General features: G+C 55.1%; 1 protein-coding gene across 2 annotated transcripts; it reads left to right on the top strand.

The window, feature by feature from the left end:
- The first annotated feature begins 4,726 nt into the window (after positions 1-4,726).
- On the top strand, positions 4,727-121,611 carry LOC111145247 (phospholysine phosphohistidine inorganic pyrophosphate phosphatase). 2 transcript variants are annotated; one of them, XM_022500033.1, is made up of 7 exons: positions 4,727-4,851; positions 18,924-19,111; positions 23,137-23,290; positions 30,228-30,291; positions 31,160-31,252; positions 49,353-49,444; positions 121,463-121,611. In XM_022500033.1, the coding sequence occupies exons 1-7, from the start codon at positions 4,727-4,729 to the stop codon at positions 121,557-121,559; spliced, it is 813 nt and encodes a 270-aa protein (XP_022355741.1). In that variant the 3' UTR covers positions 121,560-121,611. The 2 variants fall into 2 exon arrangements, with proteins under 2 accessions (XP_022355741.1, XP_022355742.1); XM_022500034.1 differs by lacking the exons at positions 30,228-30,291; positions 31,160-31,252; positions 49,353-49,444.
- The last annotated feature ends 285 nt before the right edge of the window (positions 121,612-121,896 follow it).

Raw genomic sequence — 121,896 nt, forward strand, 5'->3', positions numbered from 1 at the left:
TGGGTGGCTTCTCCACAACAGAAACCTAATGCTCCCAATTCTGAAGGCTGGGAGCTCAAGATCAGGGTACCAGTGCAGTTGGGTGTGGTCCAACTTCTTCCAGGTTGCAGACTGCCCAATTTCCTGCAATGCTGTCACGGAGTGGAAGGATGAGCAAGCTCCCTGGGTTGTTTTGTTTTTGTTTTTGTTTTTGTTTCTAATGAGATAGAGAATGAGAGAGAGAGAGAATATGAGAGGGGAGAGGTCAGAGGGAGAAACAGACTCACTGCTGAGCAGGGAGTCCGATGCGGAACTCGATCCCACAACTCCAGGATCATGACCTGAGCTGAAGGCAGTTGCTTAACCAACTGAGCCACCCATTTTCAGCATAAGAATATTTTTGAGGACACAAACTTTTAGACCTTAGTGCTCTTGTAATAGTGCCCTGCTTTTTCCTGGGAGGCCCTCCCAAATTCCATGTGTGGTAAGACAGTGAATACCAGCCGTGGTAGGGCACCTGGGTCAGGCTGGATCATCAGAGTACCATTTCCCTCTGAACACAGACATGAGGAATTTGGGGGCTCTGATACAAGAGGGCCAGAGTTCTTTCTGGAACTGTCAGACCAAGTCGTGGAATAGGTTCCTCCCCATGTGGTTTACCTGGGACTCTGTTGGCCTGACACAGCTCTCTCTCCCAGCTGCCTGGAGAAAGCCCAACCACATGGAGAGAGAAGGAAGTCAACCCGCAGATGGGGCGGAGCCAAGAAATGGAGAGTCAGAGAGCCTGGAACACCACCATTTAAGCCTTGGAACCAGTCATGCCTGAAGCCATCAACTGCTGAACTATCGGTTACGGAAGTCAAAACATTCCCTGGAAAGTTAAGCCGTGTGAGATTGGGCTTCTGTTACCGGTGATGAAAGAGTCTTAGCTAATACAAGCAAATCTAGAAGGATTATACGACGTCTGTATACCAATAGAAGATTGAATGGATTCACATTGGAGTGGAAATTCAGACATGATTTATAGACTTATAATCGGAAATATAATAGGCCCAAAGCTCCGCACATGAGAGTGTTAACTGAACTAGCTCTGGCCCAAAAGATATAAACAAGAATCTATTGGATCAAGATTTGGGGGAAGCTTCTGTTTTCTTGGTGCAAGGGCAAGACTCAGCTGCCACGCGTCCTTTGTCCTTTTCCTTCCCCTTCTTCTTGCCCGAGATGCAGACACAATGTTTTAGGGATGCAGTAGGCACCTGGAGATCATGAGTGTGAAAGCCTCATGTTAGTGATGGAAGAGCTGGAGATGGAAGGAGTTTATTTCCTGATATCTCTGGAAGCTATGGTACCTGTCCGGGCCTGCCTCCCTCTTGACCTCCTGATACACGAGAAAATTATCTCAGTTTTATTGAGCAACTATAGTTGGGTTTCTGATTCATGCAGCTAAATGCAACTCTAATTTATGTAATGTCTTTCACCTGTTATATCCAAGCAAAGGTCACAGACTTTGGGGCTAAGTCCAAGTCCATTAGTGGCTCACAATACCATGTTTCACCTTGGACCAATGTCATTCTTCAGATGAGGAACCTGAGTCCCTGGATTCACTTCCTATTGCTACTGTAACAAATTGCCACAAACGTAGTAGTTTAAAGCAAAACAACTTTATTATCTTACAGTTCTAGAGGCAAGAAACCCTAAAATCAAGGGGTCGGGGGCTGAATTCCTTCTGGAGGCTTCAGAGGAGAATCCGTTTCTTGTCCTTGTCCAGCTTCTAAAGGCTGCCTGCATTTCTTGGCTCACAGCCCCCTTCAAATTCAAGGCCAGCTGTGCAGCATTTTTTAATCTCTCTCTCTTCCTCCCTCCCTTCCTATCTCTTTCTCTTCCTCCCTCCCTCTTTCTCTCTCAGCTCCGCTTCTGTTGTCATGTCCCCTTCTCTGACCCTGACTTTCCTGTCTCCCTCTTTCCCTCTAAGGACTCTCGTGATTACACTGAGACTATTTGGATCATCTAGGATAACCGCCCATGTCAAGATCCTCAGCTTAATTCCAGTTGCAAAGTTACTTGTACCAGGTAAGGTAGTACATTCACGGGCTCCAGAGAAAAGGATGAGGACACCTTCTAGGAGCATTGTTTTGTCTACCATAATCCTAGATATAGAAAGTGATTTGCCCAAGGTCATACATGGCCAATAGAAGAGGGAGAACCATGGGTAGGCTCCCCACCACTGACAGAAATGCCCTTGCTTCTCCTCCCTGGCTGGAAGCTGCAGGCCAGTCATTCTTCAAGGTCCATTTCAGGCTGTCCCTCAGCTCAGAAACCATTGCTGCTCTCTGTGGTTAACAGAGCCCATCCTCTTGGCTATGTCTATGTCACTCATTGGCACTTGGCACACATTCGGTCAGCAATCTTCAAAGTGTACATCTTGTTTTCTGCAGTCTTGACTCAAAGGCAAAGATCACACCCTAGACTTTTTGCATTCCTGGATCCCTGAGCCCACAGAGCGGACAGTTCAATACATGTGTACAGAGCACGGCGTTCATGGCAGATTATCCAGGTCGACTCACTGGACTCCTGTACCACAGAATCTGGACGGCTAAAAACTGCATTTCCCAGAGTCCCTGGCAGGTTGGACTAGGTTCCACCAAGCTAGACATGGTGAAAGAAAGGTAAGTGGTAGCCACAGGTGGAGAGAATCCTTCAGGAGCACAGTGGTGGGTGGACTTGGTTTTGGGGGGCCTCTACTGTCAGGTCCCTGGTGACTTGGACGCCAAGTACCCCAGTGAAACAATGCTATTGGGCATTTCTCAGAGCTGCATGGTACTTGAGCTTGGTTCTCCAGTTCCCGTGGACATCTGTAAGCTTCTTACTGCCTGGGGTAAACATAACCCTTTAGTTGGTGCGGTTTCTATTTTTTGCAGCTAAGACCCATGGCTAATTTTTTTTTTTTTAGGTCTAATATTCTTTTCTCCCTCAGTCAGATTGTAAATTCCCAAAGGGCAGGAACTACATTTTACATCCCTCCTATAAAATCAAGAGTACATAGTTCCCCAGTAAACTTAGCAACACAATATGCATAATTTATTGAACTGAGTTAAAATTCTAAGATTCTGATGAATTCTATATCCTGTCTGTGGCTGAAGAACCTAAAATGGCCATTAAAAAAAAAGATTTTATTTATTTGACAGAGATACAGCAAGCGAAGAAACACAAGCAGGGGGAGTGGGAGAGGGAGAGGGAGAAGCAGGATTCCCACCAAGCAGAAAGCCTGATGTGGGGCTCGATCCCAAAACCCTGGGATCATGACCTGAGCTGAAGGGAGACGCTTAACGACTGAAGCACTCAGGTGCCCCTAAAATGACCATTCTTTTTTTTTTTTTTTAAGATTTTATTTATTTATTTGACAGACAAGTAGGCAGAGAGGCAGGCAGAGACAGAGGGGAAAGCAGGCTCCCTGCTGAGCAGAGAGCCAGATGTGGGGCTCAATCCCAGAACCCTGGGATCACAAACCAAGCGGAAGGCAGAGGCTTTAACCCACTGAGCCACCCAGGCGCCCCTAAAATGGTCTTGTTTTGATGCCTTAAAGCTAAGTCAGGCCTGGAGGAATCTGATTTTTTTCAAATGTCTTTCTTTCTTTTTTTAATTTAAAGATTCTTATTTATTTATTATTTGAGAGAGAGAGAGAGCTAGTGAGCAGGAGCACAAGTGTGTGTGGGGCGGGGCAGAGGGAGAGACACAAGCAGGCCCCCACTGAGCAGGAAGCCCCAGGAGGGGCTCCATCCCAGAACCCTAGGGTCATGACCTGAGCCAAATGCAGTTGCCTAACTGACTGAGCCACCCAGGCACCCCTCAAGTTTCAACACTTGGAAAGGCCAGAAGGGCAGTCAAGGAAACTTCCCTTTTCCTATCAACTTCTATTTATTGCAAAAATGAGGTAACATTAAATGGATTGTAACAATTCATCCAAAATGTCACTGGCCTAACACACTGCAATGTTTCCATTTTCTTCCCAGCCCTATTCCTACCATCCTTAATTTTGCAGGGCTGTGGTCTGCATTACTGCCTGGTAATGTAAAATTTACTAGTTTTGTGCTCTGCTTTCTCATATGTTGTAACACAAGCAGTTTCCATGTTGTTACCTAGTTTTCATTTTTGGTGGCATAATATTTCTTTCTGCAGCCATGTTATACTTGTTTGTACAGTGACTTTTCTTCCGGCTTTTTCTGGCGTGATATCTTACACTGCCCTCACCGTCTTTGGAATCACTTCCCTAGCATCACTTCCCAGGCGCGGGATTATCAGGCCAATTGGTCCAACTATCTCCATTGCTTTTAGGGCCGTCACACTCAGCAAAAAGATGAGGACACCAATGAAGTACTGATCTCTTTAATGCTTGCTACCTCTACAGGTGCCTCCTTATCCTGATTTGCCTTGTTTTGGTTTTTAGGGAGACTGACTACTTCCCAGGGGCTTAATGTTTTGTTTTTCCTGCCTCTTGTCCACTGAGCTCTCCTGGGGAGATGGCTGCCATTTCGGGGGCGTGTGACCCGGGAACGGAGAGGCGGCACTCGGGAATCCCGGTTTGCGCCCCTAGGAGCCGGGTTTGCACCCGGCCCGCCGCGCTGGCCCCGCCCCGCCCGACTGCACAGCCCGGGACTACACTTCCCAGGCGCCCCTGCGCGGCGAGCCCGGCCGCTGTTCCCCGCCGGAGGCTGGGACGCGCGGAGACTGAGGTGTACGGCAGAGCGCGATGGCCTCGTGGGGCGAGCGGCTGGAGGGCGTGCGCGGGGTGCTGCTCGACATCTCTGGCGTGCTGTACGATGGCAGTGAGGACGGCGGCGTGCCGATCCCTGGCTCCGTGGAGGCGGTAGCGAGGTGAGTGCGTCCCCCCGGCCGCGGTGGGCGCGAGGCTCCGCGCTCAGCCCGGTCCCACCTGCGTTTTCTGGCCGCTGCCGGGGGCGGGGCTGCAGCTCTGGCTCCGCCCCTCGCTCTGGGTCTCCCCCGCGACCCTAGCTGGACCCCGCCGCCCCAACCCCCAACTTCCTTGCCTGACCCGGCAGCCCCTGACTACCTGCGGCGGCTGAGCGCTTGGGATAGGGCTGGGCAGAATTGCAATGCGCTGTGAGGGCACCGTCCACACGGATTTCCAAGACTTAGTGACAAAAGCGGAAAGACCTTGCTTTGTGGGGATAACATGTTGAAGTGATAATAATTTGATTAGGTTAAATAAGATATATTAGATTCCACCTGTTTTTTACTTTTGCTAATGTAGTTACCAGAAAACTTTGAAGTATGTGCTGGCATCATTTGTTGGGGGGGGAGGGGAGGAGGAGGGCATCTTGCCCACCAAATCTCGTGCACAGAAGACCACGCAGGGACCACGGTTGGCACCATTGGACTCTCCGCTTTGTAATTGCCATTGGCACGACAGGCCAGTGCTGCCATGATTTTGATGGGCAGCCAGGAAGGGCTAATTGCCCAGGACTTGGCTTCCTCGACTCACTGATGGGAGGACCCTGGGTTAGTGGCCTGATCTCACTAGGATTCAGTTTACCTACCTGTAGCTGGCAATTAAGTGAGCCTCTTGGTCCTTCTCAGGGAGCCCACCCCACTGGTCTGTACAGGAGCCAAACTGTCCTGTGTAGCAAAGTTGGAGGTGTTTGAGAGACCAGGAACTCAGAAAAGGGGGACATGGCCGCAAGGAGAACATGTGAAGGGCAGCCCTGTCCTAGGAGACTCCTGTCCTACGTTGCTTGTGGAAGATCCATTCAGCTTTCTCTCTCACCAGTACCACTTCTGGAAATTGCCTTGCCTTATGTATGAGAAAGGACCTCAGTGCAAGGTCATTCATGAAAATAAGTTTTGAAATAGGAAAACACTGGAAAGAACTCAGATATCCACTGATAGGGGAGTATCATGGTCCATCCATCTATGCAAGGGAGTACCACGCAGCACGAAGGGAACGAGTGTGCCTGTCACATAGACGCATTGTCAAGGAAGACAGCAAAGCACAGAACCGGCTGTGTGGTGGCTGTCTTTTGGGTGGAAAAGGCAGAAATGCAGGCCAGTGTTCCTGCTGCTATGTTTGCTTAAGGAAGCTGGGGGAAGAGTTCGCTGTTTGAAGAGCTGGGGACGGACAACTGGGGAACGCTGGGTGGTTGCTTCTTCACTGTATGGCTTTGTGTATTAACTTTTTTTAATGTTTTTTTGAGCCGTGTGAATATATCTCCCATTTGAGATTTTGAATGGCAAGTACTCTGTCAATTATATGTCAGTAAAGCCGGAAAAAAGGTACCCACCCCCAATTTACAAGTGTTTTAAGATCTCTCTAGTTGCAAAATGGGGAATGTCCAGATGCTCTTGGCAGGAGAGAAAGCAGAGGAAGCAGTTAGGAGACCATTGTATAGTCCAGAAAGAGATGGTGGGGCAAGGACCAGGGAGGTGGTGGGAAGGGAGTGAATGAAAGAGATGTTTTGGAAGTAGGACCGAGAGGACCTGCTGATGAGGGAGTACTGTGGGGGCCGGGAGAAGAGGAAGTAAAGAACGGCTCCCAGTGTCGGACTAGAGCACCTGAAAGGACGGAGAGGGTAAGGAAGGGGGTGCAGGGCAGGTGCTTGATAGTTCATGATGTATGTATGTCAAGTTCTTGGCCCAGTGCTAGGTGCAGGATAGACCGGTGACAGCACCATATGCATACATACATACATTTATTTCTTTAAGTTCTGGAATTTTTTATTGAGATAGAATTAACATACAATCTTATATTAAAGATTTTTTTTTTAAATTTATTTGACAGACAGATCACAAGTAGGCAGAGAGGCAGGCAGAGAGAGAGAGGAGGAGGAGGCAGGCTCCCTGCGAAGCAGAGAGCCCGATGCGGGACTCGATCCCGGGACCCTGAGATCATGACCTGAGCCGAAGGCAGAGGCTTTAACCACTGAGCCATCCAGGCGCCCTTACAATCTTATATTAGTTTCAGAGGGACAGCCTGTTGGTTCAGCAGTTCTGTACATTACTCAGTGCTCAGCACAGTATGAATGGAGCCGCCAGCAGTCACCAAACAACACTGTTAACAACATGATTGACAATATTCCCTGTATTTCCGGGCAGGTGAGGCTGCTCTTGGCCGCCTGTTCCGTGCTCGGTATCCGTGCTTGCCTCTCACTGTCTTGTGTGGTCCCCCAGACAGTCTGGGGTGGAGGGCGCTGTGCCTCCCCTTTACCACGGGAAGCCACTGCTGCTCGGGGCTTGCCAGGGTCGCAGCTGGGTTGGCCCAAGGACCATGGGGACCCAAGTCTGCCTGACTGCCAGCCGCTGTGCCTGAGCCATACTTGGAATCCTTTGTGGGAGGAGCGGGTGTTGAGAAAGGTCAGCGGCTTCCAGCAGCCCCCACCAACACAGACCCGTCCGTGTCCAACAAATGCGTTTGCCAATCGCAGGGTGTGGCAGTAAGGAGGGGTCCCGGCCTGTTCACCTCCGTGGGTTCTGCACTGGCGCCTTCCCACCCATTCCCAGGAGGGTTTTGTTCTGATTTACTTTAACTCAGGCTGATTTAAGTAGCTGGGATGTCTCTGGTAGCAGCTGTACCCTAGAAGTCGAACAGCTGTGTGACGTCAATCTTAAAATACATCAGAACCAGTTTTGTGACTGAGAGGGGGATTGCCTTCCCCAGAGCACGTGGGATTGTTTTCGGTGAGGGGACATAGCACACCTTATCCTGAGAGATTTTATCATTGTGCTGCCCAGGGGCCTGGACTGCTAATGACCTCGTCCTTCTGAAACCTCAGGGGCTCCCAGGCCATAAGACCAAGTCCCCATGCCTCCTTCTGATCTGCTAGGGCCTTCTCAAGTGAACTTGGTGGCCCCTTGTCCACTGCCTTCCCACCTCATCCCGTTGCTGCCAGTTGCAAAGACTCCTGGGTAGGGTTTTCACTGATGAGCCTCTTTGTGGCCAAGCGCCCACCGAGCCTGGGCCCACCCACACCCTGGTGCGCTCTGGGTCTCTGGACATCCTTCCCTCTTGGGCTCTTCTGCTCGGCCTCCAGGGGCCCACTGATCACACCCAAGCCTTCCTTGTGGGTAACCGTGGGCAGGCACAAAGCCCAGGGCCCAGACACTCCGTGGTAGTGAGTGTGGTGCTGGAAGGTTCCCCCTGCTTTTGGAGTTTTCCATGGGAATGTTTCACACATGCCGCTTGTCCCTGTTTTGTAGCGCCTGAGCCAAACGTGGACTCTCCCAGGAACCTTTTACACAACAGGCCTGCTTGCCAAGGTGAAGGACGCTGTGCCCTGTGTGTTTGGCTGCTTTCTATAGTGTTTGTAGCCACGGAGAGGGGTTTCTTTACAACCTGCACTGGGTGGCCTCCTTGATATGCGAGTCTCACTTTGAGAGGCTCACTTTGATGTCCAAGGAGCTCAGTGGAAGTCCCTGGGGTGAGAGCAGCTGCAGAGGGACAAGCATGATGGGGAGGAGATGAGGTTCTGGGGGACCGGTCACTCCACAGCAGCCCCCCAGCACCACAGGCTCCCTGCCAGCAGCACCATCATTTGAGGAACCCAAGAGGGGGCGACTGACTACTCTTCTTCCTAGACTTTTTGCAGTGACATGTTTGTCCCCAGGTTTTCTAAAAGGTTCCCACCGTTTTGGGGACATGGAGCACATGCAGAGGATAAACCCTCCTTTCCAGAACCATGTGGACCACAGTCACCAGCGATTGAGGGGGGCCTGTCGGGTCCCAGCTGGGTGCTTGACTGCATAGCTGCTTTCCCAGCCCACCCCCAAGTAGGGATTTTGGGCCCCTTTTCAAAGGGACGGAGGCCCAGAGATTCAGCAACTGGCCGATGTGGAAAAGGTGGCTGGGCCAGGTTAACCCCTGGGTTCCTGAGACTCCAAGGCCTCCGTGTCCCTCTCAGCACTATGCTGCCTCTTGGTACAGGCATTTGCTCTTTCATTCACTCCCACCCGGCAAGCATTTACCGAGCACTTCTGAACTGTCAGGACCCTCGGTTGGGAAGGAGGCAGAGGGCAGTTGGGAGAATCAGTGTAAAGGGCGCTTGGGAAGGCCCATATCTGATGGGGGGAGACCCAGCTGGCAGGAAGCAGGGGAGCTGGGGTGGGGGAGCGTAGCCTCGCGGGTCCATTGCGGTTGCGCTGGGCTTTGCAGACGTCATCGGCGCCAGGAGTGTCCCCAATGGAACCAAAGGCCCAGGCCTCGGAGGCCACGCCAGCTCCTTCCTGGAGCTGCTGGGGACAGTGCTGCTGAGCTCTCTCACTGCACTTCGATTTGTGGGCGGGCGTGGTAATGGGACATCTGTAACCAGCCCGGGGTGCCCCCAACGGGCCCTTTATTGGAGCCCATTCTTGGGCATTTGGGCTCTCCGGGGGGGAGCCATTCAGAGGCAGGGCCGGGCCCAGCGGGGGCTGCAGGGGCCGGCCTGGGGGCTGGCCGGCACAAAGGGGAGCCCCGGAGGCATCTGCATGTGAAAGGCAGGTGGGCATTTACTGCATCCTGTCTCCGGCCACTAAAGCACAGCTGCTCGGCCCAGCCCTTTTGTGGCCGGCGGAAGGGAGCAGGCCTGAGCCCGGGGCCGCTTCATAAAGCAATTCCCACCCAGGGCCGCCAGACCCACAGCCCATCCTTCCAGGTGGGGCCTCTCAAGCCCCAGGGTGTCCCGGAAGCCCTGGGACCCTGTTGACACCGAGGCCCCTCCCAGCAGGTTTTTGAGGCGATGGACGGGGCCAGGGGCACCTTGCCCGAAGTCTCCAGCCTGCAGACCTCAGGACCAACCCCTCCGTCCCTCCCCTCCTCAATGCTGGGCTGCCAGGGCTGAGCATCTGGGCCTAGGAGTGGCAATACTAAGAGCTGCTAGGGACTGAGGGACAGCTGGGGTGGGGCCTTACCTGCGGGGGGCCTCGTCCCATCACCTGCCAGAGGAGGCCCTTTGGGGATATTGGAGGGAGGAGGCTGCTTGTTTGAGCTTGTCAAGGCCAGCAGGAGCTTGCCTCACTCAGCCCTGACCTGGGACAAGGTGTGTTTTGACAAGATCACCCTGCCGCGTACTTGTTGCCATTTCGGGGGGTGGGGGGGCTCCTCCTTGTAAACAGTCCTGACTAGGGCATGAAGGTGCGGAGTAGAGTCCAGACCCTTCTGTCACCAGGCCTGGCCCACGAATTCCCCCCGGGTGACGGGGTGGGAACAACCACACCCCTTCCTCTCCATTCCCCCCAAATCACAGAGGACTGGAAGGCCCAGTGCCTCCCTTTCCTGACATGGCATCCTCCTCACCCCCTGCCCCACACCCCTGCCTCCTCCGCCCTGGTGCTCGCAGGTCACTGGGGGCTGAGTCCCTGCAGATCCCAAGCCAGAACTTTCCAATCTTCCGTACCTCAGAGCATTTATTTCCCAAAGAAATCCGCGGTAGGAACTTCCCCCCCCCCCGCCATTAAAAAAAATAAATAAATAAGAGAACAATGTTTGACAAATGTATATTTTCTCTCTTCAAATCTATTATTGATGATGAAGCCAGTCAGTGAAAATGATCAAAGTATTTTGATGAGTAACAGTATTCAAGTCAGGGCCAGTGGACAGCCCAACAGTTTATTTTATTTTATTTATTTCAAGGATTTTATTTATTTATTTATTTATTATTATTATTTTTTAAAGATTTTATGTATTCATTTGACAGAGATCACAAGTAGGCAGAGAGGCAGGCAGAGAGAGAGGAAGAAGCAGGCTCCCGCTGAGCAGAGAGCCCGATGCGGGGCTCGATCCCAGGATCCTGGGATCACGACCCGAGCCGAAGGCAGAGGCTTAACCCGATGAGCCACCCAGGCGCCCCTATTTATTTATTTGACACAGAAAGCAAGCAGGAGAGCTAGAGCAAGCAAAGGAAGGGAGCGGCAGGGAGGAGGGAAGCAGGCTCCCCGCTGAGCAGGGCTCCATCCCACAACCCTGGGATCTTGACCTGAGCTGAAGGCGGAGGCTTAATTGACTCAGGTGCCACCCAGGTGCCCCAGTTTATTTTTTAAAGATTTTATTTATTTATGTGTGAGAGAGAGGACAAGCAGGGGGAGGAGCAGAGGGAGAAGGAGAGGGAGAAGTAAGTTCCCCACTGAGCAGCACACCTGGTGTGGGTCTCGATCCCACAACCCTTGGACCATGACCTGAGCCCAAGTCAGACACCTAACCGACTGAGCCAGCCAGGCGCCCCGACAGCACCACAGTTCCTCTGTTCATGCCTCTGTGGGAGTGGCTGGGAAACAAGGGGCACGTCTAGCAGGACAAGAGGAGAAAATAGATTGCGGTTCACCCAGACCATGATTCTGCCGCTGTTTGATGTTGACATTAGTTTATGTCACATAAATGTTGTATGTGGTCAGTAAAACATGTTCTAGAATAATGTGTATGAAATACCATTTTTGTCCAGAAAGATAAAGGAGGCCCGACAATCCGCATCGGAGGGAGAGCAGTAGAGTCGTGCACCTGACCCACACGGAGGGAAACTGAGACATGTTTCAGGCTGCCTCTGGTCGGAAGCCCCTGAGATTAGGAGGGCATTGTGGCTTGGGTTACTCAGGAGGCCTACAAAAGGAGTTGTGAACCCCGTCCCCCGCCCCGTGTTGCCCCTAGCACCCCAAGGAGGTACGGAGAAGCCATATTGGCAAACCCAGCCTCAGCCCTGCCTGTAGAGGTGTGAAGGGCAATTTCCCATGACCATGGGGCTGACAGGATGTGTAGAGAAGGAACCAGAGACTCAGAGAGCCTGGCTTGAGGATGCCTCACTGAGAGGGAGAGTGGGGGCCGGAGTGCTCCCCAGAGCAGGTGCCACTTCCAAAAAGAACCTAAAAGAACGCAGGTGTCGGCTTTTGTAGGTGAGGGCCTGAGTTTTGAGTCCCAACTCTGTCCTGTGATTGTGATGGAATCTTGGGCAGGTTTCATAGCTGTTTTGTGCCTCAGTTTCCCGTGTGCATCACCGGGGGGTAAATTAAGTAGGATATTTTCTCTTAAACCACCATTTTACTTGTGCTACCTCTAGGAGCTAAAGGAGCATTTTGTGGCTTGAACGGTCAGATGGTGGGGAAGGGGTGGTTCTTTTGCAAATACAAAAGTCTTTCTGTTGTTGAACTTGGTGCTGATTCCACCCAAAATCACTCAGTTGTGCCCAGGTTGTATTTCTCACATTTGTATACGTTTTCATGAGGCCGGTTCGTAATAGAGGGTTCTCTTCTGTGCTCTGGTCCTGGGTGAGGCACCCAGCCCCTCTGAACCCTAGGTCCTCATCTATAAATGCGGACAGAGACCTGTCTCCCAGATTGTCTTGAGAAGTCACTGTGAGCCTGTGGGTGGTGCCCTGGGCGGCTGGGGGAGGCCCTGGCAGCCAGTCCCTGGGACCTGTCATGGCTATTGTTGGGGTTCCCTTTGTCCCGGGTGCCCCAGGATGTTTGCCCCAGCCTCCCTTCGCTGGATTGAATGTTGCCCTCTTTTCTTAGTGGTGCTCTCTGGGCTCCCCACCTCATGGCCCCAGTTCATGGGGCATGTGGCTTCCTGTCAGACTGCCTGCCTCCAAGGCCCAGATGTCCCCAGCCCAGGCTTGCCAGACACATACATTTTGTGGTTGGTACTGTCAGTCTACACTGGCATTTCTGAGTCTTTGCAGCATGCTAGGTGCTTCTGATATGGTTTGTAAGTATCACATTTGCAACAGCCCTGTCCTGCTGTTAGTGTCCCGTCTTACAGATTTGCAAACTGAGATCGGAGAGTCAGGTCAGAAGCCTCAGCCACACAGTCAGAGGTGCAGTAGGCATGTCGCCTTCTGAGTCAGGCTGCCCGCTCCTGTCACCTTGCCCTGGGTGTGCCTGGCCTCTGTCCCCTGCTGCTCCTGGCCCAGACCAGCCTGTGATGGCTGGTGACTGGCTCTTCAGGGTTGGAGAGTGGTCCGAAGAACCCACAGCGCCTCAACACACGCCCTCGGGTACCTTGCATCCCTCTGCACCCCAGTCTCCCGCTGTGAAATGAGCCATTGGTGGAATCCTGTTGAACCTTTCCTCTGGTTTCTAGATTCCCTGCACTTGATTTTAAGTTGTGTTTATTAATAAATAGCACACTGATGTCTGTGGACTCAGCATTCCCCTTTGTTTGCTCTGAGCTCTGAGACTCAGGCATAGCCACGCAGCCCGGCTGAGGGTCACGTCCAGGGTTGCGTCTGGGTGCCATTAGGGCGGCTGACACTGATGCTCACCGAGGGCCTTGGCCAGGCGCTGCCACCCGCGTTCCAGTTCACGACAGCCCCCCGAGGTGTCATGAACGTCCTTTCATTTATCTGCTGCTTTTCCCCTTATAGTAGTCATAGGGACCCCTGCTCCGCCGGGGAACATCTTGAGTTGTGGCACCAGGGGCAGAGCAGGCTGAAACAGGAATGGGGGGACTCCCTCTCCTTACCCCTTACTTCCCCTTTCCTCCCGTGTGTTTCTCCTGTGTCCTGGTGGATGTTCTCGGCTGGCATGGAGTGAACCCTCACAGTGTGCCAGGCCCATCCAGGCACGTTGCGGGTCTCGCTGAAGCCTCACAGTATGGGACAGGACAGGTGCTGTGATCATCCCCATTTTACAGATGAGGAGACTGAGGCACAGAGAGAAGGGAGAGCTCGCTAAAGGTCCCACAGCTGTTAGGTGACAGAGCTGGTACCCCATCCACAGTCATCAGACTTCGAAGTGCCTCCTTGTCCCCACTGGGCCCCCTGGCCTGCTGCCTGGCAGTGGAGCGTCTTCGGGCATGGCTGTTCCGTCTGGTCCATAGCCTGCATGAAGGAGTGACTCAGTCCAGCACCGTGTGCGTAGGCTCAGCTTCTCGTTCACCTGTCTGGACGCATCTGGCTCCCTTATGCTTTCTCCTCTGGAATTCTCTAGAAACCTTGCACTGAAGAATTAGATGCAGTAGGGAGGCGATATTGCCCACGGGCAGGATTAGCTTTGAGCATGGGGTTTATTCCTGAGGTTCTCTGGAGGCAAGGGCAGTGTTGTTCCTTTATGATGCGTGGGCCCATCAGATCTGGAATTCAGATTATTTAGGGAATTCCCATTGAAAGGCATTGCTACCCTCCAAGGGCTGTGAAAGCAGAGCTGAAGATGGGCTCTGCCTGAGCAGACCGGGGATGGGGGCTCTGGGGGGCTTCCTGGAGGATGGGAAACATGAACCAGTCCTTGAAAGATGACAAAGATTGGGCTGTAGAGGAGGGTACAGCAGACTCTGGGTGACTTGAGCCCTCTGTAGGACATACAAAGGTGACAGCTTCCCAAGAGCTGGTGGGGGAGTAGGGTGGGGTGGGGAATGGAGTGAGGAGGAAGGATGGGCCCAGTTGGGAGGGCCTTGTCTGGGGCAGCCTTCTTGCCCCCTGGTGGCCTCCCCTCCCAGCCCCTCTGGCGAGGCAGAGAGGGCAGCAGGCTGTGGAGCTGTGCCAAGTTCGGTCAGGATGTCCAGTAATCGCCTTAGCGCTCTACCTGCTACGGAGCCATAATGAGAGGGTTTCCATTATTTTCGGGTGAGCGCCCCTGGCAGATGCCGACAGCCAGCAGCTGTGTGAGGTCCGAGGTGATTTGCAGGGGACCAGTTCGTGTGACGCACAGTAATTGCACCAGGCGGGTTTGTCCTGTCCTGCGGGGATGAGGTAAAGGTCAGTTCAAAGATCCCGCGTGGCCACAGGACGTGGGGGCAAATCCCACTCTCGTGGGACTCCTGGGAAGGGGGCAGCGGGCCGAAGTGGTGGCCAGGGTCTCAGAGGGACGATCTGGTCTGCACCCCACCCTGGGATGCCAGGGCCCTGTGGGAGGACACGTGTTCCAGGCATTCTTGATCCTAGGACCCTGAGATCGTGATCTGAGCCAGAGGCAGATGCTCAATTGACTGAACCACCCAGGCGCCCCTGCTGGTGGTCTTCTAAGGACAGTAATCCCTGTCCTCTCACACCCCCACCCTGACGACCTCACTTAGCCCTTCTTGCCTCCTCAGGGCTTTAACACAGGGATCTGCCAGGCAGAGGGGGGTGGGGGTGGTGGTGTGTGTGTGTGTGTGTGTAAGTGTAATGCAGCTCGGTCCACAGCAGTGGCCGTTCAGGGCCTTCCCTTCAGTGCTGACCGCTCACCTCGCACTCTCTCTCCCCTGTACACACTCACGTGTGCCCCGCACGCACCTGGACCTGGGTCTTGCCGGGGGCACAGTACTCCCCTTACTGGAAACACATAGGTCTGCACACGCGTAGCTGCCCCTCCCTCACCCCCGGGGCCGGTTTACAGCCTGCGGGCTCTGCTGCTTACCAGATGTGCGACTTTATCGGTCTCTGCCACTCAGACCCTCCGTTTTGACATCTCTAGAATGAGGACAGTGGTGTTGGTGTCTGGGCTCATTGCTCAGGCAGCTCGTACTCGGTGCTGACTGTGCGCCGGGCACTGGCCCGGGGACGTGTGTAGGGAAGAAAGCATGTGGTTCTGGACCAAATCAAGTCACAGACACTGAGTCCCGAGGCAGGACTTAATGTAATGTTGTAGTCACGCTTTACTCCGCTAATAAACCATGCTTTTATCATTTTCAGTGACTACGAGAAACAGAGGGGACCTGGGACTCGTCCCAAATGGTCAGAAAGGGGGTGCCGTCAGTGGGGGGGCATGGATGAACACCACAGGGAGGGGACTCCCCACATGTTTTGCACTAGATGTTTTTCAAGGCTGATTTGATCCTAAAACGAGTACTTTGATTTTAAAGCACATGTCTTATGAACTTCGGTGGTTATTTCAAAGGAGACCCGTGGCTGAAGTGTCCCGGTGCGAGTTGTGTTATTGACACGTTTGTCACCGGCATCCGAAGTCGTGTTCTGAATAGCAGATGTGAGGCACTGTCGTCTCGCCGTCACGCCGATTGTTCGCTGTTCTGAGAAGGTCACATCATAATTCATGAGCAATAATTAGTCCCCGGATACCCCTGCACTTCTTCGCTCAACTGCTCCATTAATTTGGGTGCGAATCACCCTTTCCCGGTGCCAATCAATGAAGATCTGTCTGTGATGCACAAGGTGATGCTATTAGTTACAATATATTAACTGCCTAATTTAAAAATACAAAAGCTGTCTTTATGAAGGGCAATTAACCACTAAGCGTAATTGATCATTCATAACTCTCTGATTAGGAAAGACAAATATTAAGAAAGGACTGAACCACCTGGGCTGTTGATTAAGACATGGTTAGCCTCAAGGTGTGTGTTCACTCTGTTGTTGGTCAGTTTACAGACTTCTTTTCAGGTGGCACTTGTCAGCTCCAGGGCTTGGAGGGTCATCACAGCAAAGGAGCACCTGCCTGTGTCCAACGGGGCTTGGAAGGGGGCTACAGGGGCACCCTTGGGGGCGGCAGTAAGTGTGGTCGGTGTGGTTCTAAGGAAGGGTCCCTCTCACCGGCTGTCATTTGGATTTTCTGTCACTCGGTCATTCAGCAAATGGGAGCCTGCCGTGTACCAGCCCGGTGTGAAGCAGGGATGCCGAGGAGAATAGACCAGATGTCACTGCTGACCTCATGGAGCACATAGGTCTGGGAGAGGAACAATAAAGATATGTCAGACACTTGGAGATATTGGTTAACGTTACAAAGAAAGAAAAATACAGCCAGAGCTAGGATAAGGACAGTGTGACACAGGGTGGAGAGGGGGACATTGGACAGATCTGCCACCTTTTCCCAGTTCTGTTATCACTAAGGAGCATTGAATTTGGAGCTCCCTCCACCCCGGGATGGAACAGATTGCCTGAGGCACCCCTACCCGCTCAGTGACCCTCCTCTTCAGCCTCATTTTCTGGCCCAGCTTCCATATACCCAAGGCTGCTCAAAGATTCTGAACCCGACCAGGGCCTACACTGCACCTGTTTCTCCCTCTGCTCTGCACCCCCTACCCTGGCCGCCTAATCAGTTCTGCAAGATTCAAGTTGGACCTGGCTCTTCTGAGAAGCCTTTTCTGAGACCCCATCCTGGGAGGAGACCTTTCCTACCTTTGGCTTTGTAGGGTGGCTACGGTGTGTGCTTCCTGTTTCTGACTCCATATCGGTTCCAGGATCCGTGTTGGGGTCAAGTAGAACTTAGCCCATGTCTCTAGTGTCTCAGATCCAGGAAGAGGAATAGAAAGTTCCTGACCTTCCGAGACCCAGTGTCCTCACTCATAAAGCAGGATAGAAAGCATGTCACTGCCAGGGTTGAGACAGAGTTGCATTTTTACCAGGGGTCTCCCTTATTTGGCCAAACAGAGGTTGATTTCAAGTCCATAGTTCTGAGTAACTGGGTCTACTCTGTGTGTTGCCTCTGCACAAGAGCACAAAATTGGAACACGTATCTCTTATACAGGGTATTTATTGATAAATACTAAATGATAAATTATGCACTTAACACTGGATCAGATATATTATTTATATTATAAAAATGTAAAAGTTGAAAGGATGGCTGGAAAGTAAAGATGTCTTCTGCACGTTTGGAGACCGCTGGCATGGCTGTGTCAGAGACCTGTTTGCAAACAGTGTGAGGTGACAGTGCCCTCGGTTAGTTTTCCTAGGGTTTCCCAGACCTCCTGACTAGTAGCCTGGCGTCTGTCCTGCGACGCCACACTGCGACTCTGTGCAGATGTTGAGTAGGACTGCCGTCCTGCCCTGACTTGTCTAGGGAGGGCTGTGTGTTCCGGGCCCGTGGGGACATCTGCCATCAGGATGGATCCCAGCTGTGCCAGCCCTTTTTCCTGCGCAGCCTGAGTCCACTCTTCCCTCTGTTGGAGGCTGTTTCTTTGCCTCCTGGCCCCCATCTGCCTCTTCATCCTGTTCCAGTCCTTCAAAGCACCTCCCTGTGGCTCCAGCCGGAGCCTGCCTGTGGTCAAGGTTACAGTTCTGTGCGCTGGCCCCCAGCCAGGCACTTAGTAGATGCTCGGCAAGTGTTGCGGGAGGGTTGGATATTATTGCATTTGGGACCTCTTTCGGCATCTGCTTGTGGGTTTGCATTCCGAGAACCGGGCCAGGTGCAGCCAGCCAGCAGCCGGGTTCCTGGGAGCTCAGGAGAGAAGAAATGTGGGCGCGGCTGGCCTGCCACAGCATCTCAGGGTCTTGTTAGGTTAACCCTGGGCTTGCAGGGGCTCCCTGGGTCCTATCTGTCCATCCCGGGATCGTTCCTATACCTGATGACCGTCTGGCAAACTTTATTTCAGTGACAACAATGAGAAGACACACACGAACTTGGTGTCTCAGCCTTTGTTCTTTAGGGGAAATATGGATGCGGAGGTAATTAGGCACACGTAGCCCACGTGCACAGTGGAAGTGCTGATCACGGTGGAACGGTCCAGAGAAACTGCCGCGGGCGTTCATGGGACATCCCTAGCCAGGCCGAGTGGGATGGAGTGATGGAGGGGAGATGTCCGGTGCGTCTTGGGTGGTGGGAGAATTGGCACATGTAGAGAGGTGCCATGTCCCAGGCAGGAGTGTGTCCCAGGAGAAGGAACAGAGATGTGTCCCAGGCCGAGCATGGGTGTGTGTCACAGGTAGAAGGAGCGAAGGAAATGTGTCCCAGGTGAAGGCTGGAGTTGTGTGTCAGATGAAGAGGTGGGGGGGTATCTCAGGCAGAGAGAGTGGGGACAGAGATATGTCCCAGGTGGGGGTGTCCCAGGCCGAGGGAGTGGGGACATGTCCCCAGCAACAGGCTCAGTGCAGATGGAAAGGAGGGTTGTGGGCAGGGTCGGGGTTCCCTGGAAAGGGTCAGCTCCAGCTCAGCAGCTCCCATCCAGACCCCGGGGTCAGCTGAAGCTGGCCTCAGGGAGCCACAGTGGTCTGGCCCACGCTGGCGGTCCTGATTGCCCTTGGGAAGTGACTTTCCAACTTCCTCCCCGGAGGCCCAGTGTTCCAAGTGCTGATGGCACCCTCTGCCTGTCGTGTTCCCACTTCCAGACTGAAGCGGTCACAGCTGAAGGTGAGGTTCTGCACCAACGACTCGCAGAAGTCCCGGGGTGACCTGGTGGGGCTGCTTCGGCGCCACGGCTTCGACATCTCCGAGGGCGAGGTGACTGCCCCCGCCCCAGCTGCCTCTCTGATCCTGAAGGAGCGAGGCCTGCGGCCACACCTGCTTATCCACGATGGTAGGCCTGCCGGGCCCTGGGCTTGGTGGGGGTGACGGTGCCTCCTTTCCAGGTGGGGGCCGAGGGAGGGCGTCCTTCTCACCTGGGCCAAACTACTGGGGAGGACATGAACGCTTGGCTTCTGCCGCTGGTGCTCATGGGCCTGTGAGGTGGAAACCTCGTGGGCTCCCTGCTGGGGACCAGTCCCCTTCCACCCCTGACTGAGTACCGGAGGGTCTTTAGAGGCAGGTTCCAGATGGAACAGTTTCCAAGGAGGAAACCTCTGAGCCTGATTTCTTTGATCTAGAATGGACCAGAGGGGCAGGGAATCGCCACAGCGGCAAAATCCTAGCTTCTAGGGCTTGTGGGGCAGGAGATGGGCAGGGAAGGAGGCTGAGGGGCTAGACTGAAGTCTGTAGGTTTCTGTCTGCCACACCCCATCCCCCACTCCCCCTACCTCCCCCGCCACCCTCCCCCAACCCTGAACTTGATCTCTATTTGTGAAAACCAGCCCTACTTTCTGGCAAATGGCACAAGGTTTATATCCTGATCTTCTTCTGAATGCAACGAAAGAGACATTTTGACCCTCCTTGGGGAGTTTTTCTGGGAAGTGGAAGGAGCGGTATTGTTGGGTGCCTTCTGAATATTCAAAAAGAAGACACATAAGCAGAGCTTCGAATTCAGGACACTTCGCTGTCGTTGCACTGAGCCCTTCTTCTTCCCCTGCGCTGGGTATTTTTATTTACAAACCACGGCAGAAGCAAGCATATTCTTCTGCCTCCCGGCAGGAGAGGGGCCCCCCCCCGAGCTTGAGAGTGCTCCCTGAAAGGCCCAAGTGTCCAATCCAGAGCTCTGGTGCCAGTTGAGGGCAGTACGCCCAGCCTTGCGAAAGCCTCTTTCTCAAAATCTTCCTCTGTGATCTGGGATCTCTGCTAGTGTCTTCAGAACAGGTCCTCAAGGAAGGAGAAGAACTTAAGAAAGAAAATCCCCACCCCTGAAGCAGAGGGAGGAGTGGGGGTGAAATACGCTGGGAAGGGGAAGGAGAGTCAGTGTTTGCCCGGAGGGGGCGTTGATCGCTGTGGGAGCTTGTGCAGGCCGGAGGGGAAGCCGGGGGCCCTCCTCAGCCGCACCCCTGCATCTCTTTTCTATTAATAAGCCTGTCTCCAGACTCGGAATCTTTTTCCAATTTTACTGTTGATGAATTCCACCCCCAACATTTTATTATGACATTTTCAAACATACAGCCAAGCTACAGGAATTCTGCTCAGAATAATTTGGATGTGGTCACCTTGGCTGTACTAGTGATGTTTTACTCTGTTTTCTTCCTTATTGTGTCTACCTATTCCTCTGTCCATCTTTTCATCTTACTTTTTTTTTCTTCTTAAGATTCATTTATTCGAGAGAGAGATAGAGAGAGTGCTTGCGTGCTGGTGGGGGCAGGAGCGGGGAGAGGGAGAGGGACCCTAAGCAGACGCTGCACTGAGCGTGGATCTTGATGCGGGGCTCGATCCCAGGACCCTGAGACCAAGAGTCGGATACTTAACCAACTACGCCACCCAGGCTCCCGCTTTTCTTATCTTTTTGACACATTTCAAGGTAAATAGCAAACACTGGAACATGTCCCCAAAACGCTTCAGCACTTAACTGGAGTTCAGTGTCTGTTTATAATTTTTTCTTTTGATACAAAATTTATGTACAATGAAATGCAGGAATCTCAGGTGTGCTTTTGCTGAGTTCTGTCAGATGCATCCATCTGTGTGTCCCTAGCCCTGTCGTGATCCCAATACAGAGCTTTACTGGCACGCGCTGCCCCCGTCAGTCCCCATCCCTAACCTCCTCGGAGGCATTTTCATTTGTTTCATCATGAGAAGTTTGCCTCATTTAGATTTTTGTATAAATAGAATCATGCAGCTTCTAGTTGTGCCGCGGCCCTGCGGGCCACCCTCAGGCTTGACGATTTGCTGGAAGGACCTGCAGGGCCCAGAAGAGCTGCGGGATTCAGTAGGGTTTGCTGCAGTGAAGGAACACAGATTGAACTCAGCAAAGGGAGGAGAGGCGGGGGTGAACTCTAGGAGAATGGGGCATGACCTTTCAGTGGTCCTCACCTGGGCAGTCTCCCTGAGATGACTTAATTCTCCCAGCCGAGATGTGTGACGGTACATGCAATGTGTCATCACCCAGGGGAGCCCACTGGAGCCTGGTGTCTAGGGTTTTGAGTAGGGATTGGTCGGAGAGGCACACAGCGCCTGTGGACTGACCTTGGCTCTTTAGTCTCTGGCCTCCCAGGGCCTCAGGCATACAAAAACTCTCTCTCTCTCTCTCTTTTTTAAGATTGTATTTATTTGAGAGAGGGAGGGGCAGAAGGAGAGGGAGAATCAGACTCCCCACTGAGTGCAGAGCCCAGCCTGGGGCTCAATCCCAGGACTCTGAGATCATGATCTGAGCCAAATGCAGATGCTTAGCCGCCTGGACCACCCAGGTGCCCTGAGGACCGCCTTTCTTTGGAATCTGCCGGGTCCGAGCAGCCCCAACATACTGTTGTTGGGACATATCTGTACGGTTGCGGGTTATCAGATTTTTTCTTCTTTCTGCGGAGTGCTGTTCCATTAAGTGAACATACCAGGCTTTGTCCAGTCCCCTGTTGACGGACACCTGGCTGTTTCCGACTTTAGGCTGTTAGGGAGGCGATCTGCTATGAATGTTTCTATGGAGTTCTTTTGGATAAATCCTAGGACTGAATTGCTGGGTCAGAGGGTAGGTGGCTGTTGAGTTTTATCGGAAACCGCTAGCCTCTCCCCGGGGGCTGTATCATTTCACGTTCTGGCCAGCCGGCTCTTACAGCCGCTCTTCTTCCCCACCAGCGCGCCTGGTGCCTGTCTTTTTAATTCTCGCCGTTCTGCCAAGTAGGAAGGGGTATCATGCAGTTACTTCCATTTTTTAATTCAGCAAGCGCAACATCTAAGACCAAGATAGGTGAGAGTACGCCTCGTCCTAAGCAATGGAGGGCATAAGGCTGACAACTTAGTTTATCCTTGCAGTGTTCTCGGATTTTAATTTAAAACTGGGGAGGACAGGGGTTCCTGGGTGGCTCAGTCAGTTAAATGTCTGCCTTCAGGGGACGCCTGGGTGGCTCAGTTGGTTAAGCGTCTGCCTCTAGTTCAGGTTATGATCCCGGGGTCCTGGGATTGAGCCCTGCCTCGGGCTCCCTGCTCAGTGGGGAGCCTACTTCTCCCTCTCCCTCTGCCTGCCTGTGCTGTCTATCTCTCTGTCAAATAAATAAATAAAATCTTAAAAAAAAAAAAAAAGTCTTCCTCTGGTTCAGGTCATGATCCCAGGGTCTTGGGATCGAGTCCCGCATCGGGCTCCTTGTTCAGTAGGGAGTCTGCTTGTCCCTCTCTCTCTGCCACTCCTCCTGCTTGTTCTCTCTCTCTGACAAATAAATAAATAAAATCTTAAAAAAAAATAAAATAAGATAAAATAGAGGAGGGCAGAGAAGGAAAGGAGGAAGAGGCTTTGCTAAGGGGCTTGGTGAGTGAAGGGGTGGTGGGAGATCAGCGGCTACTCCTTCCAGCACGTGTGTCACTTGAGGCTCTCCTGTCTTCCATGGGGTTGGGCTGGAATGTTTGATGGTCTTTACAGTGTGGGTCCAGCAGTACAGACCTTACAAAGGTTTCCAGCAGCCTCATTTCACCCTGCATTCAGGAATCTGTGTCTTCCTGGCAAATGTCGCTTCTCACTTGCAGAACTATGGGTTCCCTGCCTGTGGGATTGGACAGGAGCCCCTGGGGTAATGGCGGTGTTGGGCTGGGGGCCCCCGGGGTGGGTCCATCTTTCTCCTGACAAACCCCAACTGTGGGGAGTGGAATTCCTTCATCTGTAAAGTGGGAGTAAGACCCCTTCCATGTCTGCCTCCCATACAGCTGGGAGGATCAGGAAGTGCGTCTGAGAAAGGGGCCGGACCCACGTGGCAGACAGAGGGTGTCCCTGGTAGGAGATGAGACGTGAGCCATGTCTCCGCAGGGCTTTATCCCTCTTTCTCTTTCCAGGAGTCCGCTCAGAATTTGATCAGATTGACACCTCCAACCCCAACTGCGTGGTCATTGCAGATGCTGGAGAAAGCTTTTCTTACCAAAACATGAATAAGGCTTTCCGGGTGCTCATGGAGCTGGAAAGTCCTGTGCTCATCTCTCTGGGAAAAGGGTAAGTCAACTTCAGGAAGAGGGTTTCCGGCTGCTTTGGACAACACTCTGTGGGTCTCTGGCCTTGCAGAATCAGTACGCGGTGCAGAAAAATGGGTGTGGGGTGGGTATAGGCTGCCTTCCTACTCCCTCCCTGCTTTTTTCCCTTCGTGCTTCCTTTCTTTTAATAATTTGTGAGGAAATGAGAACTCTCTGGCTTCGGGGGAGCTGGCTGGTCAGGCTTCCGAGTGGGCCCTGGGCTGGAAGAGGCTGGGGCCGGGGAGGGTTGCTGCAGATGGAGGCCCTGTTGAGGCCTCAGAGCACAGGTGCTCACTGTCCCAAGGTTAGGGGTTTTGCACAGGATACAGCACCAGGCACTGAAGGATTGTCTCTAGGGGGCACCTGAGTAGTAAAGGGAAGGCTCGGGGACCTGGAGGAAAGCTCTGGGCTGGGTTCCGCATCTCTGGCCACAGAGCAGTCTGTAAAGTCCTGAATTTGTCACTGGCATTTTTGTCTGAGCCTTTAGCACAGTCCTCATTGTCTCTTCCTTTAAAAAAACCCAAACCAACCATGCTGGTTACTTTTCTCAACATCTTTTAGCACCAAGACAGTGCTTGTTCATGGGAGGAAAATTAGAGAGTACAGATGAGCAAAAAGAAGAAAACAGAGATTTCCATTCCACTGCACAGGAAAACAGCTGTCAGCACGTCGATGTGTTTCCTTCCACGTGGTTCCTGGAGCAAAGAAATCATTATAAAGGGATGTACTTGGAGCATCAGGATCAAACCTGACCTAGTTTTGTTACCTGGGTTTTTGTTGTTCAGCAGACAGTACTTTGTGAACAACTATCCACTCTATAAAGAAATGTCTGTGTGGCAGTTTTCCTGTAATCATTTTTACAGGATATCCTGTAGTTTATTTAAATTTATTTTTTATTTTTTAATTTTTAAAAAAGATTTTATTTATTTACTTGACAGAGAGCATAAGCAGGGGGAGCTGCAGGCAGAGGGAGAAGCAGGCTCCCAGCTGAGCAGGGAGCCTGATGTGGGGCTCGATCCCAGGACCCTGGGATCATGACCCGAGCCAAAGGCACATGCTTCACCGACTGAGTCCCCCAGGCATCCCCTATCCTGTAGTTTTCTTAAACCAATGCCCGCTGACGGATGTTAGGTTGTTTCTGATTTTCTATGAAAGTAAAGCCATGATAGGTGGATCCGAGGCTCTCCGTGCACGTTGCCGGGCTGCTTTCCAGAAAGCTGCGCAGACTTAGTCTGTCAGCAGGAGGCAGAACTAGGCTTTAAAATGACGGGCTCTTAAATTTGCAGGGACCCTCTGGAGCCCTGCCCCAGCTTTTCGTGCCTGGCGGGGATTTGGGGGCCGTCCCTGGGGATGGCTTTTCCAGTTTGGGTGCTTCTGCTGGTCGGGAACTCCCGCCCTGCGCCCACCAAATGGGGCCGGCTATCGGAGGAGTCAAAGGAGGGACCTTTGGTTTGGCCACGCACCATTATGTATTCCATTTTGTTTCATTGCCGCCGCAACCCTGTGAGCTGTAGGCAGCAGCGGTGCCATTTTGGAAGTGGCTTATGGAGCCTAAGGAGGTGAAGTGAGCCAGGGTCCCCGGCCCATAAATCCTGTCCCCTCGGGGCTACGTTCAAGAGCAGATGTTTGGCCCTCACAAGACCTTAAATTTGGGGGCAGCGTGTTTAAAAATTGGGAGATTTTTGGGCGCCTGGGTGGTTCAGTGGGTTAAGCCTCTGCCTTCGGCTCAGGTCATGGTCTCAGGGTCCTGGGATCAAGCCCCGCATCGGGCTCTCTGCTCAGCGGGGAGCCTGCTTCCTCCTCTCTCTCTGCCTGCCTCTCTGCCTACTTGTGATCTCTCTCTGTCAAATAAATAAATAAAATCTTTAAAAAAAGAATTGGGAGATTTTTATATAAAATACCCAGATTTCTGGATACTTAAAAAACCAGAAGATCTGATAATTCAGGGCCCCACATTCCACCACACGCAGAAGCTTAGCTGAGGCCACCGCCTCCATTGATTTCAGCTGACCGTAGGCCCCGCCACTCCCGCCATCCCCTTCACCAAGCTCAGAGTCCGCTGTCACTTAAGTGCACTATTTTGGTTGTTTTTCTCATGGTATTTCTTAATGGCTTTGTCTCTGTCAAAATAGGCAAACAAAAGAGATTTCAGGAAAGAGAGGATATATATATATATTTTTTAAAGATTTTATTTATTTATTTGACAGAGATCACAAGTAGCCAGAGAGGCAGGCAGAGAGAGAGGGGGAAGCAGGCTCCCTGCTGAGCAGAGAGCCCGATGCAGGGCTCGATCCCAGGACCCTGAGATCATGAACTGAGCCAAAGACAGATGCTTAACCCACTGAGCCACCCAGGCGCCCTGAGAGGATATATTTCTTTTAGGAACTTAAAATATTCTAGTGTGTTTATCATGCAAATAAAATATGTCCTGTAGTAGTCAGGATTTGTCACAGAAGCAGAACCAAGAGGGGCCAGGTGCCCAATGAAGAGCTGTGTCCAGGTCTGAAGGCTCTCTACCAGCAGATTCCTTCTTGCTCAGGGAGGTAATACTGTTCTGTTCCCACCTTCCCCTGATTGGATGAGGCCCACCACAGAATGGAGGGCAGTCTATTTACTCAGAGACTACTGATTTCAGTGTTAATCTCACCCAAGGAAGACCTTCACAGAAACATCCAGAATAATGTTTGACCAAATATCTGGCCCCTTGGCCCAGTCAGGCTGACACATAAGTTCACCATTCTAGTCCTTTTCTGACCTCACAAGCATCTGTGGATTAGAGTGCTGCAAACCATGGAACTTGGCCTGCTCGACTCCCTCACGCTTCTGGCTTGATCCTTCAGGCGTCCCTGAGATCACCAGCGCCTCACTAGAGAACAGCATAATGAAGCTCTGTCATGATTCATTTACGTTAACACTTTTTCTTTAAAATTGTCCCTAATTGTTAAATGTTATTACTCCAGATTGTGGGGAGTAGTCAAAGTGGATGTGTTGTTGAAAAAGAAAAAGAAAAGGAATCATTTGCTTTTTAGCTTCGTCATTTTGTAGTAAATTCAAGAGTAGGCAAGGGTTGGTTTTACAAATACACAATCGGAGGTGCCTCTGACGAATGGGGCTCCTGACTTGGGCTGTGGGTTGGGTTCTCAGAAGCAAGGGACAGGAACTGAGAGCTTTGGGGCCCAGGTCAGCAGCTTCTTGGGACAGCCCAAGGACCTATGAAGAGCTGCTGTCCTGTCCGAGTGGGGGTCATGGACGGCGAGGGGCCGTCCTCTGGGGCACGGGGCCACGCGGGGCCCCCCGGGGCCCCCCGAGGAGGCAGGATGGCGGGGGTACTGGGGCAGAATGTCCTCCTCCTGGAAATGGAGTGATTTACATGTGGCATCTGTTTGGAGCCGGAGTGGGAATTGCCTTTGTAATTTCTTCTGTCATGCTGCCGTCAGAAAATTAAGCTGTTTACGCGACAGACTATGGAAGGTTAATGGCTCTTGTGGGAAAGGTCAAGTGGTCATTTTGAAGGGAGGCCGTGCTGAATAATCGGAAGGGCAGAAGAGTAAAGCATAAAATCTATCCGACCACTTCTGGCAAGCTCTTTCCCGTCTCCCCAGCACCCCCAGTTTCTTCTTTGTGGCCGGAGCACTCAGCTTCTGCTGCTGCTTTCTTGATGCCGGTAACAAAAGATGGTGTATCAGATCTCTTCGGTTTCAGGAATAACCTGGGCCTTTATATTTAGAGAAAATTAACTTAGACACTTGTATTTCCTGTGTCTCTAAAAATGTTTTCAGCTAACAGATGGCCTCCGAGGTAGCTTTTGGTTTTCCTGAATGAGTAAGGAATAAAGAAAAATTCTGGACACTGGAAAACCAAAGCCCAGATTCAGTTAAAAAAGAAATTGTAAGGTTTCTAATTTTGATTTATGGAAGTCAGTTTTTTCTTTAGGCTCTAAACATGAGGGTAACAAAGGCAAGGTTCTGATTGTGTATTTTAAGCTATATGCTCAGGTTTTTCCTTCTATCAGGACTAAATTTAAACTTCAGAAAGTGTGGGTTCCTGTCACTTGGGAAGAAGACTCTGGGGAGTGTGGCTGGGCAGAAGTGGTGCTGTGAAGATGTCCTTGGGAGGTTTTTCCAAAGGGAGGTGCGCCCAGCTCCTGCCTCCTCCTGCCAGCCCAAGGCCCCGGCCGGAGGCCCAGAGAATCCTCTGCTCCAAGCAGACCTGTGCCTGTTGCAATAAGATGGTGTCATTTTTATTTACTTATTTTATTTTATTTTATTTTTATTTATTTGACAGACAGAGATCACAAGTAGGCAGAGAGGCAGGCAGAGAGAGAGAGAGAGAGGAGGAAGCAGGCGCCCTGCTGAGCAGAGAGCCCGATGCGGGGCTCGATCCCAGGACCCTGGGATCATGACCTGAGCCGAAGGCAGAGGCTTTAACCCACTGAGCCACCCAGGCGCCCCAAGATGGTGTCATTTTTAATTCGTCCTTTGGCTTTGGGGTCTTGTGCTGGCCGCATTCTCTCCTCACCTCTGTCCTTTGTCCCTGGCTCACTTTGCCGTGTCCCTTCCTCAGGGAGACCCTCCCTGGTCCCCCTCCTGCCCCTTCTGGGCTCCCACTGCCCCTCTCTTCCCTTCCCACAGCAGTCCTCATACAGAGGGTGAGGGACAAAGCTGAAACCGGGCCTGGAGGGTCATCCGGCCCTTGGGGTCCTCAGCAGAGTGCTGCTGCTTGCTTCCGAGATGGTCCCTGTGGCTGGACAATTCTGTTCCCTTCACTTTAGCTTCTGCTCCCAGCTCTGATGTGTCGCTGGGATGCTGTCTCCCTGTGCCCAGCATGTTCAGCCCTCCTCAAGCAGAGCACGCAGAGTCCGGGCTTCCCCTGATCGTTGCCCATGCCCCGTCCCTTTTATATTTGTCTGTGGACTGGGCTGTTTCCCCACCAGACTGGGAGTCCCTGGGGGACAGCCTGGGTCTGGGCTGTTCTCTGAGTCCCACAGAGGGCCGTGGATCTGGGGGACTGAATTACGGACCCCAACTCTGGGGTCCCTGAGTGCAGGGCCCAGCACCCAGTGTCTCCCTCTTCCTGTAGGCCAAACCTGACTTGACTTTGCCGTTCCTTTAAAACTTGGGACCTAGCTAGGGAAGGTGGTTTATTGTAGGAATGGGAAAATAGAAGGAAACACTTCAGTGAGGCTCTATCAGGCAGAATACATGTCTGGATTCTCGATTTAAGACAAAGGCAATTAAGGACCTCTAACCGTGGGTTTTGGGGTCACCCTTTAAATGGGGTAGCATTTTTAGGCCCCAATGCTGTAAGCAGGAGCCGTTCATCTTGGCTACCAGGCATCTTCCTGAAGGGGTACAGTGTCCCACCTAGCCCTTGTGGGGTGACCCCTGACCAAGAAACCTGGGGTTCACTTGGAGACCGACTGGTCCTGCCATACCAGGAACCACCCCCGTCCCCATCCCCAGCTTCATCTCATGGGCTCCAGACTCCCAGTGTACCTGACAGGAATGATTGGCTAGGCACCAGCCCCTCCCAAAGCCAAGGGTTTGGCTAAAGCCTTGCAGGCCAGCCTTCGTGGAGCCTGAGAACACCGAGTGCTGGGGGAGCATGTGGTGGGCAGTTAGGCTCCCGCAGCCTTCAAGGCCTCAGGTGGGGTCCAGAGGAACGGGCAGGACTCCGGGGGCGCAGAGCTGGAGGAAAGGAGCCAGCCCTGCGGCAGCTCCTGGGAAGCTCAGTTCTACATTTCAGTAGGCACAGGACAGGTTGCAACCCCCACAGAGGGGAAAGACATGTGTTCATCCTTTCTGGCCCCACTCATAGCTCCCTGCCTGTAGCCCGGTCCAGGTAACCAGAATAATCATTTTCTCGAATATTTTTTGAGCAGTGCCTGCATGCGAGACGTCATGTCAAGAACTTTGCACACATTGTTCTGTTTGAGCTTCACAATAATTCATGAGGTGGGTACTAGAGTCCCTGCTGCCCATTTTACAGATTAGGAAACTGAGCCTAGAGGGCTTCAGCAACCCAAAGTCTCACAGTTAAAAGGACGTAGAACTTGGATTGGAGCCCTGGAGTCAGTGTGCCTCACTCTTCTCTTCGGGTCTCTGTGTACGTGTTGTTCGACGTCTCTCCAGTCCGTAGAGCATGGGAAAGAGAGGCACTTGCTGTGACGGGTCTCAAAACATTTTAACAGTCCCGGGCTCCTGTTAACCCTGTCTTTTGAGTGGTATAGATTAAACTACCTTTGCTCTCTTTCTAGTCGAATGGCTTTGCTCTGGAACTGGGATCCATCTTCCATGTGTCCCGAGGGGTCTGGGTGTGGCCCTAAGAGGGCCAGACGGTGGAGGCCAGGGCCAGCCCAGCGCTCACAGGAGTCACAAAGCTGTCCTCGGAAAGGCAGGCTCCCGTGAGCCATCCGTGTTGGTCTCCGGTGAGACAGGAAGAGATTGTCATTTTCTTGTGAAAGCATTTGGCACCTGGACCTCCAGTTAATAGGAGACGCTGCGGGGCGCCATGGAACTAATGGGGTTTTCTTCTTCGAGCAGCAGTTAGGGGTTAATCATTAGCAGTTAGGAGTCCGCCATGTGCTCTGTGGACCTTCTGCTCGTCCCCAGATCGCAACGCAGGCCCCTTGTGTTTCTCTGTTAGTGACTGGAACCATCTGCCCCTGGGGTCCCCCGAGGGCTGGCAGCAGGGGGCCACTGGGAGTGAGAGCTGCTGGCCCACTGTCCCTCCCGCCCGGACATGGTGACCTGCTGCTGGGCTGTGTCATGCTGACCTCCGTCGGTCGTTCCCAGCGTGGCGCCCGGACTGACCCTCACCCATGGTTCTGCTCTCTCGAGCTGACAGAACCGGGATGGGGCGGTTTCTCCTGGCACAGCTCCCGGGCTCCGCTCACCGTGTCCCCTCCTCCTCTCTTGTAGACGCTACTACAAGGAGACCTCGGGCCTGATGCTGGACGTTGGTGCCTACATGAAGGCGCTCGAGGTACCTGGCCAGAGTTTGTCTGAGCCGCCTTCAGATCTCGGGGCTGTCTGGGACGCTTCTGGTCTTTCGGGAGAGAGGGGTGAACTCCGTGTCTGAATCGCCTCTTCTGTTGCCAGAGCTGCCGCCCTCCTGTTCGGGGCTTCAAGCGGAGCGCCCACTCCGCTCCAGAGTGCGGCCCCTCAGCCGCCGGGGTGGTCACTCTGCTGTCCTGTCCCTCCTGCTCCTCCCCACTCCCCAGGCCCCTCACCAGGCCGATGGCCGGCCTGCTCGCTGCCGCTGTCTTCTCAGACCCTCGGCGTCCGCCTGCCACCTGCCTCCTTCCTGACACTGGTCATCTGCAACACCTTGAGCATGACGTGTCCTAATGGGACTCCCTCCCGACTCCCTCCTCCTTTTCAGGGCTGGGTTCAGATGGGGCCCCCGGTGACCCCCCCGACCCGTGCCTGCTCAGCTGCCCCAGGTCAGCTCACCTGCCACCCTCGCTGCTACGTTGGCCCTTGGCACCCTGCACTTGGGTGGGAGCGTTGGGCAGACTGGCTGGTGGAGCCCTGGACCTATTCCCGTGGGGGGCCTGTGACTGAGTTGGGGGACGGGGAGAAGCAATTATGCAAATGAGAGCACCAACCAAATGAGAGGTGAGGGAGGGTGGCCCACCTCCTGCTGTGCTCAGGTTTTTGAGCAGATCGCAGGGGGCCAGGTGGGGGCTGTGTGTCTCTCAGCGCAAGTGTCCTGCCTCTTGGGAGGCCCCTGGCCCACGGGTGCACCTTCGGGGCGCTCTTTCCTTGATTCCCCAGAGGGAGGCCTTCGGAGGAGGGCTCACCTGTGGCTTTGTCCTCAACCCGTGCTGTGTCCTTTTCTCTTTTCCCAGTACGCCTGTGGAATCGAGGCTGAAGTTGTGGGGAAACCTTCTCCTGAGTATTTCCAGTCGGCCCTGAAGGAGATGGGGGTGGAAGCCCACAAGGTAGGGAGGTCTCCCACGGGAGCCCGCGTGTGGAAGCAGCTCGATCAGGGCGGCCCGGAGCACGGGCCGGGGGGGCTTAGGCACCTGTGGAGGCTGGCTGGGCAGCCCGGTGTGGACCCGGCGACCCACAAGAGCTGGTTTTACTGGGAAGGGGGAGAAAGCCTGCAGAGGAGGCCCACTGAGTGCTTTCAGGTGGTGAAATTCGTTTCAGCGTTAAGAGTCAGAAACAAAGGCCTGTGGCCGTTTCTAAGTGACTTCTGCTGCTTCTCTGGAAGGATAAGAATTGACGTGCCCTACTAGTGTGTTCACAGTAGTTCACAGAGGAGGTGAGGGGCGGCCAGCCAGGGGATCGGTGGAAGGCGTGGGGGCCTGGCTGAGAGTCGCATGGGCTGCCAGACCGTGCTCGCCTCAGTGCCGCGGGGTACACGCTGGGTATGTGCAGGCCCCGGGGGTGCCTGCCCGCATCCGGGGGACAGTGGTCAGCAGACAAGAGCAAGAGTTCAGGGGACCTGCCCCTCTTCCACCGGGCGCTGCTTGAGTCCAGCTGTGCCTGCAGCTCTGAGAAGCCGCTCCGATGTGAAGCACTGACCAATGAACTGATGAATGAAGATTCTGGAAGAGCCTGTGACGGGATTCCTCATATGGTACCACAGGCGGCTAGAATGACATAGCGACATCAGAAGCAAGAAGAAATGGAAGACGACAACACCCACAACTGAGTTTTTTTTTTTTTAAGGATCTTATTTATTTGAGAGAGGGAGACAGTGTGAGAGAGTGTGCAGCGTGAGCAGGGGGGAAGGGCAGAGGGAGACGGAGAAGCAGACTCCCAGCTGAGCGGGGAGCCCGATGCGGGGCTCGATCCCAGGACCCTGGGATCATGACCCAAGGTGAAGGCAGACGCTTAACTGACTGAGCCACCCAGTCGCCCCACAACTGATTTTTCTTAATACCACTTACCTTTTAAAGAGTCAGAGTAGCAGGTAAGACGTGAGGAAGGAGAATGATTCTGCCTCATCCTACGTTGACTTATTCCGTCGTCTCTTTAGCCGGACTGTTCGGTTCCACCTCCATGGAAGAAAAGCTCACGTGAGGCTGCACCAGCCCAGCCCAGTCAGCCTGGGCTTTTCCAGTCTGTCCCTACCCTTGACCATACCTGTGTGTATGTTCCTCCTCCGCTTTTGGACTTGGATGGCCATCTAACTGTGCAGGCATAATTAAGACAACCAGAGCTGCTGGGGTGCCTGGGTAGCTCAGTTGGTTAAACGTCTGCCTTCGGCTCAGGTCATGATCCCAGGGTCCTGGGATCGAGTCCTGCGTTGGGCTCCCTGCTCAGTGGGGAGTCTGCCTCTCCCTCTGCCTGCTGCTCCCTCTGCTTGTGCTCCCTCCCTCTCTCTCCCCGTCAAATAATTAAATAAAATAAAAAAAAAAGAAAAGAAAAGAAAACGACAACTAGAGATGAGATAGTATGTAGATTAATGCTCTGTCTTGAGTGTGTATCTCCGAAACCCTCACTACATGGAAATCCTGGAAACTCATTTAATTTGTAGGAACATTGATCTGCCTTGCTGCTCACAGAGATTTAGGGCTGTGGGAGGTCTAAGCTGCGGAAGTTTCTTTCACTGTACTTTTGTTCTGCCCTTGTTTTCGAAAATTCTAATTTGTAACTACTGTTATCAGAAGAAACATTTCAACCAAGTTTCTCGTTGGAAATTAACAGTCCTACCTGATGACTGTCCCATCACCTGATGACTTTATTTCTTATCCCATCCAGTGAGAAGTTAATAATTACAATTTTCTATGTCTACTCAGGAGTATTGGGGAGAGTCACGTGTTGAGGCTGACTGAAATAATTCTGATGAGGCTATGCGGGGTGCTTGTGGACAAGTACATCTGAGCTAGTGTGGCAGAAAACCATGATAAAATGGAAATTGTATGTCCTTGCAAACGTTCTGGGTTTGTACAATTACCTTCGTCTCTTTGACATCAAATGCTTACGTTAGTAATGATAAAATAAGAGGACACTTTTCCATTTAAAAAGAAAAACAAAACAGTTCATTGAAAAGACAGTATGGAATAAGATTCAAAGAATATGTATTTTGCCACCCTTACATGATGACTGTGTTTGAGACAGATGGCCTTCCCAACATATATCTTAAAAAAAAACCAGTTACGATGTTGGTGTCCACAGTGCCCCCATTTCCCAGGTGGTGTGGAGCTGGTCCCCAGCAGCAGGTGGTTTTTGAAGAAGATCATTGAAAAGACAACGGGCACATGTCTGCAGCCGGCCGAGGCCGCCCCGATGTCTGTTTTGGACATGACAGTGGGGACAGTGTCAGCATCCTGTGGTAGGCAGGTGTCCCCAGGATCACTGTGGTGTTCCCTTCTTGATGGACCCGAATTTCCCACATGTTCCAATCTAGAGCACTGGTCTCTCATGATGCATGGAGAAGGCTGGCCCACTGCCCCGGATATCTAGAACCGCTGCCCCCAGCCTTATTGACATCTGTGAATGCCAGAGGGCACAGGGTGTCTGGGGTTCTTAGGAAGAACCCAGGAAATGTCTTGTGAGCCTGGTAGAAGAGAAGAGGCTTGTGTTTTGAATGAAGACCACGGGCACAATGACCCTGGCTTTTCAAGACTTTGTTTCCTAGGGCAGAATTTCTTTTTTTATTGTGGCATGTTTCAGAGTGATTCTCCCCATATAGCCATACCTCAGATTGAACAATTAAAACATTTTGCCACATTCTCTTCTTTTTCCTTTCTTCTTTTTTTTTAAACTTTTTCTTTCTTTCTTTCTTTTTTTTGCTTTTTTTAAGATTTTATTTGTTTATTTGACAGAGAGAGACATAGTGAGAGAGGGAACAGAAGCAGGGAGAGTGAGAGAGAGACTCAGGCTTCCTCCATAGCTTCCTTCCTATGCAGGCCTCAATCCCAGGACCCCGGGATCATGACCTGAGCCAAGGGCAGACGCTTAACAACTAAGCCACCCAGGCCCCCCCTTGCTGTTGCATTTCAAACCCCAGGTTTGTTGTTATTGTATCCTTTCACATTATAGTACGGCTTTCCAAAAAAGATGGTTATTTTTGACATAACTCCAGTGTGTTGAAACATCTAACAATGGCCAGCAAACACGTAAACAGATGCTCAGTGTCGTCAGTCATTAGGGAAATAAATGCAAGTCAAATGGGGTTAAGCTTCTGCCTACGGCTCAGGTCATGATCCCAGGGTCCTGGGATCGAGTCCCGCATCGGGCTCTCTGCTCAGTAGGGAGCCTGCTTTGCCCTCTTTCTCCCTACCTGCTGCTCTGCCTACTTGTGATCTCTGTCAAATAAATAAATAAAATTAAAAAAAAAAAAACAAAAAACTACAGTGAGCGCCCACCTCACACCACCTGGAAGGTCATCCATAATAATTTTTTAAAAAAGATTATTTATTTATTTATTTGACAGAGAAAGAGAATGCATGAGCAGGGCGTGGGGCAGAGGGAGAAGCAGACTCCCCCTTGAGCAGGGAGCCTGACGTGGGGCTCAATCCCAGGACCCTGGATCATGACCTGAGCTGAAGGCAGATGGTTAATTGACTGAGCCACCCAGGCGTCCCTATCCATAATAATTTTAAAAACAAAAACAATAGAAGATGGCCAGCGTTGGCGAGGATGTGGAGACGCTGGAACCCTCCTGTGGGGAGACCGGCCAGGATGTGAAATGGAGCGGCTGCTGTTGAGAACCGCTTCTGGATGAGGTAAACAGAAGCACCATATGACCCGGCAATTCCACGCCAACGATGGCATCCACAACAATGGAAAACAGGTGTTCAAACCAAACCTTACCCGTGAGTGTTCAGAGCAGCGTGCTCACGGTAGCCAAAAGGCAGAAACAATGCGAACGTTCAGGGGCACGTGCACAGAGCAACGAAATGGGGGCTGTTCACACAATGGGATAGTTCAGCCGTAAAAAGAACGAAATGCTGATCAGTGGTGCAGTGTGGAACCTGGAAAACACTACGGTAAATGAAGGAAGCCAGACACAAAAGGCCACATTTTACATGTTAACGTGGCATTTCTGTGAGATGTCCCAAACAGGCAAATCAGAGATCTAAAACACGTGAGTGGTTGCGGGGGCTGGGGGTGGGGGAGTGGGGACTGGCTGCTGATGGGGACAGTCTCCCTTTGGGGTGATAAAAATGTCTGGAGCTGGTGACAGTCCTGCAACATGGTGAATGTACTTAATGCCACCGATTTGTACGCTTTAAAGGCTGACGTTGGTGAATTTTGTGTTTTTGTTGTCACGATGGGAAAAAAATCTACCTACAAAATCAACAGTGATTGCCTAGTATTAACCGGTAATGAGATTTAAAGTTCCCTGGCTGTCTCAGAAATGTTCTTTCCTGTTGATTTGTTTGACTCAAGTCCAAACAGGATCCGTACCTTGCATGTGGTTGTTTTGTCTCCGAAACTTCTCATTTTAACTTTTTATCATGGAACATTTGTAGTACCTATGCAAGGAGAGAGTAGTATAATGAACTCCTGGGTACCCATGACCAAGCTTCACTAGTGATCAACTAACAACCATTTAGAAAAAACTTACTTTTAACTGTTCATTTTGAAGTAATTTCATACTTACAAAAGTTGCAAAATTAGCGCAAAGAATTTTCCACATGCCCTTTGCCAGCTTCTTCAAATGCTAACGTCTTAGACAACAGTCGTAGAACAGTGATAAAATCAGATGTCATCAGCCAGCCACCAGCGTCTTTGTTTGGGACACATGGCTTGTAGCAGTTGCCTTCCCCCAGGGTCCTTCCTTCTGGGCCAGAACCTCAGTCTTTTTTGTCTCTAAGGATGGTGACATTTTTGAAGAGTTCTAGCTGGCTCTTTTGTAGACTTTGCCTCAATTTGGTTTTCTTCCTCATGTCTCCTTGTGACTTAATTTAATTTTAGGTTATGCATTTTTGGCAGGAATGTCCCAGAAACAGTGCTGTGCCCTCTCGGTGCATTCCAGCAGGACGCATGTGAGGGCATGTCACCCTGTTGTTGCTAAGGGTCCCTTTGATCAGTGTCAGAGGTGACCTGTGCCAGGGTTCTCCACACTGCAGGATTACTCCCTGTCCCATGTAACTAGTAAGCGTCTTGTGGGAAAGCATGTTGACTGTATAAATATCCTCTTTCCCATCACTCTTTTCCTTTCTTAATGTTTGCATCCACTGATAATTCTTTTTATTTTTTCTTAAGATTTCATTCATTTATTCGACAGCAGGTGGAGAATGTCCACTTGTCCCCTTCTGTGTTATTAGCTGCTATTCGTGATTGGTGCCAACTCCTTTAATTCATCCTGGACCATAGAATGGAGCTGTATTAATTCTTTCATTCCTTCTTTGTTTTCCCCTCTGGGTTACTTCTATATCGGAAAGTTTCTCACCAACTGTTTGTTATCCTGAGGTACAGTTCACATAGGGAACTCCAGATAAAGGCCTATTTCTTTTTCACTGTTCATTAGTTTTCACAATAATGAGTTGATTCTCTAGCATCCTCCCAAGGTGACGAAGGAGATTTGAAACTATACATTTATCACTATGAATAGATAGATTTAAGAGAGATTGATGTGTTTCAATCCATTGCAGTCATGATCTTATTCATATCAAAAGTATTTCATCTTTGACCAGTGGAACCCCCTTCAAGTTGGCCTCTAAGTCCTTCTGACCTGACCTCAGGAGTCTTTGAGGTTCTTTACTCCCTGTTATGACAGGATGTTCCACAACTGCCATGTACATTTCCTGCCTCAGGCCCAGGATTCACCTTTCTTCCAAGGAGCCAGGCTTACCTTTGGTGGAAAATGGTATTTAGAAACCACACTGGGAACATGAAGGGTTCTTGTTGCTATTGGGTTGATCATTTCTAAGTTTCTAAGCCTTTTTTAAAAAATTTAAGATTTATTTATTTGATGGGGGAAGCATGAGTGTGGAGAGGGGCAGAGGGAGAGGGAGAAGCACACTCTCTGCCAGGCAGGGAGGCTGATGCTGGGGTTGATGCCAGGACCCTGGGATCATGATTTGAGCTGAAGGCAGATGCTTAACCAACTGAACCACCCAGGCACCCCTTTTCTGAGCCGTTTTAGTCAACCAGGCTCAGAAAAGTATTTATCTTTTTTTTTTTTAAGATTTTATTTATTTATTTGACAGACAGAGATCACAAGTAGGCAGAGAGGCAGGCAGAGAGAGGGGGGAAGCAGGCTCCCGACAGGGGGCTCAATCCCAGGACCCTGAGATCATGACCTGAGCTGAAAGCAGAGGCTTAACCCACTGAGCCACCCAGGTGCCCCGAAAAGTATCTATCTTTAAACATGAACTACATCTGGAGTTCATACTGAAATCTCTGATGTGTCAGGCCAGTGGGTTTCTACTTGACCTCATCAGTCTTCTATCTCTATTTCCTTTTTCCACATCAGAAAGCTTGGCTCTCAAGGATACCAACAGAACCAGTCATTTGTTTTCATCCATTGTACACACAAGAATCTTGAGTTCCAGAAACTATGGGAAAGAAACCAAACAAGAAGAGTCTGGTGCTACCACAGGACTAGCAGTGCCCCGAGACTGGGCCACTGTTGTGGTTGGTATCCCAGTGGACCGGATAGCCATCACAATGTCACTGTCCTGACCCTTACGATTTCTTTTTTTGGCAGTTCTTTTTTTGTACTGAGCACCTCCTTCTAAAAATTTACGGCCAAAATGCTGGATTTTAGAGCCACAGGCATAGTTCCTCTCCAGATGGTATGCCACCAACATGACCCTCTCTGAATTCACTTTACTTATCATTTTTAGGGAACTGGTTTTCAACATTTACATTTTTTATAGTTATGTAAAATATTTACTTGGCTCCAAAATCAAATCCGTAAAACGAGATACAGTCAAGGAAGTGGAGCTTCTGTCCTTTTCTTTCTCTTTCTACTCATCTCATTGGAGCCCTTTTTATAAATATTATGGCTTACCTTTTCATTTCTTAAATATAAACAGTTATGTATATATATTTATTTGTTTTTAACAGGTTTTATGTATGTATGTATTTATTTATTTATTTTAGAGAGAGAGCAAGCTCCCATGAGCTGGGGTGGCACAGAGGGAGAGGGAGAGAGGGAATCTCAAGCAGACTCTGTGCTGACCGTGGAACCCAGTTTGGGGCTCCATCCAACGACACCGAGATCACGACCTGAGCCGAAACCAAGAGTTGGACGCTCAACCAACTGAGCCACCCAGGTGTCCCTGTCCATATTTATATTCTCATAGGATAAATTTAAGAGAGAATAAATTCTTCTACTCTGTAACAAATTATCTTAAGAAAGGCTAATGTAACGTGAGTTTTAAAAACCAGTGTTTAGGGGGTGCCAGGGGGCTAGGTTGGTTAAAGCATCTGCCTTTGGCTCACGTCGTGGTCTCAGGGTCCTGAGATCAAGCCCCATATCGGGTTCCCTGCTTGGTGGGGAGTCTCTCTGTGCTCTCTCAAATGAATAAATAAAATCTTAAAAAAAACAAAAACAAACCAACCCCAGTGTTTAGAATTCTACATTCTGAGAGTTTCTTTGGTTATAAAAGATTTTATTCATTTATTTGACAGAGAGAAATCACAAGTAGGCAGAGAGGCAGGCAGAGAGAGAGGAGGAAGCAGGCTCCCTGCTGAGCAGAAAGCCCGACGCGGGGCCCAAACCCAGGACCTGGGATCATGACCTGAGCCGAAGGCAGCGGCTCAACCCACTGAGCCACCCAGGCACCCCAGTTTCTTTGGTTATATTGTGTAGTTCGACCTGGCATGGTTCCCCCCCTCCCCTTTTTGCTTTTTGGCATTTTTCAATTATTTTCGCAGAGGGCCCCTTTTACATTCTGACTGAGAACTGCCCTCCGCACACCTCGGAGAGCAGCGGAGGCCTGCATGGGGGGCAGGTTAATCTGGGCATCTCATCTGGCGGGTGCTGGGTCTGGGGGGTCTGGGGTGGGCTTCGGCTTGGGGATTCCCCGGGAATCTCTTGGATAGGTTGAGGTCCCTGCGATGGTTTTGTGCCTCGGAGGCCGGGATGGCTGAGGGCTGGTTTGCTCCAGCGGCCCCCAGCTCAGGCGGCAGAGCTGAATCTTACTTCCCTCTCACATTATCATTCTCCCTTCCGCCCTCACGGGCCGTTTCTGTCTCTCCCTCAACAGACAGATGAGTGGCAGCTGCCTGTTGTTAACACTCTCCCTCCCTGTTTTTCTAAAATGTTCGTTCATGTTGTTTTGAGCCTCAGAATGTGTAGACATTTTAAGGCAGTATTTCAGAATAAGGCCATTTCAGATGAACTGTGTCTTACATACAAGGTAATAAATTCTCTGTTCCTGCTTCTTTATTTTTAATGAAAAATGCCTGTGAGGAGCGATCTTGCTGCCGCAGTGCCAGGCTGTGGCAAATCTTAAATTTTTCAAGCTGCTTTAATCAATAAAGTTATCACCAGTCATTTCCCTTGATAACTGCTCCTTCCAGGCCCCGGCCCGCTTCCACTGATGTGCCCTCCGCCAGCCTTCGGAATGGACATAACTACCCAAATCCAATTTTCATTCTAACCTTTCCTCAGTGGCCTAGAAAGAACAGATCGCTGGTATTACTCTAATAGATTGGAAATTCAAACCTCTTAGAGGAAACCAGGCCCTTTCCGGGAGTCAGTAATAAGGCAAAGGATAACATACCTTAAAGGTTACTTCTAGAAATACCTAATTTCTCATGGCTTAAGGCTTAAGGTTTTGTAGCTTCCTACCGAAGCCCAAATGATGTGAGGGTTTTGGCTGTTTTCTGTAAATACCGAAATTGCGTCTGTTGCAAATTACGCAGGTTTCGTGGAAATTGGGACTGTTGAAACCAGAGGGCTTAGTTAGCACAGGGGCCAAGAAGCTGAGGGCTGGGGGTGCCCATTTCACAGGCGGGGAGCCTGAGGCTCAGAGAGGAAGGAGCCCCGTGCGTGCTGGGCACACCTGGGTACCGTCACGTCCCTGCTACTTCACCAAGTCCTTACTCCAGTCCTTGTCTGAGGTCCTCGCATTTCCATTTTAAGGTCAGGGCAGCAGTTCCCCACCTCTGCACTCTGACATTTTGGGGCCAGATCATTCTTTGTGGTGGTGGGTGGCTGTCCTGTGCGATCCTGCCCCCAGTGTGAAACCACAGATGTCTCCAGTTGTTGCCAAACGTACCCCCAGGGGCCAGATTGTCCCCAGTTGAGAATCACAGCATTAGGGAGGAGTCACAGAAACCCTAGTACTGAGCCCTAGATATTCTGCTGTTGAGGCACATGTCCCCTCCAGGCCTTTGCTGTACGCTGGTTCTCAAGGAGGGGGCCAGCCACATTGCAGGATTTTTAGGCTTGGTGAATGAACTTTGAAAAGGTGTATGTAGTAGTACAGTATCACTTGCTATTTTGGAAATGACTAAATATCGTTGGCAGAATTACATACTAGACGGTGAAGTTAGACAGGATCTAAGTGGGGAGGGTAAATGCCCTCAGGGCAGCCTGTCGAATATGAGGGTGAGGTTTGTAGGTTTATCCCGAGAGGGCTGGGCATAAAACATGGACGCTGTCCTTCTGCTTGCTGGTTCTCAGATCATGCATTCTAGCGTCGTGGCTGTGGGGACAGGCTGTTACTCTAGTGGTGAGTCCTGTGGCTGGGGAGTGACTGTCCATGTGGGGCCACTGGGGGCCACTCATTTCTCTCATGGCCTCTTCCCCCTCATGGATTTGCACGGTGGGCCCGTCCCCAGTCCCCTCCACCTGCTCGGCCCTGCCTCCCCCCCAGCTGCGTGCACATTCTCAGCTGTCAGTTCAGGGGCCCCTGGCTGGGACAGTGTGAGGGGAGCACCAGGAGAGAGGGGGCCAGGAGGAGAGGCTCGTCTGCACCTGCGGCCCCAATTTGAACGTGAAGCTCTGCCTCCAGACAGCGACAGACCTAGACCCGCAGCCTTGGGTTTGAGAGCATCTGGAGTTTCGGGAAGTTCGGGCTCTGGGTTGCGCTTGGCATATATCTCAGTCACAAAGTGTTGTAAAACCTTTAAAACCTTACTTTTTCCTAAGTTGCCCCCCACCCCCCGGCCCTGCCACCAAGAGCCTTTTTTTTTTTTTTTAAATATTTTATTTATTTATTTGACAGACAGAGATCTCAAGTAGGCAGAGAGGCAGGCAGAGAGGCAGACAGAGAGAGAGGAGGAAGCAGGCTCCCCGCCGAGCAGAGAGCCGGATACGGAACTCGATCTCAGGACCCTGGGATCATGACCTGAGCTGAAGGCAGAGGCTTTAACCCACTGAGCCACCCAGGCGCCCCAAGAGCCTTTTTAAAAATAGATTTTCTTCTCCTCAGAGCACAAGAATTTTATCATATGAAGTAACTGATACTCAGTAAAGGAGATAGAAAAACATTCAGAAAGTACAAGGGAAAAAACTGTTCGTCATCCCACTAAACTAGAATAACGCAAATCATGCTTAACCTTTCCAATTTCTTAGTTTCTCTATACATGTTTTTTAAAAGATTTTATTTATTTGAGAGAGAGGGAGAGAGAGAGCACAAGCAGGGGGAGCAGCAGGCAGAGGGAGAGGGAGAAGCAGACTCCATGCTGAGCAGGGAGCCCCGTGCAGGGCTCGATCGGGTGCCTCCTGTATATGTTGTTTTTTTAAGATTTTATTTATTTGTCAGTGAGAGAGTGAGAGCGAGTACAAGCAGGAGAGTGGCAGGCAGAGGAAGAAGTGGTCTCCTCGCCCAGGGAGGAGCCTGCTGTGGGACTCCATCCCAGGACCCTGGGATCCTTACCTGGGCTGGAGGCAGATGCTTAACTGACTGAGCCACCCAGGTGGCCTGTACCCTCATGTTCTTTACCCACCCCCTGTGGTCGGACGTTGGGCTTGACTCCCAGTTTCCCTCTTGTGCCTAACCCTGTGAACACCCTTGAACGCATGTCCTTTTGCACATATCTGATTTGTGGAGAAATCCCACCTAGCGGGGTAGTTGTTGGGCCGTGCGGCACAGGGCTTATTTCTGTTTCAGAAAGGTGGGCTCAGTTTACCTTCCTTACCAGCCGTAACCCCCCACGTCCTCACCACACCCAGCTTCTTCCTTCCTGTAGAACAGTGGCGGTTGTGTTGTGCCGTGTTGGTGTCCTGCCTCACGAGTGTGTCAGACTGGGGGTCCGGCCGGGGAATGACTTAGCAGCGAGCCGTCTGCAGGTCTCGAGGGGGTCTGGGTGCAGGCGGAAGACCCGAGGCTCCTCGAGTGCTGGATGTCCCCCTGAGGCGTCTCCCTGTGGGTGTGTGTGCCCCTTGGGCTGAGATGCGCACGGAGCCCAGTGCTGCGGCCCCGCCAGCGCTGCCGCCCCGCAGGAGGGAGAGTGCTCCTGGGCAGATGCCCAGGATGACCCTGAGGTGTATGCCACGTGGGCTTGCCCGGGCAGGCTCCTTGGCACTGAAAGGTTGCGCTCCCAGACTTCATTCCCGGTGAGAACAGCACGCGGGTGGCGGGCAAGATCTCGGAAAGGTGTGTGAATCCGCGTTAGGGCTTGAGCTGGAAAGCCTGCCTGCAGGACGGCGGTGCGGCCGCCAGCCCCCGGGATCTCCGTGCTCCGCGCGAGTCCTTGCTCGCGTCTCCCTCTGCCGTCCTGCAGTCAGCAAGGAGGTGCGTCCCCGGCCTGACAGGTAGGGGTTTTTATTTCCCCTGACAGCGCACCTCTTGACCTCTATCTTCTTGCCAATGATTTTTTAAATCCTAAATGATTTGGCAATAATTGCTCCTCCTGGCGTGATTATTGCCCTTCACTGATAGTAAATCTGTGAAATCCCCGGGGGCCCCGGCGCATTTTGGTATGCGGAGCCCACAAGCTGGCCCGGACAGGCATCACTGCTCCGGGCAGCTGCACAGCCCGCGTGCCCCGCACCCCTGCGCCCCCCCAGCCTCACAGGCGGCTCCGGGGTCGGGCGGCGGCTCATGGGGCGCGAGGCCTGCTGCTGCTGCTGCTCCCGACATCTTCCTCCGAGGGCCCGGATCTCTGCTTCCATCTTTGGGGCCACAGCAACCAATGTGCTTGCCCCCCGAAGGCCCGCGGGGCTCTGTTCTGAGGGGGAAGAATTTCTGCCGCCTTGGGAGTATGTGAGCATAAAACTGTATTTTCCCCACGAGCGTGGAAGGCGTGAGGGTTGACGTGCAGTAATTGGAAGACCTTGTCATTCCCAGGGAACTTCTAGCAAGGTGGCCACTGGAGCCTCGGCTAGCAGCGGACAGAAGCCTAAGCTGGAGTGTTGTGTCTGTTCCCAGGCTGACTTACGGGTCTCAGGACAACTTCTTGAGAGGCCAAAGCAGAATCTCCTGCTTGGGCTCGTGGCTGGTTCGGCGGCCTGGGCCGAGCCCTCCCTCTGCTCGAGCCCCCTCCTCCCAGCTGAGGCGTGTGGGGGCCTGGGTGGCCCTGGCTTGCAGGATCCCCCGTGTGTACATCGGCTTCTGTTGCCGTCCCCCACCCCTCCCGTCGGGTCAGGATGCAGGCGTTGCCCCTGGCTCTTTCTTCTTTGGTGATTGATGATTTCCCCAGAGCTGCATGGGAGCTTGACAGACACAAAAATTAAACCCATCTGGATTTGGCAGTGTTCTCCCCAGCATCAGTCATTCTAGAAAAAAACATTGTGACCATATCCGGATCTTTGCCACCGGCACTTTTATTTACTTCATTTTTCTTTAAGTCAATTTATTTTTAAAAACTTAAATAATTAAAAAAATTTTTTTTTTTAATTAGGCTCCATGCCCGGTGTGGAGCCCAACACGGGGCTTGAACTTATGACCCTGAGATCAAGATCTGAGCAAAATCAGGAGTTGAACGTTAACCAACTGAGCCACACAGGTGCCCCTAAATAAATGTATTTTTTAAAATTTATTTATTTTTAAAGATTTATTTATTTATTTGGGAGAGAGAGCACAGAGTCAGGGGAGGGGCAGAGGGAGAGAATCTTCAGGCAGAGCTCCCTGAGATGCGGGGCTTGATCCCAGGACCCTGAGATCATGACCCGAGTTGAAACCAAGAGCGGGACACTTAACCAACCGAGCCACCCGGGTGCCCCTAGATAAATGAATTTTGAAAGGAACTTTGATCAGTCCTATAAATGGAAAACCAGAATCACTTACTTCCCATAAATAGATTCCTCTAAAAATAAACACCAACTAGTTATGATAAAATGCATGTCCTTGTTTTACCGAAAATCAGATAGTGTGTCGCCCATATGCAGAACTGACTTTGGGAAGCGTGGGATTTGAGACAGGATCAGAGGGCATTTGTGAAGCGTATAAAGTTTAGAATATTCACTGGAAGAAATGCAGTTTTTTTCAAGTTCTTCATGCATCTTGCCGGGGGCAGGACGGGAGCCAGAGCCGCGCACAATTGGCACAGTTCACTGTGTCCGTGTCCGAGCTTCCTCCTGGGGCCGGCATCTGTCTGTGGCTTCACTGGTGGAGGCCCCTTCGGCCTCTGCTTGAGTGTGATTAAGCGACAGGCTCAGTAGCTGCGAGACAGCTTGGGGCGGTTGTCAGAAGAGCCTCATTCCGCCCGGCACGACCTCTCTGGCCTCCAGAGTGGCACCAGCTCAGTCTCTGTCCTTCTCCACAATCTCCTCAGGGTTTCTCCTGTTATTTGAATGCCTGTTCAGATGTTTTCAAGGATAGTTGCTCCAAGCTTATTAACCTGTACTTTGTGGAATTCATTGTGTGGCTTGCCTTGGTGAATGGTGGCAGATGGGCTGTTAGTACACACGTGGTGTTCCCTGCTGGGAATGCCTGCACCCCTTCCCCTACCTCCTAACCTAGTTGGCCTCTTTTGCTCAGATCAAAGCTCAAAACATCACCTCCTCCAGGAAGCCTTCCCTGACCACTACCCCTTCACAACCTCCTATACTTTTGCAGAGGTCTTGGCTATGTATTTTTGAAATTAACTCATGAAGCTCTGTCTTTTGTGTTCCACTGGAGGCTTCATGAGGGCAGCAGTGGTGTCTCTTTGACTCCCTGTGTCCTTACTGCCTGTCCCCAAAAGGGCTTGATACAAAAGAGCTGGGATGCTGGAGGCAAGAGTGCCATCATAGAGACTGGAGTGTCTCCAACAGGGCTAGATTAGGAATTTCCCCAACAAAACATTTCATTTTTTTTTTCCTTTTAAAGATGTACAGTAAACAAATCTAGGCACTGTCCTTGATGCTTAACTTGCATGATTTCATTTAAATGCCACACCATTTGTACCCATTTTACAGATAGAAGTGGAGACTTGCCCAAGACCACAGAGCTAGCAAATAACAAAGCTGGGATGTGAGCCTGGTTGCTCTGTCCCCATCTGAATCCCAAACTCAGTCTGTCCATTCTGCTCATCACATAGGGCCTGCCTTGTTTTCTACTACCCTGTACCCCTACTCTAAGATGGAAGACAGGCTCCATGTGGACTCCTGTCCCCCCCCACCTGCCATGGGTGGAACTCCCCCAGCATGAAAGCTTCACAGTCATCACTTTTATATTCCTTGACATTGGCTTGTGGGTTCCTTCATTGGTTCGCCATACCTGGCATCTGGATTCCAGAGAGAAGACTTGTGGAATAACTGTTGGTTTTGAAGCTTCTGTCCCAGCCCCATCAGGACACTGCCTTTTCACAGGAGTCTGCTTTCTCAGGCCTCTTGGGCCTCCAACCACGTAAATTCCTGACTGAACTTGAGAACGGGTCTAGGAACGTGTTTGATGTCTGAGGCATTGGACTTTATTTCCACATCTTCTCCTAAAATATTTTGAAGCTTTTAATCAGAGTTCTGTGGTAGCTGATTGAGGGGAGCTGCTGTTTTTTCTTTAGAAACACATTTTCTTATTAAGAAAGTATGAATCGATTTGAACAAGAATATCAATAATACATATCAATGCAGGCATAAGTACGCCCACAGATGAGTAAAGCTCAGGCAGCCCCGAAGTAGACTTTACCTTGGTGACCAGTGAAGAGTCCGCTCAGCTTTGCCTCCTACCTGCCCCCAGACGCGGACAGCCACGCCTTCTTCCCGAATACTGGTTCCTTCAATGAGCTTGTCAGCTGAGTGCCAGCATCAGCACATGCCCCTGCCTGTGGGAGCTCACCTGCTGCAGAAAGAGAGATAATCAGTACAGCAGTAGGGGACATGCAGTGCAGGGGGGTAATCGGAGGGCTTTGGGGAGGGCCTTGGAGCTCCGGCAGCTTCAAAGGTGGTGGTCTTGAAAGCCTGTTAGGAGTTGGCCAGAAGAAGAAGGGGGCTAAGCGGGAAGATGGGTCGCCATGCGTCATAGGTCACCCTCTCCCTGATCCTCTGGGCAGATCCGTATTTCCAGTTAGTACCCTTTCCTTTTGCCTAAGAGACTTCCTTTTACATGTTTTTTGTGTGGATCTATTGGTGATGATTTCTTTTAGCTTAAGACATCTGAAAAGACCTTTATTTCACCTTTGTCTTTGAAAGATACTTTCGTTGGGTATAGAATTCTATGTTGGCATTTCCCCACTGGCTACTCACCTGCATTGTTTTCAGTGGGAAATCGCATGTCTTATCTTTGTTTTTCAGTGGGAAATTGTATGTCTTATCTTTTAAAAAAAAGCATGTGACGTGCTTCTTTTTTTTCTTTTTTTTTTTGGTAAGGATTTTATTATTTTTTTGACAGAAAGACAGCGAGAGAAGGAACACAAGCAGAGGGGGAGTGGGAGAGGGAAAAGCAGGCTTGCCGCTGAGCAGAAAGCCCAGTCCTGGGATCGATCCCAGGACTCTGGATCATGACCTGAGCCAGATGCTTAACAACTGGGCCACCTAGGTAGTCCCCCACTTTTTATTTTGCACCAGCAGTCTTAAGATTTTTGCCTTATTACTGACTTTGAGCAATTTGATTATGTTGTGCCTTAATGTAATTTTCTTCATGTTTCTTGTGTTTCATGTTGATTAGGATCTTGCATTTGTGGCTTTATGAGTTTTCTTGTGTTCGGAAGTTTTTCAGCCATTAGGAGGAAGTCCGATGTTTCTGTCACCTCCTCTCATCTCACCATCAGGAATTCCAGTTGCACGTGTATCAGGTCCTTTGAAGTCACATCATAGTTTGATGAGGCTCTGTTCACTTTTTAAAAAGATTGTATTTATTTATTTGAGAGAGAGAGAGAGAGAGAAAGCGCATGACCAGGGACAGGGAGGGACAGAGGGAAAGAGACAAGCAGGCTCCCCTACTGAACAGGGAGCCCAATGCGGGGCTCCATCCTGGATCCCAGGATCATCACCCAAGCCGAAAGCAGATGCTTACCCCAACTGAACCACTTTGGTGCCCCGTTCTGTTCATTTTTGTTAAATTATTTTTTCTCTTGGTTTCATTTTGGTTGGTTTCTATTACTGTATCTTCAAGTTCATTAATGTTTTCTTCTGCATTATATAATTCAGTATTAATTTAATCCAGTGGGTTTTCCATTCCAGACATAATATATCTCAAGTGCTAAACATGTAAATAAAATGTAAGCATTATTTAGTACCACTCACTTGCCATCAGTTACAAATATCAGTAAGTTGCACTGACTAGTAATTAAAAATCAAAGCAGTCTTCTCCATCTGAAAAAAATCCGGTCTAGTTGCCTGTTCAAGAACTTTAGCTGGGGTCTTTTCTTTTATCTACCATATCCCTATTTAACTTTTGGAGCGCATGAAAGATAGTTGCGTTGACTAATAAAATGTCCTTGTCTGGTAATTCCCACATCTGTGTGAGTTCTGGGTCAGTTGAGGCTGATTTTTTTTCTGCTCATTATGTGTGATATTTGTCTTCTTTGCATGTCTGATCACTTTTTTAAATTAGTTGCCAGACGTTGTGAATTTTACCTTTTTTGGGTGCTGGTTATTTTGTTCTGGGATGTAGTTAAACAGCTTGGAAACAGTTGGATCCTTCCAGAGCTTGCTTTAAGATTTGGGAGGCAGTCCCAGAGCAGGGTTTGGTCTAAGGCTAATTACTTCCCACTCTGAGGCAAGGTGCTTCTGAGAACGCGACTCAGTGCCCCTGTGCGTCATGAGACTTTCCAGTCTGGCTGGTGGAAACAGGCACTATTCTCACCCCCATTTGAGGTCTGGGTGGTGTTTTCTTTCATTTTTCAGAGTGATTCTTTCCCTGGCCTCGGGTGGTTTCCTCACTCACGTGTGCTGATCAGTGGTCTATGAATGGTGCCTCATTCAGAGGGACGCTCTGCAGATCTGCGCCCTTCCTCTCTCTCCGGGTAGCCCCCTCCTCTCTGACACTCCATCCTGGGAACTTCAGCTGCCTCAGTCTCCCAGCGCCTAGCTTTGTCCCTCAATTCCAGGAGGCCGCCAGCCTCTGTGTGGTCCCTCCCTGTACCCACAGTCTGGAAACCGGAGGCACTCATGGGTTCCCCTCATGTTTCCAGTGTCCCAAATCACTGTCCTTCACTGCTTGATGTCCAGCGTCTCGAAGACTGTTGTTTCTTCTAGTCTCTTTGGTTTCCTAGCTGTTTCGGGTGGGAGAGTATACCCCACATCATGCTTTTGGAAATGACAGCCGGTCTGCAAGCATTTCCTGTGTGTGTGTGTGTGTGTGTGTGTGTGTGTGTGTGTGTGTGTGCGCACGTTAGTTTGCCTTTTGTAGTAATACGTTCATTATTGAAAGCAAGACCTCCTAAACTGTGAGCTACAATGGTTTGCCAGAAATTTAGTCAGTTTTCACAGAACTAGTGGTTGGCTCCTGGGTAGAGCATTTAGCTACAGGTAAAATGGAGCCTGTGTTGGAGGAGAGGCAAGACGGGGTTGGCGTCCCCACACATCCCTGTGACACTGTGTTGTTTCGACTCCTGTAGGTTGATTTCATGTTGCCTACGTATGTGCTGTTAGAGCCCCTTGGCTCTTGGGCTGGGAGTGGAGGGGTGCATTGGGAGATATATTCAAGGTGGGTCGACTTTCAATCGATACCATGACAACACTGCCGGGTTTAATTTGTATGGTGGTGGTTTTAAGCATCAAATCAAGCGGTTGGTTATGTCAGAAAAGATGAAGGAGCACAGAATAAACTGTCCCGACATCACTTCTGAGCTCACGTGTCTGCCCGGCAGGCCATCATGATCGGAGACGATATCGTGGGAGATGTTGGCGGTGCCCAGCGGTGCGGAATGAGGGCCCTGCAGGTGCGGACGGGAAAGTTCAGGTGAGTGCCCCGCTCGTGGTCAGGTTCATCTGCCTGCCTTCCTCCGTGGATTCCTGGGGTGTCCCGTGTTTTTGTTTTGTTTTCTTCCCCCAAATAAAGGGGGTTGTTCTTTCCAAAAAGAATGGTATATGGACATCTGCTGACCTCTGTATAAGTGTGCCCTAAGGTCGGGCCTCGCTGATCTTTTCGTCGCAGGAGTGGTCAAGTAGGTACAAGACTGAAAACTGGGGTTCGAATAGGGTGGAGCATGGAGAGAAAGAGCAAGGGCTCCAAGCTGTCCCCGGCCACAGCAGGTCGGGCTGAATTTGGGCCGTGCTCCTTTGGGCCAGGTGGTCAGAGCCTTCCCTGCCCCTGGAGCTTCCAGCCGGTACCCCCCCTGGTCACCCTCCTTCTGGGGCTCTGCCTTGTCTGTTTGTGGGAGACAGAGAACCTCGAGAGAGCAGATCCTTCCTTGGTCAGGGACCCCTTGGAACCAAACCTTGGTCTCCAGAGGAGCTTGTGTTAATCTCCTGAGTCAGAAGTGCAGCCTAGTCTTGGGCGGGTCCCCAGTGACACTTCTCAGGTCAGGTGCTTATGGTCATGGGCAGGTGCCTTACGGTTTCGGGGTTTGGCTTGTGGAGGATGTCTTAGACATCAGAGCATTGGCTTGTGTTTTCCGGACGGGTTTGATTGTGGCTGTTCAGTATAATTTTGTAGATGCTGGAGAGACTTGGCTAAAATATGGTTACTCAAGTACCAAGGGGTACTTGGATTGGTAGTAGGGGTGGGAGGGGAGAGGAGGGTGGCATCTGTCCTGAGTGATCTGCTTAATGGGGTCAGAGAAGTGGGACATCTGGGTGGCTCAGTTGGTTGCGTGTCCGACTCTTGGTTTTAGCTAAGATCATGATCTCGGGTCATGAGACTGAGCCCTGTGTTGGGCTCCCTTCTTAGTGGGGCGTCTGCTGGAGATTCTCTTCCTCTGCCCCTCCCCCCAGTCACATTCGTTCTCTCTTTAAAATTAAGTAAATCTTAAAAAGACAAAAACAAAAAATAAAAACAAAAACAAACCAGGGTCAGGGAAATGGATTAGAAGGTCCTGTTCATTGTGAAGCCCCTCTCTCGTGTGTGAGATCCAGGAGACCTGTGGGTTAGGGGTGGACACAAGGTGAATGAGGAAGGCTGGATGCAGGTGGATCTGCGGCCAGAAAGTCCCTTCTGGCTATGGCCTGGACCCTTCTAGGGCACTAGCAGCTCTCTTCAAGCTCCTGGCACAGCTGAAATATTGGCCCTCAAAGGGAGGTTTTCTGGGTCCCCTTGGCTATGTCTGGCCTAAGGAAGTAAGGGAGACCCCACCCACCAACCTCGGAAGCATTTCAGGAGAGCAGCCTGGAGCTCCAAGGGCCCTAATTCCACCGATTCCCTAAAGGTGCAGAGCCCAGGCCTGTCGCTGAGCCGGGGGGCTGGCCACCGTCTGGCGGACGCTCTGTTGACGGTGCTGCCCCCGCTGCATGGTGCTGCTCCTGTCCTGCCTCCCAGCGCCGGGGCTGGCGCTTTTCAGAGTCCCCCCGATGCCGTCTTCCAGGGACATCATCCTCATCAACAGTTGGCCAGACCTTTCCAGGCTGCTCACTGTGTGTAGATAAACGTTTGGTACACACACACACACACGTGTGTGTGTGTGTATGTGTGTGTGTGCGCGCGTGTGTGTATACATGTGCGTGCTTTTATATATATATATATATTATATAAAGATTTTTTTATGAAAATAGCATTATATTACTGTACAACTTGCTGCTTCCTTGGACGGTGTCTGGTGGCATCTTTCCGTGGCCACACTGACTTATTTTAAACACCTCAGGAGATGCTGTGCTTAGGTACCGTTTGGTGCCTGACACCTGGCCGGCCTTCAGCAGGGGTGGGTGACGCTGATGGTGTCTGTGATACCGTCTCCCCTCGGGGCAGAGCCTCCCCTGGCCTTGAGCACAGAGGCTGGGGCTTAGTCTGTCTTTTCCGGAAGGCGGTGCAGTTTCCTGTCTTGTTTGTCGTAAGGATGTGAATCTGCCTTTGTCGGCGTGCAGCACAGAGTGAAAGGGGCTCCGGTGCAGGTAAGGCAGCCAGTGAGCCAACTGGCTAAGAGGGGGGCCGGGTTCTGTGCGGGGGAGAGTGGGTGGGGACCTCTCTGTCACTGGCCACTCTAGAGCTGTGCTGCTGAGTGGGGGGGCCACAGGCTGCCTTGAACTGTGGCTGGTCTCAGTCGGATGTGCTCGAAGTACGGAATACAGATCTAAAGACTGAACGGGAGACAAAAAATGTGGAAAAGCTCATTTGTCGTGTTGTCTACTGATTACATGCGCAGAGGCTGACATCTTATGTTAATTTCACCTGCTTATTCTTATTTTTGTCAGTGTAGCTGCTAGAAAGTTCTTGCTGGCCACCTTGGGCCCCATTGCTCCCTGCATTTCTGTAAGGAGTGGGAGGGGCTGCACCTCCCCCTTTCCCCTGCAGATGGCACTCGCGACACACAGGCCCCAGAGGACAGCTACCATGTGCTCTGCGTCCCACGGGGCTGGGAAGCCACGGAGGCCTCCATGGCACCCTGCGTGGGAACCACTTCGTGGTGTTCTCTGGCTCTCCTGTGGGGGTCAGCTTCCCTCCAGAATGCAGTTGGGTCTTCCTGAGCTGAGCTTTGTCTGGAGTTACCACATGTTTCACGGAGCATAAGTGGTTCAACCTGGTGGTCCTGCATCCGTGCTATGAACACGCCCCATTCCTCCCCTTCCCTGGTGGGGACACTTGGGTGGGTCCTGGTGTGGTCGTTCTTTGAAGTGCTGCCAGGAACATCTGATCGTGTTCTGGGCATGTGGGCGTGGTCCTCGTAGGGTAGAGGTTTGCGTTGGAATTGCAGCGTCGTGGGGAGTGTATGTGATCCAGCAGGTGATGCCGGACTCCCACGGTGGCCATGTGGGACCACTTCGGCTCTGCCTGCCGTGGGCAGGGCTCCTCTTGCTTCCAGACTCTTCCCCACTGGGCTGTTTGAAGGGGAGGCCTGTGGTCTTCCTAGTTTCCAGGCTTAGGGGCCTCGGGCAATGTCAGCTCCCAGCATTCCAGTCCACCCGGATGCTGGGTGCCCCTGGGAACTGGGGAGGGACCCACAGGGGCCTCGGTTGAGAAGGCATGGGAGAGGCACAGGTGAGCGTAGGTGGTGAGGTCAGTGGCTGCCAGGGTGGGAGAGGCGGGGCTGGGTGGGGGGCGGGACACACCCCTCTTGGCCTTGCCCTCCAGCTTTGCCTGGGTTGGCCTTCCTCCACACCTACTGGGTTTACTTGCTCTTTGATTGGCTGTTGGTGGGAGGACACTGGCCCCTCACTTCAGCCCGTGCATGCCCGGTAGGGGTGATGTTGCTCCCAAGGGGGTCAGAATTCCTCTTAAGGGTGATAAAACTTAGATGTACCGTGGTTGGGGGCATTCTGAAAACAGGGTGGGGTGGTGGGCACCTTTTGTTTCCGCCTGTGCTGGGTGTGATCCTTGTGTTTCTTTGGGGTCACCCTCGTCTACCCCCAGCACCCTGGCAGGCACAGGCCTGGGCACGGGACTCAGGCTTGGCCAGTCTGAAGCATGCAGAGCTCCTGGCCACAGTTGCTGGGGTTATGATCTGAGTCGGGCTGGTGAGTTAGCCCAGAATTTTCCAGAACCTCTAGGAAAATGGCCGGTGAAGCGTAAGCCAGGAAGTTCCAGAGGTCATCTCTGGCACCCCAGAGAGAACCCTGATTGAGGGTCAAAGTGGAGTCTGGAGATGGGGAGAGAGAGATTGTGGTGACCTGATTAGAGTATCTGGATCTAGCGCTGCCTGAAGCTGATGCCTCCTCTGGCCTTTGTGGGAAAAGTGGGCCATTGAATTAGGAGTTTTGTGAGCAGTAGAGCAAGGGGCCCGGTGGTACCTCCAGCCTCTAAGCTCTCCCTGGCTGGTCAGCCATGTGGGCTTCTTTCTGAGATATGCCCACTGGGGAGCCTGCCCCAGGACTCCCCTATCTTTACGTGCTGATAGGTCCCCATGCTGCCCTTTTCAAGGGGCAGAAAGAGACCATAATGGCCTTCAGCTTATACCACCACTGGCTTTCTCCCTGCTCTAGAATGTGCTGGAAAGCACCTCATTTAAGCTCAGAGGGAGCTGCCCACAAAGGTTTGCCAGAGCCTTCGCGACATAGAATGAGCTGCCTGGAGAGGGGGGTGTCCTTGTCACTAGAGATGACCCGCAGAGGCTGGCAGCCCTCCTTTTGGGGAGGCTGAAGAAGGGGCAGTAGCAGCCAGAGGCCGGGGTGACACGAAGCCTCGAATCCTTCCTGAGGCTGCTGATGGGGAGTCAGGTCTTCTCCGTGCTTCTGGTCCGTGGGACGAGCCCAGGGGCTGGTCCTGTGTTCCCACTGACAGACACAGTTAGTGCCACAGTCCCCGCTTGCGGAGGTGGAAGCTGAGGCCCTGTCCTTCAGGCCTCCGGTTCCACCCGGCCTGTGACCTCCTGCTCCAGGTCCCGGGCTGTTACTGCCAGGGCTGGAGCCTGGCTGGGAAAACCACAGGCAGAGCTACACACAGGTGTGTAGACGGCCGAGTAGCGAGAGACTGGAAGGAAGGACATCTGATTGTCACAGAGGATTTAGTTAAGTGTCTTCTCAGTATTTTATGATGAGACTCCAAACGAGTTTTTTTTTTTTTTTTTTTAAGTATATTTGTGCCTCCCGCCCACAGGTGTGTGAATTTGGAAGATTCCAAAAAAAGAAAACCTCCTGAAAGTACAACTTTAGGGGTGCCTGGGCGGCTCGGTCGGTTAAGTGTCCAACTCTTGATTTTGGCTCCGGTCCTGATCTCAGGGTCGTGAGACGGAGGCCTGTGTCGGGCTCCGCATTGAGCCTGGAGCCTGCTTCCCTCTCTCCCTCTGCCCCTGGTCCCCGTCTCCTGCTCGCACTCGCTCGTGCTCGCTCGCTCTCTCTTTCAAAAAAATATAAAAAAATAAAAGTATAGCTTCATTAGTTCACAAACAGAAACCAACCCAAGTACCCCAACGTCCTCAAGCCTGCGGGCAGCTCTGCCCTGACTCCCGTGCCCAGGGAGGGCCCCTCCTCGCCCACAAGAGTAAATCACCGCCCGGAGGTCTCTTCGTAGGGAAGTTTCCCACTGCCCAGACTGGGGCTGGCCCGGTGACAGCTCTCCCGGCCCCTCCTGCCTCCCCTTATGACGCGACACAGCCAAGGTGCGTTCTGCTCCCCCTGAGGTGTTTCATCTAGAAGGGATCAGGGCAAGGGGCTCCCGTCCCTTTGGCGGTGAAAGCAGTGCCTTCTCTGGGCCACCACACGTGCGCAGCTGTCTGCGACCTCCCTGTGGCATTCCCTCCTGGGGGCCAGCAGGGGGTGGCCTCGTTTCACCCTACACACCAGCTTACACACGCACGCACACATATTCCTACATACCAGCTCACACACAGGCATACCCCCTACACACTGGCTTACACACATACACACACACACCCTACACACCAGCTTATACACATGCATACGCCCTACACTGGCTTACACACACACACACACACACACCCTACACACCAGCTTATACATATGCATACCCCCTACACACCAGCTTACACACACACACATTTTGATCTGTGGAAGAGTGGCAGGCACTCAAGGGGGGCATCCCAGCCTCCCCAGCACTGAGGGGGTGCTCAGGGCTGTCTTCTCTGGCATTGCAGACTGTAGACCCGAGAACAGGGTGGGGGGTTAGGTGTGTCACTGGAAGAGAGCCCTGAGCCAGCCCTAGCTGGAGAGGGGCCGTCAGAAGACCATCTTGGGGCTCTCCTAGCTGGAGGGCCAAGCCAACACAGCTGTCATCTAACACAGTCATGGTCACTATGACAACTCACTGCTCCCCTAGGCGGGACCCCAGGGGAAGGTGCAGCCTGGCCTTCGCTGTGTTCTCCAGGTTCACCCCTGGGCTCTTCCTTCCTGTTCTCACACCCCGCGCGACCCGGCTGCCTTGGGCGTGGCGCCTCCGCCCAGATCTGGCAGGGTCCGCTTTCATTTTCCCTTCCTCCCTGCACCGCCTGCTGCTGCGGCCGCTAGAGGGCGCCCTGCTGCCGGGTCCGGGGAGGCGCCGGGTGCACACCAGCTCACGCGTGACATCCCTGTCCCACACACTCACGCCCAGGTCCCACACTCACACCAGACTCACGCCCAGGCCCCACACCCTCACGTGTACATATCCAGGCCACACGCGCACACACATATCCACACTCAGGCTCCCTCCCAAACACACTCACACCCAGGCCCCCTCACACAGCACACATGGGCCTGCTGGCACACTCACACTCACGCCCGCCCAGCCCACATGCTGGCCACACCCGCTTGCGTGCCCACTCTTCCTCGCAGCAGCTGTGTGTCTGTGCTGGGACTGGGGCAGCAGGCCTGGGGTCCTGACCTCCCTCCAGGCCCTCGCCATCCTCTGCTGCCCCCACAGGCAGGGTCACCAAGGCCTGGAAAACATGGAGGTGCTGGGTCTTAGGGTTTCTCTGCTGCTGCTGTGGCAAGAGCCTCCTGGCCGCTGGGGCCCCGGAAATTAAATCCTCACATCAGCTCGCCAGGCCTTTTCCCCTTTGCCATCTGGCACCTTTTCAGGGGAGAGGAGCCTGAGACCCGCGAGTGCTCTGAGCTTGGGGGGGGCCTCCCAGCCTCACCTGCGAGCACAAGAGGCCGGGTGCCCTCTTGAGGAGGCGGCCCTCCGGGCCCTCCAGCCCGCAGTGCCCCGTCCCATCTCCAGGCCTTCATTCACGCCGTGCCTTCCACCTCTGCTGCCGCCCCTTCCTCGCCCGAGTCCTGCTGACTTGGAGGCCTTCCCTAATGAAGGAATTCCCAGAGTCCTTCACATGGAAGGGCCCTGAGGGCACGCCCTGGCTTCCTGTGGGGAGCTCGGAGGAGCAGCGGGACGGTCTCATGGGCAGGGGTAACCTGTGGCCAATGGAAGCCCATGACAGAGCCCACGCCAGGGCCCAAACACACCTCACCTCCAGGAGAACTACCTGGCACTCTCTCGGCTTCCCCCAGCTTCTTATTTTCCAAGCCATTCCTGAGATTTCCAGAATAGAAAACAATTGCACGTACCTGTCCCCCGGGGCCAGACCTGGCCAGGCTTCCCCCGTCGGTCCCTGACGTCCTTCGCAGCTAGGAGCGTCAGTCCAGGACAGGCAGCTCCATGGGCCTCTCTCGAGACCACCTCGTCGGTCTGGGCCGCTTTGCCGGCCTCCCCTCGGCTCCCCTCTTGAGGAGCCAGGACATGCACTTTACTTGACGTTTCCTCGTGATGTGACCTGGGTCACGCACTGTGGGCCGGACTGTCACAGAAGTGCTTCTCAGGGCATCCTGTCAGGAGGCGCGGGGTGTCCGTTTGCCCCGGTGTTGGTGGTGGCAACGTCGATTACGATGGTGAGTGTCTTAAAGTTGTGCAGACTTCCGAGCTTTCTTCCCTTTGTGACTTACAACCCTTTGTGGGGGCTACATGGAGGCTGTGAAATCCCTCTCCTCACTCCGCTTCTCTGTTCCAATGTCTGTCGCTGCTTCTATGATGCTTGCTGATGCCTTTCCATCTTTTCGTTCTTACATTTGTTGTTGGCATTCTACGGTAAAGAAGATTTTTTTCTTACCACTCACTTACTTCAACCAGTGTGGACGTATGGAATTCTGTTTTGTTTGATAGGTTATAATCTGTTATCATCAGAATTTATTTCGAGGCTCACAGCATCCCCGATGTGGCCGGTGGCCGTCTTTCCAGCTGGCAGTGTGGCTTTTTGGCCCATCCTGTCATTCTCGGAGCCCTTCCTTAGTTTTCTGGCACAAAACAATGTTCTGTCTTTGCCTCAACCCTGGAGCTGGCCATTTCTTGAGGAGCCCTGGTTCCTTTTAGTGGATAGTGGTAGGTAGAATTGAACCTCAGTGCACTCGACGCTCTTTGCATGCCTCTGAGTGTCACTGCTTTCTGACCCTCTCCATGGACAGAGGTGGGACACATATGCATGCGTGTCCCCGTGAGTTCACACGTTCGTCCGCTGGAACCTCTGCATCCGTGTCTCTCAAAGACAGCACGTTCTCCCCGCCACCTTGGACTCCAGGCTGACACCATGGGCTTCAGCCCGGCTGATGCCTTTGCAGATTTGTACCTTCCTTCTCTTATGGGGAGAAACCTGGTTTACATTATTCTCCCTCCACTGGTGTGTTTGCTCGGCCCCCTTGCATGTAGCCAGCCTGACTTTGCCGGGCCGCTGAATGCCATCCTACCCGCCGCCCCAGAGCCTCCTGACGGGGAGCCCCGGTCCCCCTCCCAGGCCTGGGTGCCATGGGCTCCCTGCCCACAAGAAAGGAGGGAAGACCCCAGACGCTGGCCGCCTCGTCTGCCTCCCTGCTCTCTCCCACCCTGCTTCTTGAGCGAACAGATGGGTCTTTGCCAGTTTTGCTCTCCCCACATTGCCCAGCACGTGGGGGGCGCTCTGCGTTTGTTAAACTGAGTGGGAGAGAGGCCTTCCGGCTTCCCAGCCACTTTCACGTTTGTGGCCCCTTCCAGCCCCACGGTAGGCAGAGAAAGTGCTATTTTCAGGGGAAGGAGCTGACTCCTCCAGGGTCCCCACCCCAGGCTAGGAAGGCAGCTCCCAGGAAGTTGCCAGCACATGTGTCCCAGCTGTCCCTGCACCTGGATGAGAGCCTGGCCATGTTGTGCGCATGCTCGTATGGGAGGAGGGACCCTTCGATGCTGCTCCCAGGCCCTCATCTGGGGTTGGTGCTGCAGGGACGGAGCCCGTGTTCCCCGGAGAGGAGCCCCAGGCTCACATCCTGGCCCAGCCGCTTTCCAGCTGGAAGAGCCCTGAGCCTCAGCTTTCTCATCCGTAAAGTGGGGATTGGGACGGGGAAGCATTCCTTTGTGTCCTGAGCACTCTGTACAGGAAGGGCTCAGTAAACACACAGCTACAGGGAGAGGTCAGTGGAATGCCTCGTCTCCTCGTCTGCACAGCCCAGCAGGACCCGCGGCTGCTGGCCCAACCCACCAGAGGCCCGGGGGCATCCCGGAGGTCAGGCTCAGCCAACCCCCCCCATTCTGGGTAGGATCACGGGGGTCGTGCACTGGGATGAGTCATGGTACCACTTTGAAAATTTGCCCCAGAGACCGTAACCAGAATGTTCTCACAGACTGGCTCCTGGCCTTCCCTTCGTGTGGGGGCAGGGTTGGCCTTGCTCGGAAGTTTATGGCCTTGGGGTGGGGGGAGGGAAAAGTCCAGGTACGGCCATGATGATCTCTCTGGCTGCTCACAGCCCTGTGACAGGCAGGCAGTGCTTGGCGTGGCCCACCATGGGGCTAGCCTCACCCCGAAGGAAGGATGCTTGATGGGAAAAGTCGGCTTTTCTTTAAAGAGGGTGCAGTTGGCTGTATCCCAGCTTACTGTGCGAGGAGGAGCAGGTGGTGCTTCCAGCCTCCCTGACCCCCCTGCCAGGAGGTGGACCCCACTGTTGCTCGGCCGCCTGCTCCTGCCACCCAGAGTGCATCCGGAAGGCAGCTTGGCTTTGCGAGCAGCTCCTGTGTGTGCAGTGCCACGTAGGGAGAAGAGTCCCCAGTCTGGTGCTGGGCACGGAATGTGTGTCCGACGCAGAAGGGAGGGGGATGAGGTGTCCAGGGTGAGGACGGCAGCACAGGGGAGCCCCTGGCCAGCGGGGACTGTGTTTGCTCCGTGTCCTACCCCAAGAGGGCACAGGGCTGGACACGCTGCAGGCTCTGAATGACAGAGTTCAGGGATTGGAGCCGAGGACCCAAGCGGGCCTGGGGTGTGTAGCCCGGAGATGGCGGACTGGCTAGAGCAGAGCCCTTTGCTGCGGCAGGATTCCTTTAAAGGCCCCAAAGCATGACTGAAATGTGCTGGGCGGCAGGAGAAGGCCCGAGGCAGGGTCCACCCTTGTCTCAGGAGCAGATGCCCCTCATGGGACTACCTGGATGGCCACTGCTGGGGATTCATGTTGCTGTCTTGCCCTCCCGTCCACCCCGTGCTGGGGAGTTCAGCACCTGGAGGCAGGCGTCGGGCTGGCCTGGGTCTTCTCACCACGGCTCTGTAGCGTTTTCTCTGGTCGTTGAAATGTGGGATTGTAAAGAGAGCTGATGGCAGGGAGGGGGCAGCGGTGGCCTGTCAGAAGAGGCACCAGGGTGGCAGGAGGCCTGCATGGATGTCTCTCAGCCTGACCAGCCCTGGCCTGGGCACAGGGGAGCTGGGGAAGGCCCGGGGCTTTGCGGCCCGGGGCAGGCGTGTGACCCTGCGTGGGCTTGTTTGCCTCTCTGTTCTCCGTCTGCATTTTACAGATGACACGGCTGCCCTTGCAGGATGTTTGGGGTACAGGTGAGCCTGCCGTGAGCCCTGTCTCCTCCCTTCCTGGTGCCTGACTGGAGATCGCTCATGGCTTCTGGCTCGGGCTGACCCGGGGCTGGGAAGAGCTCATTGATCTGGCTGTACATGTCGTAGTGAGGCCTATACTTCCAAGTAAAGACTTCCACGGAATCTGAGTGTTTTCTCATGTGCCCTGGTCTTTGGAGCCTGGTGGGTAAGCGCACAGGTTCTGGAACCTGCTCTCGGGGTGTGACGCAGCTCAGCTGTTCAACCTTGGGCAGGTTACTTAACCTCTCTGGGCGTTAGCTTCCTCCCCACAGGTGGTGAGTCATGTCTTCTTCCTAAGGTTGTTGGGAAAACACAGATGGGGACCTCCTGAGCCAGACATGATCACTAATGGGATAATCTACCCTCAAAGCAACTGTATGGGACGGTTAACTCATTATTTCGGGAGGTTGAGTGACTCGCCTGGGTTCGCACAGCTGCTCAGAGCTGGCCTTTAAACCCGTGGTCTGGCATGAGCAGTGTTACCTGTGACTACTGTCTCTCTGTCTGTTTCTGCACCGCTTTAAATTAGTCCGGTGGACTTTTAAATCGAGTCGGCCACCAGGGACCTGTGCTGTGAAGTCCTGCTAGGCGGGCCTGGTGCTGGGAGGATCAAGTCACAGCGGCCAGAGGAGCTCCGAGCCGCAGGGCAGAAAGAGTGTGGGCTCAGCGTCCTCGGGCGAGGGGGCCCCAAGTCCCAGTTCTGCTCTGGTTCCCGGAAATTAGCGGGATCCAGGTGGCTTCCCGACCCAACCCCTAATTCAGCTGGAGCAGCTCTTGTCTGTATCGGGTTCCTTGTGAATTTCTAGTGTCCTAGCCGCCAGTGTCCCAGCAGGTTCTGCTGCTTTGAAGCATTTAAAAGCTCCAAGGAGCCCGGATCTTCAGATCCTGTCCCCACCCCACTTGCCCTTTTACAGGTGTGGAGACTGAGACAGCCCAGGAGCTGACTGGGGGGGTTGGCAGGGCGCTGGTCCCAGGGCCCCTGTGTGCCCTTCCCATCCCTGCCCGTGTGTGCAACCCCAGCTCAGAGCCGAATGGACCCCGCTGTCCCTCCTTGTCCCCCCGCTGTCCCTGCCCCGCTGTGCCTCCCAAGGGGCCCCTTGGTCTCCCTCCCCAGCATTCCACCCGGAGGCTTCATGGGTCTCATGGATACTGTGTCTGGGGGCCGGCAGGATCCAGGTCGCATGTGGAAGACATTCCTGGTTTTGTTCTGTCAAACCGGAACAAAGACAGCAGGAAAGGAGAAGAGGTCAACCGGTTTAGAACCTGCCAGTAAAGGGGAAGCACCAGTGTCTTCATATAAAACAGCTTAAGGATATTTTATTTTTATTGGGGGGGGGTGCAGAGGGAGGAGGAGAGAGAGAATCTTAAGCAGGCTCCAAACCCACCGTGGACTGGACTTTAGGCTCAATCCCACGACTGTGACATCGTAACCTGAAATCAAGAGTTGGCTGCTTAACCGACTGGCCCCCCCAGGCACCGCATCATATAAAATATCTTTTTTTTTTTTTAGATTTTATTTATGCATTTTAGAATGAGACAGGGGGAGGGAGAGGGAGAACGAGCAATGAGCAGGAGGAGGGGCAGAGGGAGCCCAACATAGGGCTTGATCCCAGGACCCTGAGATAATGACCTGAGCTGAAGTCAGGTGACTGAGCCACCCAGGTGTCCCCCTTGCAGAATAGTTTAGAATAGACTTCTGCCCTGCCTCTCCACTTGCCAGGAAGGAAGCTCACCAGGGCCTCCTAGTGTCCCAGATCCTCTCCGCAGACCTGAGAACACCCCCACCCCTGCTCCCAGACCTAGGGGCAGTGGGCGGAATGTGTGGGGAAGCCAAGGGAACCCGGGACTCCAGGGAGCTCAGCCGGCATGTCCTGGAGCCAAAGCAGAAGTCTCTGGAGGGTTCTGCGAGCCAGGGTCTGGGGAGGCTCAGGGTTTCAGGGCTACTCTGGAAGGGACCCTCTGAAGGCAGTCAGGGAGCAGGACAGGCCCCCATTTGGCAGAAGATCGTCGGGAATCTCAGATATTTAAGAACGAATCTTGCATTGCAGCTCCGAGCCGGGGAGGGCTGGGTCTGATCCAGCAAGGGTTGGTTTGGACAGCGGCTCTTGATGGGCCGTGCTGGAAGCGGTTGGTATCCTTCAGCTGCTGGGAGATGGGTGGGCTGGGCCGTGAGCAGCCGGGGGCCGGGACTTTGCCTCCTGGCTCTTCTGAGGGCCGCCAGGGGGTGGCTTGGGCTTCCTGATCTCTCAGGCAATGACAAGAATAGCCGTCTTTCTGGAATAATCCAGCATTTACCAGGTGCTAGCTGTGGCACTTTTCCTCCTTTGTGCAACCAGCTTGTAGGGTAAACACAGTTTTTAAATAGAAACTTGAACATCAGGGACAGTAACAGCCTGGGAGTCGAACCCGGTGTGTCTGACTCCAGATCCTCTATTTGCAATCCAGGCTGAGCGTGCCCAGACTCGGTTTCCCCACCTGCCCTCTCTGGTCCCCTGCTGCTGAGAGAGGTCCTGGGAACTCGGAGCCGGGGAATATTGTGGGGGCCTAGGAAAACATTGGGGGTGTCAGAGCTCAGTCTGCGTGGCCGGGGTCCATGTTGTTGCCACAAGTGGGGACCCAGATGGGAGGCCCGAATTGGGGTCGCAGAGAGGGGGCCAGAGGCACAGCCATCTGGAGCAGGCCGTGCCTGCAGGCAAGGTGGGAAGATGGGGCCTCCTGGAGCCCCTTCTGTCTCCCTCCCAGCCCCACGCCCGAGGCCGTGAGCCCGGAGCTCCTGGAGCTCATCGGGATACAGCCTGCAGGCTATGCCCATTGTAGGCCACAGCTGGTCCCTACCTCACCCAGGACACCGTCCCCACTTCACAGATGAGGGACACAGAGGCCAGAGAGCCAAATGGCTAGCATGAGAGCCGGCCCTAGGAGCCGGGCTCCCTGTTTCCTGCTTGTGTGGCTCCCATTTCTGTGCCTGCTGCTTTGGGGGGAGACTTGGAGAGATCAGCCCACTGTGAGTCATGTAGGTTGCGTTGTAATTGCCCAGGTACATGTGTGTGTGGGTTTATACCCCAAACGTGTGCCACAACGGAGCGGGGGCAGGGATGCGGGCAGGGCTCAGATGCGGGGCTGTGGCCCACGTGACGAAAACACCCTCTTAAGACCTGGTAGGGTCCTGGACCTCTGCTCTGGTGAATCCTCTTGTGGGCGCCCCCATTCCAATTCCCCCTTCCTGGGTGACACCCCCGCCCCCATGCGGAAGTCTGGGCCCACTCTGCCGTTGGCTGTTGCTTTTCCTACGGTCCACAGGCCTCACCTCCATGGACCCCACCACTGCCTTTGCCCTTCCCAGAGCGTGGTCTCCCATTTACCCCGTCTTCTCACTGCACCGGGACATTCTGTGTGAGGGAAAGAGGCGCAGGGCTGCAGGGCTCTGGTACACACATGACAGTGCAGATCTGGGGATCAGTGTGCCGTTTGTTGGGAGACTTACACCTCTAGGAGAACCCTTGGGAATTCTCTAAGTCCTTTCCTACGCCCCACGCGCCTCCCCGCCATCTTACAGAAGAGTAAGCCTCAGCGTGGCTTCCAACGTGCCTGGCTCTCACAGCCGTCGGAAAGCTTCCTGGATCCCGCGGTCTGGATGTGCTCCCCAGGGCACGTGCTCACTGCCTCTCAGTTCGTTGCAACAGTTCTTGCAACGTGGCGAAGGAAGGAAGCACTTCTTAAGAAGTTTGTGCTACCTCCCATGACATTTTAAGGCACTTGACTTCTCAAAATATTATAGGAATTGAGTTATTTTTAGCCTGGCCTCGCGGAATTGGAGAATAGGGTTGCCGCAGCTTGGGCACACAGGCTTCTAATATAGAATGCTTATTCACGGCCTCTTTTGCAGGGGAGCTGGATGATTTGAGGAAATGTGGCATGCCCCGAGGCATACCAGAGGGCCCCCAGGTGGTCCCTGTGGCTCACTGACTGTCTTGAAACCCAAATGCCGCCCCCCTTCCCGAGCTCTGCAGGGTGCAGGTTGGGGATGGTGGAGGGGAGGCAGCAGAGCATCAAAGCTGCTGTCTGCATTCCCATCCTGCCCCAGTCCCTTCAGGCCTCAGTTTCCTTATCTTTAAAATGGGAGCAATGAGGGGTGCCTGGATGGCTCAGCTGGTTAAGCATCTGACTTGTAATTTTGATTCAGGTCATAATCTCAGGGTCGTGAGATCGAGCCCCGCATCAGGCTCCATGCATGCTACTTTCCTGACAGCCTCCTTGCTTGGCCCTCCCTACCCCCGCCTGGCCTCCCCACACTTTCATGGGTCTATGGGCTCAGCCCACCTGCGTTTCCCCACTGGGGTCCAGCTGTCTGCCTGACTCGTGCCTACCCCATGGGGACCTGAGTTCATAACTGACCTGGGGAGGCAGTGCCTGTCCCCCAGCCCCGGGTGCACTCAGGACCACCTGAGGCCACATCACCCACACCTGGGACTGCGTACCCCAGTCAGGAGCAGTCCTACCAGTGGAACGAAGGCAGAGATGCCCCAGGAAGGCCGAGACTTCGGAGTCTGGGAACGGGGAGTCTTTCTGGGCCCAGGGCCTTTTTCTCAAGATGGTTAATGGGGGTGGTGAATGGCCTCCAACACCCGTGGCTACTGTTAGCCTCTAGGCCAGCGTTCCATTATGGTGGTCAGGATTCTTTTTCTGTTTTTTTAAAAACTGATATTGACATGTAACCTACAGAATAGTGAACAGGACTTAGGTACACAAACTTAACACACTTTTATTAAGTGTACACACCTGTGTAAGCAGAACGAGGCCAGCCTCCCCGACCCAGACCCCCTTGGGTCTCTTTCACTTTGTCCCCTGAGATAACCATGACCCTGATGACCTCTAACAGCAGAGATTAGTTTGCCTGTTTGGGAACTTCCTATAAAGGGAATCGTAGCACACGTCCTCTTCTTCTCATGGTCAGCCTTTTAAGGGGGCGTCTGCTGGGTGGGCAGCTGGACCATGTGGTGTCGTCCTGGCATCGGTAGTGGCGTCTGTTTGGGGGGGTCTGCTTGGGGGTGTTGCTGGGTTGCTGTCCTCCCTCCATTTGGTGGGCTGGTGGGAAGGTCCAAGGTGTATAGGGCTCTGTGAGGGGCACTGTGTCTGCAGGGGGTGTCTCTCGGAGCAGTGTGGGGTGGAAGGGAGCCACACTCTCCTGACCTTGGGTGGCCGCTAAGGGACAGGGTCGCTCAGTGCCTGCTGTGCCTGGAGCCGGGCCGAGGGCTGCGCGTGTCGCGCCGTTCCTGGCAGCTGGCCACTCACATTTATCAAAGGTCTGTTCTCTGCTAGGCCCCTGCCAGGCACTGGGATGTACCTGCCAAATATTTGCTCAAATTATTAGCTAAATAATAAGACAGTGAGTTATTTTGTTGTACTTGTGCCTGAGAAGTTGCCGGGAGAAGTCCGGAGCCATCCTAAATTCCTCTTCTGTCCTGTCCTGTGGCTGCCAAGTCTTAGGCTCTCCTGCCTGGAGGTTTCAAGCCAGCCATGCCGTCCCCTCCTCACCACCACTGGCCTGGATCCCTGTTGTAACCCCCTGTTCCCGTCGGCACGCCTTTGGCCGCGGCTGACAGGACACTCCACCAGCAGTGGCCTCAACCCTCAGGGTAGTTATTTACCTAAGAACACAGCCAGCCATCCTCAGACTCACTGGTGGCACCGCTCTTAGGTGCGATCTTTGTCTTTCTGGTCCTCCAGCCTTCGTATCAGCATAAATCCAAGTTTTTTAAGGTCTGAAGTTTAAAGAGCTTGGACAAGGGGGGGCATTTGAAGAAAAAAAGAAATACAACATTGGGTTTAATGAATACAAAATTAGGTTCAAAAGAATTGAAAACATATGTTCAAACAAAAACATGGACACCAGTACTTGGAGCAGCGTTATTCACGATATCCCCAAAGTGGAAACAACCCAGATGTCCGTCAGCTGATGCAGGGAAGACAAAATGTGGCCGGTGTGGCCTCCCTACACAACAGAATGTTGTTCAACCATAAAAGAGAACAAGGTCCTGTGGGCAGGCCGTGCCACGGATGATCTTTGCAGACGTGGTGCGAGTGAAGGAAGCCAGATGCAAAAAAGCCACATGTTGTGTGGTTCCGTTTATAGAAATGTCCAGAATAGGCAAATCTGTGGAGATAGAAGGTAGATTCGTGGTTGCCAGGGGCTGCAGGGGAGCCAGGATTGGTGAGTGACTGTTTCATGGGTACAAGGCTTCCTTTAGGGTGATGAAATGTTCTGGAAGTAGATGGTGATGGATACGTAATGCGGTGAATGTCCCAAAAGCTACTGAAGTGTACACTTTAAAATGGTGGATTTGATGTTATGTAAATTTTTTTTTTAAGATTTTATTTTTTTATTCGTGAAAGAGAGAGAGAGAGGGAGAGGCAGAGGAAGAAGCAGGCTCCCCAAGGAGCAGGGAGCCCAATGTGGGACTTGATCCTAAGACCCTGAATCATGACCTGAGCCGAAGGCAGACACTTAACCATCTGGGCCACCCATGTTATGTGAATTTTATCTCAATTTAGAAATGGCCTTTGAGGGGCGCCTGGGTGGATCAGTGGGTTAAAGCTTCTGCCTTCAGCTCAGGTCAGATCCCAGGGTCCTGGGATCGAGCCCCACATTGGGCTCTCTGCTCCGCAGGGAGCCTGCTTCCTCCTCTCTCTCTGCCTGCCTCTCTGCCTACTTGTGATCTCTGTCAAATAAATAAATAAATAAAATCTTTAAAAAAAAAAAAGAAATGGCCTTTGATGTGAATGCACTGTCACCTCATGGTCATAAGATGGCTGCCATGGTACTGGGTATCATGGTCTCCTTCAGGGCGGTGCTGGTGAGTTCTCCTCCCATGAGAGTCCCTTGCGAGTGGATACAAAAGCTCTCCCAGAGGTGCCCCCAGGAGACTTCCAGTTATGTGTTTGCGATTGGGTCATGTGACCATGCCTGACTGCAGGGCTTCTCCGGAAGGAGGTACCTGGCAAGAAGCAGTGGGACTGTCACAGCTGGCTCAGCCAGCCATGTCCTCTGAGAGTGGGCCCATTGCTGCCTCCAGCAGAACTGGGGTGTTGTAGCCAGAAAGCTAGCCTTTCTGCCTCCATAATGCCCTGCCCCATCCTCCCAGCAGCAGCCAGGCCTGCCTTCCAGACGCTGAGACCTACCGTGCCATCCCCCCGGCCCAGAACCACCCCCGGGCCCTGTGCTGCCTTCCAAGCAAGGCCAAGCTCATTGCTCCGGTGTCTGGATGGCTCTCCTGAGCCAGCCTCTGCCGATCCGTCCTCACTCCCTCTGGAAGCATGTTCCTCCGCAGCTGTGGGCCTTTGCTGTGCCGTTGACCCTGAAGAGGACAGTGGTGATGTGGATGAGAACGCAGTGATGGTGGCTGGCAGGGAAGGGGCGCGTCTGCAGGAAGTACTTTCTACCCGCTTCTCCTTGAATCCCTTCCCTTAAAACTCAGAATCCAGTGATGCCTTCATCCCCATTTTATGGACAAGGGACAGGGTGCTGGGTGGGCGAGTTTCTTGTCTGGTCCGGTGGCGGCGGGAGCAGCAGGATGGGTGGGTGGTGCTGGTGGCCGCGGAATGGTCCCAGCTCCATTTTCTGAGCCCTTGAGAGGTGGGGACTGGGCACATGGGCAAGCCCCACGTGTCATCTGATCATTAGAAACGGGCCTCATTTGAAAGTTAAGGAGACTGTGGCTCTGAGCAGGGCAGGGCCCTGCCTGGGGTCCCAGAGCTAATGGGTGGCCACACCTTCTGAAGGCCTTGCGGTCCCTGTGCTGGGAGAGTGGGTGTGGCAGTTTGCAGCATTCAGGACCCTCGCCCGTTTGGGGCCCCGAGGGCGTTCACACACTGGGAAGAGGCCTTTGCCTCTTTCAGACCCCAAGGCCTTCCGCAGATTCCTGCGACCGGCCCAGGACTCACCCTCCCTGACCTTTCCACCCCGGGCTCCTTACACGAGAAGTGCCTGTCCCTGAGCACACGGTCCCCACTGTCCACCTAGACCGTGTCCTTCGGCCACCCTCCTCGGTCCCTCAGTCATCACTGCCCACCCCCCGCCCCGTGGCCTGAGCTCACTCACACCACCGTGGGCACCCTCTCCCCATCCTACCTGCCGGCCCACCTCCCGTCCATCTTCCCTGGGAGGCAGAAGGACCTAGAGTGTGCACGCCATCATCCCACTCCCTACCTTGAACACCCTGCGGTTTCTTGTGTCCTGTGGCAAGTACAGGTCTTCCGTGTCCCCTTGCTCTCTGATTTCATATTCCCCAGACATCCCTGTCCTTGTCACATCCCGTTCTCCTTCCTTGTCTGTAGGCACATTGGTATTTGGTTCTTACCGTTTGTAGATAATGTTAGAGTTTTATGTTCTGTGTTTGCAGTTAACATTATACCACACGTATTGTTCATTTTATTATGATCTTTAAGATTTTCTACACCTCTTCCCCCTCCTCTCTTCTGCCCCCCCATTCCAAAATAATCTGTGTTAACAACCTGCTCGGCCTCTCTCCGCTCTCGTGTGTACCCCCTGCCCACACACACGGGGGCTCGTCTTGTTTATCTTCTACAGGATGGAGTCATACTGTGTCTCTTTGCACCTTGCTTTTCTCTCTTCACACCTGGATACCTGCCATGTCGGCGACAGGAGCCCTAGCTGGGGCTTTTCATGAGCTGTGCGCCCGCCCCTGGTGTGGGGGCTCTAGGTCACCCCCCCAGGCCCCTGCTAGAGGTTATTCGGGCTAGTCCCTGTCTTTTTTCCATTACAAGTGAAAAGATGTGCTCTCTTAAGCTTATTTTCATGTTTTTAAAGAAATATTATTTATTTATTTATTTATTTATTTGACTGAGAGAGATCACAAGCAGGCAGAGAGGCAGGCAGAGAGAGAGGGGGAAGCAGGCTCCCTGCTGAGCAGAGAGCCCGATGCGGGGCTTGATCCCAGGACCCTCGATCATGATCCCAGATCATGACCTGAGTTGAAGGCAGAGGCTTAACCCACTGAGCCACCCAGGCGCCCTATTTTCACGTTTTAAAACTGTTTCTCACTTCAGTGGTTTGGACTTTAAATTCTTGTAATGGTTTTTTGATTTCCATTAATTAACGTAAGTCTTCGTGGAGAAAAGAGAAGTTCTGGTAAGTGTGCAGCTTGTGTCCACTGGGTGAGGTTTGAGCGTGCAGAAGGGTAAGTGTCTCTCCCACCATCTCTTGGGGGTGTTTCCACTCCGGGTCTCCCTGGGTCCCGCGCTGTGCTAAGTGCGTGAAAAGCCCCCCTTGGCCCTTGAGGCCCCCTGAGCCGGCCCCATGCTTGGTGATGCAGCGCCTCCAAGGGGAGGGCTTCTGGTGCGAGAAGCGCCTGGCTGACCGTCTTCCTCCTGGAGAAGCCGTTCAGGGGCAGCGGGCCTGCCCCTGGCGGTGAGGGTATTTACCGCACTGAGAACGGAAATTTATTTGGAAAGTCTTTGCAATTTAATTAGTTAAGTCGAGGCCCTGCTGGAGTCAGATGGGCCCTTCGTGCAATCCAAGAAGAGGGAAGGGACAAAAAGACACGGGCGGGACGTCCCCACCCGGAGACAGAGGCAGAAGTGGAGTGGTGCGGCCCGTAGCCGAGGAGCTCCTGGGGCCACCAGGAGCTGGAGGGGATGAGGAGGGCCCTCCCCAGGAGCTTTGAAGGGAGTGCAACCCTGCCAGCACCTTGATTTCAGACTTCTGGCCTCCAGAGCTGTGAGAGAATGAGTTCTTCTTCTTTATTACCCCCACCCCCAACACTCTGTGGCATTTTGTTAGAACCAGTATTAGCCAGACGTGTCTAGCACTGACTGAAGCCAACGCGGGCCTCTGTCATTTTGTCTGAAGGCACTTCAGTCTAGAGCCAGAGACTGGCAGGCTGGAGAGGCCAGGGGACGGAGTCAAGGAGACCGCAGGGCTGGGGCCGGAGCAGCTGGCAGAGGGCTGCGGGGGGGGAGCAGGGCTGGGGGCCGTGGGGAGACCTGTTAGACATCCAGGTGGAGCTCCCCGGCAGATGGCCGGGCCTTCAAAGTGACAGACCAGGGCTGAGATCAGCCACGCAGCTTGTCCCCAGAGCCTTTCAGCCAGACCCTGGTCCCGGGACAGCAGGGTTGGCTCTTCTACCTGCGCCTTCCCCCAGGCCCAGCCGCCCTGACCTGGAAAGATAAGAGAAGGGGGACAGTTCAGAATAAATATATGCGTTTTTAAATGCATGGCCTCTTTTAACTTGTAAGTAGCAGTGGCGGTTAACCCGTTTAGGCCTGAATGGGAACTGAGTCTCATAAAAATCTAGTCTAACTAACTTTTTCCCACAAAACAATTTCCAGCAATGCATTGTGGAGATGAAAGTGTCCTCTGATCAGTGAATCTTTTCTGCTAAATTCAGAAACATAGGGGGAAGAAGGAACTGTTTCTGAGCCTTCCTTCTGAAAACCAGCTTTCTTTTCTTTTTTTTTAAGCTTCTGTCTTATGTGTAAAACTTAAGAAACTTCTAGAAGAAACCACTTGGTCCTCTTTGCCCTTAACTGGAGCACAGGATATGGGCTTCCTTTGGTGCCTGGTGCTGTGAGTAGCAGGAGTGGGCCTCCTTTCCTTCATGGAATAGTCTGGAAGAGTCTGCCAGGCTGTGCCGGCCTCTGTCTGCATCAGGGGACCTGGAGTCTGGAATCAGACACTCGGGTTTGAATCCTGGCTCAGTCACTGCCTGATGGGGCACTTTGGGGCAAGTGACAGACTCTCGGAGCCTTCCTTTTCTTGTCTGTGGTCGGGAATGGTAATGCCTCTTTGTTGGCTGTTACGAGGATTAAATCAAATCAGGTTGTGTCTGCGAAGCTTCTGGCTTAGTAGTTGCTGGCCGTGAGGGTATGGGTGGCACAGACATCCTGACTTTGGTGTGCAAGGCAGATGGCCTGTCTCCTAGCCGGTCACGGGTGTGGGGGGTTGGATGGACTCCTCTCCTCTTGGTGCCTGCCAGCAAGGCTTGAACACTTCTCCTGCCGGGGAGCTCATTTCCGGCTGCGGGAGTCTGGTCCACCGTGGATCCTGTTGTCTCTCTACCCTCTTTCCCGACCTGTGCCTTGTGGGCTCTGCCTCAGGCCGCTGTGGGGTGGGGGCTTGGGATGACCCTGGTCTTGTTTGTTGAGACCTGCCCGATGCCTCCCACCCTTTGTGTGCTGTCGGGAGAGAGGACCCCTCCTCACTCTCCCTGCAGAACCCGTGTTCCAACAGTTTTGCTTTTGTCTGCCCACAAGACTTCCAGAATTGTGTGCGGTGGAGGGAGAACGTCGTGTGGTTCACTGACAGGGGTGGTTTGGCTGCGGCACATGGAGGCCATCCCACCACGTGAGGACCCAGCCCCAATGTGTCCGTGTGCACTGGGCCCTTCTTGGGTGTGAGCATGTGTGCAGGGTTGTGTGTGTTTGTGTGTGTGTGTGTGTGTGTGCGCGCGCATGCGCGCACGCACGCACACACAGCTTTTCCTCACATTCACTGACCGGGCAGGAGACAGACATGCTTCCCCTCTCCAGGCTGAGACTCTGGGAAAGGGGCTCTGGAGGCCCAGCTGGGGGAGCGGGAAGCCGGGGTGGCAAGGAGGGCCCCAGCCTGCACGCACAGATCGGAGAGAGCTGAACTGCTTGCTCCCTGCTCTGCCACCACCTCTGTGCCCTGGGGTCATGTCCATCCTCAGCAGTGAGGGACCGGCCCTGTGCCCCACGGAGGGACGTGGACCCGGTGGGGTCCTAGGGCCCAGCTCCGGAGCCCAGCAGTCTGCGTGAAGACCCCTGGTCTGCCACTGAGTAACTTGCAGTCTTGGGTTCTCTGTGTGACCTCGCTGTGCCTCCATTTCTACATAACCCATCTGTAAAATGGGACCACAGGAGCCATCACCTCCCCTGATGCTGGTTTTCACCATCCTCATGCCTGCGTCCGTGCCCGTCTGTCCCTCAGAGTTCCCGAGGAGACAGCCCAGCCGCAGTTCATCACCCACCCGCCTCGGAGACCAAGGGGAGGGGAAGGCAGGTTGACCGATGACCAGCTGGCCCATCCCCAGAGGTGTGGGCCCCTGCTCCCCTCGCCCTGCCACCCCTCCGCCCTTAGTCCCCCCACTGCCTCCCCTTGGGCCGTTCTCTCACACTGCACATGCCAGGGGCTGCTGCGCTTCCCTCCCTCATCTCGGGGCGGGGAGGGCCAGCTCATGGGATATGGTCCTGAGAAGGAGATTCAGAGCCACAAAAGCCAAAGTGGGTAGAGGGGGCCTGGAGTTCTGGGCCGGAGGAGCTGCCTTTGCTAGGGGACAGAAGAGCTGTAGTCTTCTGATGCTGGTGGTTCCCGCCGGGCTGGCCTGGCCTCCACGGGAAGAAAGGCCCCGGATGTGAAAGCGGGCTGTGACAGGCTGGGAGGGACCCAGTGAAGACCCTGGCAGGCCTCCTCAGGGAGCAGTGGGGCTTGGCCCAGACTTGGTGGGGGCAGGAGGGGGCTCCCAACTCTGGCCCCTGCTGAGCCCCGTGCTGGGCCAAAGGAGGCTGCACCCCTGGCTGCCTGCTCTGAGGCCTAGTAGGTTGTAGGAGGGACCCTGAAAACAGGTCCAGCGTCCCGAGGCCCAGGACCCTCCCCATCCCCTCCACCACTGGCAGGCACTTCCTGTCCTCTCCCCCTGCTCTGCTGGGCTGTCCTATGGAGCCTTTCCATGCGGTCCCCCTTGTCACCCCATTTTCCAGGCTGCTGGGTGGGTGTTGTCTCTCACCCTGTCGGAAGAGGGGACCCTGACCTCTGTGCCCCTCTGGCCCTGTGGCCTCCTCACTCCCCACCCTGGAAAGCAGGTTAATAATATTCATCAGCCCCTGCAGAGATAAGGAGAGAAAACCATCTCTTCCTGGAGGGGCAGAGCGTCATATTAACAGGCTGATGAGTGTCCTGATCTTCTTGAGGGAAGAAAGGGGCCTGGGGGTGGGGTGGTGGGGCGGCTGGTGCTCCAGTGGCCAAACTGGGCACAGTTCTTAATCCTGGAGACACCGCTTTGCAGGCTGGGGCCCTGCCGTCCCTACTCACCGCCAAGGCAGCCATTTCTAAATCAGGCCCAGACCTACTGGATGCGTGGCCACCATCCTTTGGAAAATGCCAGGGATCATACAGACCAACCCCTCTCCCCCTCCCTCCAAACCCCCAAATGCCCCTGAGCCTGCAAAGGACCAGCCCCAGCATTTTAACAGCCCAACCCTGAAGAATTAGGAGGACCCCCTTGCTGATTTATATGCTATACACTTGGGGTTTAATTGGAGCATAATTGTAATCCATATGCCTGTTAAGGTAATTACACTTATAAACCTAATATAATCCATAGATCAATGGGTTCCGAGCTAATTAAGGCAGCTGTAATTAACATTTACAAAAAACCTCGCAATTACTGGGATATCCTTTAAGCTGGCCTTCCGAGCTGATAATGAGGCTGGCTCGGCGCTCTGTGGCCTCCGAGAACTCTTGGCTTCTGCCTCTCAGGCCTCTGTACCGAGTGCTCGCGCCCTGCCTCTCAGGGGTGGGGTCCGCGCCTGCCGTTACTACCCCGGGGCTCTGCGGCAGGCACCTGGCTGATGACGGCAGCCCCAAGGGAAGCAGAGTCTCAGACTCTGCTGTCCCCAGGGCTCAGCTTGGGCTCTGGCCCCTAGACTCAGCCTGGCAGAGCAGCTCTTGGAGAAAGAGAATGAGAAATTCATGCGTGGAACTAAAAACCAGCCTCCGAAGTTTCTGGTGGGCGGGGGTGGAGGGGTCCTACCTTCGGTCTTTCCTCCTGCCCCACCACCTGTGCCTGCAGCCAGGCTACCCCTCGCCCTTCTTACTGCCCTGGGGGTAGAGGTGCGGTGGGACTGCCCTGCTCTTTCCCCAAGGGCGGGGAGTTGGGCCTCGTGGGTGTGGGGGGACTGCATGCAAGGATCCGGGGAACCTAGCCAGCACCCAGAGGCTGTGTCCAGGGCTGAAGCCGAAGGGAGCCAGCCAGGAGATCTAGATTCCCTTCACTGCCTGTGGCTTTTGCATGGTCTCTAAATCAGTATGTCCAGAAAAAAGAACCCTGACTAATATAGAATGTTCCAGATCATACCCCCTCCTCTCTCCATCCCTCCCCAACCTCAGGAAAAGTCCAGTAGTTCTGCATGCTAGTGCCAGGATTCCTCCTGTTCCTGGATGTTGTCTAGTTCCCAGTAATATCAGCTTTGTGAGCTGCACAGAGGCCCGTCTGCCAGGAACCCCCCTCCCCAAAATCCAGATCCGGAGTGGGAGGTAAGCGGCAGCTTCAGCAAGCAGTTACCCCGGGATTGGTGGGGGCGGGGGGGAATTACCGCAGGCTAATCTGTCTGGAATCTGTCGTTTTCCTGCCCAGGGAAGCAGCAGCACTGTGGGAGGGACAGGGACCTCCTTTTGTCCTTGCAGCACTGCACTCTGGGAACCGGGTGCTCCTTTAGCCAGCACCGTCTGGTTCCTTCAGGTGGGGTTCCAGTGCAGCTGGGAGCCCTCAGGCTGGTGTTAGGAGGAAGGGTGGCAGGGCCGTTACTGGCCTGAGCTACCTGGGCTTGGCTCCTGCCGCTGCCACTTCAGCTGGTCTGACTTGGGCGGGTGGAATTTCTTTAACCACTTCAAGGCCAGTTTATGTAACGGGGCTACGATGGCTAAAATAACGTACATGAAGTACTTGACATAGAGGCCGATATACAGCAGGCACTCGGCTAATGCTTCTCTTGCTGTTGTCATCACTGTTGCTGACGGGAGCTCTGGAGGACACGGGGACAGATGGGTGCAGGGCCGGAGGGAGACAGGGGCATGTGGGGGAGGGGCCAGATGAGACAGACTCAGCAGGGGACAGGAGCGGGGTGGGGGGTGGGGTCTCCACTATCCCCACCGCACTGATTCTGGTCTGGTATACGTCCAGTGCTGGCTCTTCTCCCTTCTTTATTTCTTTATTTCCACACACCTTTCTGTCTCTGGACCCCAGAGACTTTGCAACTCTGGCCGAAATTGCCAGACAGGACTCGGTTCTCCAGTGGAGGAGCACGGCCTGCAAGTACGTCTGTCTCGGTGGGGACAGGTGGTTGGTCAGGGGTGGCACACACCTTAGGGAGACAGCGACAGATCATAGTAACAGGTGTCTTCTGTTGAGGACCTACTGTGTGCGAGACTCAGGCTAAGCACTGTGCAGACTCATTCGCTGAATCCCGACGGCAGCTCGATGCAGCTGGCCTTCTAGTCACCTTCCACGGATGACGAAACTCAGAGAGGTTGAGTCATTGGTTTGAATTCGTCCAGCAAGGGAGTGGCTGGGCCAGGATTTGAACCCTGCCATTCTCACCACCACTGTGCTCTCTCCCTCCCAAGAGGAGCCCCTACCCGCTCACTCTCTCCTGGGCCAGCCAGTGGGGCGGAGAGAGGGGATGGTCATGCAGATTCTTGGCCTGCGTGGAAGAGAAGGGACTGATCAGGCTGGGCTGGGCTGCATTTCCCACCCGGCTCCCTCCTGCTCCCACCCGCTGGGCTCACTCCCACAAGGTGAGCGTCCCCCGCTGGACCAGAGGGAGGAGCCTACAGAACACTGGGGGAGGGCGCCCTCTCCAGGAGGAATGAGAACTGCATCACGGAGACCTTGCCCAGGGCCTGCTGGGTGGTGGTGGTGGGGCGGTCAGCCAGGCACCCCCTCCTTCTGGAGGGCCCTACAAGGATGGGGACACCGGTGGACATGTCACCTGACCTTCCCACAGCCTGGGTTGGGAGGTACAGGGCCCTGAGGAGCGTGGATGGACCCCTTTCTCTGCACGGGGCAGCTTGGGAGCTGGCCTCATTGCTCCCCCTCATCTGGGACCACAGTCCTGCCCTGCCTGTCGTCCAGGGCCTGAATACTGTCATTTCATATATTATCCTATTTTCTGGTTGCCTCAAGGCAGGAGCATCTTTCTTTTGTGACCGTTAGCCTCTTCTCTCAAAACTTTCATATGATAATTCATGATTTTTCTTGTTGACGATAAAACTGTGGGCGTCTGCGGTGCCTGGGTGGCTCAGTGGGTTAAGCCTCTGCCTTCGGCTCAAGTCATGATCCCAGGATCCTGGGATCGGGCCCCGCATCGGGCTCCCTGCTCAGCAGGGAGCATGCTTCCTCCTCTCTCTCTCTGCCTGCCTCTCTGCCTACTGTGATCTCTCTCTGTCTGTCAAATAAATAAATAAAATCTTTAAAAAAAATAAAAAAAAACAACTGTGGGCGTCCCCGAGCCCCCGTTCTGGGTACACATGGAATTGCTGGGTCAGAAGATGGGTGGACTTCTCAGGCTTTTGGTGCTTCTGCAGAGTCCTTCTTCCCCATGTCTGCGGCGCCCCATCCGCGTGGACCACGAGCTCTGTGCTTCGACATTCTCAGCGACAGGTCGTACCAGTGAACAGTGTCATCAGCCTCTCAAAAATGTCTGTTAGTGGAAAAAACGGTAGCGCCTCTGATTACTGAGACTAAAGGCTTTTCTCATCTTCTTTGGTCACTGACTCTCTTTCCTTCTCTAAATTGCATATTTATATGCTCTTCCATTTTTATTGTATGTTTTGAAAACCAAGGGTTTTCTTTTAATGAGAAATCTGTATTTTGCCAAAAACGGACCACAGGGCCTGTGGCTCGTTTATTCCCTGGAGAAGATGCTTGTGTTTTGTTCTGAAATCTAATAAGATATCAGAAGATGTCACCAGATTGCTTTGTAGCAGGTGAGGCTGGAGGCCGGTGTGTGTAAGGATCCTGGCCTCATCCGTGTCCTGGTCACAGCTCTCTTGACAGACCCCTTTCTGTGGTGGCCCAGGAGGAGCTCGAAGATCAGGGCTTCTTCATTTTCCCATCCCCAGTGTCCGGGCCGAGGGGGTCATGGTGTGCGCTCCAGACCTGGTTTTGAGCTGCTGAAGAAAGGAAGGAGGTCCGTCAGCCACGGCTGGCGGATCAGGGCCTGGTGCTCAGCAGATGACATGGCGGATCAGGGCCATGGTGCTCGTGGGGCCCGCGTGTGCTCTGCCTCAGAAGCCCACGGGCGTGCCTTCAGAATGCATGCGCCCCAGCCCCCTTTGTGTTGGGAAAGTGAGTCAGTGTGTAGCTCCTTGTGTTTGCTTCGTGCTCAGATCGCCAGGAATTGGAGAAGTGAGAATACATAGATAAGTGATCTTGTAGAGTAAGTCACTGTCCGTTTGGAAAGTCCATTTCCTAGAGGAGGACCTGGGGTGCCGGTCTTGGGGTGGGGCTTGAACCTCGTACAACTTTGCCGTTGCCCAGCCAGTGGGCTCACCACCACCCCACATGGCCATCGACGGGGCCAAGTGTCCTTCCTATTCTGCAGTGAAGCTAGACCAGGCTGGCCCCAGGGGGCGAGGGCCCAGGAATGGACTCTGGAGGGATCAGAGGGGTGGGGGTCCCCCTAGTTGGTCTGGGGCATGTTGCCAGGACACAGGGATCACAGGCTGCCTGGGGAACTTAGGGCATGTGGAGGAGTGGGTGAGGGAATCACAGAGGCAAGCAAGGGGCCCCCCCTCCTCCCCTTGTGCCCTGATCCTAAGGATGATTGAGTGGAGCCTGTCCTCCTCCTTCCCCTGTCCTTTCTGTCCTGTCTGCCTGGTGCTTCAGGGTCACAGAGAGGCCCCCTGATGACTCTGGGTGATGGTCCAGGAGGCACAAAGCTGTGTGGGGGGAGCAGCTGCATAGCCTCGTGTTCTCCTGCACCTGCTGGGACACATGCACCAGGGGACAGGCCCAGTGGCTCCCTGGCAGTGCACTTGGTGGCCTTTGCAGGGGGCAGAAGTCATGGTGACGCTTCTGGAACCTGAGCCCCGCGTCAGGGAGGAGCTGGAAGGGCTTCCCATGTCCTACCTAGTGGATGTGCTGTCATGGCTGACGGCCCACCTTGTCCCTACGGAGCTTCCATCAACCCACACTCCCAGCACACTCGCGCGTAGCTCGTGCTACACGCCGTCTGGGCAAGTACCTGCCCGGCTCGGCATAGCCCCTGATAGTAATCCCGCTTTCCAGGTGAGGTACAGAGAGACGGAAGGCATAAGTCACACATGCAGGACCCATAGTGGGTGGCAGATGGGGCTCAGCCCCTTGGTCGTGTGACCCTGGAAGCTGTGCCCTGAGCTGCTCTGTTTGTCTCCCTCTTGGTTGTGGGGAGTCCCAGACGAGACCCAGGGGTAGGTGTGCTTGACTTGTGTTCGGTTCAGACACAGAACCTCCTGGAAAGTCTTGCAGGAAAAGATCAGGCAGAAAGCCTGAGCCCCTGTCCTGGCCAGCCCTGCCAGGCTGTCACTGCCCCCCACCACCCACCAGACGTGTAACAGAACAGCTCAAGACCCACTCTTATTTTGGTACAGCTTTCTGTCCCCGTTTCCATGTTTTGTTTTTCCTTTATAGTCCCAAGTGTTGAGCCTAGCAGAACACAGCTGTCTCACCAAACAAAAATAGATCTCGTCCGAGGAGGGCTCTGCGGCCACAGACATTCTCATGCTCTCAGCAAAACCAGGTTCCCTTGCCAAGCGCTCTTTGAGAGGATGTTTGGAAAAAATGTCAAGGCATCCATTTTTCTCTCGGCCTTTTCGGTTGGAATTGCGGGGCCTTAACACTGGAAGTAAAAGGAGTTTCAAATAAAGACAGCCAATGGCCAGACCTGGGCCTGGTCTTCCAAATGGCCATCCGTCCGTGGTTTCTCCACAGCTGTCACTGAGCGCGAGGGTCCCCACGTGGCCCCATCTCTGTGACAGGAAGTTAACGGATGTTTCCAGATGGCAGAGGGACAGAGAGCGAGGTTTCCACCCCCGGCAACCGAAGAGAGAACGCTGTCGGGGGACGTATGAGGGCGAGGCTTCCTGCGAGACGATGTCTTCCGAAGACGGGTTTCAACTCTTGGAAGTTGTGCTGAGTCCGTCCAGGATTCTGGAAGTGCTGAGTCTTCCTTGCCCTTGGGCTCTCTGCCCGCACCGTCTGCTGGAGGAATCTGGGTGGGTCTGAGGGCACCTGCCCTTGAGGCAGATCAGCTGGCTCTTAGCGGCGTTCGCTTTCCTGCACTTGCCCGGCTTTGGTCCCCGACTTCCAGTGGGGCCATCTGGCTTCCTCGGGGCCCAGAGCCTTCCAGGGAGGCCCTAACCCGTGTGGCATGCTGAAATGGAGGCCACCCACCAAGGCCACAGAGGGGTATGGTGGCGGGGCCGAGGGTATAGAGGCCAGGGAAGGTGCCCGTGCGGGCCCTATAGCCTGCCTGGGCTGTGGCCACCTTGCCATGGAGCTGCCTCACCTGGACAGTGAGCAGTTCCTTTGTCTTCATCCCAGGGAGCTTCCTCGGGCGAGTCTTGGGGAGGCTGTGGTACGGGGCCGGGGGCCGATTCTTGGAAGTGCTGGGTTTTACTGCCTTTGGGTGCTTTGGTGGCGCTGTGTACTGTGGAGCCTGAGAGCTCCTGTGCGGGGTGCACACCCCTGACGCCGGAGCCCCTGGAGTAGATTCTCTGGGGTCCATCCCTGGTGGCATCTGTGGAGTGACTCCCTACAGGGGTGCTGACCCCCGACGCGCCGCCGGCGCTGGATGGCCTGGGGGCTGGGGCACGGTGGCAGCTCCCGGCTCCCGGGGAGAGGCAGTTCCACTTCCCAGCCCTGAGTCTGGGCTGTGGCACGTGTGGCGCCGTCGCAGTCCTGCCTCGGAGTGTTGAGGGAACTCAGGTCCAGAGGAGACAAGCAGCCTGTGATCGCTTCAGGCAGCCCCGGTTTGCTCTTTCTGGGGGGGAGAAAGTTGATTCTGGTTTCAGATTTTGATTTTTAATTTTATAAATGTGATTTGTTCATAGGGAAGATTTGGATTGTGAGCAATCCTGAAGCGGCCAGAAGAAGCCCCCAGTAACTTCGCTTTAGCATTTTGGAGTGTTTTCTCCCAGCACCCCCCTTCCTCCCCTTTTAGTATTTTTCAAAGACAATTGAGATTCTGTTTTATGTACAGTTTTACAGAATGTACTTATCATTTTTGAAATAGACTCATCTGCGTTTTCGATACGGGCTACAGGGGAAAGACCAGATTGTCGACGCTTAGCTGTGGGAAGAGGAAATCTAAAAATATCCCTTTCGTTGGCCTGGCACAAGGAACCCCACGGCTCCACATTTTCCTCCCAGGAGAATAAAGGCAGAATTAGCCGAGACGAAGAGCCGACCTTCATGCAGGTGTTTGGTGTCGACGCTCACAGAGCACAGGTCACGCGCTCCCTGTCGGGCCCGGAGATGAGGAAGGGGCCGTGACGGGAAGGAGCACTGGATGGAGCACGGCCTGGCCTGGCTGTGGAGGGGGCTGGAGCCCAGTGCCTTCCTCAGGAACCTCAGGAGCTCTCCAGCTTCTTCTGCAGAGCGAACACTGTGTGGCAAGCTGGAGGGGTCTTCTGTCAGACATGGGTTACTTCTTCACCCAAGACCCTCTCTGGTTGCAGGAGGGAAACTCTCAACCATGAAGAGCGTTTGGAGAGACTTCTGCTTTCAGTAAGACGGAGCAGAAGGACCCTTCCCGATTTCTCCAGCTGAGTACCACTAAACACCCTGGATATTGGGCATAAAACAAACAGAAGACTCTGGAAGGTGGAGAGAAGAAGGCACACAGGCTGGTGACCTTGGGACTGAGAAATGACCCAGCAGTGACTCCCTGGTTTGTCATTTTGTGTCAGAGATCCCAGACTTGAAGCAGAAGAGGCCAGCCAGTGGAAGCATCAGGGGGCACAGACAGAAAAGCCCAGAAAGCCTACTCTCTCTAGTCTACGGACCAGGAAACAGCAAGACACCAGACTCGTAGACAGTAACCCTGTATGCCAGCCAGATACGACTGCAAACTGTGGTCCATCTCTGTCCAGCCAGGGCTGAATCAGGGGCCAGAACGTCCGCCCTCATGAGGCTGTGTATCAGAGAGGCCAAGGAGAGAGCCAGGAGCCAGGCGGTTATGGGAGCCCCTCAGCTGGGCTGCTAGTGGAGACCACCCAGAGGTCCCCCACCCAGTGATAGTAAGGCCACCTCGCGCCCTCCTCCTTCCCATACAGGGAGCAATTATGAGGCATTTTTGCTCCTCCCAGCCAGGGTGGAAGTCCCACCCTTGACCAACAGTACAAAGAGCCCCTCCCCCACTCAGTGTCAGCAGAGGACAGTGGGGAACCTGGACTTCTGTCCTACCTGGGAGTAAGGCAGCAGCTCTAAACCCCTTCATCTGCCAGAGATGTGTCCCAAAAAAGCCAACTAAAAGGGAGGGTTTAAATAAGAGCTAGAGTCTCGAACCACAATATCCCAAATGTCCGGGTTTCGGTGCAAAATCATTATCATGCCAAGAACCGAGAAAATCTCAGCTTGAATGAGAAAAGAACCAGTAGACTCCAGCCCTGAGAGGACACAGATGTGAGCACAGAGATTTTAAAGCCACGGTTACAAGAATGCTGGAAACAAATGATAACGTGGAACGTCCACAAAGAAACAGAAGATCCAAATAAGAACCAAATGGCCATCGTACAACTGAAAAATATGATAGCCAAAATAAAAAACTCGCAATTGAGGGGACAGAGGAAACGCTCTGTGAACGTAAAGATAGAAACAGAGGTTATGCCGAGGAGGAAAAAACGGGCTGAAGAAAATGAACAGACGTTTCACCAAAGGTGATACACAGATACCAGAAACACATAAGAAGATGTTCAGCATCGTTAGTCATTAGGGAGATGCAAATTAAAACCACACACAATGAGGTATCACTACACGCTTATCAGAAGGGCTCAAATAAAAACAAAATATCAGCCACAAAAACACAGGCTGATGAGGATGCTGAGAATCTAGACAATTCTGGGGTCGCTGGTGGGGATGAGAAACGGTACAGCTGCTCGGAAAGGAGTTCGGCAGCTTCTTCGGCTATCATAGGACCCAGCGGTGGCCTCTCGGGCACTGCTCACAGAAGAGTGGAAACTCATAAGTGACATGAAAACCTGCACCTGAATGTTCATGCCAGTTTTTCTCCAAGCCTGAAACCAGAAGCGATTCAGACGTTCTTCGGTGGGTAAAGAGTTTCACTGTCTGTCCATTCCCTGGAACCATGTTTGGCAGAGAAGGGAAGCCGTTGATGCACTAGATAAAATCTCCCTACGCCTGTCCCCAGAGGTTTTGTACTCTCTGACGCCAAGTATATAACATTTTCAAAATGATAAAATCAGTTTGAAAATGATACAATTACAGCGATGGACAACAGACTCTTGGTTGGCAGGGATTGGGGAGCGGGTATGGGGGGGAGGGGACGAGGGTACAAAGAGCACATGAGGGGTCCTAGTACTAAGGATTGAAACCTCCTCTCTTTTGAATACAAGGATGTCAGGATTTGGGGCTTGATGTTCTGTTGTTTTGCAAGATATTCGCATTGAGGGAAACTGGGTAAATCTGGGCTTGGTAGATTCCTCACAGCTGCCTGTGAATCTACGATGACTTTAAAATAAACAGTTTACTGAAAAAGCAATGGAACAAGGAGGGGGAATCCCTTTTTGTGTGGCAACCCAGAAAAATGCCTGTGATACCATCGGAAGTGCCAGGGGCTGATGACAGACTGTTCAAGAGTGAGGCTAATTCTGGAATGAGCGTGCTTGTGGGGAAAGACTCTGGAAGACACCTTCCCAGACACTCAAGTGACTGAGTTGGAGGACTGGATCAACCTGTCGTTTGTCTGTCTGTCTGTCTGGTTCCTCAGTGGGAGACAGACGAGGAGGGGGCAGCTGCAGTGTGATTGGGGGGGAGAGGGTGGGCAGCGTACTGTGCTGTGGAATTATGGGTAATATTTTTTCTCTGTCTCTAAGTTCTAAACATGTGTCGTGGTTATAGGTTTTTTTAAAGATTTTATTTATTTATTTATTTGACAGGGAGAGAGACAGGGGAGAGGGAACATAAGCAGGGGGAGTGGGGAGAGGGAGAAGCAGACTCCCCATGGGGCAGGGAGCCCGATGCGGGGCTGGATCCCAGGACCCTGGGATCATGACCTGAGCCGAAGGCAGGTCATGCCTTCGGATGGAGCCACCTGGGCGTGCCTGTTTTTTATTTTATTTTATTTTATTTTATTTTATTTTACTTTATTTTATTTTTACGGTGGAAGAAGTTACGTATTAGAAACGGAAACGACATGAGCAAAGTTAAGCTCTTCTGCTAGCCATTCCCAGGGAGCTCACAGCCAGCGCTGAGCCATCAGACAGTCATCTGACAGCGGCTCTGGGCGGCTCTGGGTTGCAGGGAGCAGAGGGGGACATTCCCTCTGACTACTTTGGGGCTGGGGCTTTGCCCTGCGCTTCTCGGACACAGGGGCGTCCCAGGCCCAGAAGGCGGGCAGTGGCCTCACCTGTGCCACACACACCTGTTCCAGCCTGTTTTCTCGGCCGGCAATAAGCCAGGAGGCGGGAGCGAGGCAGGATTGTGTCTCCATTCAGCAGTGATGGCCTCACCCCCGTGTGTCCCGTGTTGGGCTCTGTGATACCGTCATTTATAGTGAGAAATACAGATTTGGTCTTCATCTTCGTTTCTGACACCGAGCTCCGAAAACCTTTGGAGTCCCCTAAGTGGTCAGAGGGTAAATGTGTCCCATTCATAACAAACCAGCCATGTTGGTTCTTTGTGCCCCACCCACCAGCCTCCTGCGGGAGAGAAAAAGGAGATCGACTACCGTGGCCAAGGCCAAGGATTCCAGTAGTCATGCCTGCATAGCGAAAACTCCCTCGAAACCCGGAAGGATGGGCTTCCAGGAGCTTCCAAGTCAGTGCAGCCGTGGGGGGGCCGGGAGGGGGACGGGCTTGGAGAGGGCAGGACCGCCCTGCACCCCCTGCCCTGGACCTTGCCCTGTATCCTGTATAACACTCTTTATAATAAAGTGGTAAGCGTAAGGAGATGTTTCTCTGAGCTCTGCTGGAGCGGAGGAGAGGACACTGACTTGTAGCCGGTAGTCGGGAAGCACAGTGACAGCCCGGACTGTGATTGGTGTTGGAAGGGGGGAGGGGCCGTCTCTGGAGACAGAGCCCTTGACCTGCAGGATCTGAGGCGTCTTCAGGGCTGGGTTGCATGGGGGATCACCCGCTGGTGTGGGAGAAGCGCCCGGCGGTGTGGGAGGCTCCACGCATCCTAACACACGCTCCGGCCCGATGTTGCCGAGGGCACACCGGGCCGCAGTGACGCCCACCCGAGATTCTTAGAGGCCTTCGCTGGGCGAACCCCCATTCCCATAGCAGCCGCGGCCCGCTGAGGGGCACGTGTGAAGACGGCGTTTTCCCTCCCTTGGCAATCTTGTTTGGTTGAGAAGGACGGTTTTGTCGGTTCGCTGGTTTTTTAGCCCTTGCAGGAGCCAGGACTGGCCTCCCGCGCGTCCTTTCCTGGAAGTTGACGAAGAACACAGGTGCCTGCCGGCTCGCTGCGTGGGCCACCATCCCCAAGATCTCGCTGGCCTCTCTCTGTTGACGTGTGTTTATACGTAGGGTGACGGTTTGGTTTGTGGGGAGCAGGACCCGGCGAGCTGCGTTTGTGGATTTTGCACCTATTTTTAGGAAGGGCAGTATTTTTAAAATGATCGCCTCCAGCCCAGAGCCTCCGTGGAACCCTGTGCCCTTCAGTGTGGTCACCAGGAGAGGACCCCGTGCTCAGAAGCCTGCCGAGGTGAGACCACTTCCTGTGGGGCCATAGCCGCCCAAGAGTTGCAGGCTGGTTTTCCGGGATCGGTTCTTGGCCCATCTGGTTCCATCAGGTGGGGGTAGGAGCACAGCTGCCGTCGTCCCGGCGTGCAGCGGGAGGCCTGGGTGGCGTTTGGCCTTGCTTGAGGTCACCGGGAGGCAGCTGAAGACACTGGCACCCAGAGCCTGGCACGTGGCCGCCTGCTTCCCGCTCCAGCCGCGCATCGTGTTTCTGCCGCCCTGAGCCGGGCTGGACGATCACAGCTGCCTTTCTGCGCTTGTGTGTGAGGGAGAAAACCGGCCTTGATGCCTTCAAAAAGGCAACAAAACAAAGGCGCCGAAGCCAAGAGGGCACGCCCCGGCCGTCCTGGGGGGTGTCCGGGGAGGTGGGCTCCCCACGGGCAGCCTCGTCCCTGGAGGGCCTGCAGAGCTGGGCACAACTGCTGGGCCGTGTTTGTTGGGGTTTGTCATGCCACGCTCGGTAGAGAGGCCCCAGGACAGGTGCTGGAGTGCAGTGGTTCCCCAGCCCGGCCGGGCCAGCAGGCGGCACCTTCTCCAGTTACTACCCAGAGCCGGGGGCTGCGGATCCTGGAGGCTGGACGAGGCATCGCATCCCCTCCCCAGGCTCAGGCACTCTCACGGCACCAGGAGGCTACTCAGCATCGCTGGGTCCCCAGGGAGACCCACTCTCAGAAGGGGTTGTCCTGGCCCCCCAGGGGCGTCCTGCGTACTTCACCCCCGGGGGTATGAAGCTGGGAGGCCACGGGTGCTGGCGCCCTTTGCAGGGTTTCTGCCCACTTTCCTCTGGGTTTCCCAACGTTGACACAAGGCCTTCTGGCTCAGGGGACATGCGTAACCGGAATTCAGGTCCACAGAGCGAGCTGGGGCCAGCTCACACATCTCTTCTCCACTCTGGTCCGCGGTGTCTTGTTCGCAGCTTAAAATTGGCCTTGGCTCAAGTAGTGACACCCTGGCGGTCGGCAGACGCGCACACCCCAGGGTTTGCTCCCAGCCCCTCAGGGAGCTGATTTACTGGCACACCTCTGGCTTTTGGGGTCTTTTGTGCAGAGTGAGTGAAATCCCAACAGAAATTTGGCCAGGTCTCCATGAGGCTGTTAGGCTGAGAGGCGGGTGGGCGGCCAAGCCGGTTCTCTAGACAACAGAGGCTAAGGGTCTGAGGACGGACAGCTGTGCCTGGAGACTTCATCCCGGCCATCGAACGTTTCCGTTGGATTTCCCCAGGGGGCCCCACTTTGTCCAGAAGCAGCGCGCTACCTCCCCAGGTCCAATACCCTGTTTCTGCGGGTGCCGGCTCTCCAGGCCACACACCCTTATCCGGCCTGCAGAGCTCCCTGTCTACTGGGGGGTGGGGGATCCCACAATGAGGAGTGAGGGGAGGGGAGAAGGGGGAGTTCCCCGGGTCTCCAGAACCTCAGGGCTGCGGCTCCCGCCCTGGTCTCAGAGTCCCCGAGGGTGTGGACCCGGCAGCCCCGTCCTCCGGATGCTCCAGCCCTTTGTCCCAGTCTCTGCAGGGGCCCAGTGTGTTTGGCTCTGTCCCCACAGCGGACTGCAGGCTTCCTGTGGGCCAGGTCCTGCCTTGCTCCGTGCTGTGCTGTTTCTGCCATGTCTCTGGGATGCTGATGGGGGCCCACAGGGCCATCAGGAACAGCATACTGGAACATTCCTATGTGCGGGGTGGTGCACGTGAGATGTGTTTCTCCTGGGTGTGCGCCTGGCAGTGGGAGTCCAGTGACCGACCTTGTTCTTCATCGTAGGCCCATGATGGTGGTGGGCGGGGGGCGGGGACACCAGTCTCACTTAAACTTCACACAGTCGTCCTGCTGGTAGTGACCTTTCACCTCAGGAAGCTGAGGCACAGGAAAATGAAGCGACAGCGGGTAGCCGGGGACAGTGGGTTGGCACCCGCTGATCTGTAAGGAGCCGTGCGGGTAACCACCACGCTTTACTCCAGTGCCAGCACCCCCCAACCACCAGGCCGCGGGCTTAGCGGAGTCCCCTCTGCTTCCTGGCGGGCCAGCACAGGACCCGCTGGTGAGGGGGGCTTTAGGCCTGTTTTGGGGTTCTGAGTCCCCCTCTACACACACAGCCCGGATGAGGCTTCTTCTTCCAGCTCTGGTCAGCACCCCTGCAAGTAGCAGTGTGTCTGTCCTGCCTTCTGTCTCCCACCGCAGGGAGCTGCTCTTGGTTCCTCTGGACGTGAGACTGTGGGGCTGGGCAGCTGGGAGGCCTGAGCTCCTGCAAAGATTGGGACTTCTTTTCTCTCGACAGCTTTGGGTCAGGCGTCTGGGGATGTGCGGATGTGGGTGTGAGGCCTCTCGGCCCCTTCAGTGCGGTCACTGGCCGCGCAGCACCGTGGCCCCAGCGGGACGGCCATCAGGCGGCTTCTCCGCAGCTGTCCGGGTCCGGCCGGCGCTGAGCTTGGCCGTGCTCCGTCTGGAAGCAGGGCTGAAAGAGCCAACGGAGTGCGGAGGGCACGGCAGCCTGAGAACAGTTTGTCACATGTGACTCCTTGGCTGAGAGCTATTTGCTGGGTGGCTCGATGTGTCTGGCAGCCCAGCGGGGGTATCACGGCCTTCAGGGAGCCCAGGGTCTAGAAGGGAGACAGGAGCCTCCCTCCAACCATCTCAGATGTGATGGATGCCATGAAGGGAAAGACCCAGGGCGCACGGTGTTGTTGGGTAGTAACTGTTGACAGTAGATTTTATCTGTTATTTCTTTTAAATGTTCATAATGAACAGTAAAGTGCATGATTCTGAAATGTACAGCTTGATGAATTTGTACATACGTGTACCCCCATGAGCCACCACCCAGATCCATCTGTGTAATGTTCCAGAAGGTTCTCTCATGCCCCTTCTTGGTCAGCACTCCCCTCTCCTCCCCAGGTAACTATTGCTCGGATTTCCCGCCAGTAGGTGCCCCCCAACTTCCACTGAGCTCAGGGCACCATGCGGGGTTCCACCCCTGAGAGCGTGACCTGAGCCCAAAACCGAGAATTGGTCGCTTAACCAACTCAGCCTCCCAGGTGCCCCTGTGATTTATTTCTAACAGGCAAATCTGGCCAGTTACCCCCGGCTTACATCTCTTTAGGGGCTCCTAGGAGTACTGCACATGATGTCTGTTCCAGACCCAGCTCTCCCCTGAGCTGATCTGCGCTTACCCTTCAAAGGTCAGGTTGGCGGTCACTTCCTCCAGGAGGCACCCTCTGCCCCCGCAGTTCTGCTCCAGACTGGAGGAACAGTGTCCCTCTGTCTCCATGGCTCCCCACAGGAGCCCCTCATAGTCCTTCTGGCCATCACGACTGTCCGTGGACTGGCCGTCTACCCCCCGTGTGGATGGCCCACTCCCTGGCCCTGGCACACAGCCTGAGCACTGGGTTCCATCAGAGGCCCCTGCCCGCAGCTAACAGTCATGAGGCACCTATTGTGAGTCAGGCAGCGAGCTGGCCCTGGGCCCGTGGGGATGAAGGGGACAGTCCAGCTGGGATCGGTCCCAAGTCAGAGCTTTCACCCTACGAGCCGCCAGGTTTAAAAAATGTTTTAATTGAAATATAATTTACATACTATGGAATTCCCTTTAAAGTGTGCAATTCAGTGGGGTTTAAGTTTTTAGAATATTCACAAAGTTGTGCCACTATCGCCACTAATTCCAGAACGTTTCCGTTACCCTACAAGGACAGCCCATACCCACTGGCAGTTTCTGCTCTGGCCCCCAAAGCCCGGCCCTGATCCCCTCCAGTCTCCGTCAGTCTCTGCGGATTTGCCTGGTGCAGATGTTTCGTCTCAGTGAAGTTGTGCAGCCTTTGTTGGGACTGGCTCTTCTCACTCAGCGCCCCGTGTTTGGGTTCGTCCGTGTTGTAGCGTGCGTCAGTGCCTCCCTCCTCATTGGCGGAGCGACGTTCCCTCCTGTGTCGAGACTACCTCTGACTTAGCTGTCCGTCCGCTGACGGACACTTGTTTTGTTTTCAGATCTTGTGCAAATGCTGCTGTGAACATTCGTGTACACATTTTGGGTGGACGTGTATTTTTAATTGTCTTGGTATGTGACTAGTTGTGGAATTTCTGGGTTGTAGGGTGACTTCATGTTAAACTTTTTAAGGAGTGAGGAGCCATGTGTGAAGGTTGGGTAAAAATGTGTAAGAAAAGGAGTGCCTGCGCGGCTCAGTTGGTTAAGTAGGCAACTCCTGGTCTCAGTTCGGGTCTTGATCTCATGGTCATGAGTTCGAGCCCCGCATTGAGCTCAATGCTGGGTGTGGTACTTATGTAAAATATGTATATATGTAGGGGCGCTGGGGTGGCTCAGTCGGTTGAGTGATTGACTCTTGGTTTCGGCGCGGGTCATGATCTTGGGGTCGTGGGATCGAACCCCGCATTGGGCTCCTCGCTCAGTATGGAGTCTCCTTCAGATGCTTCCCCTTCTCCCCACTCCTCGGCTCCTCCCCGCTCATGCATGCTCTCTCTTTTTCTCTCAAATAATAATAAATAAAATCTTTACAAAAATATGTGAGGAAAAGACTAAATTTATTCACTTCCATTCAAGACACTTGCCAAATACGTGCCAAGATGTTGACCTTGTCACTGGTGATGGAGGCCAGCTCCTCCGTGAGCTCGAAGAACTCTTAAGTGCAAGTGGTTTTACGGTGTTTTTACGTTGAGCCGTTCGCTCCTTTAACCTGCGCTCACGGGGCGGCCACTCGGTGCCAGCACCCGCCGCGCTGGGCACGTGAGCGGCCTCAGTCCTGCTCGAGGACCACATGGAGGAGGACGGGAGATCAGGACGCTAAGGAAGCGGGTCGTATTGTGGGCGGGGAGACGAGGGGGGCTCCTGACAATGAACCGGGTGCGGGCAGAACCACATGGGGTTGCGTGAGATTTGAACAACGCCTTGGAGTAGGTGGCAGGGGCCGTGCAGATTGCTGGGGAAGGACGGGCCCGGAGCGGGGCGGCTGGGGCAGCAAAGAGGAACGGAAGCCTCAGCAGCTGGCGGGAGAAGGGTCAGTTTTATTCACAGAGGGGGCCCGTGTTGGGGTTTTGTGCAGAGTTCAGCTGTGGTCTGACTCCAGGATTTAAAGGGGTCCCTCTGCCGCTTTGTTGGCTCAGGTGACGGGGAGAGGGCAAAGCAGGGAGACCAGGTGGGCGGTCTCTGGGCTCATCCCATGGCGAGCTGGTGGGCGCTGGCACAAAGCAGCGAAGGATGGGAAGAAACACTGTTCTAGTAACGCAGAAATGCGCCCCTGCGAAGTGAAGTCACCTCATCATCACACTCCCGAGAGACAATCCTCTCTCTTCAGTTTGACGTCCGTCCTCCTGGGCTCTTTTTTTTTTTTTTTTTTTTTTTTAGATTTTATTTATTTATTTGACAGATTGAGAGAGAGACAGTGAGAGAGGGAACACAAGCAGGGGGAGAGGGAGAAGCAGACTCCCTGCAGAGCAGGGAGCCCAACGCAGGGCTCGATCCCAGGACCCTGGGATCATGACCAGAGCTGAAGGCAGAGGCTTCACCGACTGAGCCACCCAGGTGCCCCTGGGCTCTTTTACATGTAGAGCAGCACATACTTTTTTACTTGAATGGAATCATACCCTCAGTGTAAAGTTCAGTAGACCTGCTTCCCGCCACCCGCCGTGTGCCCTGGTGTCCGTGTCGACTGTAAGGGGCCACCTCCCTGTCCTGGAGCTGCGCACATGTGGGACAGTCGCACTGTCATGTGCTTCACGACTCCCAGGCTGGTAGACGTCGCTGTTTCGCACTTCCCCCTATTTTAGACCGTGTTGCAGTGAAAATTCCTATGCAAACATATGTGTGTGTATTTTTAAAAATAAACTTTTTATTTTGGAATAATTTCATAGCTACAGAAAAGTTACCAAGACGGCAGAGAGCTCCTGTCTGCCCTTCCCCCAGTTCCTTCTCTGGTTCACACCTTACGTTTCCGGGGTCCACTCATCACCGCTCAGAACCGACACGGGTGCACATACTGGTTTATCTTGTATCTGAACCTTATGTGCATTTTACCACAAACATATTTTTTGTATACTCATTTGATGGTTTGTTTTTAATTTTTTTCCCAAGATTATTTATTTATTTTAGAGAGCGAGCATGAATGAGTGGGAGGGGCAGAGGGAGAGGGAGAGAGACGCTCAAGGAGACCCCACGCTGAGGGTGGGGCCCGATGTGGTGCCACAGGTCAGACACGTGTTTAACTGTGCCACCTGGGCACCCCGATTCTTTAAGATAAACACCCCAAAATGGAATTGTTGGGTCAGAGAGAACATTTATTTATTTATTTTAGATTTTATTTGTTTGAGAGAAAGCGAACTAGAGAGAGAGCATGGGCAGGGGGAAGGGGAGAGGGAGCCTAGTATAGAACTGGATCCCAGGACGCCAGGGTCATGACCTGAACCGCCTACCTGACGGAGCCAGCCAGGCGTCAGGTCCGGGGGAGTACCCAGCAGCCCAAGGTGAGAAGGTTCCCGCTGCCAGGCTTGCACCAGTTAGTCACAGAGACAGGATGGAGCGAGGCGGCTTACCACACCTGGAACGCAGAAGATGCCACGTTCCCAGACCGTGACTGCTTGTCCCCGAGACGGGACAGGTGTGAGTTGATGTTGGAGGCCTGGGAGATGAAAAGCCACCCTCAAGGCCTCTAGGCCCACGGGCCCGAGGCCCGCAGCACAGCACGGCTAACCTGCGGCCACTGCGTGTACCTGTCTGTGAGCCCGCCAGGCTCAGGCTGGGCCACCCCGGTGCCCAGTGCCTTGGGAGCTGTGTCTGTGGTTGTGCCTGGCGTAGCACAGGTGACTGGCAACGGGCTCTTCCTCACACCTGTGTGAGTCCCCAGAACTTCGCACACAGAAAGCCTGGCTCCGAGGACTGACGGGGGTTGCTCAGCTTTAAACCCATGGGGTGTCCTGTGTGCAGAGGGGTGGGGACATCTGGACTGTGGAACGTCAGAGGCAGGGAGCTGCTCCTGAAGCTCCAAGTTCACAGGGGCTGACCCAAGCATCGGTGCTGTCCCAGGGGCACAACCAGAGTCCTGAAGAGTCTGGGATAAGGGAGGGGAGCAGTCTCGTCCCACTGAGCCCCTGGAAGGGCCCCAGGAGTGCAGCATGTGAGATGGACCCCAGAGGATGAGAGGGAGGATGTGTGGAGACAGGAGCAGGGAGAGCACAGAAGGCAGGAGAGACAAGGGTGAGGGCAGGGGTGCGGAGGTGGGGACCGTGTCTGTTATCTTGAAGAACTAGGAATAGGTTTCCATGTTTCACCGGCCAAGGCCATGTGTCTTCTCACGGCCTCGATGTGTGACGTCACTCACGGGGCTTCTTTGGTCTCCCTCCTGTCCCCTCCTGTTGCTGGTCTCCAGATGCCACAGGCATCAGGGCTTGGCCTAGGCCCACCGAGGCTCTCCTCTTCCATTCTCCCCCCAGGTGACCCTGCAGGCCTTAAACCCAGCTTCCCCGACCTCTGCCTCTGGTGGCCTCCTGATCTCTGCCCTCGCCCATCATCAGACATCCCCAGCCTGGCAGGTTCCAAACAGAACTTTCTGGAAGTGTAAGCAGAAACAGGGTATTTGCATGACCTTAACATGCCAGATACTCAGTGGTCACAAAGGGAAAACTAGGAAGTTTACAGTGGAGGAGCTGGTGCGTTGGACCTTAGCCTGGCGATCAAGGTTAACGGCACGTACGTGCTCCTGATGACGCGCTGAGAAGGGCACCTCGGCCCTGTGTGTCCTTCCCCGTGCTTCACGGGGAGCTCTCCGACTCGCCGTGCTGAGGAAGGAAGCGCAGGCAGGGCCTGGACCCCGTCCTCATACACGTGTGTCTGCAGCTCGCTGCCTCCCAGTCGCTGAGAGGTGGCGACGACCCACGCGTCCATCAGCGGGTGACGGGATAGGCACAGTGTGGTCTGTCCTTATGGTGGCGGATCATTCAGCACGAAGTTCTGACACAGGCTACGACACGGTGACTCCGAAGGGCGTTGTGCCGGACGAAACAGTCTGATGCAAAAGGACGAGACACCGTCGCATTCGATGTGAGCCAGCCAGGAGGGGCACAGTCATGCAGACAGAAAGCAGAATGGCAGCGGCGGGGCCGGGGGGCGGGGGATGCTCCCGAGACAAAACGCCACCGACCAGGGCCGACCCACCAGACGTTTATTTTCTCACTGTTCTGGAGGCCGGACTTCCAAGGTCAAGGTTTCAACCTCTGTGGGTAAATGATGAAAATGGGGGGTGGGGGGTGGCTAGCTCCTATGTCCACCTCCTCCATGCGTCCCTGACCCCTCCTGTGTCACCTGCCCCAGGGCGCGGGGGCCGTGACCTGTCCCTCTGCACCCTGGCTGCCGAAGGCCTTGTTTGTGTGGACGAGTGAGTCTGGCTTCCACCGTGTGGCGTGGTGGGTGTGTGAGCGGGAGAGGTGGCCGAGCAGGACAGCCGGGGCAGGGGAAGGTGTGGCCCGGCGAGGACTCCGGGTGGCCGGCTGGCCCACTGAGAGGCTCGTGCCCGTTGGGTGCTGTGGTGACATTGGCCATCAGCGGCTCATACAACGGGGACACGAGCCGAAGGCAAGCATGGGTCTCAGCCGCACCGGCCGCTGCTCTGTGGTCTGGAGCACTCGGGCCTGGTTTTCTTAATCGCTTTGTTCTCTGAACACCCAGGGTTTTGATTATTAGCTGTCGAGGATGACTTCACGTGGAGATTTTACTGCCTAATGGAGTACGCACTTATTTAAAAAAGAAAAAAAAAACCTGGCAGGAGAGGAGTAAAAATACAGCTTTCCCAGAAATACATTTAAAGAAAAAATCCATTAAGAACCCAGAAGAACATAGAGCGCTAGTATGAAGTGTGAGGTAGCGAGGGAATTCGGGGGCACGCTTGGACCGTGGTGGTTGGCCCAGACCCCCTCCGTATCCTGCCCCCAAGGTTCCCCTCCATGGCCCATCCCCCAGGCCTGCCGGAAATGCAGGGTGCAGGGGTCTTCTGCGTCAGGACACACATCCCTGAGCAAGGGATGGCAGGAGGACGGGGAGAGCTCCAGGGCGAGGTCCCCCACGGGGTGCCCGTGGTCAGTGTCCGTGTGCCCGGGGAGACCCCGCCATCCCCGCTCCCTCCTTCCCCAGCCTCTGCCTCCTTCCCACCCCCCTGGCCCGTGCCTACGTGGGCTGCTGACCAGGGGCTGGTGTCAAGGTGACTTGGCTGATGGTCCCGGAGCTGCCGGGTGCGTTGCCCCATCCATGCAGCCGCCGCTAACGAATTCCGAGCAAGAACCATTCCTTGCGTTCTGAGGCTGGGGAGTTTCATACCAGTGCCCACCGAGCCCACTGAGTCAGGCCTGATGCCAACTCGTGTGATCACTAGTAGGAGTAGGCGCCGTTATCTTCCACTTTAGAGCTGGAAGAATAAGGCCCTGGGAGGTGCGTGCCCCCCCCCAGATCTGTGCTTGACCAGGAGATGAACAAGGGGGTCCTGGCCGCCAGGTTCTGGGCCCTGAGGACCAGAACTAGGGTTGCTCCCCAGGCTCCAGCCAGCCGGAGTTGGGCTGTCCCCGGGACCCACGCCAGCCTCCTGGGCACAAGGGACGCCCATCCTCAGCCCACCCACGCAGCCTCACTCCCCATGTCACCTCTTCTTTGAAGCAAGACATGCCCTGGAACGAGCCCACCCTGTGATTTTATTGATCCAAAGAACAAAGTTAATTAGGTTCATAAACTGTCACTCTTGACACTGTCCAGAGGGCCTGCCTCTGGCTTCCAGGGCCCCCAGGGAGGCAGGGCCCTGAGGCAGGTGGTGGGCAAGCTTGCCTGCGTCTGCCCCCCCATTCCTCCCTCTTCAGACAAGGCCAGGTGGCCTTCAAGGCCTGGCCTGGCACTGCCCTCCCACCCCGCCCCTCCCACAGCATGAGCGAGGCTGCGTCGCTCCCTCCCTGGCGACAGGGCCCTCCTCACCCCACAAGTGCGTGTGCCTGCGCACACCTCCTTCCTTCCTCCCTCCTCCGCAGACAGCTCGGCCTCCCTCAAAGCCCCTTTCATGCTGCGAGTAGCTGTTCTGACTCCTGCGTGGTGATTCGTGCCTGTCTGTGTCCCCGTCTCCCTCCACCCACCCCAGGCTGGGAGCCCCCTGAGGTGAGACCATACTGTCATGGCCACCACCGTCCCCACACCGGCCCAGCCACGGAAGCTGGCCGAGGGAACGCTGATACCACCAGGACTCCGTGGGTTAGACCGTCCGTCTCTTGCCCCTGCTGCGCTTTCCAGAGACTGCTTGAGTCTTCTGCGGCGCCCAGCCTCCAGTGGGCACACACTCTTGGCTTGCACACTGTGGGTTTGGACCGTTGGAGAAAGAGCCTTTTGCATCATTTATCTTGGGCCACGCCCATGCCAGGCTGCTTGGAGGGCCCCTTCGAGGCCCAGAGAGGTTTCTAGGAAAGGAGATTCCATGGAAAAGGGCTTTGGGGAAAGCTGGCTGCTTTTGCCTAACTCGCGGACGGCCCTGAGTGCTGAAACACGTCCTCCCGAAGGCCTTCCCGAGGCTGTCGCTGGGTCTGCCCAGTGCTTATCCTGAGTACACACGTGTCCTGACTGGCTGAGCCTACCCCCAGAATCCCTCTTTCTAGAAGCATCTCACGGCACCACGGTTTGGCCTGCCTTTCGCAGAAGGACCTCCTGCTCGGAGCAGCCCCTGCCACCGCCATGGGACCGGCGAGCGTGAGTCACTGCCGCCCCTGGATGGAAACAGCTACTGGTAACAGCACTGAACGCCTTCCAGCTTCCCGCAGCTGCCTTCATGCAGCATGGCAGCAACGGGGAAAATCGCACATAGAACCTATTTATTTAGAGGCTCCGCCAGCCTCTGGGAAGGAGCCTTTCAGGCTTGGCCAGGAAGGCGGCCAGAGTTACGTTACGGAGTCTCCATGTGCGGCTGTCCTACGGTTTGCACTCCAGTCTCCTGCTGATGGACGTGTAGATGGTTTCCAATTTTTGCGTGATTATAAATCACGCTATAGTGAACGGTGTTGGCATGGCTTCCTGTGCAAATGTGCTAGGTTTTCCTTGGGACAGTTTCCCCCGCTCGCCGGGCAGTAAGCATCGCCATGGAGAGCTGAGTAAACGTACGTCTCCCCAGGCCTGTCCTGGCAAGTCTGACTTTGGAGCCAGGAATCTTTCATTTCTTTCAGCAGAGTTCAGTGACTCCTGTTATCGGGGGAGGTTAGCGCGCCCCGACTCAGAAGCAGGGCGGCTGGCCCGGAGCGGACGGGTTGTCACTGTGTGCTCAGATACTGCTGATCGCCCCACAGGGCATGTGCCGTTTCTGTCCCCTCCAGCAGTGGAAGAGAACCCGATTTTCCCACTCCTTGCCAGCTCTCAGTACTGTTAAGTTTTTCAAAAGCTTTTCCAAATCTGGAGGATGTGTAATAACATCTCTTTAATATAAGCAGCACACCCCGTGCTTTCGGCATGGTCGAGCTCGCGTTCAAATGTTTAATGACTCTTCAGGTTTCCCTTTGTGGATGATCTACCCGTGTCCTTCGTACACTTTACTGTGGAGTACTCGTCACTTTTAAAATTACAGGTGACCGGGGCGCCTGGGTGGTTCAGTCGGTGAAGCCTCTGCCTTTGGCTCATGTCATGATCTCAGGGTCCTGGGATCGAGCCCCACATCGGGCTCTCTGCTCAGCGGGGAGCCTGCTTACCCCTCCCCCTCTGCCTGCCTCTCTGCCTGCTTGTGATCTCTCTCTCTATCAAATAAATAAATAAAATCTTCTTTAAAATTAAATAAAATTACAGGTGACTCAGGGCCCCTGGGTGGCACAGTCGATGAAGCATCTGAATCTTGGTTTCGGCTCAAGTCTTGATCTCGGGGTTGTGAGATGGAGCCCCGCCTCGACTCCTCTCTCCACGTGGAGTCTGCACAGGGTTCTCTCTCCCTCTCCCCCACCCCCACTCTCAAATCAGTCAATAAATCTTTAAAGAAGAGTACAGTTGACCCTTGAACAACACAGGTTTGAACTGCGTGGGTCCACTTATGTGCATGAATTTTTTTATAGTATGGTACTGTAAATGTATTTTCTCTGATGATTTTCCTCATATTTTCTACTCTCTAGCTTACTTTATCACACAGATATAGTATATATGTGTATGACACATACAGAATGTGTTAATCAATGGTTTATGTTACTGGTAAGTTTACCAGCCAACAGTGGGCTATTTGGGGGGGAGCCGGAAGTTAGGCATGGATTTCTGACTGCTGGGGGCGGGGGTCCTAACCCCCATGTTCAAGAGTCAAGTGTAGTTTGTTAAAATTCTGAATACAGTCTCCTCCTGCTCTTTTGTCAGTTATTTGTGTTGTAAATATTTACTCTCCATCTGTGGCTTGTATTTTTTTGAAAGATTTATTTATTTGAGAGAGAGAGAGTGAAAATGAGTGTGAGCTGGGGGAGGGGCAGGAAGAGAGAGAGAAGCAGACTCCCCACCGAGCAGGGAGCCCAGTGTGGGGCTCGATCCCAGGACCCCGAGATCACAACCCGAGCTGAAGGTAGACATTTTACCAACGGAGCCACCCAGGTGCCCCTGTGGTTTGTATTCTTACTTAGTTTATGGTGTCTTACTGAATGAAAGGTTTAAATTGAAATATGCATTTTGTGTCTTGTCCAGTACATCTTCCCCTCCCCATCATTGGAAAGATACTCTTCTGCATTCTCCTCCAGGAGTTTAAAAGTTTTGCTTGGCACATTCAGGTTCTGACTCTACTTGAATGTGACTGGTACGCATGGCGTGAGGTAGGGATCTGATTGTATTGTCTATATGGTAACCAGTGGCTCTTCAAACACCCGCTTCATTCGCCACCCTTTCCCCCACTGACTTGGAATGCCATCTGTGTTGTGTGTCAGCTTTCCATCTTTGCTCTTATCAGTCCCTTTTAATGTGTGTTTTTTTTTAAGTAAACAGCTTTATTGAGATAGAATCTAGAACCACATAGTTTACCCATGTAAAACATATAATTCCAGAGTTTTTAGTATGTACAATCACCATCACCGTTGGTCAATTTTAGAACGTTTGCATCACCTTTAAAAGAACGATGTGTACCATCCTCCCCATGTAGCTACCCACCCCATCTCCCCCGCCCAAAGCAACCACTAACGTACTCTCCATCCCTGTATGTTTCCCTGTTGTGGACATTTCATATGAGTGGAACAATGTGAAAAGTGGTCTTTTTTAAGTGGCTTCTTTCACTTGGGTATATACCTCGGAGTGGGATTGGTGGGTCATATGGTAATTAATTTTAATCATTGGAGGACTGCCAGACCATTTTCCAAAGCAGCCACATCATTTTACATTCCCACCAGCAGTGTATAAATGTCCTGATTTCTCCATATCTTCACCTGCACTTGTGCTTATCAGACTTCTTGATTCCAGCTGTCTCAGTGGGTGGGGAAGTGATATCGTCATGGTTTTGGTTTGCAGTTCCCCTCCCTTTGACAAACCTGAGACCGTGAAGACTTACCTCTGTGTTTTTTTCTAAGAATTTGATGTTTTTAGCTCTTCCATTCAGATCTTTGGGCCATTTTTTAAACTGATAAGCGTATTTTATTGAGCATATATTTTGTTCCAGCAGCTGTTAAGCATATACAGATGACTTTATTTGTTGCTTAACATAGTCCTAAAAAGTCATTTCCATGGCAGTACATTTTTACAAATGGGAAACCAAGGTTTAGACATATCGACTTAACTAACCATGATCACAGAACATCACAGGTGGAAAAGTTCAGTTTCAAATTCAGGTCTTTCTGGTGCCAAAGGCCCTTGGTGCTTTTAAGTTTCTTTCTTTTTAAAAAATTAACATATAATGTATTATTTGTTTCAGGGGTACAGGTCCTGATTCATCAGTTTCATATAATACCCACTGCTCCTTACAACACACACCCTCCCCAATGTCCATCACCCAGTCACCCCCTTCCCTCTCCCCCACCCCTCTCCAGCAACCCTCAGTTTGTTTCCTGTGGTTAAGAATCTCATGGTTTGTCTTCCACTCTGATTTTGTCTCCTTTTATTTTTCCCTTTCTTCCCTTGTAATCTCTGTTTTGTGTCTTAAATTCCACGCATGAATGAGATCGTATGATAATTGTCTTTCCCTGATTGACTTATTTCACTCAGCATAATACACTCTGGTTCCGTCCACCTCATTGCAAATGGCAAGATGTCATTTTTTCGGTGGCTGAGTAATGCTCCGTGGTGCATATGTACCACGTCTTCTTTATCCATTCATCTGTTGGTGGACTTCTAGGCTTGTTTCACAGTTTGGCTATTGTGGACATGTCTGCTCTAAACATTGGGGTGCATGTGCCCCTTCGGATCACTACGTTTGTATCTTTAGGGTAAATACCCAGTAGTGCGATTGTTGGGTTGTAGGGTAGCTCTAGTTTTACTTTTTGAGGAACCTCCGTGCTGTTTCCAGAGCGGCTGCACCAGCTTGCATTCCCACCAACAGTGTAGAAGGATCCCCCTTTCTCCGCATCCTCGCCAACACCTGTCGTTTCCTGACTTGTTCATTTTAGCCACTCTGGCTGGTGTGAGGTGGTATCTCACTGTGGTTTTGATTTGTATTTCCCTGATGCTGAGTGATGTGGAGCACTTTTTCATGTGTCTGTTGGCCAGGTCTTTGGGTCGCTTTGCGTGTATGTTTGCCCATGGTGTGATGTAAGGGTCCAGTTTTATTCTTTTGCATGTGGCTGTGCTGTTGTCACAGTGTAGGCAGGAAAGAGCCACAGCCCTCCTGTGGACCTCCACCTTGCTAATACTGATTTTAATGACTCAAAAAATTTTATAAATTAAAGGTTTGCTCATTTCAGCAGACCGTCACTGGATTAACAGTAATTAGGTTTTATTGTCATTATCTTGGAAATTGCCCTGCATGCATCTCTGAACATGGGCTTATTTATATGTGAGCACATAAATCACTGTCTCAGGGAATCGTTTTTACGTAAGAGGAACTTGGAGGATTATCAAGTTCGAGTGGTGTGCTGTAACTGTACCGGCTAGCTGTTTGCGAGGCCGGGGAAGCCCTGATGGAAGTGCTCGTCGCTTTCCGTGGCGTGAATGCTCCCGGCGTGGCTGGTTTCGAGCCGCCAAAGCGAGCTCTCAGGGCGTGGAGCTGGGGGAGATGCGCGGTCCACGCACACTGGCTCCCGCACACCGCCGTGTACACCCCACTGCGTTTTTGATCCAAGAAAGAAACTGTGGTCCCACAGCTCTTTTTCTGGGGCAAAACTGGTCTCTGTCAGCAACATCGTCATCAGCTGGTTTCGTCCCCCGTGCTTGTCTGTGGTTGTCCTGCCCGGCCCTGGGACGGAAGAGGCTTGGGAGTCTGATCTACGCAGGGAACCAAGAAGCGAAGCGGTTTCCGGGTGGGGTGTAGGAAAGGGACAAGAAGGTGCAAAGAGCAAAGAAGTCCCAATCCCATCAGACATGCCACCGGCAGGAGCACTCTCCAGCCTCTGACCCCTGCACTGCCCATGTCATATCCACTTAGAGGGGACATCCAGGTCCCTCGAGGGGAAGCCAGGTATCTGGAGAACAGCCCAAGGAGGTCAGAAATCTCCAGGTTTGGGGGTTCGGGGGGGCGGGTGGTGCAGTCGTTTAAGTCTCCAACTGGATTTCAGCTCAGGTCGTGATCTCAGGGTCGTGCAATTGAGCCCTGTGTCGCATGCCTCTTCCAGCGGTCCTTCCTTGCTCTGGGCACAGAGGGCCTGGGAGTGCCCCCACCAGCACCTTGGAGGCTTAGCAAGGGCTAAGCAAGGGCTCCCAGACCACCCTCACCACAGCCCTCCCCTTGTGCCGGCCACTTGCGACTCAGGGTGGGGAGGTGGGTCCAGAGTGTGGTGGGAGCCTGGCCGGGTGGGGAGCCCTGGGTGCAGGGGAGGGGTCCCCACGGAAAAATGAGGCTGGCCCCCAACTCAGTATGCCAGGGCAGGGGCTCAGCAAGCATCCCTGTCCTGTCATTTGGATCAAGGTCACCTTCCTTCTCACCTCCACTCCTGTGACTTCACCGTCTGCTCTCCATTCTGTGAATGCTTCTCCCCCATCTGGCTTACTCCTTTCTCCATCCACCCCCATCCACTCTGAGGCCAGGGGGCCCTTGACAGTGACGTGACCAGGCGTGTCCCGGCCCCTGAGCCCTGCTATGCCCTGCCTCCTCCCAGTCACTGCGGTCCCTCCACTGGGCCCCGTGCCCTTTGCCCTACCTCTTTCTTCTCCAGGGTGGCTGGAACACACCTTGAATTGAGAATAAGAAAAGCCAAGGACCATTTGCTGGGACATTGGGGGCTGGCCATGATCTCACAACCGTCTGCACCTCAAGGGCACAGAAGCCCTGGCTGAGGGCCGGCCAGGCGGGGCTGGCTCCAGGTCTCCGTGACCAGGGGCATCCCAGACCCCAGGCCACACCGGCAATGCCACCGCTCTGGCCTGACAGCCACAGGAGGAGGTCTTGCTGCCTACTGCCCCTTTCCCAGCAAACCAGGCTCTCAGGTGCTCTGTGTTCAGAGAGGAAACGGCTGAGAGGATACAACCCATGGAATGGCCGTTTGCTGAGGTGGGGGACTCCGCGCCTTCTCAGTCCGTGCCGAGCTGTGGGCATGGCCGTGTCAGCCTGGGCCTCACCTCCAAGGTGAACGTGGGGTCTGCCCCACCTGAAGCATTGCTCTCTAGAGCAGAAAAGTATGCTTTTTAATTTAAAAAAAATTTTTTTTGCAAATGTTTGCAAAAAAAATTCATATTTGTGGGTTCTGGCTCTTCGGGACCTGCTGTGACAGCTTGCGAGGGGCAAGTCTGCCCTCCGAGGGGGGAGGATCGGAACATGCCCAGTGCCTACCTTGTCCCCTCGGGGGGCACCGGGGAGCACAGGGGCTGGCCCGCATGTTGCATTGTGCTCTAGGAGCCAAGGAAGGAAGAGCCAAGGGTCGGGAAAACCAGACGCTCATTTTCTTGACCAGTTGTGTTGCTGGCAAAATGGGGTTATTCATAACCATGGTGGAGGGTCCATAAGTCACGGTGCCCCCACAGCAGTGCAGCTGACGATGACTCTGAAGTTTTCACATGATGTCCCTCCTCTAAACCATCTGGGAGAAAACGGCCCGTAGTCTACAAGAGCCGTGGCTTCCACCGAGCGTGTGTAGACCCTGGGCTGCAGGCTTTATGACCAGCCTCTGGGGCATTGTGTGCAGGAGGGGTGTCTGTTGGGGTTACCAGGGGCTACTCAAAGCAGCCTGGAGGGCAGAACGGAGACTGGGTGGTGTGTGGCGGGTGCCTTTTCCTGCCTAAGCCTCTCAGGGCTGAGAGAGGAACGTCCCGGGGCCCATGGGCGGCTGGCGGGCATCCCGGGCCCTGCTTCTTTATCTGTTTCCTTCACAAAAGCTCCTGCTGCTGGGTTGGGCTATGCCACCCCTCTGGCTTCAAAGCTGCTCCCCAAGTCGAAGGCCAATCAGCAAAGATAAAAACTTGACTTTCAAAAGGTGACACGGGCTTGGCCTGGTTCACAACCCACGCAGCTGTGGCAGGACTGCAAACCAGAGAAGGTGCGGGCAGCGCCCGCCAGCTCAGCGCGACCACTCTGTCCGGGGCCTGACGAGCAGGGGGAAGCCGGGCGCCCGCTGATGTGAGAATCCCGCTCTGGAAGCCACGATGGCGCAGGGCTCACCCCCCAGCAACGTCGATGCCTGCCGGGGACTGGCCCCCCGCGATTCCCAGGTGCGGGCACTTGGATGCCGTGCTGACAACACGAGCGAGGCCGTCCCTGTCCGCCCCCGACAGACCTGCTGGCCGTCCCGCGTCTCTGGCGATGCCCATGCATCCCCGTGGGCTGACCCGGCCCCGGCTGCAGAGCTGAGGTCGGGTTCTCGGTGCCCCCTGGGGCTGCAGCCCCTTGATGTGCGGGCCCGCGGTGTGCGGACTCTCCAGCACCGGGCTTGGCTTTGAATGAGTTCATTCTTCCGACGCGGCCTCGGCGTGCCTGGCCTCCGGGTTCTTCCGGCTGGCGGTGCTTGGAAGCCGGCCACTGCCAAATCCAGTTGTTTGGGTTAATGTTTCAAGGCCAAGTCCTTTCAGGAAAGCTCTCTCCACCCCCACTGCCCCTTTAGAGAAATAGACGTGCAATTGATTGGCTGCACAGGTTTTTCATCGTTGTTCTCTGCAGAGAATGGCATGAGCAGCTCCTCGGTTCACGTCACATTCTCCCTCTCTGCTTCCAGATGCACGCGGCAGGGCAGTGGGAGAGTGTGGAACAGCAGCACTTTGAGGCTGGGGTACGGAGTGAGCACCGGCTGACGTCTGTGCAGAGAAAAGTGCCACGGGCTGCCAGAGAATGATGGTGCCCACGGGGAGATGCTGGAACCTTCCACACAGGGTTTGCTGCAGCTGGACATCCCTGTTGGCACTCCTCTCTCTGCTGTGATGTTTCAAAGGCCTGGCTTAATTAATAACCCGTCTCTGTGTGTGTTCGCCCACCTCTTCCCCAAGGTGGGAGGGGCAGCGCCGTGCCAGCTCTGAACTTGGCCTCTCCTTGTCTTTCCTGGTGTGAGGGCATGAAGGGCACACTGTCAGGGGTCTTGAGCTCCAAAGGCTCTATCAGAGCCAAGAGAACTTTTCCTGGCTCCCAGTTCTGAGGCTGTCCCGTCTGCCTGGAGCAGCATAGTCAGCCCGTCCCAGCAGAGGCACCCAGTGGTACACAGAGGAGGGACAGGAGGGAGATGTTGGACCTGGAGACAGAGGGGGTCCGAAGCCCAGTGCTGCCACTTACAAGCTCTGGGGCCAAGGGAGGTTATGACCCCCTTTCTGAGCCTACTTCCTCATGCATAAAACAAAGGCTAGATCATAATATGATGCAGAGGGAGGGAAGAAGGGGTTCCTAGTATGGGCTGTGCCCCATAACATCAGAGAGGGGAGTGTGGTTGTAGCACACGCTGTTGTCCACCTCTTTGAAGTAAGCAGGATTCCTGTCCCAGGTAGAAAAGATCTCACCCATCGCCATGCTTTCATGAAGTTTCTGCCAGAAACTTGAGGCATCCTGTCTCCACGGCTGTCTGCTCGGGGAACACAGAGCAGCCTCCAGCTGTGGAGGGAGCGGAGTTGGCAGGGCTTAGCGGAGGGGAGGCTGAGCTGGGTGTTATCTTTGGTGCTGTTTGGGGGTCCAGGCTTGTTCATTAGAGAGGAGGTAGGACGGGAGGGACGGCCCCCGTGCCTGACATCAGGGGGCATCCTCTCAGCATCCCAGCATGCTAGTGTGTCCTGAGTGTCCACTTGGGGTGCGAGCTCACAGGGAGAAAAGACAAAACCCTGCGCCCCAGAGGGAGGAGACCAGGCCATCCTAGGGGAAGAGATGGAGAGGCAGGGCTCCTGCACTAGCAGCCCGACCCCCACCCCTGCCACCCCCCAGGCTCTTCCGGGAAGCCAGGGCTCAAAGCAGCACAGGTGGGCAGTGTCAGCTCTAGGACAAAGTCCGGTGTGGAAACTGAGGCCCAGACAGGGGAAAGGACTTGGCCCAGACCACACAGTCGGGTGTTGCAGACATGAACACTGGGGCAGGATCTGTTGCTGCCGGCTGTCTCTCCCTGCAGGCCAGCCCGAGAGGGGTCTGCACCTGGGAGCGAGGGGACGTTCCCACCCAGGCTGCCCATTAGAAGCATCTGGGGAGATTAGACCGCCCAGCCACCAGGCCACACCAGGACCAACCAAGTGGAAAAAAAACCTTCAGAGGAGGGTTCGGGCGTCAGTATTTTCTAGTCGGTCTTTCCCAAGAACCAGCTGGCTGTTTGTTTCAATGATATTCTCTGTTGTTTTTCTGTTTTCAGTTCAGGGCTCTCTGCTCTGGTCTCTTATGAATTCCCCCCTGTTTGCCTTGGGTTTATCTTGCTCTCTTCTTTTTCTAGTTTCTTAAGGTGGGAGCATCGATGAGGGGCTAGAGACTTTCATCTTTAATAATGTGAGCCTTGCTGCAGGGCTACGAGTGTCCCCCTGGGTCCTGCTCTAGCGCCCCACCCACACACAGCTTTGACACTGGGTGGTTGTTCTGAGCTCCCATGTCATCCCCCTGGGCAGTGGGTTTGAGAACCAGTGTCCTCATCTCCTGTGGCTCTCAGGCCTCCTGACCTGGAGCTGAGAGCACGTCCTGGTCCCCTCTCCAAGGCTGTGAAGAGGAAACCGGGTGTGACCTGCCGAAGAACTTTTGTTTTGGGACAATATAAGACACTGGCCTGGCCACCTGCGTTGCTCTCTCCTTCCCCCACCTCGTCACACACACTGGAGAAGTTAATTCTCAAGTTTATATAGAAAACAAGTGAGCAGGAAGCCTCTGGGGGCGGGGGCAAGGAGAGAACCAGATGGGCCTTACCTGGTGTTAAGTGATGTGAAGCTGGTACGGTGCGGAAAGGTAGGGTCCTGGCGTGCGCCTGGGCCGAGGCACTGGTAGGGACCATGTTCCTGGCGTCTGGTGCCCGGGAAGAAATGGCATCACCGATGGCATGCAGGGCCCTGCTTCCCTCAGGATCTTCAGCCCACACAGCACCCCGAGGAAGCCGGTCCTGGTTCCCTCCTCCCACCTGTCACCAACCCCAGGACCCCTGCCCGTTCTGGAATCCTGGCACGCCCGGGCCCTTCCCATACACTGAACCTCGGGCTCGAGCCCCGAAAGCCTCTAGTGGAGAACTGAGGTGGCGAGGCTGTTAGGGGCAAGTTCCCAGAACTTGGGGAAAATTCTGGCCCAGAATCCCGACCTACATGGCTGCCCGCGTCCCAGTTCCTCCCTTTGGGCCTCAGTTTCCCCATCTGCAGAGAGGACAGTGTCCCCCCCAGGGTCACTGAGTAAATGCAGTGGAAGGTCGCGGTCATCCCCACCCACAGCCCAGATGGCTGATGGGACCCTGCTGGAGCTGCTTCCAGAGCTTTCTGGAGGCCACAGGGCAGGCTTGTTTGGGGCTGGTTTATGGCTTCCCCGTAAATCACGGGGCAGGACTAGGGTCTGAAGAAAAAGTGTTGAGTAAATGTTTGGGAGGAGCAGCTCGTCTGCCTGCCTAGAGACGGAGCTGGCGAAAACAAGATTCCGTCTAGGAATCGTCCAGCGCACGGCGGCCTGCCAGGAGCCAGGGCAGCTTGGACGGGGTCCCTGCACACACAATCAGCCCACTGTGGGGCCCGCCGCCCCGGCCGGCTGGCGTCCCCCGGGCCCGGAATGAATGGCCCCTCGCTGGGAGGCTTTGACCATTTACGAGGTGCCGTCTGGACTATGATGAATGAGGTGGCGTTCGTCAACTTTTCGGGGAACCTGGCCGGGGCGGAAGGTGCTAAGTAAATAGGGGGAGGAGCACTGGCCTCCTTGCTGGGTCACTCTAGGCCCTCCTTTTCTGTGCCTCGGTTTCCCCCTCAGTAAGGAGGAACTGATGAAGAGGCCCCGACCCCAACCCCAGTCCCCCCGTCGTACCCAGACCCGGGCTCCACTCTCTAGAAGGTCCTTCTCCTCATCTTGGGTGCAGTCTGGCTGGGCCATCTCAGGCCAGCAGCTGTTCTTCCTGGGCCTCGATTTCCTCCCCAGAGAAAGGAGGGGTTGTGCCCTAAAGTGCCTCCAGCTTTGGGGTTTGGGGCTCATTGCTTTTCCCTCTGGTTGTTATATCCAGCAGGTTCAGAGAAGGTGCTGGTACTGGAGTCAGAACCAGGATCCAAGTCCCAGCCCTGCCATGTGCTGGCCATGTGACCCGAAGCAAACCCCTTGTTCCCATGTCCTTCTCACTGAGGGTGAGATACGAAGTCGGGGGGATATGAATGAGGTGCTGTCCATCCTGGGCTGGGTTTGGACCTATGCACACCCACCCGATGGCTGGCAGCCGGGCAGAGGGGCCAGGGGAGGACCAGCCTGGGGTGATCGCCGGTGGCATTTGGGGTTCCCCCAGGATTACCTTAGCGCACCTGGGCAGGCCCTGCTCCGTAATGAAGTGATATGCTCCGCAGAGCAGGTGGCATTGGACGTGCCCAGCCAGGTGCTTGGCCCCAGGGACAGGGTTGGTCTGGACTGCTGCCCCCTGGCTGGAGAGCCCCGGGCCCAGGAGGGGTCGCTGTGCCCCTAGTGCCTGTCCGGGCTGGAGCATCATCTCGACTTTCCGGCCTTGTTAATACTCTGGTGAAGCAGCGGCGAGACGGATGGAGAAACTGTCTGTACTACTGCACGTACTGCTGAGATAGCGTCGCTGCAACCTCCAGGCGAATCTGAAAGACAAAAGGTTCTGTCTCTGACGCTTCCATGCTCAGACAGCTGTATATCTCAGGTTTCCAGCCAGCTCCCTCGTGCATCCGTGGGCATGGGCATGCAGAAACCCCTGGTCTTCGCCTCCCCCTTCCTCCTGCTGTAGCTCACGGCTCTGGCGTGTTTCACGGAGCAGATAAAGCGGACGAGGCTTCAGTACTCCCTCACGGTTGGCTCCTTTTCTGTTGTAAGTAGCATCGTCACAGATGTCTCTAAAACTGCTTTTTTCCCTCGATTCAGCAAACTTTTATTGAAGACTTGTCCATACGCCCGAGTCTGTATGAGGCCTCTTTAGAATTAAATCTTCAGGAAAGATGTCCAGGAATGGGGTTAAAGAACAGAATTCCTTTTAGAGATCCACACGTCTACAGCAGACGAGCCCAGCAGAAGCCCTGTCAGCTTAGCATCCGTGGGGAGGAGGGCGGCGAAGGAGAGCGGTCCGCACCCAGGCGCAGTGTGTGCGGATGGAGGGAAGAGCTCCAGGGCCGTGGCAGGATCCCGTGCAGGATAGGGAGCCGTCCCAGAGGCCGGGGCGCTGCCAGTGAGCCCCACCCCGCAGGGGACAGTCCTCGTGAGTCAGCGTGAAACGAACGAGCAGCCCCTCTGGAGTGTTCCTTGATGCCCCCTCGGGATGTTCTGGTCCTTTTCCTGCTCCCTGGCTTCCTGTCTGTGAGGGCTGTCAGCACCGCTGCCTCGGGCCCCTCTCCCGCCGAGTGCTCGCCCTAAGTACCCCCAGTCAGCCCGACCGCTGCTGTCCCAGAGCCCGCCGCTCCCGTGTGCCTCGTGCACACTGTCCACCGTCATGTTCAGTCCTCACAGCGGGGGAGGTCACCTGCTCGGGCGGGATGTGGGCCCTGGCACCCAAGTCCAGAGCCCGTGTGCAGGCCTGCAGCCAGGCCCTGCCACTGGGGCCCCCCGCCGACCTTCGTGAGGACCGGGAGGCTATCATTCCCTCCCTCTGCACCTGACGAGCTCACACTCCGAGCTCGGTGGCTGGTGGGAGCCAGGCCCACAGCGCCCTGCTCCCCGCCTGGCACGGCGTGTCTTTCCCCAGCTCCGGACAGGAGCTGGCATGGGGAGCGGTGGTGAGGGAGCGGGCTGGTTTCTGCCTCCACCCCGCTGCAGTGCCGCGGCTCCTGACTGGTTCGTTGGGGACAGGCAGTGAACGCGGGACCACATGGCGGAGCGCGTCCGGTGCTCGGTGCCCAGCGCCGCCGTGTTTCGTCTACACTCGCATCGAACGCAGCCGGCTGCCTCTTTGTGACGGAGCCGGTCCTCTCCATGTGACGCGCTCGGGGTGGCTGTTGGGGGATTTCTTGAGCACACTGGGGTCCGGGCAGTGGAGGTGGGTCCACTCAGCCCATTCCCTCCATGCAGGCCCTCGGCCAGGCTGGGTGAGAGAGGGCACACAGCAGGCTGCCAGGGAGAGGAGTGACTGGCACCCCCCCCCCAAGCCGGGGACATCTTCAGAGACCTGTTCTGTGCAGGACTGGAACTGAACAATAATATCCCAGCGTGGGTCTCCTCAAACACAGGCTTCGAAACTCTGCTTGGTTCCCGGGACCTCTGCTGGCTTATCTGCTGCCCCACGCCTGCCGCCCCCATCCCACCTGTCCCAGGTCAGCGTCCACCTGTCCGCTGTCGGTCCCTGCGATCAGCCGCCCATCCACAAATGGGGGAGAGGGTGAGAGGGCCAGGAGGCTCAGCTAGTCTTGCGAGCGGAGACTCCAAAGTCTAGAGGGCAGAAGGGACTTCCCCGAATAAGGGACAACTGGGGGGCAACTCGGGAGCAAGTGGGAGCTAGTTTCGAAAAACCTGGACTGAACGATCCAGTTCAGGGACCCGCCAGGTGCTGAGAAGTCAGGGGAGCGGGCTAGGCCAGCCCGGGGCCCCAAGCCTTCCTCTCGCCCTTAGAGCTGCGTAACAGGAGCCTGTTCATTTGGAAGGGTGACCTCTGAGTATCTGGGGACGGGAGAAGATCTTCCTGGTCTGTGCTGCAAAGAAGGGCATCCCTCCTGAACCATCGCCTGCTCCCATCTAAACTACAGGGCTTCCCTCTGCTCTGGCTGCTGGGGAGCTCAAAGCTGTAGTTTTTGGCTCCAGGTCGCAGGCCTGTGGTGCAGGTATTTCCCCCTTTCTTCATTGCGGTTTCTGAACCATCTCTCCAACTTCATCCGATGTCCTAGGAGAAACCTTTCTGAGCTGAGACACTTAGAGAAAAGCCGGCTCTGTTTCATCCACGTTCTGTGTAGCAGGAGCCTGTCGCGGGATTCGGTGTACGACTGGCCCACCGCGGATTTCCTAGTTCTGCTGCTCACGGACAGACACTGGCTGGTTCCCAGTTCGGGGTCATTGTGCGCAGAGCCGGTGGGGCCTCCCGCCTCCGTCCCTCGGGTAACAGAGTCTCAGGGCCCTGTGGCAGGTGCCCGGGATGGGCTCACCGGGTCACGTGGTATTCACGGGTTTCCAGTTAGGACATATCTGCCAAGCGGGTTTTTTCCAGAGGCTGCGCTGCGGGCCCCTCCCGCCAGCCACAGGGGGAGAGTTCCTGTTGCTCACGTCCTGCCCCCCTCGGCATCCTTCCCTCCGGCCGTTTGGGGGGGTGTGTGGCGTGGACTGCTCGAACTGGCTCGTGACGCTGAGCCCCGCTCCACGTGCGCCGTGGCCAGTGTAGACCCGGCTTATGAAGTGCCGATTTTAACCCTGTGTGAGAGGAACACGTACGGACTACGTGGAGGCTGGTGGGCCGGAGGTCCCACACGTGTCCCTGGAAGACCGTGGGGTTCATGGAACCGCATCTCTGAGGTCAGGTGGGCTTCCCCACATGTTGGACCCTAATCAGCACCAGCGAGGGGCACCCTGACTTAGGAGACTCCGATCCCGGGCCAACAGACCGGGACAGGGTTTGGGGGCAAGCCTTGCTCTGCCACTTGAGCACTGGGCAACTTCCAGACCATCCTGAGCATCTGTCTTCATGTAGACGGGGGCATATCGGTGCCAACCCCCAGACCAGCTTGAGGAAGTGCCCGCAGGGCCCCCCCCGCCCCCACAGCAAAGCCTCCGTCGATAGTGAGGTGCCCGGCCAGGTCACCTGGGTCTGTACGTGGTGGTGGAAATGGCGCCAGGCCTTCAGTGGGCGGGATTCCGTGACCCCTTCTGCCCCCAGGATGGGGAGGCACCACCGCCCTGTGCCCTCCTGCAGTCCTGGGCCACCTCACGAGAACCAAGAGCTCGGGTGTGCAAGCCCAGGCTCGCCGGGCTAGCAGGGGATCTCCCTGACCTCCTGCGGTCCGGCCCCCGGCAGAGAGAGGGAGTGCGGCGGCTTTCTGCGGGAGGCCGGGGGGAGCGCCCTGCCCCGTGCTCCCGAGGGCCTGGGTGGGGGCGCGCGTAGGCCTCTCGGGGGATTTGACCGTCGGAGAGCACATTGCAAGGGGCTGGGCCGGCTGGTTCTAAACTAAACACACCCCAGGTGTTCAACATGTTTTTATCAAAATACTCTGAACAGCTGTCGGGAGTTCCTCTACGGGAAGCCAGATGCCCCGCCCGGAGGGCCCGTCCCCCTGCCGGAGCGCCTTCTAGGTGGGGCCCTGCCTGCCGCTCGCTAGCGCAGCCCGCTGGCTCCCCCCGGAGCTCTAGACCGTGTGGCAGAAGCTTCCAGCCACGCCGGGGAGGCAGACAGGCTCAGGCACTGGGCCGCTGACCCCGGGCAGGCCACTCACTCTCTCCGAGCCTCCATTTTGCCCGCCCTAAGAAGAGGGCAGTAGCACCCAGACCTTGGGCCACTGAAGTGTGCAAGGCCTCTCGCCAGGTCCCCGGAGGGAGAGGGCTCCCCGTGGCCGTCACTGTTACGAATAGTGCATCCTGTTGGCTTGGAGAAGTGGCCCCCAAGGGCTGGGCCAGCAACTCTGCTGTGGCTGCCCCCCCCCCCCCCCCCCCGCCAAAGGAGTCCAGAGGGTCCCCTTGCCACCTGTCCCCAGGACATGCAAGGGGACATCGGCCACCACCAGTCATGCTCAACCCCTGCCAAGCAGGAACATCGCACTCGTCCCGGCAGCCTGGTTGGGCTCTGTCACGAGGCCCCTGAGATATTTGGCCCTAAAAGGACCTACCACCTTCTCCAAAGATGGCACCTGCTCTCCAGACGTGGGGACCAAGATGAGCTTCCCAGGAACAGCTGTGGCCCCTGCCCACCCCTCACCCCGGGCAGAGGGGGCCCTCGAGGGCTCTTATCCACCGGATCGCACATCGCATCGGCCACACCCTGTGCCAGCTGCATGTCTCACACGCTCCACTGCAGCCCCCGGGGGGGTCCCCTTAGCCCCCCTATCCCGCAGACGAGGACCTCTGAGTGCTGAGGTGTTTGTCCAGGGTCACGTGGGGGTCATGGCCAGCCCAGTGCCAACCTGTGGGCTGGGACTGGGAGGGCCACACACACTCTGGCTGGCAGCCCCGGCCCTCCTGCCCCACCCCTGCCCAGTCCCCGCCCGAGTGGGCAGCCCGAGTCCATGCGGTCGTCATTAGGGGCCTCTAGGGTCCGGTCTCCCATGTTCTCTGGGAGCAATATATGGGAAGACAAGAGAAACCGGCTTTGCTGTTTGGATGACCTGGGGGAGGCGTGGGGTTGTGGGATGGTTTACTGCTCGTGCCCGGCGGGGGTGCCCCGGGGGTGCCCTGCTGCTCTGTGACAGAGCTCCCGCCCGCGGGTACTCTAACCACGACAGTGCCAGGCCTCCGTTCTGGAACGTCCCAACTGGATTCCTTGGGCCTGTGTCCCAGAGGCCTTACAGGTGTCCCTTCAGGGGGCAGGATGGGTCCTGGAGACCAAGGGGAGGGGAGGGTCCCTTGAGCTGGGCCTTGCAGGGAAGCAGGCATGTGAGGGTGTTCTAGGCAGTGGCATGGACAGTTTGGGGGAACCATGGAGTTACAGAGGAGAGGAGAAGTGGGGGTGGTTGGCAGGCGCCAGGGCCATCTCCCGAGCCATGTTAGGGAGGGTGGATCCGTCTCAGTGGTGGCGGGGGGAGGGGAGAGCCCCTTGGACCCATCCCTCCGCTTCTGTGCTGACCTTGGCTTCTGTGTGCCCCTGCTGCCAGCACCTGCACCTGTGGCTCAGCCCGGGACACTGTCCTCAGGCGCAGGAGCCTGCTTTGTCTGTGGCACAGAGAGCCTGCTTCTCGGGGCTGAGTTAGCCTGTCCCGTACAGGGGCATTGGGGTGGCATTTTCGTACTTCTGACTGTCTGGGTTGGAGGTGAGTGGTTTCCCAGAAGAAAATTCTCTGTGGCCCAGCACGGCCACCCAGACTGCGGGGAGCTCAGGTGCCTGCGGGGTGAGCCAGGGACTTCCTCCAGGGAGGGCCAGGAAGGGGAGACCAGGCCAGGGCTCCCCGGGCCCTAGGGCCTAGACACCTGCCTTTCTGCCCTTCATCCCTCAGTTCCAAGATGGACTGGCCCTCATGCCTAGACCTCTAGGACGGCTCAGACCCGGAAGGAGCTAGATGCCTCGGTCATGACACACAGCCCCTGGATGGTCAACAGGGAGGAGGCCCCCTGCTTTCTCTGGCAGGACCAAGGCCTTATCCCAGGAGTATGAGACCACCATGGGATTGCCCCTGACCTCAGGGAGTCCACAGTCTGGAGGGGCACCTGACAGGTACCCAGGCACTTGCAGTAGAGGGGTGGGTGCTCCAGTGGGGTCAACACAGGGGCCGTGGAGCACAGAGCAGGCCCCTGAGGTGAGGGCTAGGGAGGAGGCTTCAGGGAAGGCTTCCTGGAGGAGGTTACTTTTTCCTTGGGAAATGAGTCCCAGATAGCCAATGCTCTAGGGTAGGGCGGCAAATTCAGATACCCATGGAGGCAGGCAGGAAATGCAGTGGAGTGAACAAGGCCTGGTCTGAGAGCCGGGGGACACTGGAGAGTGGGGAGCATGATAGGCTCCAAGCTGCTCACCCCATTCAGGGGCTGCATCAGCTTGTTTCTGCCTGTGGAATGCCAGGGCGTTGTTACTGGTTCCTCCCGATGTTCGAAAGAAGCCAGACTTCCAGCTTCTGTTTCTGACAAACACTCTGGGCCCAGCCTGACATGTCCGAAGGCCACTGGCGTGTGACTCTGGCCTCGCTGTGGATGGGAACTGAGTAAAGGCTGGTGTGGGGGCTCCAGCCACACCCAGGGGTTCTGGGGACCTCTCTGGTCTGTGTGAGGGCACCTCTCACCCCCACCCCCATGCCTGCTGGTGATGGGCGGTGACAGCCACCCAGGAAACAGCTGGTGCTGGGGGTGGGTTCTGCTCGGCAAGGCGCCACCAGCCTAAAGAGACCGTAAAGAGGCCCAGTTCCTCCGTGTGGACAAGTGGCCCTGAGGTGGGATGCCGGGGTCCCCAGTGACCTCCCCTCCCTCAGCTGGGCTCGGGCCCCCACTGGTAACCCCCGCCCCCCTGCTGGTGACCACAAGGCCCGGAGGAGAAGGTGTTCCAGCGCCTTCTCGGCTCTGCTGGGCGTGCTCAGCCGTGGGGGAGGCCGTGCACAGTGTGAGTTACACCTTTTCTTTCGTTTCCTCGTCCTCTGTCCCCCTGTGCTGTCCCCCCTGCGGTTGCTGGAGCTGGCGGATGCCTCCCAGGGCCCACCGCTGACCAGGAGCTGACCCAGACGCCTCTCAGTCTGGCCGGAGGTCGACTGGTACATCAGTAACCCCCAGAGGCAGGATATGTCCTGCGTGGTAAGGGAAGAATCTCGAAAATGAGCCCAGGTTTTCCAGAAAGCCAGACACATGAGGTGGGAGGCCCAGCTCTGCCTTTCCTGCTTGTGGCGCTGGGTGCTGGTCTTCGCCTCATATATCCGCATTGTCATCTCTAGAACGCCGAGTCATGGTGCCCACATCCTTGTGCAGGGGACATGGGAGACTGTCCTCAAAGTCACCTACAACAGAGGCGGGGCTGGTGCACGTTTGTGCCGTCATCCTTGGGGAGTGACATCTGTAGCTCACCCATCCCCCCAGCCGGGTGAGCTTTGCTTGCACTCCGGGGCCTGCCTACTGGCCTGTGGGAGCTCTGGTCTGTGGCAAGTGCCTTACCCTGCCTCAGTTTACCTACCGGGGCTCAGAGCCCCTGAGATTGGCCCAGCAGGTGCCTCCTTCAGTGTGGAGAGACTCCTGGCCCTTCCCAGCTGCAGGTTGGGTCACGCAGCCTGGAGTTCTGGGCCCTGGGCTGCCCCCGACCCGAACAAGAGGGGTGTTGAGTTAGCCTAGCCCGCCCTCGCCCCAGCTCGCTTCCGTATCGGGACGAAGTTGGACTCCCGGGAGACCACAGGACCTAACCTGGTGTGACCTCCCTCCTCTCTGGGGGGCACCCCCAGCCCACCACAGTCTACAGTGCCTATGCAGGAAGGGTATGTCTCCCAGTGGGTGGGCATGGGACCCAGCCCTACCTTGACAAGCAGAGGTGGGGGTGGGGGAGACGGCCAACCTGCGGTCCCCTGCCCCCTCCCCCATTGGTGTCAGGCCCCTGGCTCCACTGTCCGTTCCCTGCGGGGCCTGGTCCCAGGGCACCAGGCAGTGGGAGGGAGGAAGGACGCGTGAAGGGGCTCAGACCTGCATGTCGCCCCCGGGCACACGTCTGTGCTCATCACGGGGGGGCACCGCGAAGGAGGGTTACCTGTTGCCCCTCCCCCAGCCCTCCCCATTACGGGCGAGCAGACAAGGGGAGGCCCAGGTGCCCACCAGGGATGGGAGCCGCGGGGTGCGGCCACCTCCCCCCACAAAGGTCCCAGCCAGCAGAGTGGTGCCCCATTTCCTTTCCGGGCCTGGTTGCCGTGGGCCTCAGAAGCGCCTGGGGCAAGTCCTCTCTCAGGCCTGGGTTTTTCTCTCAGTGCGTTTCCCCCACGTGATTTTCAAGGAAGTTAGGAAACCCCTGTCCGTGTGAGCTGGTTGGACAGGGCAGGGCCCGGGGGCTTCAGGCCATCTTGTCCCAGGACAAGCTGGGTGAGGACAGAGACCTAACGCTGCAGCCCCTGACTGTCCGACCCTGGCTCTTGTGTCCGTGGTGACCTCCTTGTCAGCAAGGACCAGGTCAGAGCCCCTCGTGAAGTCGGGCTCAGCCGGATGAAGGCACCGGCTGGGGGAGGGGAAAGGGGCTTCTGAAGTTTTCTCTCTTAGCGCAAGTCCCAGAGTTTTCCCAGAGGGGTCCTAAGTCCCATCCACCCCACCTCTGGAGCCCAGGTCCCGGGCTGGCCCGGGGGACTGAGGGGTAGAAGCAGCCACCTGAGATCTGTGGCTGACTTTCCTCCGGGTCACCCTACTGCCAGGTCACTGACCCTGTGGCACCTGCCAGCCCCCAGCCCAGGTCAGGGGGACGCTGTGGCCCCCCAGGTTCCCAGCCGGCTGCTGTTCTGCCGGGCGCCATCCTGGGCCAGCAGGTGGGCGGTGGGAAGCATTTGCAGGAGGCCAAGCTCTGGTCCCAGGTCTTGGACTCCTGGGGCTCAGATGGAAAGGTTGCCCTTGGCCCAGGCTTGTCACCTCTGGCCCTGTGAGCCGACACCCTCTGTCCTTTCCTCTGACTTTGTCCGCACAGCCTGCTTGGCGGCTCTCTTGGAGGGAGTGCCCAGTTCCCTGAACTCACTTGGCCGGGCTGCCCCGAGCGCCTGGCTCTTCCAGAACAATCGGGGACAAGGACATATGGCCCTCCTCATGTGGGCAGTGGCCTCCAGGCTGGGGAGCCTCTGTCGTGCCCCCCGGGCCGACCAGGGTGGGGAGGCGGGCCTGCCACGGTGGCACTGACCCTCCAGAGCCCCCCGAGGGGAGGCTGCCCACGTCCCCACGGTCGCTGGAGCCAGGGAGGAGGTGCTGGCCCCTCGGGCGGCCCCGGGGAAGCAGGCGGGCATGGAGGTGGGGGGTCTGGCCGCCATTTCTCCTCAGCTGGTACAAAGACCGTCACTGTGAGGCCGCGCTGGCCGGCGCACAGATCGGCCTTGTTCTCTGCCTCTGTCTTCCCTTCTTCCCTCTGCTCACAAGGCACGTGGGGGAGGACTAGCTAATGACAGGCGGCGCCCTGCCCGGGTGGGGGCCTTTGTCCATTCACTCGATGGCGGATACTTCCTGGGTGCCTGCTCTGGGCTCGGCCTGCGGGGGCGGCCGGCACCGGCAGGAATCCGGGCTCCTCCCTCTGGGCAGCCCAGGTCAGCAGAGCACCTGCCAGAATGGCTTGGGGGATTGCAGGGGGGCGGGGGTGGAAGGACGTGCCACGTGCTCAGAAAAGAGCAGTGGGCCCCGTGGGGTCGAGCTGGAGGTGGGAACGAGTGAGTGAGGTCTTGAAGTGTGAATAGGAGTTTGCAGTCGGAGGTTTGAAGCGTGCCCCTGGACACGGTGCAGACAGAGGTGTGGGAGGGCGGGGAAGGCCTGAAGAGCAGTGGGCACTGGACACCGGCTGGCCCCGGGGATGGAGATCCCGTGGGGATGGACTGTCTCCTCTGCCCACGAACCAGTGGCATGGGGCAGCGGGGTCACCACCAGCGTTGACCCACGCAGAGGTAGGAGCAGATGGGTGTCTGGGGATGCTGCTCTGACCCGCCCACCGGATCTGAGCCCAGCCAGAGACACCCGAACGCCACCCCCGGAGCCCAGGAGAGCAGACAGGAATGCGTTGGCCCTCTGCAGGGCAGCCCCCGGCACGTCTGCCTCCACCTCCATTTTCGGGCCAGGATCGGAGGCCCCGTGCTCCTGCCTAGTTAGGGGGACGTCCACAGGGACCTGTGTTTTCACGCCAGCCTCTGGAGGGTGGTGAGGGTGATGGGGGCGGTGGTATCCGGACTTCATGTCCCTTTTTCTGGAAGCTTCCCTGGCCCCACAGCTCCCTCTAAATGCCCTTAGAGCTCTCTCCGTGAGCCGGGAGGGCAGAGGGCAGGATGAGGGGGTGGGCGCAGGTGGTTCTGTTATAACCGTGCTCCGTCCTCAGAGCAGCCTTGAGAGTCGGCCGTGTGCCCACCGTACAGATGAGCAAGCTGAGGGTCAGTGAGGTAAAGAGACACTCATGCTGGGCTGACCAGTGGACCCTGGGGAGGGGCAGTGCTGCGACCCCGTAGAGACCCCATGGGGTACAGGGAAAGGGGGCCTCCCAAAGTCACAGAGGAACAAGTAGGTGACCAGGACACATGTGGCCTAGAGCAGGGCACCGAGGCTGCCCACTCTGGCCTGGGAGACTCTGGTGTGTGTCTGCCTTCCTGACCCTGCCCCAACTTTGTGCAGCTCACTGTTTCTCTGCCCCTGTCTGCCCATCTCTCTGGCCTCTTTCCCTCCATCCCTCTCTGTCGCCTTCTCCCGCGTGGCTGTCCACCCTCGCCCCCACACCTTTGTTCTGCTCTTTCCTCCCTCTCTCTCTGCCTGTCTCTGACTCAGTTTCTTCTCCCTCCTCTCTCTTGCTTTGTGTGTGTGCATCTGTCTGGGTCCCTCTGTCCGTCTCTCCCACAGTCCCATCCTGCCGTCCCTGCCTGGCTGTGCTCTTGCCCCGTCTGTCCCTCCACGTCCTGCTCAAGGCCCAGGGGGTCTCTCAGTCCCTTTCTCCATCGCGCTCTCTGCTCTGTTCCCACTGCCACGGGCACATCCTTGCTGGGTCTCATGACTTGGTCTCCGTGGTGCGGTGTCTCTGAGGCCCTGCAGGGCTTGGGTCACCGGCCGGCATGGACCGGGGCACTGCCCGCTGGTCTGCTGTTGGACCGAGAGTGGCTGTTTCGGGTCTTCGGGGCTTCGGGCTGGGCCCCAGACCATCCCCTCCTGGTACCCCGGCTCCCGAGCCACAGCTCATGGCAGCATCCCATAATTAAGACATAAAAATCCGTGATTTCCTCTGTGTGTTGGCAAACACTGGCCGGCTGCTAATGCAATCCTTTCTTTTAATGGATTCTTGAATTTAAATGATATGTAATTAAACGTAATTAGCTGGGTCCTCCGTTCGCGAGGTGCCGCGCTGAGTGAGGCTGGTGAGCAGCTCGGTGCAGAGCGGCCTCCTTCACGGGCAGATCTCTCGCTCCCGCCCGGGGCTGAGCTCACGGCACTGAACGGTGCCTGGCCCAGGGGCGCGGGGCAGGGGTCTGAGGAGGGGAGCCCCGGGCCAGCCACCCGGGGACTCGGACAATGAGCCGGGTGGGGTTTGCTCGGAGAAGTTTGGTTCCTTTGAACCATCATGCTGACTTCACTGTTTGGGGTGGAAGCTGGGAATGCCGCGGGAGCGGGGGGTGGGCCCCGGAGCAGGGGCTGGGGTGGGGGGGCTCCACACCTGCACAGGCGCGACCCGAAGCCCGCCTGGCTGTCCCCCCGGCTCAACAGCCCCCTCCTAGGCGAAGGGAGGGGCACCCCCACCTCGCTGGCAAGTGGGGCTTTGGAGCAGCCCCCGGGCCCCAGGGATAGCCGGGGGAGCCCCAAAGGGCACCTCCAGGTTGGCGCAAGACTCAAGCCCCCGTGCAAAGGCCGAGCGAGAGGGGAGACCAGGGGGCCGGCAGCGGGGGAGCAGTGACGCCTGGGCAGGTGCCTGGCCTCCCACCAGCCCCTCCCTGCGGGCACCTGGAGCTGTGTTCTCAGGTGCGGGGACTGCCGGGACTCCGGGCCATCGGGTCGTCCCCCGGGGTCCTGGTCCCAGCCTGCCCACCCTACCACTCCAGTGCCCGTGGTTCCACACACAGGCCCCCTCTTTGACTTCCCTGGACCCCATATACTGAGGTCTGTCCCCCCACCAGCCTGTGTGCCCAAGGCAGGGCCCAAGGCCAGGCCGCCACTCCCTCTCCCTGCCAGCCCAGCCCCGCACACAGCGTGCTCCCCTGCGGCATCCACGTTCTCAGTGATTGAGGGAAAGGTACTGGCCCCCGCACCTGCTCCTCGCCAGAGCCTGCGCGTGCGTCCTCTTACTACCTTTGCTGAGAGTCAGGGACACCAAGGCACCGAGGTGTCAGGTCACGTGGTGAGTAGAGCTCTACGCTTAGCATCAAGGCACAGGTGGAGACACTGGGACAGACAGTTCGCCCGGATTAGGTTTACTGCCTGTTGGGGTACTCCGTCTCCGTCTCTCTTAGAGGGCACCTCCCACCCACGTGCGCACCCACCTTGCTGAGCCCTGCGGTCAGAGCTGCCCTGAGGAGAACCCCCCCTCTGGGGCGGGGCCGAGTGATGGGGGCGGGGCCGGGTGATGGGGGCGGGGCGGCCCGTACGGGGGAGGAGCAGCCGCACACTCCCGAGCCCCGCACGGCCAGCAGCGCCCACCAGAGGCTCCTGCCCACCAGGAGGGCCCGAGTGGGGAGCGCAGGCTTTCCAGGGAGGAAGGACGTCCTGCAGGAAGGGCTGTCCGCGGAAGCCCTGGGCAGTCGGCAGGCATGAGCGCTGTCCCGGGTGGACGAAAATGGAGAGGCCGGTGGGTGGCAGGGGGCCGGAACCAGAGGTCTGCAAGGCTGTGTGGTAGAGGCGCCGGGCGTAGCTGGCCGAGGCTTTGTGAGCCGAAAACGTTGCATATTCTTTTTACAGCAGCTTGAGGGTTGTACAAAGCAGGCTGCAGGCAGAATTTGGCCTGGGGGCCACAGAGACTGGCCAAGGTGACAGGACATAGATACCTTGTGCTTGTCAATCATGTGTGACTTCATCACATGCCCCTATGTGTAGATGCATAGAGAGCACCTAAAAACAAACAGCATGATGCGTTTTCCCCTGTGTGCCCCACCCCTGTAACTGCCACCCAGGTGAAGATCTAGAACGTTGCCAGCACCCCGATCCCGTTCCCCCGAGAAGTAACCGTCTTCTGGCCCCTGCACCACAGGGACTGGTTGTGCCCGCTCCTGAACTTGGCGTAAATGGGTCCTCCAGCTGGGGTTCCTTGAGCCTGGCTCCTGCGGCCTGTCGTAAGGTTGGTGGGACCCCCATGCAGCAGTGCAGAGGGTCATTTCCTGGGAGTAGGAACATCACCGCGTTCTACCGCGTGCGCTCGCCACCGTGTTTCTCCAGCCCCTGCTGACGGACATTTGTGCAGTTTCCCCCTTTGTGCTCTTACCATAAAGCTGTGTGGAATGTTCTAGTACACGTGTTTGGTGAACAAATCGACACATTTTTGTCATGTGCATACCTGGGAGTGAAATGGATGGGTCCGAAGTAGGTGCCGGCACACAATTTGGTGAACTAAAAGGCCACGCCACATACAACCTTTCGACAGCGCTGCTGGGGATGATGGATCTTAAGTTCCCGCCATCGCCAGCTGTGTCTGTGATGGCAAGAGTGAAACGATCCCATAGAACCCGGACGTGAGAGTCGTTCTTGCTCAAGTTGCAGACCCAGTGGTGGCGGTGAGGGTCCCCATGCACTCAGCACCTGTGTTGTCTCCAGGGCTCCTGGTTTGGGGCCTCAGTCGTCGGGGTTGTGTGCGCTGCCCTCTCCACTCCCAGGGCTGCCCCTGGGGCCCCAGCCGCCCCTGGGGAGGTGGCCTCCAGGCCACCAGGCTAACTTTTTAAAACAAAAGGTGGTTCCCTTGCCCTGAAAGGACAGCCGCTGTAGGGCAAAGAGCTTTGTGAAAAACAAACCCTTCAAAAGGGACAACTTGGCTTTTAGGATGTTATCAGAGCCAGTGTCAACCACTTCCTTCCAAACCAGGGTGGGGGCTTCCGAGGTGGTGGCCTGGCTGCTGGGAAGCCATGATTTCCTGCTTTCCCAGGGAGCTGGGGCCAGACCATGGGGTGATCTGAGTAGCAGGTCCTCAGTGGTGTGAGCTTGCACGGGGGTACCCCCGCCCCACGAACTCCAGCTCATGAGCAGTGCGGGAGGGTCTTCAGGTCACCAGGACCTGAGTCTTAGCTCACAGCGCCAGGCTGCACGCAGCCCAAGGGACGAGGTCTCAGCCCCTCCCCCAAGTGTTAAGAGACTTTTGGGATGTCCCTAGGAGCCCACCCCAGGCCGTCACTCCTGTGGCCAGGGCTCCAGCCCTCTTACAGTTCCCCACCCACATGCCCACTGGGACCCCTGCTCTACCTCAGGACTCAATCCACAGCCTCTCCTCCAGGAGCCCCCACATTGGTGTCCCTGGGGTGCCACCTGGGCCCACAGGCATTTGCATCAATGGCGTGGTCTCACTTCTCTTGTGCCTATCCTCCAGGCAGATTTCAGGACATATCTGGGGCTTTGGACAGTTCTAGCCCCCCAAATCCCACCCAGCCAGAGAGCTGCTTTGCCAGGAGCACACCCCCTGTGGTGTGGGAGTGACCTCAGAGGACAGGGACTGGTTGGCATGTGTACCCCTGGGGTTTGGACGGGGAGGCACTCAGAGCAGGGTCAAGATCAGGGCCCTGCTGTTAGAAGTAGGACATTTCTGCTGGTGGTGGGGATGGAGCAGGGCCAGTGGCCACTCTGAGCAGGCTTCGGATGGAAGGGGTTCGGAGAGGTGACCCGGTGGAGAGAACAGGAGTGGAGAGAATAGGAGGGGGGTGTGTGCACCCTGATGGGTGGTGGCTGAGACTGGGAGTGGGAGGAGGGGGACATCCGGTAACCGGGTGCGGAAGGACCTGGAGGCCTCCTGAGGGCCCTTGTTAGACGCGGGGAGAAAGAGGCTCCGGAGGGGTCACGGACAGTCTAACCTGCGGTCCTGCTCTCCAGGCCCAGTGATGAGCGGCATCCGGACGTGAAGGCTGATGGATACGTGGACAACCTGGCAGAGGCCGTGGACCTGCTTCTGCAGCACGCGGACAAGTGACGAGCCTCGTAGGGCGGCCCCCCTGGCGCCACCCCTCCCCTGGGCCCGGGCCCCAGGGTGCAGGCCAGGCTTGCTTCCCCCAACCTCCCATGGAGCTGTTCCTCCGGGGATGGCCTGCTGCCCCCCCACACCCCCACCCGGTGAAGTCAGACAGTGGGACAGACCCGTCTGGGCGTCTCCAAACAAGGAGAACCCTTGTCTCTGGGAACGCTCTCTAGCCGCACCCAGTCCTATGAGTGTCCCAGCTGACTGGCCTGAGGGACCTTGACTCCCTGGCCCTCTGTCACACGTTCTGTGCATTTGACGGAGGGGCCTGGAGAAGGCAGGGGCTTCCTGC

Source organism: Enhydra lutris, unplaced genomic scaffold (genome assembly GCF_002288905.1).
Source record: "Enhydra lutris kenyoni isolate GAN:26980312 unplaced genomic scaffold, ASM228890v2 scaffoldscaffold12, whole genome shotgun sequence".
NCBI classification, from domain to species: domain Eukaryota; kingdom Metazoa; phylum Chordata; class Mammalia; order Carnivora; family Mustelidae; genus Enhydra; species Enhydra lutris.

Coding starts and splice junctions, on each gene's coding strand:
- LOC111145247 (XM_022500033.1), top strand. CDS start 4,727: ATGGCCTCGTGGGGCGAGCGGCTGGAGGGCGTGCGCGGGGTGCTGCTC. Junction 30,292..31,159: donor CCTACATGAAGGCGCTCGAG/GTACCTGGCCAG, acceptor CTCTTTTCCCAG/TACGCCTGTGGAATCGAGGC. Junction 49,445..121,462: donor GTGCGGACGGGAAAGTTCAG/GTGAGTGCCCCG, acceptor CCTGCTCTCCAG/GCCCAGTGATGAGCGGCATC.